Source organism: Phyllostomus hastatus, unplaced genomic scaffold (assembly GCF_019186645.2).
Source record: "Phyllostomus hastatus isolate PE091 unplaced genomic scaffold, TTU_PhHast_1.1 phas_scaffold_93, whole genome shotgun sequence".
Lineage (NCBI taxonomy): Eukaryota > Metazoa > Chordata > Mammalia > Chiroptera > Phyllostomidae > Phyllostomus > Phyllostomus hastatus.
In genome coordinates, this window is record NW_025334042.1 from 30,890,236 (window position 1) to 31,034,414 (window position 144,179).

The 144,179-nt window shown below is 37.2% G+C and overlaps 1 protein-coding gene across 1 annotated transcript; it reads left to right on the forward strand.

The window, feature by feature from the left end:
- Positions 1-37,244: 37,244 nt before the first annotated feature.
- On the forward strand, positions 37,245-89,916 carry SYT10 (synaptotagmin 10). Its single transcript, XM_045829723.1, has 7 exons — positions 37,245-37,848; positions 58,977-59,334; positions 68,610-69,177; positions 80,014-80,134; positions 83,991-84,162; positions 86,577-86,706; positions 89,397-89,916. Exons 1-7 carry the CDS (start codon positions 37,698-37,700, stop codon positions 89,466-89,468), a joined length of 1,572 nt encoding a protein of 523 aa, XP_045685679.1. The 5' UTR covers positions 37,245-37,697; the 3' UTR covers positions 89,469-89,916.
- The last annotated feature ends 54,263 nt before the right edge of the window (positions 89,917-144,179 follow it).

Sequence of the window (144,179 nt, forward strand, 5' to 3'; positions counted from 1 at the left end):
TCAGGGCAGACATAGAACATCTTAGTTTATTGATATGGCAATTAACTAGGAAATCTCAATTCCTAAACTCATTCTTTTCTTTCACCACTTCATCCAATGCCATTAGAGGCAACCAACCAACTTCATTGTATTCTCTAGTTTTCCAAAAGTGCACTGAAGCATCATGTACAGTCACTTAGCTCCTTGCATATATGGGTGATTAGGAGCATCCAATGCAAATATTTTATGTATCTCTATAAACAGTTCACGCTGTGGACTATCAGTACGCTCTCTACTACTGAATACAGTCATTAGCATCTTTAACTATAATCAGATTACAAAGCCAATTCCAGAAACCCCAGACCTATTTACAAAATTCACCCTTAAAATTCTGTTTCTCCAAGCAAAATGTAACCAAAGACACTGAAATAGAGGACAGGCTGATGGTGACCGGAGGGGAGAGAAGAGGGAATTTAAGGGGACAGTGGGAAGGGTTCACAGGAACAAACTTAAAGGACACATGGTCATAGACTAAGGGGAGGGTGGTAATGGGAGGGAAGGGGGGGGGGGGGGTGGGAGGGGGAACTGGATTGGGAGTAAAAAGGAGAAAACTGTGTATGAACAATGATTAATAAAAAAAATAAATAAAATAAAATAAAATATTGAAAAAAAAATTCTGTTTCTCCAGAATCTCTCCTGGTAACCAAAATATGTATAGGGGTGCTCCAGAGAAACAGAACCAAAAGGAGATATCTGTCTCTAAATTTAAAAATAGATGTATATGAAAATATATACACACAAGTATATTTATCTCTTTTATATAGAGAGAAAATGTATTTGTTCATATATTTTACACACACACACACACACACACACACACACATATATATATATATTTAGAGAGAGATTTATTATAGGAATTGGCTGATATGATTACAGAGACCAAGAAGTTCCTCAATCTGTTGTCTGCAAACTGAAGAACAGGAATGCTTGTGGTATAACTCAGTCCAACTCTGAAGGCCTGAGAACCAAGAGTACCAATGTCCAAGAGAAAAAGATAGAGGTCTGATGTGTCGGCTCAGAGAGACAGCAAACTTCATATTTGGATCTTCAGATTAGTTTCAAATTTGAAGTATTTCCCTTAGAGGAGTGTGCATGCGGTTTATTCATTTATGCATTTCACAAATATTTTTTGAGTTTTCACCATGTACCAGGTACCACTAAGTAGTAGAAATATACAAGTCAACTTAAAAAAATATCACTTGCCTTTGTAATACTAATATTATAATAGAGAGACTGAGAAGTTATACAGCAAATATTTAAAACATTATTTTAAAAGAATCATAAATGTTATGAAGATTGTGAATCAGATTAACGGGACCTAGGGTAAATAAAATTTGGGAGTTGGGAAATGAGGCTACTTAAGATAGAATATTCAGGTAATGCCTCTTAAAGGGTTATTTGAATGGAATTAGGAGAAAACCATGTGAAGATAAGGGGCAGGATAGAGTGCCAGGCAAGAAGAAAGCTGGGGCTCAGAACCACATTCCCTGTCCTTTATTTGGGAACTGGAGCAACAAGAATGATAATCTACGGCCGAGAGTAGAAAAGCTAGTGGTTCAGAGGGGAAAACTTAGGAGCACAGTACAACATATTCTATTTTGGAAAGCATGACAGCTGAAGAGAGATAGTATATCATCCCCTAAGGAGCACAAGATCTGAGCGAACGGGCAGAAGAACTTTACGAAACCTCTCTATAAGAAGACAGGAAGCCAAAGTCAGAGCAATTAAAACAGAGGCTGCCAGAAGCAAGATGAAAACATCTAAAGAAAATATGTTTCTTTACACAGCTTGGAAAAGGTTTATCTCTTCTAAAAGGCCATAATTGTCCTGAGGACGTGATCTTTCTTGTTTTTCTATTTTCAGTGAGGTCTTCTCCTTCCTCCTTCTGTGGTTCCCAAAAAGGACTTATAAGTGAGTAAACTTTAACACAATAAATGCTTATTAAATATCTACACAACATATTCATGAATTGGGAGACATTTAGGTAAGGACTATAGAACTACACTCAAAAATTATTTGGAAGTGATGGATGTACCCAAGAGAGAGGAACTGTAGGGCTCATTATAGCCATACCAACATAAATAGTGCATATCAGAGACAGATCTGAATACCTGAAGATTATTTTTTAACCACTCTGTATGATCATAGTGTCTCTAGAAATCTTACTAATTAAGGTTTGTACATTTTCCAGACTCATCAATGAGGAAAGAAAGAGCAATCATACCACTGGTAAGAGCCAGCATACACAGCACACCAAGCTCAAAATTGGTGGTGGCAAAGATAATTAACGGATAATGTCAATGCAATGAAGTGTTGTCACAAGATAATGGCTTCCTGCTGCTACATAAATATTGAAGTGAAGCCCATTTACCACAAACAAACATCAGAGTTGAGATAAAAATTCTTATCCCATAAAACAATAACATTTAAACATTCTATTGCAATAATTTACTTCTGATGGATTATAACTTGCTGTTAAAATGCTAGAACAATTAATTATTTTGTAACCAGGATGCTATAATGTTGTCCTAACAGTTATTTGTTATAATATTCAATGTTATAGTTATTCAACTTGATCATAAGTGGGCTTTTAAATTTTTTAACAGTTTAGAAGTATTTATTTTAGTGTACATTCCAGTGCAGCTAGTTATCATCTTGCTTGTTATACAGCTACCTTGTACAAGCTCTACTTGAAATAATGACAAGCATCTGAGTGTCTAAATGGCAGATCATGCCCTTTATTATCAAGAAGCATCTCTTAATTGATCACATTTTTAAATTTATTATTACATTTTTTTGTCTAATACCTTCAATCAAACTTTATAGTTTAATACATCTGTTTTTAAATACAAACTTACATTTTCCCCTCTAAGGAATATATCTTTTCAACTTCCAGATGATTAGAGGTAATATCACAAACCCAGAAGACAACTAAGTAATCGCATAATGATTACTACAAGCCTCATGAATCAATGTTGGAGACTATTGCCCAAGTCAGAGGCCTTTGTGTAACATTTTATCTAAATTTACTTTGTGAAAATAATTTTGTGCCAGTTATAAATTTATTGTTTCTCAGCTAAAGATGCTCTTTTATTTCTTGCAGTGCAATAATGGAAATCATAATGTAACCTCGTAAACATTTCTCCTTTGCCCATTGGCACAGTGTTGAGCTTTGTTAGTGCAGAGTGCTGGAGGAACCCCGCAGGAGGAAGGGAGTTTTCTTCCTGATTTCCAAGTGCTACTCTCAGTAAACTCTTGTAGTGTGCAGCAGCCAGCAGCACTTCACTTTGGCTAGTTTCCCCCAGAAGGCAGCTTTCCAGTTTATCACCCTTGCAAGAGATTACCAGTGATTTCACAGAGCAGCACCTTAGCAAACATTTCCACCATCTTATGGACCACTGGCACACCATCTCTAATAAGGCCTGGGTCTCAGCATCGGAAGGACGTTCTTCCATTTGTTCCATCCTTGAGTGTTCTGTTTCAGCCTAGAAGACATGGCCTACCCCTTATATCTGCTCTTGTACTCTTCAGAGCTCTCTTTCCCATAAGTACATATAATCCATTATAGTTAATAATTCTTCATATTAAATATTCACTGTTAAATTACTCTGTGGTTTCTGTCTCTTGATTGGATCCTGATTAGTAAACTTTCAGTTTCATCCCATCAGTTTTTTTTAAGTTATTGGAATGTACTGTGTTCCTTATTTTCTTACTTAGATAGAATTTACTTAATATAACATTAACTACTTAAAAGTGTATAATTCAGTACATTTATACATTTACAATGTTTTTCCACCATCACCTACCTCCCGGTAGTTCCAAGACATTTTCATCACCTCAAAAGGTGATGAAAACCCTGTTTTCATTAAGTGGTCACTTCCCATTTCCCCTTTGCCTCAGTTACTGGCAATCACCAATCCGCTTTTTGTATTTACAGGTTTACCTATTCTGATCATTTCATATAAATGGAACTTATAATATAATTTTTTGTGTCTGCCTTCATTCACATAACATAATGTTTTCAAGCTTCATCTATATTGTAGCATGTATCACTACTTCATTCTTTTTCTCTTTCATTAATGTATTGCCAACTGATGCATCATATAAACCTGTTTATTATCTGTCTCCCTACAATTAAAATGAGAGCCACATGAGGGCAAGAATGCTTTCTTGTTCACTGCTGCCTCCCTGACTCACAGTGTCTGATTATAGCAGTCATCAAGCAGGTATGTGTCCATAGATTGAAAAAATAAACTTTGACAAGCAAAATATAACCAAAGACACTGAAATAAAGAACAGACTGACAGAGTTCAGAGGGGAGAGGAGAGCGAATTTCAGGGGAATTTCAGGGGAAAAGGGGAAGGGTTTGCAGGAAGGAGTAGAAAGGGCACATGAATAAAAACTAGGGGCAGGTGGAAATGGGAGGGAGAAGGGGAGAGCTGGGTGGGTGGGTGGGTTGGGATGGGAGTAAAAGACAGAAAATTGTACTGCAACAACAATTAAAATAAAATTAAAAAAATAAAAAATAAACTTTGATGGATGCTTTCATTACACAGCTGTGGATTTGGAGCTTTACAAAAGTAGGAAAAAATTGTGTGAATATTCATGTGTCCATAAGTTTGGTGCTGAATATGTTTTCCTTATTCTCTCCACTAAAGAGCTGCTATTAAAATACAATACCTGGATCAACCAGAGGTATCTATTAGCAACATGAATTAATTAAAGTATGAGTCATCAGCAGATGATATGCAGGTTATCCCTCTAAGATGATTATTTTTCTGTTTTTTAATTATACTCTAAAAGTAATATAGTAAAAAACATGAGCTAGAGTCATAAATTTTCAAAACAAAGTATATACTTCTATGAAAAGATTCCCAAGACACATTTAAAATAAAAACAAGATGAAGAATAATGTTCGTGAGGGGCTTCCAGCCAACATGGAAGTGTAGGTAGACAGGCTATGCCTCCTCACACAAACAAAAGAAGGTTAACAACCAATTTAAACACAGACAAAAACATAAAACAACCAGAACTGCCTGAAAATTGAACTGTATGAAAGTCCGAAAACCAAAGATTTAAAGAAGAAATATTAATCCACTCTGGTAGAAGGGGTGGATATGGGCAGGTGGGGTGAAGAGAAGCTGAGGCAAGGTGGCAGCTGTCAGAGTGGGTGGTCCCACATTAGCATACAGATAAGTCGGTAGGAACAATTGGGGATAGAGACAGACCAAGCAACCCAGGGTTCCAGCACGGGCAAAGAAAGCTTCAAAAACCTCTGGCTGTAAAAACATGTGGGGGTTGTGGCAGCAGGAGAAACTTCCAGTCTTATAGGACTATCCATTGGAGGGGCCCACAGGGGCCCTAGAATATAAAATGCCCACTCACCCAGGAACTAGCACCAGAAGGGTGCAATTCACTTGTGGGTGGTGGGGAAAGTGACTAAAAGTGGGATGAGAGACAAGCAAAAGTCATTGTCCCCTCTCTAACACCTCCCCCACATATAGCACCACAACCCAGAAAAGTGGGTTGCCCTGCCCTGGTGAATACCTAAGGCTCCACCCCTTGTAATATAACAGGTGCTCTGAGACAAAGAAATATGGCTCAAATGAAAGAACAGATCAAAACTCCAGAAAAAGAACTAAATGATGAGGAGATAGACAGCCTATCAAACGCACAGTTCAGAACACTGGTAATTGGGATGCTCAGAGAAATGGTTGAGTACAGACACAAAATAAAAGAAGAAGTGAAAGCTATATAAAGTTATGTAAAGTAAAATACACAGGGAAGGGAAGGAAATCAGAACTCAAATCAACAATTTGGAACAGAAGGAAAAAATAAACATTCAACCAGAACAGAATGAAGAAACAAGGGTTTAAAAAAATGAGGAGAGGCTTAGAACCTCTTGGACAACTTAAAAAATTCTGACATCTAAATCATAGGAGTTCCAGAAGGAAAAGAGGAACAGCAAGAAATTGAAAACATATTTGAAAAAAGTAATAAAGGAAAACTTCCAAAATTTGGTGAAGGAAATAGACATACAAGTCTAGGAAGCTCAGAGAGTCCCAAAGAAGATGGACCCAAAGAGGAACACAACAAGACACATTATAATCAGATTAACCAAGATTAAAGATAAGGATCAAATCTTAAAAGCAGCAAGAGAAAAAGTGAGAGTTACCTACAAAGGAGTTCCTATAAAACTATCAGCTGATTTTGTAAAAGAAGCCTTACAGACAAGAAGGGACTGGAAAGAAGTATTCAAAATCAAGAAAGGCAAAGCCCTACATCCAAGATTACTCTATCCAGCAAAGCAGATAAAGTGCTTCCCAGATAAGGTAAAGTTAAAGGAGTTTATCATCACCAAACCCTTATTATATGAAATGTTAAAGGGACTTATCTAAGAAAAGAAGATCAAAACTATGAACAGTAAAATGACAACAAACCCACAAGTATCAAAAACCAAACCTAAACAACAAAAACAAACTAAGCAAACAGAACAGGAACCAGGAACAGAATCACAGAAATGAAGATCACACAGAAGGTTATCAGGGAAGAGGGGAGAATGGGGTAAAATGTATAGGAAATAAGAAGCATAATTGGTAGGTACAAAATAGACAGGGAGAGGTTAAGAATAGTATAGGAAATGGAGAAACCAAAGAACTTATATGTATGACCCATCGACATGAACTAAGGCTGAGGGGGAATGCTGGAGGGAAGGGGATAAAGGGGAGAAAGAAATATGACAACTATAATAGCATAATCAATAAAATATACTTATAAAATAAATTAAAAAGAAAAGTAAAAAAAAAAGGGATGGTGTCCACGATATTTTTATCCCAGTGGATAATAATAGAATGGATATTGACAGCTTACTATGCACTAAACACTGTATTATATATGCTAAATGAATTATTTCATACAATTATTTTAACAACACCATGTTGTAAGTACAATATGTTCACTTTTTTCCAATTACATATATTTTATTTTTTATTTTATTTTATTTTGCCTTATTTATTGTTGTTCAAGTACAGTTGCCTCCATTTCTCCCCACCCCAGCCATCCCCACCTCTCTCCTCTGGTCCCAACCTCCCCAACCCCTGGTTTTGCCCGTGTGCTCAGGGTTTTCTATAGATAATATCATGTCACCTACAATAGTGACATTTTCACATCTTCCTTTCCATTCAGTCAGTTGCCTTTTATTTCTTTTCCTGGTCTAATTTCTTTGACCAGGACTCCCACTGCTATGTAGAATAAAAGTGGGAAGAGTCCTCCCATTGTTTTCTTGTAAGAGTTTTATAGCTTTAGCCTTTATATTTAAGTCATTGATCCATTTTGAGTTAATTTTTATATACTGTGTGAGATAAGAATCATTTTATTATTTTTCATGTGGCTATCCAATTGTGTCACCACCATTTTTTTGAAGAGGCTATTAATTATTTCCCCATTCATTTGGACTTGACATTCTTGTTAAAAATCAGTGAACACATATGTATGGGTTTATTTCTGAACTTTCAATTGTATTCCATCTTTCAGTACATTTGTTCTTATGTTAGTACCACACTATTTTGATTAACTGTGGTTTTGTATTAAGCTTGAAAAAAGAAAATGTGAGTTCTCCAACATTTTTCTCCTTTTTCATTATTGTTTTGTCCATTCAGGGCTCCTTGAAATTTCATATGAATTTGAGAATTGGCATTTCTAAATATTCGATAAAGGATGTTAGATTTTTGATAGGAACTGCATTAAAACTCAAGATCATTTAGGATAATACTACCATCTTCACAATATTGTCTTTCAAACCATTAACAAAGGATCTCTTTCCACTTATATAGGTATTTTTAAAAATTTTTCAGCAAAGTTTTGTGATTTTTAGTGTGTAAGTTTTTCACTTTATTGGTTAAATTTATTTCTCGGTGTTTTATTCTTTGGGTAATGTTGCAAATGGAATTTTTTTCTCAATTATCTTTTCAGATAGTTAATTGCTCTTGTATAGAAACAACTAATTTTTATGTACTTAATTTTTCTTTTTTTAACTATTTTCAGTTTTTTTCTTTCAATTTTATTTTGTATTGGTTTCAGGTGTGTATATGATTGTTGAAATACAGCTGCACAATGCAATTTTTCTGAATTAATTTATTCACTCTATTAAAAGTTTGGGGAGAATTTTTTATTTCTGTATATGTCTTTAAGTTACTGTCTAATATCTTTTCATTACACCATAAAGGACTCTCTTTAACATTTCTTGTAGGTCAGGTCTATAACTTTTGTTTCTCTCTGAACATCTTAATTAATCTTTCATTTTTTTTTCAATGTGTGGTTGCTGAGGGTCATGGCCTGCAACCCAGGCATGTGCCCTGACTGGGAATCGAACCTGCGACACTTTGGTTCACAGCCCACACTCAATCCACTGAGCTACATCAGCCAGGGCCTACTCTTTCATTTTTGAAGGATAGTATCCCCAGATATTTAATTTTGGGTTGATAACTTTTTTCTTTCCACTGTTTTCTGGCCCATATGATTTCTAATGGGAAATCAGTTATTAATCTTATTGAGAATCATTTGTAGGTGGTGAGTCATTTCTTTCTTGCTACTTTCAGGATTCTCTCTGTTTTGATTTTTGGCAGTTTAATTGCAACATGTTTCAGTGTGAATCTCTTTGACTTTATCCTGTTGTAGCTTGATGAACTTCTTGGATTTGTAGATTCATGTATTTCATCAAATTTGAAATGTTTTTCCAGACATAGTTCTTCACATTTTCTTTCTTTCTCTTTAACTCTCTCTTTCTTCTTTTTCTGAGGCTCTCTTAATTCTGTGTTAGTACAATTGCTAGTGCCCAAAATTTCCTTAGGATCTGTTTATTTTAGTTTATTTTTTCTTCCCTATAACTCAAAGTGGATATTTTCAATTGTCCTATATTTCCATCTACTAATTTGTTTTCTTCTGTCTATTCAAATATATATTCTATCCCTTTTAGGAAATCTTTCATTTCAGCTAATTGTATCTTTTTCAGTTCCAAATTTTCTATTTTGATTCTTTTTATAATTTCTATGCCCTTATTGGTATTCTCTATTTCATGAGATATTAGTCTCCTGATTTCATTTAGTTCTTTGTCATGATTTCTTTTTATATGTGTATGAGGAGGTTTTTGTGGGAGGGTTTTGTTTTATTTTTGTCATATTTACTTATTTATTTGTATGAAAAATTAACTGCATTTTAATTGAATTTATTGAGATCACATTAGTTAATCAGATCATATGGGTTTCAAGTGTACATTTCATTTTTTATTGTTATTCTATTACAGTTGTCCCAATTTTTCCCCCTTTTGCCCACCCCTCGCTCCCACATTCAATCTGTATACCATTGTCCATGTCCATGGGTCATTCATATATCAACGAATGAGCAAATTTAAGACAGTTGGTTTAAAGTTTTGTTTAATAAGTTCAATGTCTGAATTTCTTCAGTTATGGTTTCTATCCCTTTTTAATATTTTTTTAAAATTTTGTATAGTAGCTGAATTCTCTGTTTCATTATCTTAGTAGTCAGCCAGTGCCCTGACAGAGGTTTCCTTAAATGCTTAAAATTAGCATCTTTTGCCCTGGCTGATGTGGCTCAGTGGATTAAGTGCCAGACTGTGAACCAAAGGGTTGTAGGTTCAATTTCCAGTCAGGGCACATGCCTGGCTTGTGTACCAGGTCCCCGGTAGAGAGGCACACAAGAGGCAACCATGCATTGATGTTTTTCCCTCTCTCTTTCTCCTTCCCTTCCCTTCTCTGTAAAAATAAATAAATAAAAAATCTTGTAAAAAATTTATCAGCCTTTTCCTTCTCTAACTAATTCCATGGTTGCTATAAGTTTTTCAGTAGATTCTAGAGTTCAGATAAAGTTCATTCTGTCAAGTTTTTTTCAGCTTAATGATTGTTTCAGTGGGGTGAATTCCCTACTCTGCCATTTTCTCTTAGAATTCTTGAAGTATATATTTTAAGTGGCTTTATACAAAAATGTGTGACAAACTATTAAAACTGAATTCATGAATTACAAATAAAATTTGTAATTCGCAACTTAGTTATGAAATATAGCTCCTATAAGATCTAGATGATTGACAAGTTTTATTAAAATTTTAAATACTACAAAATAATCAAACTACTTTCCACACTTACCCTTTTTACTATGACCATTATGTTTTCTGAAAAATCTGTTCAGTAGAATTTAAAAGTAGTAAAATCTCTTAATCAGGTATCTTGTAAAGGAATACTATTCTATCTATTCTAGTACATTTTATTGGAACTCAAGAACATGGTATTCTCTAAACATTAAAGACATTTTTAAAGGATTTACATTTTATATTAATATAATTATTTTTTAAAGTTTTTACAAGATTATACCAAGGTTGAGTATCTTGAAATTCTTCAGTTATAAGTGATTGTGAATACTAAATTCTTCTCTAAAGAATCATGCTGCTCCCCAGAAGATGTGAAAAACCTAGCTGAGAAGTAGTAATGTCATATTGCACAGACTATCATACAAATAATTCTTTCCCTCCACATCTCGTTTCAATTCAAATGAAATAAACTCAATAATGCTTTAAAATGTTAATTTCATTTTGTTTATACTGCTATTCAAATGTTAATTAGAGAGAGGAAGATGGAGTCGGGGTAGGAGGGAGCAGATTCCACATCCCCCATACACAGAGAAAATCCTAACCGATCTATGTAGTAAAAGAGCAAACAACCAACAATACCTCAACATATGAAAATAAGAAATCAAAAATTGTATCGGAACCAAAAAACCACATGGTAAGGAGAGTGCTTCAGGACAATAAAGTCCAGGGACCATTGAGGAGTCCAGGGGGGCTGCAGCCCCAGGCCTGGGGCCTGCTGCCGGGTTTGCCACAGAGTCCTTGGGCAACTGCTCCCTCCCCAGCCAAACAAGGTCAGAGCGGCTAGGGAAGAAACCCCGTTGCTAGCAAACACACAGGGGCTGTGAGCACCCTCTGGAGTCTGTGGACACTGACAGAGTTGAGAGTCATGCAATGGGCCCTGATCCTCATAGTCACCGGTCTGGCTAGAGAATTGGGCTGTTGGAGAGGCCAGGCCATTGTATGGAATGGCAAGCTTGAGTAGAAGGAATTTCTCAAAAAGAAAAAGTGAAAACACAGACACTATTTGGGGAATTCTCCTACAGCAATCACTCTAGCCTCCTTGCTACCCAGTGGGACAGCGATCCAGAGGTTGCAGGGAAGCTTGTGCTTGTGTGGAAGACCCTGAGCACCCCCATAGCACTGGGAAGGGTGAGGCAGCCTGGCCGAGTGCACTCGAGTGTAACCCCACACCCCAGCCCACAGCAGTAACCCTGGGAAAAGGCCTGGTTCCCACACCCAAGGCACAGGGGTGCCAGGATAGCTCCCCAGACAGTGTGCACAGCTGATTGAGTGCAGATAGGGAAGGAAGAAAAGCCATACCAATCGCCCTTCAGCCTGCTGCAGCCAGCAAGACCAGAACAACTGGTTTGGCCACTTTGAAACCAAGAGGCTTTTTAATTTTATTCTATTTTTATTTTTTTAATAATTTTTAATTTTTTAACTTTTATTATTTTTTTTCTTTCAATTCCTTTCTCCTCTTTCCTTCTTTCTTGTTTTATTCCTTCTTCCTTTCTTTCCTCCAATTTTATCTTTTTCCTTCCTTTGTCTGCTTTTTTTTTAATAATACCTACAAGTGAGACCAAAAAAAACCCAAAAAAACCCTGGGAGTATGAAAAGACCAGAGTTGGACCCAAAGAAGGGGAATCACAACAGCTGTGACAGTGAAACAAATTTCACTCTGCTATTATGGAGAACCTGCAAGTTATTGCATAGTTGTATTATTATTATTTTTTCCATTATTCTTACATCTTTTATTTTAATAGTTTTTTTTTATTCCTGTTCTTTCTGTATAGTCTGCTTTGCTAGGCTGGTTATATTGTATCATTTGACAAGTTTCCCCTGATATCTCTTTCATAGTGTAATTTACTGTCCTTCACTTCACTTGTGTCCCATTAGCACACTACTCAAGGTTCTATACTCCCTATTCTTGTTATCTAGATCACATAGATTCTGTCATATAATTGTTGCTCTAATATTATTGTAAATAATAGCTGTTCTATACAATTGTAAATACTTCACAACATCCCTCCCAGATCGTAGCCCACTGCACGGTTTCCTGACCTCTATTACTGTAGTGGTTAACTCTATTCTCTCACACACTATACCTATTTACTATCCTTTACTCTCACCTTACCTCAAAATCTGACCTTCCACAACCAGACTGCTTTTTAGATCCAACTCACAATTCTTCCTTCCACAACAAGAGTCTTATTTTCTTTCCATCCTTTCTAAAAATTGGCTACTTGGGTGGAAGATCACGGTTAACACTATACATAGCCAAAGGATCTCCTATCTCTTCTCTACTGGCTGCTACTGTAAATATCATAGAATACTCTCTTGCTGTCTTAAATCATTTTGCCTTCCCCCTCCAACTGATCACAAAAAAAGAGTAGGTGGAAGTGGTGAACACCAGGATACCCACTGGAAGAGTAAACCCAACAACAAAGGAACCACAAACAGATAACAACAGAAGAAGGTGCAGGAGGGAGTGGAAACCACACAAACCTCAATCCAGGTTCTATCTGGAAATACAACTAAACAGTAGAGATACTACCCAGTACAAACAACTCAACAAGAGCAAGAGAGAATCCTCAAAACCTTATACAAACAGAAGAACCAGCTTCAACACAACCTGCCCTCAGCAGCACAACAAAATACAAGAGGTGGTAGACAGAGTGACCCTCATTTAACCAGCTGGTGGGAAGAACCCACCAAAGAAAGACCCAACAACAATCAAAGACAAACAAACACAAAGACAAACACAGAGCTAACTTAAATGACAGTGCAAGACCAGTGAGCTCGGGTGATCAAGGAGACTGCACCACTGAATCTCACAGGTATTCTACATACCATAGAAGTTCACACCATAAACCCAGGGAGCCAGAACAGATCAATTTAAGAAGCTGAGGCTAACAAGAAGAGTCTCACAAACAGTGGGAAGACAAAGAAACAATCCCCAAATGAAAGGAAAGGAGGAAGCCTCAGAAAGAATGCTAAATGAAATAAAGACAACTGAACTATCAGATACTGAGTTCAAAGCAATGATTATCAGGAAGCTCAATGAGCTCACAATGAACTACCAGAAACTACAGGGAAGCTACAGTGAACTCACTGAAAACTATATCAACATGAAAAAGGGAATAGAAACTATCAACAAGGGCCAAGAGGAAATGAGGAATACAATTTCTGAACTGAAGAACACAGTAGAAGGAATGAAAAGCAGGATTGATGAAGCAGAAGATCAGATCAGCAAGCTAGAGGACAAAGTAGACAAAAACACCCAGAAGGATCAAGAAAAGGAAAAGAGGCTCAGAAAGAATGAAGAGGGATTAAGAGAAATGCAAGACAATATGAAAAGTAATAATATCTGTATAATAGGGATACCAGAAGGAGAAGAAGAAGAGCAAGGGATAGAAAACCTGTTTGAAAAAGTAATGATGGAAAACTTCCCTAATTTCATGATAGAAAATGTCACACAAATCCAGGAAACACAGAGAGTCCCAATCAAGAGGAACCCACAGAGGCCCACTTCAAGACATATCATGATTAAAATAACAAAATACCAAGACAAAGAGAGAATCTTAAAAGCAGCAAGGGAGAAACAGAAAGTACATACAAGGGAGCCCCAATAAGGTTAGCAGCTGACTTCTCAATGGAAACTCTCCAAGCCAGAAGAGAATGGTAAGAAATATTCCAAGTAATGAGAACAAGAGGCCTTCAACCAAGGCTACTTTACCCAAAAGCCTCTCAATCAAGATAGAAGGCCAAATAAGGAGCTTCCCAGACAAAAGAAGTCTAAAAGAATATACCTCCACCAAACCAGCTCTGCAAGAGATGCTAAAGGGACTGCTTTAAGGAAAGGAAGGAAAAGAGAGAGAGAAAGAGAGAGAGAGAGAGAGAGAGGAACACAGGTATGTAAATGGCAATGAATAAGTACCTATCAATAACCTTAAATGTAAAATGATTAAGTGCTCCAATCAAAAGACATAGAATAGCTAAATGGAAAAGAAAGCATGAACCACACATATGCTGCCTTCAAGAGACCCACCTCGGAACAAAAGACCTACACAGGCTGAAAGTGAAGGGCTGGAAACAAATTTTCCAAGCAAATGGACAGGGAAAAAAGCCGGGGTAGCAATACTCATATCTGACAAAATAGACTTCCAAAAAAGGGCCTTAAAGAGTGGCCCAGAAGGTCACTTCATAATACTCAAGGGAAGAATTCACCAAGAAGACATAGACATTGTAAATATATATGCACCCAACATAGGAGCACCCAAATATGTAAAGAAAATCTTAGAGGACTTCAAGAAAGATATTGACAGCAACACAATTATAGTAGGGGATTTAAACACCCCAATGTCAAAAATGGACAGATCTTCCATATAAAATAGCAACACAGATATTGTGCCATTGGACAATGCCCTAGATGGAATGAGCTTAACTGATATATAGAGAGCCCTTCATCCCAAAGAAGCTAAATACACATTCTTTTCAAATGCACATGGAACATTTTCAAAGGTAGACCACATGATAGGACACAAAGCAAGCCTCAACAAATTCAAGAAAATTGAAATCATACCAAGCATTTTCTCTGACCACAAGGGAATGAAACTAGAACCCAACCCCAAGGGAAAAAACCCAAAACACTCAAAATCATGGAGATTGAATAGCATGCTATTAAACAATGAATGGGTCAAGAATGAAATAAAAGAAGAAATCAAAAAGTTCCTGGAAACAAATGAAAATGAATCCACAACACAAAACTTATGGGACATGGCAAAGGCAGTCCTAAGAGGGAAGTTCATAGTGATACAGGCCTACCTGAAAAAGATAGAAACATTTCAAACAAACAACTTAACCCTATGCCTACAAGAACTTGAGGAACAGCAATGAAGACAGCCCAGAGCAAGTAGAAGGAAGGAAATAACCAGGATCAGAGCAGAATTAAATAACATAGAGACAAAAAGCACAATTCTAAGGATCAATGAATCCAGGAGCTGGTTCTTTGAAAAGATAAACAAAATTGACAAGCCTTTAAGCAGGCTCATCAAGAAAAAAATAGAAAGGATCCAAATAAACACAATTAGAAATGAAAGAGGAGAGATTACAACTGACACCACAGAAATACAAAGGATTGTAAGAAATTACTATAAAGAACTGTATGCCAAGAAATTTGAAAACCTAAGTGAAATGGACAAATTTCTAGAAAAATATAATCTTCCAAAACTCAATAAAGAAGAAGCAAAAAGCTTGAACAGACCAATAACAGCAGATGAGATTGAAGCAGTAATCAAAAAAACTCCCAACACACAAAAGTCTTGATCCAGATGGTTTCACAGGACAATGCTACAAAGCATTCAAGGAAGAGCTAACCCCTGTCATTAACAGACTATTCAAAAAATCCAGAATGACAAAATACTCCCAAACTTTTTTTATGAAGCCAGCGTCATCCTAATCCCAAAACCAGATCAAGACACAACAAAGAAAGAAAACTTCAAGCCAATATCGCTGATGAACATAGACGCTAAAATCCTCAGCAAAATATTGGCAAACTGCATCCAACAATACATTAAAAAGATCATACACCATGACCAAGTTGGATTCATCCCAGGGATGCAAGGATGGTTCAATATTCACAAATCAGTAAATGTAATACATCACATAAACAAAAGCAAAGACAAAAATCACATGACCATATCAATAGATGCAGAAAAAGCATTCAATAAGGTACAGCACCCATTTATGATAAAAACACTTAGCAAAGTGGGAATAGAGGGAGCATTCCTCAACATAATAAAGGCCATATATGAGAGACCTACAACCAACATCATACTCAATGGGCAAAAACTAAAATCTTTTCCAGTAAGATTAGGAACAAAACAAGGTTGTCCACTTTCACCACTTCTATTCAATATAGTGTTGGAAGTTTTAGCGACAGCGATCAAACAAAAAAGGAAATAAAAGGCATCCAAATCAGAAAGGAGAAAACAAAACTGTCATTGATTGCAGATGACATGATAGTGTACATAGAAAATCCTATAGACTCGGCCAAAAAAGTGCTCGACCTAATAAATGAATTTGGCAAAACAGCGGGATATAAAGTCAATAACCAGAAATCAAAGGCATTTCTGTATACCAACAATGAAACAGCAAAAGCAGAAATCAAGAAAAAAATCCCATTAGATATAGCAAAAAGAAAACTAAAATACCTAGGAATAAATCTAACCAAGGAGGTAAAAGACCTGTATGCAGAAAACTACACAACACTGGAGACAGAAATCAAGGAAGACACAAACAAATGGAAACATATACCATGTTCATGGATCGGAAGAATTAACATCATCAAAATGTCCATACTACCCAAAGCAATGTACAGATTCAATGCAATACTTATTAAAGTACCAATGGCATATTTCACAGACATAGAACAAACAGTTCAAAAATTTATATAGAACTATAAATAAACAACCCCAAATAACTGCTGCAATTTTGAGAAAGAAAAGCAAAATAGGAGGGATCACAATACCTGATACCAAACTGTATTACAAAGCCACTGTAATCAAAACAGCCTGTTACTGGCATAAAACCCGACACATGGACCAATGGAACAGAACAGAAATAAATCCAAGTCTCTACAGTCAATTAATATTTGACAAAGGAGGCAGCAACATAAAATGGGGTAACAATAGCCTCTTCAACAAATGGTGTTGGGAGAACTGGACAGCTATGTGCAAAAAAATGAAACTCGAGCACCAACTTACACCACACACAAAAATAAATTCAAGGTGGATAAAAGATTTAAATATAAGCCATGATACTATTGAAGTCCTAGGGGAGAACATAGGCAGGAAAATCTCAGATATTTCACACAGCAACATTTTTACTGATATGTCCCCTACAGCATAGGACATAAAGGAAAGAAGAAACAAATGGAATCTCATCAAAATAAAAAGCTTCTGCACAGCTAAAGAAAACAGTATTAAAATAAAAAGAGAACCAACTGTATGGGAAAACATATTTGCCAATGATACCTGAGACAATGGTTTAATCTCCAAAATATATAAAGAATTTACATGACTCCACTCTAAGAAGACAAGCAACCCAATTTAAAAAATGGGCAAAGGACTTGAAAAGACTTCTCCAAGCAGGACATAGAGAGGATCTAGAGACACATGAAACGATGTTCAATATCGCTAGCTATCAGAGAGATGCAAATTAAAACCACAATGAGATACCACTTCACACCAGTCAGAATGGCCATCATAAACAAAGCAACAAACAACAAGTGTTGGACAGGTTGTGGAGAAAAAGAGACCCTAGTACACTGTTGGTGGGATTGCAGACTGGTACAACCACTATGGAAAACAGTATGGAATTTCTTCAGAAAACTAAAAATGGGTCTGCCTTTTTTGACCCAGCAATTCCACTGCTAGGATTATATCCTAAGAACCCTGAAACACTAATTCAAAAGAACCTATGCACCCCAATGTTCATAGCAGCACAATTTACAATAGCCAAGTGTTGGAAGCAACCTAGGTGCCCATCAGTAAATGAATGGATCAAAAAACTATGGTACATTTACACAATGGAATTCTATGCAGCAGAAAGAAAGAAGGAGTTCCTACCCTTTGCAACAGCATGGATGGAACTGGAAAGCATTATGCTAAGTGAAATAAGCCAAATGGTGAAAGACAAATACCATATGATCTCACCTTTAACAGGAACCTGATCAACAAAACAAAGAAACAAGCAAAATATAACCAAAGACACTGAAATAGAGAACAGGCTGAGTGTTCAGAGGGGAGAGGGGAGGGAATTTCAGGGGAATTTCAGGGGAAACGGGGAAGGGTTTACAGGAACAAGTATAAAGGACACATGAACAAAAAAACTAGCGGTGGGTGGAAATGGGAGGGACGTGGGGAGGGCTGGGTGGGTGGGCTGGGATGGGAGTAAAAGATAGAAAATTGTACTTAAGTAGTGATTAAAATAAAATTATTACAAAATAAAAAATAAAAAGAGCTGGGTTAGTACCCAGCAATGTTTGGCACATAACAGACTATCAATAAATAATAAATAAACAAAAAAACAAATGTTAATTAGAAAATTGCACTATAACCAACAATTTTGTCTATTTACCAACATTCACATTATAAAAAAAGAGACATGTTCCCCTTGTTTGAATTTTGTTATCCATAACAAATAAAAATACAATGCAAAAATAATTATATACATGTTTAAAATGAGAACATTCAGAATGGGTATACTTATTTAATTTGATGGCTCTGTGCAAGTGATTTCTGATGCTCTTTCAGGATTCAGCTAATGGAAAATAAGCCATTTGTATTTGTCCTCAAAATGCTTTTTTTTTCTCCAAGGAAGCAAGCAAACAAATTAACTCAATGGAGCAATCTGGGCCAACCCATTTGTAAACTCAATATATATGAGTTTAAAAATCAATTTAAAAATAGATTCACCAAACCAGAACTGATATATGCCAGTGTTTTACAAAGTCCTCAAGAAAAACAAAAGACAGATTTAAAGAACATGTTCCTGCCAGCCAAGGGAGAGCACATAGTTAAACAGGGAGTCCAAAATTAACACTGGGGCAATAGTGAATCTCAAGAAATTATTAGGAATATATGTGTGAAATGTGGGGGATCTGGCTCATAAAACAGGACCAGGATAGAAAGATTAAGCACTTCAATTAACTGATGCAAATTTTAAAGTCTCTTTTATTTGTCTCTGTACTTTTCCACCCTGACCATGAATTTAAAACCACCCGTGACACTTTGTTAAAATGCAGGTTTCTGGAATCTACCCTTGGAAAATCTGATTCATGTGTCTGTGGCATGATTTAGGTATAACATTGTAGGAAGCCCCTCAGATAACTCTGTCAAATATCCAGGGGTACATCCTGCTAATTCAAGTATGGATGTTTAATGTAAATATACATAACTTTATTTTTCTATATCTGTATTCATTTTATTAGGAAAAATTATAATCTCTACTCTCAGAATTCCACATGGAAATAGATACGTGAATTTAAATAAATTTATTTCATGGAATACTTGAATTTTATTTAATGATCAAATAATAAGTAGAAAGCTTTCAAGTATTTTATAGCTTTGAAGAATAGTAAATACATCTCTTCAAGCCCTAAAATACAGTAACTACTCAATGTAAACTATGAAGTTTGTGAGCCCCAACTTCAGAGTCAATGCCAAGAATATCAATTCAAACTTGATGTGCATCTAGTTAATTCATTTCCTATTATTTTTGACAGGGAAACAAAAATGCTTCTTATGTCCTTTCTTATGGCTTGCTCCTGATAACAAATGAGAGTATAAATATGAAAGAATACACTGGGTTTTGATTCTGTTAACAGCTTGACTGTAGCCACTCTGGGGACAGAAGAACAACTTAAGTACAGAAAGTTTGGAAAGGCATCAAGGCAATGATGAAGAGTCACTCTCTGAGTAGACTGTAAGAGTGACTCAGGCTTTCTCAACCAAAAAAAGCAGATTTCCCAAGAAAGGCTACAAGTATCTATTGCTCTTAGAAGACTGAACTATGGTTCATACAGTGAAAACTTCACAAGTCTTAGAGTTTGAATAAATTACATTTATGTTCTAGCCCCAGTACTTCCTAGCTGAGTAACATTGAGCGAAGGGCAAGTTGCATAACCTCTGTGTGCCTCTATTTCTGATTCTGTACTTTGATAATAAATATAAATATACTTCAGCACTATAGTGAGAATTAGAGATGTGTGTGTGTCACACATACACACACACACACACACACACACGCTATATTTGCTTCCTTCTGCACAGACCAAATAGGTGAATGGGGATACAGTAGGAATCACCACCCTGGAATCTTTCAAGTCCTCAATGGTGACACTAAGTTCTGTGAATTCTCCAGGAATGGGATATTGCTTTTGGTTTACTATTTTCTCAGGTAGAAGTTCTAGCGGCCTCCACTTGGCCCTTCCTACCATAATAGGGGGATAGTATGGGACTCTACCAGTTGCTGGGTACTTCTATACCAATTATACATTCTAGAACCAGGGAAATAAGCACAGAATGAGCTAAAAGTCTCACTGCAAAACAGACCTGAGCTAAAATGCAATTGAAGAACTGAACTCCATAAGCTGCTACTCTGACTTGTAGAACACGATGACATTTGGTTCTCCTGGAATTGGAGTCAGTCTAGTAATTTCCAAAAGTCTTATTATTTCCTTTCCCCCAATGCACAGTTATCTTGGTAAAAGTCTATATAGGTCCCTATAGGAAAGGCTGGGATAAAGTAACAGAAGGCATTTGTTAGCATTGTAAAGAAGTCCTTACTCACAAGTCTCTTCATTCAGGTGGCCTGGTCCTATAAACTCACTCAAGTTTGGGAACTGAGTGAAGAGTCAGGATGCTCTGTATGGTGATTCAAGTTCATTTTCTGTTCACTCTACTCAGAATTCTTCCATTTATACATGTTAATTCAGAATTTAGTACTGTCCATCTATTTATTTTCTAGGAACATCATGATCATCTATCCAACCCTATAGGTTTCTGGCAGTCAGACTATTATTAGAAATTTGACTCTGCTCTTTATTACAGTAACCACATTCACCTTGTCTTTGGTGATTAAGTGCCATCACTTGGCCCAGCCACCCTGTATCCAATGATCTCCATTGCATTTAAGGATCCCTGTTCAATACCAACAATTCCCACTCTGGACTACGGAGAATAACAAACATAGAGCTTTTCAAGGACACTAAAGCTCTTTATACAAATTCATTTCTCACAATCATGGTGAAGAGTGTGTCCTTTCATGTCCCTGGGTAATTGAAGAGGTCTCACATGATAGTCTACTCGAACTTTCCAATCTCCCCAAGTTTTTTTGGAAACTTTCCTCTACTGTATAATGAGGCAATTCTGGCATTTTGATCTCATTTAGTGTATACCATATTTTGGTCCATATTTCAACCAATCAAATAAACTCTTAGAGCCATTTCTAACCCCTTAAACTAAAACATTAAATCCAGAATCTCTGCTTTGTGGACCCTTATCAATAAATTTGGCCTGGTGAAATTCACATTCCATCATTATCCTGCACACTTGGAAATATTCATTTCAACACATACTATCTAGGGTTCTTTCAGTATAAATTGGAAAAATCATTCAGTTCTTTTGGTGTCTAAGTGCATCTCTATGGGTTCTGGCTCTACAGATTTGTGTACTCCGGACATTTCATATCATTGAAGTCACATAATCTGTGGTCTTTTGTGACTGGCTTCTTTCTCTTAGAACAATGTTACAAGGTTCATCCATGGTGTAATATGTATTAATACTTCATTTTTATTGCCAAATATATTCCATCATAAGGCTATAATGGAATATGGCCTCCATATTTATTTATCCATTCATTAGTTAATAGGTATTACTAAATGTCTAAAATTAATGATGAATGAATATTAGTGTATAATTTTTTGTGAACATGTTTTCAACTCTTTTGAGTAGATTCCTAAGAGTGAAATTTCTGGTTATATGGTAACCTTATGTTAAACATTTTGAGAAACTTCCAAACTATTTTCCAAAGTGGCTGCACAATTTATACTCCTTGCTTATTCTGTTCACTGCTGTTTCTATAGCACTTAGAACACTGCTTAGTAAATCTCAATAAATATAAGTTGAATGAATGAATGAACAAATGAATGAACACAGGTCTAGTACAATTAACAAGTTCTCATTTTAAAAAAATTAGTTCCAAGCACTTATTTATAAAAAGAGTAACTAAGGAAGGGAGGGAGGGGGTCCACCTTCATCTCATTATCATTAGTTAAAGCAGAAAGGAATTTCAAATAGTAACCTACAACTTGGGAGTACATGTCTCTCAGAATAATCTTCATAAACATTATCTTCCTCAAGAATAGAGGAATTAAGCCCTGGCTGGCGTAGCTCAGTGGATTGAGCATGGGCTTTGAACCAAAGTGTCGCAGGATCGATTCCCAGTCAGGGTGCATGCCTGGGTTGCAGGCCATGACCCCCAGTAACCGCACACTGATGTTTCTCTCTCTCTCTTTCTCCCTTCCTTCCCTCTCTAACAATAAATATAAATAAAATCTTAAAAAAAAGAATAGAGGAATTATACATTCAAAGTAACTAATAGTGACATGTCATACTCAGTTGTTTAGTGTATATACCAGTAAAACCAAGATAAGATGAAACCCCATAAAAGGTGGTTTTCTATTTGTTGATAAAGGAGCCAAATATTGCATCCTCTTCCTAGGCAATCTAACAATGCCAAAGAACAATGTGACTGTAACTGCATCAGTAGAAACCATTAGCTGTACTAAACAAGGTGCTCTGAGTTAGTTCACTGACCATTTCTGAGATCTACCTGTAATCACACAACATTCAGGTATGTGTGTACATTTAAGGGTAACATTTACTCTGCGGGCTCTGGTTACCTGAGGTAAAAACAGTTCAAAAGCATATTCTTCTTTTAAATTCCTAGGGAATTCCATTGTGTGCCCTCATTTGCTATGTACTCTGCTAAGAGTTAAGATGTACATTTATGGAAGTGAAAGCTCCTTAATGATCAGACATTGATGTGTTGCTGTATTTTGAACACCAGGCTGGTGGTTTTTGTTTCAATGTGAAAAAAATCAGTGAGCTGAAAGAATCCTAAAGTCACTTAAGTCCAAAGTAGCATTTGTTTTCTTCTGTTATGATAAAGATAATGAAATATGAACTCACATGGAGAAATATTTTCTCTTAATATTTTCATGTTTCTGGAATCTAATTTAAATGAGATTAGGACATTTCTCTAGGTTTATACTGATGCAGTATAACAAAATGCAATTCAAAGAAAAGCATTTAAGGAAGCTATGCATGGATGTTCTTATGATCTTGATGGAGAGATGCGAGCTCTGTGAAAGTTTGAGGGAGACTGCAAGGCTGCCACCATTTACTGAATTCCTGTAAAATATTAGGCATCGAGATCTCTGCTTTACATACATAATTATCTCATTGAACCTTCACACCATAAATTGTCACATCCTCAGTTTACAGAAAATGACTGAAGTTTTGGAAGGGTTATTGCTTAAGAACACTTAGGGAAGAAGTGGCATTGTGGGGATTTAAACCTACAATGTTTCCAGAGCCCAAATGCTTAATTATTAAACTGTAATGCCTTATTCCAATGCCCTTGAAACCTATATAATCTTATTCATCAATGTCACCCCAATAAATTTAATTTAAAATTTTTAAAATTATAATCTTAAATGAAACCTCTTTGTAAACTTTAGATTATTACTGTTCTTGATACTATTATATAGTTTCATAATAATAATAACAACAGCACATAACTATTATAGGCTTAGATAATGTATATAAGCTAAAAAATGAAAATGAAATTATCAAATTGTATCAGTATTCAATGTTCATTTGAGGAAGACAGAATCCTTCCTGCCAGTGCAAACCAAAGGACATTTTACTAAGTACTAAAAGGCTTACAGTACTTTTGTAAAAGGTGAAGAGATAGATTCTAGGTTATGCTTTCAGAAATGAACCCCACATCCATACTACAAGAAACTACTGATTCTTCACAGATTAGAAGTTAGAATTCAAAACCATGCCATCACTGCCAGCACTAGAAACTGCTCCACAAGCGACCCTGTGCCTGCTATACACACAAGAGCAAAATGGATGTTTCATGTGCAGCTTCGTGACAACCACAGTGCAAGTGGCTTGACACTGGGACCCCTGATGATGCTGCAGGGAAAAATCAAGTGCTTCTGTGACTATGCTTGGCAGCAGAGATGGCAGGAGTAACAAAAATAAAGCTGCTACCTCACTTGCACCTTCCAAATCTTCCACAATGACATGGGGCTTGTGGATGTTAATTAGTTACAGAGCACAAGTAGCCATGGAGTCTGAGAACTGGCACATTTAACTTTCTAGTCCCTATAGTACAGGAGAGCATTGAAGGTGAGGGTGAGAGAGATGTTGAGCATCAGTCATCACGGTCACTAATCCCAAATTCTACTGTAACCACTGTGAACATTGTGTTGTTTTTTCTACTATTTATAAATCAGTAAGTTTGTACCTACTTCTCTATAATCTGATTATTTTTTATTAAACAGCTGAATGATGTTCAATATTATGATATACCATGATTGATCTAATAAATCCCTCATTTTGACAATGCAGATGATCCTAACATTTTTAATATTACAAATAATGTTTCAGGAAATATTTTTGTTGCTAAATCAATGAACACATTTATAATATTTTGCTTAGGATAAATTGCTAGAAGTGGATTTTGAAATATGTGAAATTGTACTTCTGTTAAAAAGTTTAAAGGAATATTATATCAATTTTTTTCTAACCAACAGTATACATAATTACCCAGTTTCCCCCAAATCTAGCCTGCACTAAGTCTTATCATTTTTTTAAAGATTTTATCTATTTATTTTTAGAGAGGGAAGGGAGGGAGATAGAGAGAGAGAGAGAAACATCAATGTGCGGCCACTGGGGGTCATGGCCTGCAACCCAGGCATGTACCCTGACTGGGAATCGAACCTGCGACACTTTGGTTCCCAGCCCGCCCTCAATCCACTGAGCTACGCCAGCCAGGGCTATAAGTCTTATCATTTTTTAAAAAGATTATCATGTTGTTAAATTTTGTAGTTACTTTACTATTAATTAGGTTATTTATATGTTTGTCATATATACATTTTTGAAAAATATGGTTTCCTCATTCATTAGTAAAATTAAATTTAAATTTTGCCTTAATTAATAAGAGATCTTTATTATTAAGATGTTATTGTTAATATTGTTATTAACCTATGTTCACATATATGCAAGAGTTCTGTTTTTCTCAGTTCAATTTTTAATGGTGCTTTTACAGTATATTTTTGTCCTCTGTTTCAATTTTAATAATTCAAAATTCTCTAAAGAAATTTTTATAATTAATTTTACATATTTAAGACATTTAAAATTAAATGAGTTCTATAGTGATAAATTAGCTTTAAAAATAACTTCAGTGAGATAGAACTCACATGCCATAATAGTCACCTTTTTAAAGTCTGTGGTTCATAGAGTTTTAGTATACTCACAGAGTTGTACAAACATCATCACTATTTAATTTTGAGCAGTTCCATCACTCCACAAAGAAACCTCACCTCTTTAGCAGCTATTCTCCATCCACCCAATCCTCTTGGAAGCCACTAATCTATTTTTCATTTCTATGTATTTGTGTTCTGGACATTTCATATAAATGGTATCATATAATATGTGTTCTTTCGTAACAGGCTTCTTTCATTTAAGACAATTTCTTATGGTTAATCTATGTTGTAGCATATTACAACAATTTAATCCTTTTTATTGTCAAAATATTCGGTATGGATATACCACACTTTGTTTATCATTCATCAACTGATGGAGGTTGACACTTACTGGTCACTAGGAATACTGCTGCTATGCACATCAGTGTACAATTTTTTGTGTGAATATCTTTCCAATTCTCTTGGGTAGATACTGCCTAGTGAACTGGTAGACAGATACTGGGCAGGAAGTTTCAAGCTAATTTTCAAAGTGACCGCATTACATACTCCTACCAGAAATATATGTAAGTTCTATTTAGTCCACATTCTCTCCAAATCATATTGTGTGTGTCTTTTTAGTATTAACCACCTTAGTTTGAAGTGGTATGCTATTGTAGTTTTAATTGGCATTTCCCTAATGATTAATGTTGTTGAGCATCTTTTCATATGCTTATCGATTATTGTTTATCTTCTTTGGAGAAATACCTATTCAAATCCTTTGACCATTTTTAAAATTGGTTTATGTGTTTACTGTTGCCTTATAACAATTTTTTATATTTTCTGTATAAAGGTCCCTTATTATATGTGTTTTGAATGTTTTCTCCAAATGTATGGGTTGCCTTTTCACTTTCTTGATAATTTCCTTGGAAGCACAAGTTTTAATTTTTATGAAGTTCAACTTATCTTTTTTTCTTTTATTAATTGAGCTTTTGGTGTCATATCTAAGAAATCAATGTCTCACACAAAGTCACAAATAATTTACTATGTTTTCTTCTAAAAGGTTTTTAATATTAGCTCTTATATTTAGGTCTATGATCCATTGTGAGTTAATTTTTGATGATGTGAAAAAAGGCACACCTTCATTCTTTTGTATTTTGGATACAAGTTGTGCCAGCTCCATTTGTTAAAAAAGAATATTCTTTCCTTACATAATTGTGTTGGCACCCTTATTAAAACTCAATTGTCCATAAGTGTAAGGGTTTATGTCTGGGTCCTCAATTCTATTCCATTGATCTATATGTCTATCCTTATACCAGTACCTCAGTCTGAGTTACTGTAGAGTTTTGTAGTAAGTTTAACAATGGCAAGTGTGTGTCCTCCAACTTTCTTCTTCTTTTCAAGATTACTTAGTTATTCTGAGTACCTTATTTTTCCATATGAATTAAAGAATTATTCCATCAACTTCTGCAAAACAAGCAGCTGGGATTTTTATAAGAATGACATTATATCAGAAGATCAATTTTTTAACTCATGAACATGGGATACTTTTCATTTATTATGGTCTTCTTTAAATTATTTCAACAATGTTTTGTAGTTCTCAGACCTCTAGTCTTACACTCCTTTCATTAATTGTATTCTTAAGTATTTTATTCTCTTCTTGCTATTATAAATAAAACTGTTCACTTGATTTCATTTTGAATTAATTGCTAATATATAGTAATGCCATTTTTTAAATATCAGTTTTATGTCCTGCTGCACTCATTTATTAGCTGTAGTAATAAATGGATATCTTAGCATTTTCAAGATCATGTCCTATGCAAAAAGAGGTAGTTTTACTTCTTCCTTTCCAATATGGATACTTTTTATTTCATTTTCTTGCCTAATTTCCCTGGCTAGAACTTCCAATACAATGTTGACCAGAAACGGCAAGTAGGAATGGACATCCTTACATTTCCCTGTTCTTAGAAAAGCTTTCAGTCTTTCCCCAGTGTTCTGTGAACTGGAATTTTTCATAGATGCCCCTTATCAGGTTGAGGAAGTTTCACTCTATTACCAGTTTATTGAATGTTTTTATCATGAAAGGTTTTTTTTAATCTATTTGTTATTAAAGTCAGTACAGGGGTAGGCAAAAGTAGGTTCACAGTTGTGACACAAATAAACTATAAGAATAAATAATATAAGAATAAACCATGTTTCAGATACAACTGTAAACCTACTTTTGCCCACTCCTGTATTTATCGACCAGTATTCAAGATTGATAAATAAAATATTTAATCAAATTACGCTACTTCAATTTAGGTTCAAAAATATTGGTGTATCCTGAGGTTCTCTGGGGTTTCCTGATAGCATGTGAATTGACTTTGAAGTCAATTGCAGAAGTAATCCCAAAAATATTTTTGTAATGTAGCACTATGGAAATTCGTGGTAACCCTATAAAAACAATCATTCAGGAAAACAATATACTGCTTATTTTATAGGAGCATTCTATGTTCTAGTACTTACTCTTTAATATTTGGAGCAAAGAATATTACAAACACTTTTGCAGAAAAATCATTCAACAAATTAAAATTGAAATATTGTAAGAATAATCTTTCTCAGACAGTAATTTCTCCTATTAAACCAAGCTGACTTCCTGGAACTTATACCATTTACTCTGTTTCTGCTCTCAAGAGCAGAACAATCTCATCATCTTTTTTTGATGGGAAGTGTACTGGGTATTGGGAGAATTGGCTGTAGTCCACCAAGTTAGAATTACTTTTTTCTAATCTAGCTTTCTTGCAAGTACAGGACTTGGAATTCAAAATTTGCTGAAAATTTACATACTGTTTATTTTTATAATGTGTAAATTTCATAAATATTTTTTCAATAAATAAATAAATTGTAATAATAGTTATTTACAAAGCATTTGATCAATATATCCTCCCTATGGAACTTCTCAGAATAAAGTAGTAATGTTGAAATTTTCTGATGTTTAAAAATTGGCATAGCACATCTAAGCTCCTATTTCAAACTTGTCAGTCCCAGATACAACTTACTTACAAGATATTATACAGTTTCACTTAGTCATTAAAAAACTAAATTGTTTATTTCCTACTCTGCCCATTATTGTTCTTTCTGTTCTGGGGATGTAGCCAGTGAAAGAGTTGAAGATCTGGCTTTCATGGAATTTGTACTCTAGTATGGGGAAGAGAGATTATAAACACATAAACAAACAAGAGGTATCAACTTCCAGTTATAAAGTAATAAGTCATGAGGATGTAATGACAATATAGGGAATGTAATCAATAATACTGCAATAACTTTATATGGTAACAGATGGTAACTAGATTTACCATAGAGATAATTTTTAATGTATATAAATATCAAATCACATGGTACATATCTGAAATAGGATATTGTATCTTAATTATCCATCAATTTTAAAGGTTGTTTTTGCAGAGAAGAGCTGTGCCTATAGTGGTCTTCCAATATGAGTAAAACAACTGGAAACTCCTCAATGAGTAGAAACTGCAGATCATTATCTCAAGAATTTTAGAGAGATCAGTGGTGTGCTATGTGACATTATTCATTACTTCTTGCCTCTTGAGAAAGGCGTATTGTTACTTTTTAAGGATTTTGTTAGTCTCGATTTTTTTACTTTTTTTATTGTTGTTCAAATACACGTGTTTCCATTTTCACCCCATCACCCCTCCCCACCCCACCCATCCCTGCCTGTCATCTTCGAACCTACCCCCTTTTGCTTTGTCCATGTGTCCCTTATACATGTTCCTTGATGGCCCTTCACCTATTTTCCTACATTACCCCTCTCCCCACTCCCTTCTGGTTACTGTCAGTTTGTTCTTTATTTCATTGTCTCTGGTTATACTTGCTTGTGTTTTGTTGATTGCTGGGATTATACCCTAAGAACCCTGAAACACTAATTCAAAAGAACCTATGCACCCCAATGTTCATAGCAGCACAATTTACTATAGCCAGGTGCTGGAAGCAACCTAAGTCCCCATCAGTAAATGAATGTATCAAAAAATTGTGGTACATTTACACAATGGAATACTATGTAGCAGAAAGAAAGAAGGAACTCCTACACTTTGCAACGGCATGGATGGGACTGGAGAGCATTATGCTAAGTGAAATAAGCCGGGCGGTGAAAGGAAAATACCACATGATCTACCTATAAGTGAAACCTAATCAATTGTTTTACTTTAGAATGAAATGCCAATCTGAGAAAAGCCTTGGCATGAGGTACTAAGGCTGAGTTGTAACTGGTTCATATATCAACTAATCCTAATCCAGAGAATGATGATGATGATGATGATTTGTATTTGCATAGTGTTTGATAGGTTTTTTAGTACTTTCAAATTCACTGTCTTTTTTGAGCCTCAGGACAATCCTTTGATAAAACTAAAACAATATTATTCTAACATTCAAAACATAAAACTAAATTCAGAGTCTGAGTAAGTTATATGTCACACAGCTGGCCAATGACAGAACTTAGACCATGACTAAGGTTTTCTACGTAATTTGACTGACACCCTCAACCTTTTATTATTTCATACCAGTTATTTGAATTAGCCAATTATCAGTGTTGAGGAACTGACTTTTGGTGTACATTCTTAGGAGTACTTTTTGGTTTCAAGGAGGCCACACAGAAGAGGGATTCTCTAAGTGAGATCCCTGGGCTAGCAGCATCAGCACCTGGGAAACTGTGGGAAATGCAAATTCTCAGACCACACTTCAGGCTTATTGAATCAGAAACTTGAAAGTAGACCCAGAATTTTTATTTTAACAAGAATTCCAGGTAATTCTGGTATATAACTCGGGTTTTAAATCGCTAATGTAAAAGATAAGTAATGACTACCTCCATATCCTTGTTTTTTAATTAAAAGTAAATATTTTCTCAACTTTAATTTTAACTTCATTTATACACACCCATATTATATAGATTAGAATTTACAAATATGTATAAATATGACCATATCATTCACAGCTTTTTTAGTGCAGCCTTGGGAAAAATGTATTCAAAATAATGGTATGAATTTAAAAGTAGTAGCATCTACTTTTGTAAGCAGGGGATGCAAACAAAATTATATTCTTACATATTTCTGGTAGAAATGTGAATTTACATGTCATTCCATGTAGCAGAATTCTCTTCCTTGGGAATAAAATTGTATCAATGAAATCTCAGTATATAAATAAATATCACAAGGAGGTTTATACAAAATGTGCTATGCACTACTACAGCATGTGCTAATGTATGAGGAAAGATCCGCAGTGGTGAATAATGAAAAATAAAGTGAATTCCCATGAGCAAGGAAAGAGCTGAATAAATTATGGTATATCATCACATTGAAAAACTTATTGTCATTTAAAATAACTAGTTAAAGATACCCAGTTTAACTGAAGGAATTTCATTAATTATAGTTGGGTAAGAACTGCACCTTTTAAGAACATAGAAAATGTCAGAACAACATCTATTTATCTACACATCTTTCTAAATGTTTATTTAATTACATAAGAGAGGAGAAGAATTTGACAAGATACACACAAAGTTCTTAAATGGCATAATTATTGGAAAGAATTGGTTGCTAATGTCAATGGAAAAGTAGGTAAAGGCCATGCTTTTTCTGACATGCTTTTGTCAAGTACAGCCGCCAGGCTAAAGAGCCCTTAAACCTCATCCCACCCACTGTATAAGCATCACATGAGGTTAGATGAGAAGAAACAGCATACTACAAAAGTTAAGGGCTAAATTCCACAACCTTAAGGCCTTCATTCAAATCCACATGCTACTAGCAATGGCTATATGGCCTAAGAAAGACTACTTCACCTTTCTGTGGCTCAGTTTTCAAACCTGTAAAATGGAAAAGTAATAGCACCTATCTCACAAGTTTGTCATGAGAATTAAGTGGGTTAATGTATGTAAAATGCTTACAATTATGCCTGTCACTGTTCTAAAGGAGCTATTACCTAAGTTACTATAACAATTAGCTTAAAAATTACTTAGGTTTATACAAGGTATGTCTGGAAAAAATCCAGCCATTGTTAATATAATGAGAACAGTTTGCACAATATCAGTGTAACCTGGCAGCCAAGGAGAGTGAACTCTAATGCACATGTGTGAACAATGATAACTTCACTGTACTAGTCAGTGGTAGACACCAATGAGTGAGCATGTGTACTGTGTGGCCATCACACTCAAAATGACTGAGTGGAGCAACAAATTTGCATCAAATTTTGTGTTAAACTTGAACATTCCTCCACAGAAACTACTCAAGATGATCCAGAAGGTCACAGCTATGGGCAACTGGTGATTGACAGCTTTATCATGACAACACACTCACTTATGCATCACATCTCATGCAGAGTTTTTTTGTAAAACATCAAATCACCCATGTGACTCAACTCCTTCCAGCCCAGATTTGGCACCCTGCGACTTCTGGCTTTTCCCAAAACCCAAATCACCTCTGAAAGGGAAGAGATTTCAGACCATCAATGAGATTCAGGAAAATACAACAGGGCAGCTGATAGCTATTGGAACTGTGTGAGGTCCCAAGGTGCCTACTTAGAAGGGGACTGAGGAGTCATTGTCCTATGTACAATGTTTCTTGTATCTTGTATCTTCTTCAATAAATGTCTCTATTTTTCTTAATGCATGGATGGGCTGGATACTTTCTGGACAGAGCTCACATAGCAAATACAAATTATCATTATTAAATCATATGTATAAAATATGTAACAGATCTTACACAAAGCTGGTGCTCAAAGTTAGTGTCTGTTCCTAAGATACAAATGACCATGTTCTTCCATCTTGAAGGACATATTCCACTATTATCACTCACTTTTCTTTCTAATCCCTCTTTTCCCAACTTCCCTGGGAAGAACCATTTATTAGTTTCTACTATACCCTAGTTTTTCTGAAGCAAGTAAGTAAAGGCTTCTATTGTTGACAACTAAAGGGAAAAACTAGGGCAAACAAATGACATAAATTATTCATTCGCCAAATATTTATTTAGTGACTATCACTGGTGGCACAGTACAAGACACTTGGAAAAGAACAGAGATGAAGGAAGAAAAGTTCTTTATCACCAGATGTAAGCAAATTATTTGACTTTAGCCCTGGCTGGCGTAGCTCAGTGGATTGAGCATGGGCTGGGAACCAAAGTGTCCCAGGTTCGATTCCCAGCCAGGGTACATTCTTGGGTTGCAGGCCATAACCCCCAGCAACCGCACATTGATGTTTCTCTCTCCCTCTCTCCCTCTCCCCCCGCTTCCCTCCCTAAAAATAAATAAATAAAATCTTTAAAAAAATTATTTGACTTAAATTATATAGGCTATAAAAATGAAATAGAGAATGAAAAGAAAGAACAAAGTCAAAGAATTCAGAAAATAAAAAGAAAATAGGCAGAGGCCAGGTCAAGAGGGGCTTTTACAGGCCACGGTCAAGGTATTCGATATGTCTAAAGCCCAATGGGAAGGCACTGGGAGTGACAGAATTGCCTTTTAAACAGTTAAGATTGATGGACCAAAGTTGTACATGTGCTCCTTTCCCTCCTGAAATTACACTGAAATAACAATAGAACAATAAAAAGCTATAAACCCTAAAGGACAAAAGAGAATAGAAGAGGGCACAGGAAATAACAAAAGACCAAAAGCTTCAGTAGGTTTAGAAGACAGAAGCAGGTGAAGGAGTAGAAACAGCTGAGCAGAAGGAGCTAAATCTCTAGAGCAATGGTTCCCAACCTTTTTGGTACAAGGGACTGGTTTTGTGAAAGACAATTTTTCTGTGGACCAGGGCAGGGATGGTGGGAATAGTTTTGGGATGATTCAAGTGCATTACATTCAAGATCATGAGAGAAGGAGGTTCCTTAACAGGTCTGGACCAGTACTGGTCCATGGCCCGGAGGTTGGGACCCCTATTCTAGAAGGAGACAGCAATGGAGAAGCAAATGCTTCACCTCCAGAGCCTGAGAAAAAAACAGAAATGGAGATACTTTGTACTGATTCTGCAGATATGGGGTGGGGTGAGAGGCTAGAAGGCATGTGGCTGGAGTTGATATAATACTTAAGATATCTTGAGGCTCATGTCTCCACCCACACAACTGTTTAATCAGATCGTTACCCCAAACTTGGAAATATGAGTTTATACCTGAAGATATTAAACTAGGAAGGCTCCAACCCAAGACATCAAAAGTACAAGAAAACAGAGACCCTAGAATGAAAATGGAGGACTAAGTAAAAGCAGGCAGATTTTAATTATTACACCTCATCCCTAATGAAAGATTATATAGTCCCTCTCTGATATTTAGGGGTGCTCCAATTCAAAATACCCTGAACCACCCTTCAGTGAAGTCTGCTGGTCGTAAGTCTAATTAATGTACTTGGAACTTCAACTCCATATTACATTGCTCTTAAATACAAGTGAAGAGAATTTATATTTAATCATTTATGTCAGCAGACAATTGAGACAATCCTACAGCATGAAGAACAACAACTAAACAACAACGAAGAGGAATTTATTCAGAGAAAAAACTCAAAAATGAAGCAGGGAGAAGTTAAAAATACATTAATAACATGCTTAGGGAATTAAGCACAGACTGTATATCCATAAAATAAGAAACAAAAAAATCAGTAAGCAAACAAATATGCATATTTTAAAACTATAACAGCTAATAGCTGAAACTGTAGTAATATTACTAATAGAAGACTCAGGAGAGAAAGTCAAAGAAATCTCCCCAAAATTAAAGGATAGGGAGTAGGGATGATGGAGATGAAAATAGAAGAGAAACACAAATTGGAGATTCAATTTGTGAATCAAAATCTAACATAAAATCCAACATAAATGTCAAAAATCCAACATAAATGAGTTCCAGGAAGGGACTACACAGAAAAATGTAAGACAGAGAATTACTGAAGGAATAAACCAATAGAATTTCTCAAAATTTAACAACTCAAAATAGAGTCTCTGTTTGAAATGCCTATTGAGTACCTTTCAGGATGAAAAAACAAAGTGAACACAATGGAAAAAGAGAAAACACTAAACCTTCAGAATAATGAATCAGGTTGAGGAAAAGGGTCTGAAGTCATGATGGAATTAAACTTCTCAGTAACAACACCCATCCATGCAAATCAGAAGTCTGGTCATCATCATCACCAGTTGGAAGTGGTGATGGCATTTTTCTGAATTAAGGAATACAGGAGCAGGCCAAAGTGAGTAAAAGAAGTTAGAATTGGGCTCTTATGAATCTGAGCTAACTATAGAACACAGAGAATGAAGGTAGGGATTTTTTTAGCTAAAAATATTGTTGTTAATATTAAAATATTAATAAAATGTTATACTTTATTATATTAATAAATATAAAACACAATAATTTTATACTTAATAAAATAAAACAATGTCATTATAATAATACTTATATTGTATATAATAATTATTTTAGATATAATAATATATTTAGTTATAATGATAATTTTCATTAACATTTTAATGTCCCCAGTATTAAAATTTAACATTGGTCATCATCCTAACCAAGCTCAGTTGTTTTGAGATTTCCTTATTTACCCACCCTATTAGTTTTTGTCTTGCGGGTTAATATTGGAAATTATAGTCTCAGAAATGATTCCCAAATTCCCCTTACTCTAGGAATTATCTCTGCTTAAGGAGATAAATCCCACCCCTCCAGATGTTGCGAGGGGCAGGGGCACCGGAAGGAGAGAAAGTAAGAATTCGAAGAGGACTGAGCAAGCAGGGAAATGAATGTCCAAAGTTATCATTCAAGAGGCTGGGTTAGCTCACAAGGGAATTCTCTTAGGTTCTTCCCCTCCAATCCAATTCTTCCTCTACATAACCCAGAGGTCATCAGAAGGAAGTTGTGACAGAGACCCTTATGGCTTATATTTTTCGACTAACAATGCCTCATATAGCACTTCACACAGCAAATTGTGCTCAATAAATGTACGTCTAACATGCTTTCCCTTCCTTTACTGTTTAAGCAATTTCAAAGTGTGGGTGGGGAGGCATATGCAAACCTGTCCTGTGTGGCTTACTTGTTAGGTAGGCTCTTGCTAGTTGAAATAATTGGCATTTTTTTAAAGATTATGGATTGAAATTCTTGTCATCTTATTCTACATTACTGAAAAAAATGATCTTGAATGCAGTTTCGATATTTCCTAAAACTCTTACTAAGCTGTTAGTAAGTAGTAAGAAAAACTGGTTTGAGTGACCAGCTAATGAACTACGAGATGGTCTAAAGAACAGGGGAAGAATTCAAAACCTCACAGTATTAATTTTAGATGAGAGCCAAAATATTTCAAATAAAATCAGAAAAATTAATGAATATCCACACGAAATTAAGTCTGCTTGTGGTGGAAACAGTAGTTAGAGTAGCAACAGGCCAGGAGCAACATATGCAAATACCAGGAAAGTTATTTTCAGAATGTGTTTACTTAATATTTAGTACTGAAATCAAACATAAGAGGGTCCTATCAGACAGAACTGCTGCATTACTCCACTTGTGCAATGAGAGTCTGTAAGGAGTAGAAGGTACTCATTTGGTCCTCCCACGCAACAGTTTGTTCGCACAGCAAATACAGAGCACAGCACTGCACGGCAGGTTGCTTTCTGTGGGACTGTCTGGGTTGTGGAGGACTGGAGAGCCAGGACGGTTGGAAAGGGCCTTATTAAGGTGTGTTACTTCACTTCAAACATATGGCAGATATTTAATGTTTTTTAATTGACAGTGAAAGTATTTCCTTAGTCAACCTGATCTAAAAAACACCCAAGACAATGTGCAGAAAAAACAAAAGCAAATGAAGCCTGTGGATTTTAGTTTGTCTTAATTCATGATAAAAATAGTCGTAGTTACCAATTGTCCTATGAATCAGGTCAAAATGATTCAGCTAATGAATGCTTACCTACTGAGATGCTATGTCTAATATTTATAGTTAGCTTTGCCACCGTGTCCTTACAGAGGAAATAATTTATCATAAACTTCCAGGCAGTTTAAAATAAGTCTACCTATTTTACTAATAAAAAGATGCTAACAAGTTCAGGATATTCCATATCAAAAATAAAGAATCCTCATCTAATTAAAGGTTAAATCAATCCCCAAGTTATAATATGGGTTGAACTCTGCCTGAAACCAATTTTAAAACAATGTAAATGCATTTGCTGTAACTTTGTGGTATGTGTTCTTTGTGGTAACATTATTCTGTAGCTTTAGCTCCATAATAATTTGCACCCATTTATATTTAAAAATTACAAGAACAGGAAAGTCCAAGAGCCTCATTTTACAGACTGAGATAAAGAACTGAAAGTAATCCCTGCAAGGTTAGGCAGAAGTGCCTGTGATAGATTTTAACGTAACCCTCTACCCCTTTCCTACCCACGCCTCGCCTTTTCGGTATTGAACTCACTTGCAGAAGTGACAAAGGGAGTCACCTGGTGCATTCTCAATCGCCAATTACGGATTGACAGAATTCAGACTATTACTACAAATAACGCATTTCGTTTTGTGACCTCTTAAGAAGGTTAACAAAATCAAAAGCAATCAATTAAAATTTGCCTATTCACTGCATTTATGCATAAAAAAAACTGGTGAATTTCACTACTAGTAACATAAAGACCTCTCATGTTAAATACTTTGTCTAAACCATTATCGTTAGAAATCATTTTAAAATGCTTTCCGGGGACGTCTTTCTTCCTTCTGTGGACGTCTGCTTTGGTTGTTCATCCATACATTTTTAAAATGTAACTTTTTCCATTTGTCTTCCGTTGGAATGACGTTTCATTAAAGTAGATGGGGAGAAAGCACCCATCTGCTGTGAAGTTGAAGGGACTCCAGGGTTGGGGAGGGGGTGGGCTGAGTCTGGGAAAAGTTCAAAGAAAACCGAGATCTCTCCGCCCAGCTGCGAATTAAGACGAGCACCGCGGGCCTCAGCAGAGAGACCAAGCACAGGTGCCCGGCCATCCCCACCCCACCCCGAGTACCAAGCCCGTCGCCAGCAGACTGCGGAAAGGGCGCAGCGCGTTCCAGGGCGAGCGGTCGGGACCCGCGCCGAGCTGCGATTGGATGCGCCGCGTCAGGCACCCGCCAGAAATACAAAAGCGCTGGGAAGGGGAGGGGGCCGTTCTTGCTAGTCGAAGGCTTTGGCTTTATTCTGTCTCCCCGTCTCCTCCCCACTCTATACCGGGGTTCTCTCGGCAGCTCGCCTCGGCTCGCACGCGCGGCCGAGAGTTGGCGCAAGCCTCACCGCTGCCACCTCGCGTGGGTCCCCGCCCAGCCTCTCTGCCTTCCCCTGCTCCCTCGGCTCCTGCCATGGGGCCAATTTGGGGCTCCTAAGAGTTGCTGCCTCTCGGCCACGCGCTCTCCGGCCAAAGTCTCCGGGAGAGTGATATGGCTTAGGGCGCAAAGGCGGGCAGCCTAGAACCAAAGGAAAGGGGAGGGGAAGGTCAATTGTGGAAAAAGAAGCCAAACCATGAGTTACCAAAAGAAGGACCGGGTGAGCACCCTGTGCCAGAAGGCGCTGCACATCATCAACGAGCTGTGTTTCGCCGGCCGGGTGGAGAGGGAGAAGTGCTCGGGCATCATCTCCTCGGAGAGGAGCAGCCAGGGCGCCGGCAGCACAGGTAAGTAGGGGAGAGCTCCGCTCGCGTCCGCGAGCTCCACCGGGACCCCGCGCGCTCCCCTCCAAGCTCCGGGGTCCGGCGCCTCCCGCGCGGCGCTGGGGGCATCTTTAGCGTGCTGCGCCTTCCTACCTCGCTCCTTCCTCCCACTCAGCAGCTGGCTACTTGGAGCGCAGACTGTTCGAGTGTTGTCTCCGAATCTCCATCCGCTGGCTTCTTCCACTTCTCTGGTCTGCTCCTTGCCCGCCGTCTCGTTCCCTGGCTTCCGCACCCCGTCGCCGCGCACTCCCACGCCTCGCGTCTCCCTCCGGAGTGGAGCTGCCAGCGCTGGCGGCGGCGTGGGAACCGCTCGCCTGTGGGACTCGGGCTGCCCTACTTTGTCCCGTGGGTCGCGGGTTGGGGGTCCCGGGCTTGGGGAAGGGGCCGGGCCAGACAATCAGTGCTTGGATGCCAAGAACTACCTTGCACATGGAATTGCCTTGGCCTTGGAAGCCAGGAACCCGGGAAGAGGTAACTCGGAGCTGCAACCTGTTGAGCACTTGGCAGTTTCCAAAACCCTTGAACATAGATGATTTTCTAGGGCTTCGTGACAACGTTGGCAAAATGGCAGGGATTATTGGTTATCCTTTAGGCGACAGCTAAGGCTCAGGACAAATATAGAGTAAGCGGAAGAGAAGGAAAACGTTGTAAATCCTTCCACACACATGCTCTCATACACACCCCGACATACAGGCAAATTCCTACCCCTTCAGGAAACTTGGAAAGAAATGGGGTGGGAAGGAAGAGGACAGCGGCTGTGGAGGCGGAAAGAAATCTCAGGTGGCTGATTTCTCTCAAGAGAAAGCCGGGGAGGAAAGGACCGTCTTAGAATCTCTTTTGGTCACTCTTTCGGGCAAGGGTTTCAACCACCTGCGCAATGGTTTGTGCAGCTGGTGTGCTGTTCACAGAGGACAGACGGACTCTGGATTTGTGGTCCTCAGGGTATCATGAGTCCCCTGTGAGAGTCACTTGTTTTGAGAGATAAACATAAGTTACGGGAATTTGTGGCATTGGGTTGAAAGGTTTCCATTGCTCTTGGAGGGTCTTGTTTTTTCCCCCTTTGCTTTCCTGTCATTGGTTTCCTGGCGGGGCTTTCTGCGTTGCGAGTAGCCAGGGCAACAAGTAAGAGCTGGACCGCTAAGCTCAGGACAAGAGCAACTGCAGAGATCCCGGTGTGCTGGGAAGGAGGCCAGGAGAGCACACCTTAGTGACTGCTCTCCCACAAGCACACCACGAACACCACCAAAAGCAAAGGGAGAGGAGATGGAAGTGGGACGAGATTTGATTTAAATGGAAGGTCTGCAGGATTTTCAAATTCTCTGATTCCAGGTAACAAGGACCAAGAGAAGCTTCAGTGTGCACTTAACAGAACCTGGGAGACGCTTCTCCTTGAGCCCCAGAGCAGTGATGCATAATTGCTGCTGTCCAAGTACGAAAACTTAGATACTTTGTGACTGTGTAATAACCACAACCAAAGTCTTTTCCATTTGTTCAGTAGGTATTAAATTCCTAGGAATATATGAACCTCAGCTATTAGAGGAAGCAACTGGGTGAACATCTCATACATGCATGTCATGTGTGTGATTGCTAAGCATGAGATAAGCTGTCAAAATAGTGTGACAGGGAAGTCCTCTGTGGTGATATTGGCTAAACTCTTCTGAACTGTTTTAGTGGCATGCATGCTACAGATAAGACTCAGAGAAAAGGATACAGTGAAAGAAATGAGACTATTTAAATTTAAAGACCTATTTTCTTGGTCATTTAACAGTTGGTGCTGTGGAGAGATATACTAACTTCTCCCTCTCCTCCACTCTTTGCAATCATACACCAAGTAGTGGTTTCTTGGGTCTTGACTGCTGGTAATGCAGAAAATTTGTGAAGCTTGGAAACCAAATAGTACTATCTCCTGAACCTTTGTAAATGTACAACTCTGTCAGCCTAGGGTAAAACACAGTACTGTATATGAATCATAGAAAGGGTTCTGAGCTTACACTAAGCACTACAAAAAATAGTTGTCATCCTAATTCCCTTTGGACTTTCCCTTGGGAACAAAGAAGAAAGGGGGTTAGCCTAAAACAAAAATATATGGACATTTTCCCCTAAGGGGGAGGGAAAATATATACTATTCAAATGTGGTATTTGATTTAATATATGAGTATATATATTCAATGACTATCACTAGACAACACCCTCAACTAGGCTGTATATGAGATATAAAGATGCACAAGACTTCATTACATTTTCCATTTGTAAATCTGCAACAGAAGTAAAATACTTTAATTGGCAAATAAACTCTGAATATCTGGTAAGTGGATTCTAATATTATTTACCAAGTCTTTGTATGAACTAGCCACTCAGCTTCATGTATTTTCATTTACACACTCATGCCCTTTATTATAGATCCCAAAATAACACTTTCAGTAGGTGATCCTTCCACTCACTGTTTGTTTAATGGGAAGCATGTTACTGGTAGGAGGAGGTGGACAGTGAATGGTACAGTGGTTATTTACTTTGAATGTTAATCAGCACTGCCCAGATGGTGTCAGTTACTCTAGGGTTGCAGTGACAATTGCAGGCTTCCAGATTGTGTATATTTTTAGATTCCTTCACATCAGGGTAGAGGAAGAGAAACTGAGGTAATCGCAATTAAAGTCAATCTACATTAAAGAACTTATGAATCACATATATAAATAAGACATTATTCTGCCAGTTTTTACAATGCCAACAAAGTGCAAGCTTCACCATCCTCTTGACCATAGTGGCAGAAACATCAGCCGTGGTATTGACCTTGAGGAGCTACCAATTAAGTCGACCAATCCCATATTGCAATAAAATTTGTGAAGACTTAGACTGCCATGCAGCTGCCAACACTAGTTAATTCACTCATTTGTAGTAGTTTGTTAAAGATGTTATTGATGTCAACATCACTAGTATACTAGAAAGTTTTTGCAATCTTTTTACCACTGATTCTCTCCCTCCCCTTAAAGAAGTCACTCACTGAATAATCTAATGCACAATATGATTTAATACTAGATTACTTAGGAAAAATGCAAAACAATATATTGGTCTCAAATGTTATTTCTCAGATATACTGTGACTAAATAGATGTAATAGTTTTTAGACTGGATTTGGGCTTGTTTCCCATCAGTCTTTAATTGCTGCTCCATATCCAAATGCTAACGAGGTTTTAAGACACATGTTATAAGAAGAAGGGAAAGGGGCAAACAAAGGAACATGAATAGAGGACTCATGGTTATGGACAATGGGAGGGATTGACTGTGGGAGTTGAGGGGCAGGGTAGGGGAGAGCAGTGGGGAAAAAGGCGGGACAACTGTACCTGAACAACAGTAAAAAAAGAAACTATGTTGTTTGAAAGGCAGACTTCATAAATCATATAGCTAATCGAACCCACTTAACTCATAGTCACATCACAGTTATATAGATATAATTTAACTTAAATATTTTAAATAAACATATAATACATGAGTGTTTTAAGTTTTGCATTTACACTTTTAATTTGAAGCTTAAATTTCTAAAATAAATATTTAAACAAATTCTTCTAAATTCATACATGTTCTTCAGTTTCTTAGATGTGGGATTGAGTAGGCAAATGGCAAAGAATTTCATTGAAGTTAATTATTAAGAAAAGAGGTGACTACATAAAATTTTTTAAATTACATCATAATTTTCCTGTGTGATTAAGGCATTTTAAGTCCTTTCATAAGGGCTTAAAATGAGTAAGGGGGCTTCATAAGTTTTCTCTACAAAGCAATGAATACTCATCTGTAATTTTTATATCACAGTACTGCTGAGTTTTATGGATTCTAATTATTTTACAAATAATTACAGTTTAAAAACATAGTGGGAATTTTTCCCTGAGCCTTATAGGTTTGGAAAACAGTAACTAAACCACAATAAATTCATCAGTATAGACCCTTTTGAAGAAGGATGTATAAGAGGATTTTTCCCTGTCTCCCCATTGTCACCCCACTGAATAATGGGCAGGTTCTGCTCTTTCTGGTCCCATTTTTGCTAGCTCATCAATACACATTGTGCTTGGACTCATTTTCTCTAGACAAGTGGACAACTAGCTTCAACAGCCAAACATCCCAGCAAGCATCTAATATTCTTAATTCTGAAACATCAATATTTTGTCAGTATTAGCACTCTTATATATTCTTATATAATAAGAATATTCTCTTATATTCTCTTATAATAAATTAAGATCTATATTTCTTCTTTATATGAGTAGTTAATCTCTGAACTCTGATTTTTATAGGAATGATTTTATATATGAAGTGTACAGCTATCCATTTTATTCACATTTTCTTTGAAACCTCATCATCATTGTAATTTGGTTTTATGAGAAGAAATATTCACTTTGAGAGTATATCTGCATTCATTACAAGTTTTGCTTGTATAAAATTCTGGCAGAAAACAAACATTATCATAAATGTTTAATAAAAGTTCCAATGCTGATTAAAATGATTTATATTTGAAAACATAATTGTGTTCTTCTTGATTTACATTTTATTCTACTGATGATATACACATTAAGTCAGTAGAATATAAGCTCTTTGGGGTCAGTCATTTGTTTACTGTTTCATTCTCACTGCTTAGAAAAATCTGTGGCTCCCAATAGAATCTCAACAAATATTTATTGAATGAATAAAAGAATGAGTAATTGAATCAATGAATTACCCTCAAGAAGCCTCAAATTTCCTTATTTATAAAATTATGGGTGTTATGTAATAATTTCCAAATCCATTATGTAAATAAATTATATATAATTGTATCTTTGTGTCTCCAGTTTCTATACAGTATTCAATGTACATAAGCATCAAAATATTTAGTTTGTGACAATGACAGAAATTAGAGTACTTGAGGCATTTAAAAGCTAGAAAATAACAAGCAATATTATTCACGAGAAAGCAGTGAACACCATGACTAAATTTGATTTGCACAATAAATGTATTAAATTTATTGAAGTTCTAGTAAAGTGGAAATGTCTGTTTAATATGTCCATTTACAATGGTAAAAGGAAAGCCTGTTAGTTTGCTCAAGTAGAAAGTGGGGAAAATATCATTATTCAAATTTCTGTTAGTAATTCCAGTTAGAACTAGAAATCATTGTTTTGCAGTTGTGAAAACTAACATAGGAAAACTTAGCAACTTCTCCTCACATCACAACTAATTAGTGATAGAGCTGAGATAAGAACAAACCCAGGGCTCCTTAGAGTCAACAAAAAGTGCGAATAAGAAGAGAACCTGGGGACATTGCAGTGATAAAGGGAGCTGGAACAAATGTTTGTAAAGATAGTCTCTTAACTATTATACTGTTGACTGTAATTAGTGGTATATCCTAAGATATCAATAAAATTTCCCAGTGTGTAATTATGACCCAAACCCCACACTTTCTTAATTAGATTTGCTGTCATCCAAATGTAAGATACAATGTTCATGTTCGTTTTTTGTTTGATTATATGCATGTATATGCACTTAAGTGTACACGACTGTTTATTCATATTTTTTTGCCAAATATGATTGATTTATTTCAACAGTAAAATCTCATGTATGATTTTAGTGCATTTTAAATGCACAGCTTTGAACTCATATAAAGATAACTCCTTTTATGTGTTCATAAAAAAGCCCATAATGAAAGCAGATATTAAATTACCTGTTAAATTGTTTTTGTTAATTTAAAACAAGTATTTTATCCTTACCCAAGGATTTTTTTTATTGCTTTCAAAGAGAGAAGAATGGAGAGAGTAAGGGAGAGAGAGAAACATCAGTGCAAAAGAGAAGCATTGACTGGTTGCCTCCTGTATGCCCGTAGAACGGGGATTCAAACCTGCAACCTTTTAGTTATGGGACAACACTCCAACCGACTGAGCCACACTAGCCAGGGCTGTTTTTGTTAATTTTTAATTAGAAAAATAATACCTTAAAATGTAATTTGTTTTATTTTCCTACCATATTTTGGCTATCTAATTTAAGTAATTAACAGTCCATATTTTTATTAAAATTTAGAATGAGCATTGAAGACAGACAATTATAGTGGAAAAGAGCTGAAAATGATCTATTTAAAGGCTCCAAAGTATAAATTATTATGAATGTGTCAAAGAAACCTAGATCTCTTTACAGGGAGTCTTATTATGAAAGGTCAATAATTTATTTTACTTGTTTCTAATTTGTACAATACAAATTTCCTCTATTGGTGGATTACCCAACACTGGCCAAGTATAGAAACAGAATCCCTGACTCAAGAGATGGCTTCTTGTTATTCCCTCATGCCATAGCTTTTCTCTTTCTCATAGCATTCAATATCCTAAGTGGCCACTGAAGCTGTGAGAGCTGACATTAACATGACTTATGTAGACTATTAGAAAAAAAAAACCCACTACATAAAATTGGAATTGTGCTCTAATGGGCTCAGAGCTAGAAAGGTAGGCTCATCCTGGGCTGGTTGGGGCAGGAGGTGGGGAGCAACTGAAAATAATCAGTATTTTTTTTCACTCTGGTAGATCCCAAAGTGTGTTATGATCTACTGTCTAATTTAACATTCTATTATTGAATAGAAAAAATCACAGTCAATTTTTTAAATCTTGTAAATGTCCATTTGTTCATACAGCAGAATTATTTTAATTGGACAGTGGGACTATTATTTTCTCCTCAGCCTTCATCATCCCCATAATTCTGTTTCAAAAGGCATATATTTACAGAAGTAATCAACATAACTATTGAAGAGCTTACTATCATTTCTAATGTGTTTCAGTATGAGTTGTTAACATATATGAGAGGCGGCTTTGGCATCATGCCTTCATTCAACAACTACTTATTGAGGACTTACTTTGTGGAAGCTACTGCTCCAGATAGTAAAATGTACTGGTGCCATTAATGAAATGCTGTGCATAGTTGATCAAATTAACTTAAATATATTATTAGTATACAAGCACTGATTATAAATTATTTATTCAGTATAAAAACTTTTGCTATAAGTTTGGATATCTGAATACCATATAGGGACACCACCTTTGATTGACTCTAAGATGCTATTGATTGTGAGATGCACCATTATGTTATATGGTACCAAGGAAAATGGAGTGTTGACAATTAAAGACTTGACACATTTTTATGGCATGGAATTTTTATTTTATACATATGGAAATACCACTTTTAAAATTATATATCACTCTTGTCCAAACATAAAGAACAAGATAAATAAATGGCTTAAAGTAACTTTCAAGTTCTGAGTTTGATTCTTCTGAATGGCATTTTGATTCAGAACTCGTGATGCCTTTGTTATTCTACTCATTATTGGACTCTATGCCATTAAGAGTGCTGTGATGAAGGTTAATAATGCATTTTTTCCTTAAAAGAATTTGTAAAACCTAAAAAGTCTATCAGTGTTGTGCTCCAAAGCTCACTGGACAATTACATGGAATGTGGGCAATGTTGCCAAGTTCATCTGACACACTCCCCACCCAATCCCAACAAAAGTTTGACTTAAAGAGTTAAGGGTATGCTTCACTCTTCTCTCCAGTTATTTTCTTCGAAGCCACTGATTCATTCTGTGACTTTCAGTGGTAATAATTTTCCACTGATGCATGCATAGACAGAGACAACTGTGATGCCATTACTTCCTGGCTATTTATGATTGTAACAAGTCATTAATATGGATTCTAATTTCAGAAAGTTACAATGTTTAAAATATGGATTTTATAATCAGATACCAAATTAATATCGTTTTTATTATTTACTGAAATTCAAAAGAAAGGCAAAAATCAAGACAATTAAAATGGAAACTGTGAAAGGCACTGTGTCAAGGATAAGTACATTGAATGGCAATATGTTGGATTTGAAGATGGAGAAGAGACTGCTAGTTGTTTCCCAGTATTCACTTTCCCCTACTGTTTCACAGATTGGAATTCTTCCTTTTCAAGTGGCATGTGGCAGAGTTAACTTTTATGAAAAACTTAAAAAGGACAACTTTTCTCAGCCTCCCTTGTGGTTTGATGCATCCATATGGCTAAGTTCCGTCCATTATAACATTAGTTGCAATGATGTGCACTTCCTCCAGGTTGGGCCCTTAAAATGAAAGGGCAGTCTCTCATAGTCCCTTTTCCTTTGTTATTCTTCCTTCTAACAGTTGCCTGGAATGTGGACATGGTGGCTTGCAATCTTGGACTTCAAGGAGAAGGCAAAACCCTTTGAATAACAAAGCAAAAATATAGCAGAAATCAAGATTCCAGATAAATTCAAATTAATGTACATGCCCTAGCCTGCTTATGTTGGGGCAGTTAGTTACATGAGCAAGAAAGAAAGTTCTGTCTTGTTTAAATCCCTGTTAATTTGGTCCTTATTATAGAAATCAAAACTATGTCCTATTATAATAATAATACCAAGGTCTGTCCAGAAAAAGTTAAGCCATTGTTAATATAATGAAAATGGGATCTTTGAGCCAAAAATGGAAGCGTAGGTAGGTATGCTTCACTTCCTTACACAACCAAAAGAAGTATAACAACCAATTCAAAAACAACCAGAACTGCCAGAACTGCCAAAATTGATCTGTATGGAAGTCCAACAACCAAGGAGTTAAAGAAACATTCATCCAGACTGGCAGGAGGAGCAGAGACAGGAAACTGGGGCAGAAGACTCTCAATAAAGTGGTGGCTGGCAGACTGGGATATGCCACATTCACATGCAGATAAGATGGGGGAAACAACTGGGGAGTGAGACAGACTACACAGTCCAGCATTCCAGTGCAGGAAACTAAAGCCTCAAAATCTCTGGCTCTAAAAATCTGTGGGGGTTATGGAGGCAAGAGAAACTCCCAGTCTCACAGGAGAATCCCTTGGAGGGGCCCACGGGATCCTAGAAAGTACACTAGGCCACCCACCTGGGACTCAGCACCTGAAAGGGCACAATCTGTTTGTGGGAAGTGAAGGAAGTGACCAAAAGAGGGGTGAGAGACAAGCAACAGTCATTATTCCCCCTGAGACCCCTCCCGCATGTACAGCTCCACACTGCATGGAAGTGGGTTGCCCTGGCCTGGTGAATACCTAAGGCTTGGCCCCTTACAATGTGACAGGTGCATCGAGACAAAGAAATATGGCCCAAATGAAAGAACAGATCAAAACTCCAGAAAAAGAACTAAGAGATGAGGAGATAGACAATCTATCAGATACAGAATTCAAAACACTGGTAATTGGGATGCTCACAGAAATGATTGAATATGGTCACAAAATAAAGGAATAAGTGAAGGCTATACAAAGTGAAATAAAGAAAAATGCACAGGGAACCAACAGTGAAAGGAAGGAAACTGGAACTCAAATCAATAGTTTTGAACAAAAGGAAGAAATAAACATTCAACCAGAACAGAATGAAGAAACTAAAACTCAGAAAAATGAGGAGAGGCTTAGGAACCTCTGGGACAAGTTTAAATGTTCCAACATCTGAATCACAGGGGTGCCAGAAGAAGAGGAACAGCAAGAAATTGAGAACTTATTTGAAAAAATAATGAAGGAAAACTTCCCCAATCTGGCAAAGAAACCAGACATGCAAGTCCAGGAAGCTCAGAGAGTCCCAAAGAAGTTGGATCCAAGGAGAAACACTCCAAGACACATTATTACACAAGACTAAAGGTAAGAAGAGACTCTTACTTACAAAGGAGTGTCCATAAGACTATCAGGTGATTTCTCCAAAGATACCTCACAGGCAAGAAGGGATTGGAAAGAAGTATTCAAAGTCATGAAAAGCAATGATTTACAATCTAGATGATTCTACCCATCAAAGCTGTAATTTAGAATGAAAGGGGACATAAAGTGTTTCCCAGATAAGATCAAGTTAAAGGAGTTCATCATCACCAAACCCTTATTACATGAAATGTTAATGGGACTTATCTAAGAAAAAGATAAAAAACTATGAACAGTAAAATGACAACAGACTCAAAACTGTCAATAACTGAACTTAAAAAAAGGGCAAAAACAAAAACAAACTCAGCAAACAACTAGAACAGGAACAGAATCACAGAAATGGACATCACAGGAGGGTCATCAGCAGGCAAGGAGAAGAAGGAGAATGGAGGATAAGAATCATGATTGGTAGGTACAAAATAGAGAGGGGAAGTTAAGAATAGTATAGGAAATGGAGAAGCCAAAGAAGTTATGTGTACAACCCATGGACATGAGCTAAGCGGGGTGGGGGGAGGGGTGGCAAGGGAGGGCATTCTGGAGGGAAGAGAGGTGCAGGGCAGAGGAGGATAAAGGAGAAAAAAATGGGGCAATGGTAATAGCATAATCAATAAAAATATACAAAAATAAGAAAATTTTAAAATATACAATGAGAACAGTTTGCATGACAGCAATATAACCTGTCAGCCAAGGAAAGTGGACTGGAATTCTCATGCATGAACAATGACAGCTTCATTGTACTAGTCAGTGGGGTTAGTAGATACTATTGAGTGAACATGTATACTGTGTGGCCACTGCATTCAAAATGACTGAGTGAGTAGAGCAGCAGATCTGCATCAAATTTTGTGTTAAGCTTGAACATTGCTCCACAGAAATTATGTGGATGGTTCAGAAGGCTTTCAGGGATAATATAATGAGTGCAGCACAAATAAAAGTGTGGAATAAATGCTTCAAAGATGGTCAAGAATCTGTTGAAAGTGATCCACATTCTGAAAGGCCTGCAACAAGCAGAACACCTGAGAATGTTGAATGTGTACAGGCTACAATCAACAAATATCAGCAACTGACATTGTAAAAACTAGAAGCTGACCTGGGGATTTCAAAAACTACTGTGTCCAAGATTTTGACACAGGATCTTGGCATGAAACGTGTAGTGACAAAATTCATTCCAAAGCTTCTGCTATCAGATCAGAGAAGGAACATTGTGCTGCAGTTGCTAATGACTTGAGTTAAAACACTACCAATGAACCAAATTTCCTCAAGAAGGTCATAACTGGAGACAAATTCTGGGTATATGGCCATGATCCAGAAATGAAGGCCTAGTCATCCCAATGGAAGTTGGATTCTCCAAGCCTGAAGAAGGCTTGGCAAAGTCGCAGCAAGATCAAGAGCACGTTAACTGTGTTTTGCTATTGGGAAAGTGTTGTCCATCATCAGCATGCCTCTCTGGGCCAAACAATTAATGAGTACTACCTCAATATTCTTCATTGGTTGAGATATGCAATACGATGAAAATAGCTATGCAATGGGCAACTGGTGATTGGCAGCTTGATCACAACAATGTGCCCACTCATGCATCATGTCTCATGCAGACTTTTTGGTGAAACATCAAATCACCCAAGTGACTCAGACCCCCTTCAGCCCAGATTTGGCATCATGTGACTTCTGGCTTTTCTTAAAACAAAAATTGCTTTTGAAAGGGAAGAGATTTTAGACTGTTGATGTGATCCAGGAAAATATGACAAGGCAGCTGATGGTGATTCCAACAAAGGATTTTGTAGTGTTTTCAACAGTGGAAGAGACACTGGGAACACTGTGTGAGGTCCCAGGGTACCTACTTTGAAGGAGACTGAGGCATTATTGTCTTGTGGACAGTGTTTCTTGTATCTTATATCTTCTTCAATAAATGTCTCTATTTTTCATATTACATTGTGGGATACATTCTGGACAGACATTGTATTGTGTGAGTAGTATAGACAAGTTACCTTCAAAAGTAATTTTCATCTTAGAGGCAGCTTACCTCAACTTCCCTGAAGAAGCTTGCTTAGAACAGAAGTTTTACTTTGATTTAAGTTTGAATAGAAGTTTTACTTTGATTTAAGTTTCATTCCCCCTCTTTCTCTGCAGAATTATGCCATACAATTTGTCTGTGGTCAGGCAGCAATGGGAAACCACCAAAGAAATAAAAGGTTTGGAATATCTGTGAATGAAATTACAATTTATGATTAATTATGAGAAATCACCTTTTTGTACATTTTCAGAATTTACTAGCATTTTAAAATTTAAAGAATATGATACAGAAAGCACAGACAAGAGTATCAACTAAAGCAGTGGTGATTGAGAATTCAGAGCATGCCAATTGGTCTGTGATTTTCTGTGCAATAATAGCCATCTGCATGAGTAGTGGGTAATTCAAACTAACAGTTTTCACAAACCACAGTGAGTAGGACCATGCAAATTTTATGGCCTGGTTCTACAGACTTTAGTAAAGTTCTGCTTTACTAAAAACTTCTGAGGAATTGGCTTTTTAGTCTTACTCTGTTTTTTTTTATGAAAAGGATCTTTTCTCAGTTTTCCAGAACTATGTCACTTTATTCAAGATATTAAGACATGATAAAAGAGTGTGATTTCTACAGAAAAAAAGATGAGTCAGCAATATACTGTCAGACAGATAAATAGATAGTGGTAGAGCACTGATTATGCATATGCACATAATCAAACCAGAGTTCTAGCAATTTTAAACTTAATTATCATATAGCCTAATCTAATTTTTGTAAATTTTATTAACTCTTCATCTTACCAAGATATAGTAGGATGAATGTTATGCAATCCGTTCTTTTTACCACATTTTGCTGTCTGTAATGCTCACTTTTTTGCCCAATTTTTTTAGGGAAAACTAAGGATGTACACTATACATGAGTATATTGATTATATACCATGGATATAATAACAGGTATAATACTCCCATGTAAAATGCACACAAAAATATGGGTGTGCATTTACATGGCAAAATATGGTAATTATCCAAAGATATTAAAAATTTGAGCTAGATAGTCCTACTCATCAAGTCAGCCCAATGCACTGGGTGACTTCAGAGTCTATATGGAAAAGGCAAGTTGTTCATATGCATCACCCTGGCCTCCCAATGGTTGGCCCCTTCCCTCCAGTGATCTTCCCTTCTCCACCTTTTCTCTTTTCTTTCATGATCATGCCCAAATACTTGTTATTATACTGAAAAATATTGTCTTAGAATTATAAATTCAGATGTTACAACCCACAACCAAAACCTTCTCTGATTTCATTTTTCTCATTTAGAAACTTCAAAACACTCACCTTTTTACTTCTCTGTGAATTTTGTGTGAACAAAATATGGCATCATACTTACAATGCATCCCTCATCATTACAATCACTTTCTCCTTTGAGGTTTATCACATTCTCCTGGGGCAGAAGGGACCTCATTCATGGGCAAATCCATCCATCTCTCTATCCTTACACCAAACATCTGAATAATTAGATGATTTTAAAACCGGGCAGACTAATATTACTATATTAGTTTCAAATTTCAAAAGAAACTTCAATTCTGACCAGACATTCTGTTTTTTCCTATTCAGTTTTCTTTTGTTTCCTACAGTTCCTATTTTACACTTTTCCCACTCTACTTAAATATTCCAAACTGTTCCCAAATAACCCCAAAAAACCAGCAGTCAACCCTAACTCCTATTTTGTAGAGTAAATACAAACAGGAATTTACTTAACTTCCTACCCAAAGACCTGTAAACTTACCTCATTCCAGAACTATCCTCCTTTTCTTACAAAGGAAGAAGTGATCCAATTCCCTTACCTTTGCTTCATATTCCATCCATTTTCACTTTTTATGGGACTTCATTATTATTCACTGTGCTTAATTTCCTATCTTTTTGTCTACTCATTTATTCCCATAAGTTTTAAATCATATTTAAGCATTACACATACTAAAAACACCTTCATCAACTCCATGTGCTATCCTAGTTGTTGCTCTCACCCTTGCCTTTTTCTAAATCCAGTTTCCTAAAGAAACTACTCTCACAGGATTTACTGCCTCACTCCCATTCATTAATTAAACCACATTAATCTAGTTAACACTTCTTTTGTTTCACTAGTCTCATTGAATTCACTAGAGATGTATTTGTTAAAGTTAATGGTTACCTGTCAACCCTCAAAATATTCTTCTCCAACCTTTTATGAAAACACATTGACCTGTATTAAACACATTTTAATACTCCTACTCTTTATCTATCTTTTTTGCATGCAGGCTTTTTGTTCCTTGAAGTTATAGTTCTTTAAATATTTGTGTACTCAGGATTTTGTGGAGGAGATCCTCTTTTCATGGATTGACTCCTGTGTTTAAGGAAGCCCTTTGATTTTATCTTGAGTTGCAGTTATGTATAATCAACAGTTTGTTCAGAATGTCAACTTATACCACCATAGGTACATTAAACTCAGTAAGGCCAAAGCTGAAGTCATGGTCTTCTTTACCTCATCATCCTGTTTGTCTCCCAATGTGTCAGATTCTTGTCCTTCAGTCTTCCCACACCTTCACCACAACTTTGACTTCCCGATTATCTCTGCAATCAGATCTTTTCTCCCATTTCAAAAACCCTCATTTGGAGAGGACACACTCTCGCATGTGGATGACGGTTGTATCTGTGAACCAGTTTCTCCTCTTCTAGTCTGACTTCCATTCTTATCTTCTTCCCAGCCAGAGCATTGAGTTCTAAAATGTACACCGAGCCATTTCAGTAATTGACTTAAAATGTTACTGGGGCTAATTGTTTTTTTCTGCACTGAGTCCAAATTCATAACATTCTTTATGTCATGGTTAAATGTTGAATCACAATTGTAAAAGAATCATTAAAAACATTCTGATAACTTTGTGAATCCTCCCATAATCTCTTGATAGCCAGATTCACTTTTTTTTTAAACAAATTTTATTGAAAAAAAATGTCCTAAAGATCTAAGTACTAAATAGTAGATTTTCTTTTTAAATATTTTAGTGATTAATCATAATTGCAACCAGTGTAAAATATATAAAATACAAGAAGCTTGTTTTTATAATCTTAGTTTTATTTTTCAAAGTAAAATTATATTTAATCCATCCTCTTTCACTTGTTGCTATTGAGAGGAAATACATTTCCCTTTGCTTTATATTTCTGGATGGAAGGAGCTGCAAGATAGGAATATTCATGGAATCTTGGTCCACTCCCATTCCTGAGAAATGACTTAGCTGTTTCCCTTTCTTTGAGGTGTATCCTACACATCCTCAGGGAACAAATATTCTGTACTCCTTCATGCAGTGAATTTCACAAGGTTAAGTCCTAATGGGGAACACCTGTGGTTGTCCAGCCAGACCTATACCTGTATAGGTAAGTTTAATTAATTCAAGGTGATATATTATCAAGTCCACGTTCTGTAGACCTAAGGTGATATTCCCAATTACTTTAATTTCTACCAGCTTGAATACTGTTTCTGTCTCTCAGTTGTCCTGTGCCAAAAAAAAATCAGGAAAATGGAATGCTATTTATTAGCTTCCTGAATATTAACATCTATTTAGAAATGTTGGTCTCCATTATAAACAAATTCACTCTTTGGTACCTAATATCATCAGAAGGTGAGTCTCTCCTCTTCTTACTAATTTGTGACCCACCATTCAATTCATACCAACTCATACCATTATATCTTTTCCCCTCACTACTCTTCTTTAAAGAAAGATAATTGATAATAATTTCAACCCATTGTTGTACATATTATGCACATTACAGTGTTAAATACTTTCAATATATTTTCTTATTTAAACCTCACAACATTCCTGTGAAATAAATATCCCTAATTTACTGAAGTTGTTAAAACCTAAATGACTCACCCAAAGTCACACAATAGTGGAGCAGACTTTTGAATTCATGTCTAAATTGCTATAGAGTACAAGATGTTATACCAACTTCCTAGTAGAAGGGTTTCTACTAGTAGAAGGCCAAATCAGTCAACTTTAATTCATTCGGCCACGTTGAAATCCATAGACGTTGAGTGTCTTTTCAGACAACTCAAAAAATATATACATTCAGTAGCTCCACAAACATTTTTGACTGTGTGATATATACCTGACACTAAAAATAAAATGGTGAGTGCATTTGGATTTTGCTGAAGGATTAGGGAGTGAGTTTATTGGCCATATGGAAATATTTGCAGAAGCAAAATAAGTGCAGATCCACAATCTCTTACCCGCAATTGTTATACCTCAAAACCCTAAAAACTGAACATTGTTTTGTAACTTACAACATTTCAGTATTAACACCTCACCTGAACTGACCTTAAACTACTTATAGTCTTCAATGATACCACTCTGTATTAACTAATCAGTATAGATATATTAGTATGTTTTATTACTGATGTTATCCCAGATAATGTATACTATATTACCTTTGTAATATCCAAAAGTAAATAATAATTTTTCAAACACATCAGGTTCCAAGAGTGTGGGGCAAAGGATTATAGGCCAATGGATTATTATTATACTAGCATTAGAGTGGTGGGTGTGTTTTAAAAGCCTGTAAGAATAAAAGGAGCAAGAGGAGCTTCAGGGAAGAGGTATTATTATAACTCATTATTGAAGGATGAATAGAAATTTGCCAGGCAGCCAAATAGGAGAAGAAAATGCACTGGAACTACATGAAACAGCCTGAACAAATTCATGCACAAGTAATGGAATAGTCAGGGTAAGGAGTGACAGAAGAATGAAGTTGGGTCAATAGCCAGGAGTCAAATCACAAAGATGTTGTGGAATGCTATGCAAAGTTTGGATTGCCCCAGGCGGCTAAGGGGTGACCCGGAAGTTTATTAGGCTGAGAGTGCTAGGGTGACTATATCTCGATTGCCAGGACATGACTTGGTTTCTTGATGCTACCCTGGAATTATTGATAGCACAGTGTTCACTTTCAGAAGTGACTTGGTTGAAATGTTTTATGGTTCCCCAAATGACAGAACCAGATATTGATTTTAGAAAGAAAATGGTCAGCAATAAGGAAAATGGAACTGGAGTCAGTGATTTCTCCAGAGCTTTTTCTTAGGATGAGAATAACCTTATGAATGCCAAAGCCCATCACTACAGAACAGTGTTATAAAAGAATTTTATAAAATCTTTGCAGATGGAGTAATAAAAGCTCTCTAATGCCTGACCCCATTAGTAAGATGGGAGGAGTTTTCGGTTATAGCTGAAAACTACTTCCTTCTTTCCCCTACCTCACATTGCCCCACAGTTTTCTTATATCTTGGCTTTTGGCTCCAACTGGGTAGAAGTTACCCAGTAACTTCCAGGTAGAATGGAGCTGAAAATAAAGATTAGGAAACCATAATTGTCATCTTTATTCCTCCACTTTAAAAGCATAGTTAATGTACATAGTTAAATACAAATTAAAACCACAACAAGATACCATCTCACACCTGTCAAAATGGCTATAATCAATAAATCAACAAACAACAAGTGCTGGCAAGAATGTGGGGAAAGAGGAACCCTTTGCACTGTTGGTGGGTATGCAGATTGGTGCAGCTGCTGTGAAAAGCAATATGGAGATACCTCAAAAAATCAAAAATGGATCTGCCTTTTGACCCAGTGATTCCACTTCTGGGAATATAGCCAAAGGAACCCACAACACTAATTCGAAAGAACATAAGCACCCTTATGGTCATAGCAGTGCTATTTACAATCACTAAGATATAGAAGCAGCCCAAGTGTCCATCAATAGATGAGGGGATAAAATAACTATGGAACTGGAAAGCATTATGCTTAGCAAAATAAGCCAGACGGTGAAAGATAAATACCATATGATCTCACCTTTAACAGGAATCTAAACAACAAAATAAACAAACAAGCAAATTATAACCTAAGACACTGAAATAGAGAACAGGCTGACAGTGACCAGAGGAGGGAGGGGAGGGAATGTCTGGAGAATTTCAGGGGAAAGGGAGAAGGGTATACAGGAACAAGCATAAAGGACATATGGACAAAAAGTAGGTGGGGTGGAAATGGGAGGGAGGTGGGGAGGGATGGGTGGGTGAGCTGGGGTGGGAATAAAGGATAGAAAACTATACTTGAACAATGATTAAAATAAACTAAAAAAAAACAACTATGGATATTTACACAACAGAATGCTACTTGGCTATAAAAAGGAAAAAAATTTTACCCTTTGCAACAATATGGATGGGCCTGGAGAACACTATGCTAAGTGAAATAAGTCAATCAGAGAAAGACAAATACCATATGATTTTACTCATATGTGGAATCTAATGAACAAATTGAACTAACAGGCAAAATAGAGACAGATTTATAGATGGAGAGCAGATAACAGCTATTTAGGGGGTTATTGGGGGTGGAGGGATTGAACAAAAAGGAAAAAGGACTCATGGACATGGACAGCAGTGTGGTGATTGCTGGGCAGAGGCAGATAACAGGAGACAAAATGGTAATGGAAAAAATATAATAAAAATTAAATTTTAAAGAAAATATAATATTCAGGAAGCACATTAATTTCATGCTTTTACCCTTTTCCACAAGTATGATACTAATGAAAATAAAAAGTAAAAATAAAGTGAACTACAAACTGTAAAAAATAGTCACACATTCCTTACCAGTGGAATATAAATGGAAAATATATTCAATGGAGATTTTTTGAATAAGCAACTGAAAAGTGAGGAAAATATTAATGTCTCTGTATCACAGCATGTCAAAATTAATTTTTAACCTTATAATTGAGTAGCAATAAAAACTAGGAATTATTTCAGTTTCTGAATAGAGTTCCATTAGCTATGAATCAGGAGTTTAAACAGAACCATTTTATTTTACCAATCAGAAAAATATAAATTTAAACAAGGTATCATTTCCCCATTCGATCAGGGAAAACTAAAGCACAACAATATTTCTCTGAGACTGTAGGATCTGCCAAACTCATATGATGTTTTTATTACAGCCACTCCAGGGTACATTTTAGAAATATCTAATAAAACTAAGTACATGCATAAGCTATGACCCTGCAATTCTATTCATAGATACTTACCTTAGAGAAACATTCACGAACATGCATAAGGAAGAGGGTATAAGGATGCTCATTGTAGCTGTGTTGTAAAAGGAAAACATCTGAACTAAAGTGTCACAGGTTCGATTCCCAGTCAGGGCACATGCCAGGGTTGCAGGCCATGGCCCCCAGCAACTGCACATTGATGTTTCTTTCTCTCTCTCTTTCTTCCTCTCTTCCCTCTCTAAAAATAAATAAATAAAATTAAAAAAAAGGAAAACATCATGCATAAGCTAAATACTCACCATGATGAAGTCAGACCTCAAATGACATGAAGTTATATTCAAGTATTGCTGAATAAAAGAATAAAGCAAATCGGAGAAATATGCAGTAAACCATTTATGTAAAATATATTAAACAATTCTGTATTTTTACATATTTGTACATTTTTGTGTATTAGTGCCTGGACTGGACAGATCCACACTCAACTGAGATCAGTGGTTATTTCCGGGGAAGGGAAGAACCTGCTGAATTTACAGGGGTGGTTAAAGTAAATTATATTTATTCTGTATTAGTTTTCTAAGGCTGCCCTAACAAAGTTCCACAGACTGAGTAGCTTAAACAGCAGAAACTTCTGTCCTCAAGTTGTGGAAACTAACAGTTTGAGATCATAGTGTAGGGAGGTTTGATTTTTTCTGAGGCCTCCTGTCTTACCTTGTAGAGGGCTGCCTTCTCCCTGTGTCTTCACGGGGTCGCCCCGTGAGTGCCTTTGTCCTCATCTGTTCTTCTTAGAAAGACACTGGTCTTACTGGATGAGGGCCCAGCCATAGATGACCTAATTTTGCCTTAATTACTAATTTAACGGCCCTATCTGTAAATGCAGTCACATTCTGAGGTACTGAGGGTTAAGGCTTCAACATACGAATTTGGTTGGGGGGTAGAGGAACAGACATAACTCAGCCTATAACATATTCTTAACCATTTTATTTAAAACAAACAAAAGAAATTAGATTCATATTTGACACTGAGCCTGAGTTGTAAAAAATATTACAAAATTATTTGAATCTAGAAAAAAATTCCCTTTATAGGAAATCTCTTTGACCCTCAGAACTTTAAGAGTGGTAGAACAAGCACTGGTTGCTAGTTTTGTTTATCTTAGGGATATGAAAATTGAAGCAGTTAGGGGGATACTTACTTTTACAAAATAGACTTTACTTTTTAGAATGGTTTAGGATGTGTAGACACATTGGGAAGGAAGTACACATTTTCTTGTATTAGTTGTCACATATCCTCAGTCTTGGCCGTGACAGTTTTCTCAGACTTGATTGTATTTTTGATGACCTTGACAGTTGTGAAGGGTACTCGTCAGGTATTTTGTAGCATGCTCTTCTACTGCAATTTGTCTTATATTTTTCTCACAATGAGACTCAGGTTATAGGTTTAGGGGAAGAAGACCACAGAGGTAAAGTGTCATTTCCATCACATTATATCAAGGGTACATACTATCAACACAACGCATCACTCATGAAACCTGGGTGAGGCTTCTCCACTGTAAAGTTACCCCCTGTTTACCTTATACTGTGGATGGAAGTTACTCTGCGCAACCCACACCACAGTAAGGATGTGTGCTCCACCTCCTTGAGAGCAAAATATCTACATAAATTGTTTGCAGTTCTTCTGCAAAAGAGATATGTCACTTCTCTCTTGTCTATTCATTTACTCAATCTTATTAACTTTTTTGCTATATTCCTTTGGGTCTCTTTATATGAGTGTATTTTAATTTTGTAACTTAGATAACAAGTCATTAACTAATTTTGAACTTAAGACAAATTAAGAGCATGCAAAATTATCAAACTAGAGAGTTTGAAACTACAACAAATAGTGTACACATTCTCTCATTTACACTATATAAAGTAGTTTATGCAAATATGTAACATCATTCCCTGCTCAGAAAGTGCGAAGGTGAAAGATGAAGCAAACAGAAGCTCTTCTGCATATGCAGTTCCTGAGTTTCTTACGCTTCATGACTTCACAGCAGCTTGCTGGTTGAGGACCTTCATTTTGCAAGCTCTTGGACCCCTTCTCGTGTCCTTGGAAATAATAGGCATGATATGCATATATTATGCTTTTTTGGTATACAACTGGAAACTTCTCCTGGGATGAGATTTTTCAAATATCTCCTTGGAGAATTTTCTGACATAATTACTGATTTTTCCCCCTACACAGGTAACAATATTGAATTTTTGAAATTCTAAATGAGTAGTCTATTAATAATTATAAATGTAAAATTACCTCACCACTTCTGCTCTTTTATGTACATATCAATGAACTAATGTTGCTTTATGTTTTAATTCGACAGATGTTTCGGTCAGCTTGTTAGCAGTTGTTGTCAGCTTTTGTGGCCTGGCTCTGCTGGTTGTCTCCCTTTTTGTCTTCTGGAAGCTGTGCTGGCCTTGCTGGAAGAGCAAACCCATGACTTCCAACATCAGTACTCTCCCCCAGAGCACCATCAGTGCTCCTACTGAAGTGTTCGAGACTGAAGAGAAAAAGGAGGTCAAAGAAAATGGAAAGCCAGCACTAAAAGCTATTGAACCTGCAATAAAAATCAGTCACACTTCCCCCGATATCCCAGCAGAAGTCCAGACTGCTTTAAAAGAACATTTAATTAAACATGCACGTGTGCAAAGACAAACGACTGAGCCTACATCTTCTTCCCGGTAAGGAAAGATGCAGCACATAAAACTGAGCGTGTGTTGTGTGTGTGTTGTGTAATTTCATGAGAGAGAAAAACTGTGGTGGGAAAGGAATAATGGTAAACAGGAGAAATGAGCAATACATAGGAAACATAACTGAGTAAAGAGGGAATGAGTAGGACAGATTATGTATTGACTCTTTCCCCTGAAATATCATTAGTTGATAAATGCTGCTGACAATCTTTCCATTTAGTTTAATTCAACCAATAAATATCGAGAAAAGAGATATATCATGAAATCATCTAGAAGTTCACAATCCAAGCCCAGTCACAGGGATTAGTGGTTACAGTTGTTCAGTACCGACACCACAAACCTGGAACAGCTGGGGAATTTCAGAACTCACACAGACCAAACTCATGTATTAGGCAGAGTATAGCAAGTTCCACAAGAGCTTTGTCAAATATCAAGAACATACCAAGGAATACCCAGGAGGAAGGAAGAAAGAGAGTTCCATAAGGAGATACATTTTATTCTGTTTTTAAGATTTTATTTATTTATTTTTAGAGAGGGGAAGGGAGGGAGAAAGAAAGGGAGGGAAACATCATTATGTGGTTGCCTCTCATACCCCCTACTGGCAACATGGCCCACAACCCAGGCCTGTGCCCTGACTGGGAACAGAATCAACAGCCCCTTGGTTCACAGGCCGGCACACGAGCCACTGAGCCACACCAGCCAGGACAGGAGGTGCATTTTAACTCAGCCTAGAAAAATCAGCAAAAATTTCCTTGAATGAAAATAATTTGCTATAGTGTATTTCAGATTGTGTTAACTGTAAAGGAAAAAAGAGAGCCTTGTGAGGAGTCATTTTCTTCTACTTAATATAGTCTTTAAAATTAACAACAGCACGACAGGAGCAGTTTTTCTTTATTTTCTAGAAGTAGCAACTAATTTTAACCTAGAGCCAGTAATCAATATTATTGGGACATAAGTTGCTAACTACCCCTCCTGATCTTACATTCCTACCTCTCTAAGGTGCATCCAGGCTTTCTGATGTGGCATATTTTTTTGTATTTAGAAATCTATCACATTGAAAAATGGGGCATGTTTGCTACTAGAATTGAAAGAATATACCATATTTTGCTGTGTATTATGTGCTCCCATGTATAGTACGCACCCATGTTTTTGACCCAAACATTAGGAAAAAATAGCTTCCATTTAAATTTTCTAAAAAGCAAAAGATTTATACAATCTGGAGAGAAACCAGAGTATTTACATTTTTAATTCAATTTTTAATTTATTTATATTTAGAAACAAAACTGATTATCATATTCCAAGGTATTATTCCACACACAAATATCATTATTGCTTCCTAGAGTTACACGTTTAATGTATAAGCATAAATAAAAGAATTAAAAACATTTATATAGATGTGAAATTAGTTACTACCCATGTATAATGTGCACCCTTATTTTTCCCTCAAAAATGTGGGCAAAAAAGTGAGCATTATACATGGAAAAATATGGTATTCAATATATCTTTCATGAAGTTAAAAATGATTGTGTCTGTTATAAATTCTCTTCTTGAAGTAAATTACAAAAGTATAAGTAATACTTATATTTGTGGGATAAGAAACTTTGGGATAAGGAGGTCATATTGGGGTATCTTTTTCATGTTATACTTTCTGTTTAAATTCTATAACCAAGGTATGCCTCATATTTAGTTATTGTTTTGACAAGTTTTCCTGAGAAGTAGCCCTTAGATTTACTTTAAAATTTTTATTATTTTTATGTAATATGACCCCAATATATGTTCATTAAATTCATTTATTATGGGTATTTAATTGTAAAATAATTATCCTGTGTGACACTCTTTTAATATATACAGGAAAAACTGCTTTAAAATTATCTCACGTTGGTACTTGATTATCACTACTATCATTGCCGCACATTTTGGCCAACTATTCTGTGTAATAAAATACTAAGACACTAGGAATTTCAGGGTTAAACAGTCAATTAAACTATAAAACACTTTAAAAATATTAATGACAGCTATGAATATATGTCACTTTATTAGTGTTCAGAGTTATTCAACTTTTTTAGTTGTAAGTGCACTCCACATAAGGATTCAATTCATGAAGCCAAGTCAAGGTAAGCTGTGAAAATTGCCTGACTTTCTCTGCCCAGATGTTTTTTGGAAACCTCAGAAAAACAAAATACTATTGCTAAAATATTACCTGCTGAATGTAAAGAGACGGTTGACCTGATTATTCCTAGTTAGGGGAGAATGAAAGAGTATGTACTAAGAACACATGTGTGAAGACTTGGTCTTGGATACAGAACTGGTTTGTAGAAACTGTACGATAGGGATGAAAACACATCATTGTAGCCCTGGATTTCATAGTAATTACGTGAAGTTGAATAAATCAGAAAAAGACTCTTGCTCTCAATCTTAAAAAACATAACAATTGGATTGTACATATGTCATATTTTCTAAGAAAAAAGTAAAATACAAATTCATAATTTTGTTAGAACTTTAATATCATTTCTTCTGTCTCTTTGAATTTTCTTGGGGTTTTTTTTGTTAGATTTATTTTTTTATAGAGGGGAAAGGAGAGAGAAAGAGGAGAGAAAAAGATCAACATGTGGTTGCCTCTCATATGCCCCTACCTGAATTTTCTTGTTTATGTGAGTGGCTGGTAAAGAAAAAAATAATGTTATTTCTTACTGCTTGAAATTTAGTCACTTTGCCAGGCATCCTTCCTGCAAATCCTCCATCAGTGTGCATGAAGTGAGCATTGTTAATTATCCCCATGGCTTGTGAGTTAACTGAAGCACAGAAAGATTTAAAATGTTGCCCAAAGTCATGCAGCTGTTGAAGAGTTAGAATTCAGATTTATCCAGATGGATGAAATACATTTTAAGCAATAAAGCCAAGCAGATGTAGGGTTTTTTTTTTCCACAAAAATGGTGGTTACAGGTCTGCTAAGGACAGGTAGTTTGCAGGTTGGAGGATGGGGGTATCATGCTGCTCATTCTACTCAGAAGTAGGGAATTATATGTGGTTATCATGAATGACTAGAGTCATGATTATAATCTGGCTGGCCTTGGGATGCATTCCTTACAGAGAACTTGATTATGTCTAGTTCTCAAAAATTCTCATCTACATTAATTACCTTATCATTCTAGAAATTACCTTATATGGAGAGGAATAGGAAATTGCTGAGTTCATTATGCAGTCCACTTAGACACATAGATCAATGGTGCATTTTTATAAATCAGATTATTCTGCTCAAGTGATAACTTCTCCCTGAGATGTAGTGAGATCAAACCACACACACACACATACACAGTGAACTTAACTTCAGTGCTTGGTTTTCTCACCTTATCAAGCTACTCCAGCTCTAGTTGGCTGTTGACACTCTACTTTATTTGCCTCAGGCAATAGATGACAAAGGTCATACTCTTTCAACTTTTCTCTCCATATTTAACACCTCGATCTGTTCAGAAGTTAACAACATTGCTAGAAACTTCGTTTTTCAAGTTCTCATCTCCCTTTTCAAATGGACGTTTGGCCTCATTAACCTGCCAGGCATCCAAACGACCCAGGAGACATTTGTGTATTTCTTCATCACACATTCTTCTTGATTGATTGTTCAGTCCTCCAATAGACTTAGTCAGTATATATTTACTCTCCTGGGAATAGTGTATTCTTCACACTCTTTCCACTCTGTACATTCAAGGGAGCTGGGAAAAAAGTTGGCAACATAATGCAGAGATAAGATACTTGTACCAAGTTCAATATAAGGCAGTAAGTGCAATCTGTATAGTGGAGAATGCAGAATTCAGAGAATAGGAATATCATTGCCAGCTGAGGCACAGAGGAGGGCCAGCCAGTAAGCAGAGGCTAAAGGAAACTAGGAATTTACATAGCTGGCAATTGGGAGGGATTGCATATCCCAAATAGAAACATTTTATGTGAAAATACATACAAGAAGAAATCTCCCTAAGAAAACAGTAGGTAAATTTCCTTAATCAGAACATGGAGTTCTGTGGAGGAATAATAGAAAAGTCAGCTGTAATTGAAATTTGAGGAGGCCTTGAAATCATAGCTAAGATGTTCAAAGTCTGTTCTGTCAAAAATATTTGCAGCACAAGACTGCCTTCAATAAAGAGGTATGTTTTGGGAAAATTAATGTGGCAAAAGTTCATAAGACAGACTGTAGAAGAAGACATCTATTTTATAACTAATATAGTGTTTAAAGCATAATAAAAATCAGGAATTAGCAAGTAACAACAAAAAAGACAGAAACCTAAGAAAAGTTGTAGAGGAAGAATCCAAGATCCTTTATAAAAAAACAACTGTGACAGGTCAGTCTATTCAAATGTAGACCAAACTTCTTAAAAGCCTGACATTCAAACTGGTCCAACCTGATAATACCAAGCTACCATAATAACATTTTGAAGGCTGCAAAACCTCTGCACAGATAGATAGCTGCACACTGCTTTCCTGGGCAGAAAGTTTGCCGAATTCTTTTCTATATTGCTCTTGACACCTAAGGAAAGCACTATAGGAACTCAGGGCACACAAGGTGGGGCAAAAGTAGGTTTACAATTATTCATATGAAAAATAATGCAATAAGTAATAACACAAGGGTAAACTGTTGTGCCCACTCACAACTGTAAGCCTACTTTTGCCCCACCCTGTATTTGTTGAATAAAAAAAATCAACAGCAAATGAATGCTATGACTTCATCTTATCCATTCCAATGAATCTTTCATGGTTGCCAGTGAAAACGGTACCTTGGTCTTTTTATCACCCTCCTATAGACCTCAACTCTCCACCTCTGTGCTTTTTGCACATGCTGATTCCTTGTTCTAGAATGATGACCTCTTTTTTTATTTACTGCAAGAACTTTAAAGAAAATGTATCTGAGAGGCTGCTGTTTCTACCCATTATAAGCTATTATCTTTTATTATTTAAAGCCAAAGATACAATGCAGCAATTAATTGTGTATTATCTTAACATTGAGCCCTAGCTGTTTGCCGAATAGATGCTAAATCCTTAGAGACCAAGGCTGTGCAACCTAATTTCCATCACTGCACAGGTACATAATAAGCATCAAGTGAATGCTTGTGATTGATGGACATCTCTCCACTTCACTTTGCTTTTTAAAAAGCAGCATCAGGTGTTGATATACACTGTGCTCATATCAGAAAGAGGTTGATGGTATACTCCCAGGCATGGGTATGAGGACCAATTTTCTGGGCATTCATTAGTTGTATAAAGGTGTGGTGAATAATAAGTGGGAAAGTAATTTGTTGAGGATGAGGAATTATATAGGTTAGTCACTGTTAGGATTCTAAGTGCCTATTGAAAATAATTAGGAAACCTAATGGCATATCCAGTTAACAAAAGCAGGTAAATGCACATGGAAAATAAGTATTGACATGTGTGCTGATAGATTTATAATTAATTAACTTTGGCTGTTTAGAAAAGTAGTTCTTAAAATCATCACACAGTGTCAGAAAGAACAATCAACGTATACTTTTAAAAGAGAAGTGAAGAATTATATAAAAGTATGTAAAACTAGATGGAAATTTCTCTCAAAAAGTACTAAAAATAACTGGATTGCAGTTATCCAATCCAAGACACTGTAAGGAATGGAAAGCAAGATGCTACACCAAGAGAGAGTTGAAAAGGTATCTAGTTACCCAGGATATCAAGAAGCAGTACTTGTCCAGGACAATGTGGGAAACTGAGATCTATCTCCTTGAAATAAACCTTCATGAATCATGCTGTGCTAGTGCTTGAAGTGATTGAATAACCCCCTTTAGGAAACATATGCATTTGGTGTATGCACTAACTTCTTTTCTGAAGTAGGATGGCTGCTTGAACCAAGGTTAGGGACAAAAACCTTACAAAACAGATTCAGATTTGGAGAGTATTTGTTTCCTGGCACTGATAAACATTATCTCCTCTTTAAAAGCAGTGCAGTATGCAGAGAGAAAGTGGGGTGAATAGAAGGTTCCTTTAAGTCAGGAGCAATAAGAGTATGCTGTTGTGCTGATGGTAGTGATCCAGTCAAGAGGACGAATTAATAATGCAGGAATCAGAAAGGAGCATTCTTGAAAGCTACATGAGAAAAAATGGGAATTAGACTACAAGTGGAGGAATTGGATTCACATAGAAACATGGGTAGTTAATTTAATATCAACCAGAAGGCAAAGTGGACGGGTACAGATTCTCATAGGAGGGATGGTGAGGTATCAGGAGTCTGTGGAAGTTCCTGCTCCTTGCTTCAGTGTTCTCAGGAAAGGGAAGCATGGTCTTTAATTGAGGCTGGGAATGAGGAAGTAGTTGATAAAGGTGTGATGAAAGGTGAGAAGATATGAAATCGTCCTCTTGCAAATTTAAATTTGAGCAAGAGAATGGATTGTTGTGCAGCATTAGTGCCTACACAAGGAATGTGGTCTTGAAGTTAGAGTGAAACAGTGAGAGTTGTTTCGTGTTTTGCTCTGGTCATATTCACTTGTACATGTGCAGGCGTAGCGATGATGAAGAACTGAATTCAAGCAGAGCTGTGGTTATGCTCTAGAACTAAGAAAGTAGACAGCAACAAGGGAATTGGGGATGTGTGCATAAGAGTATCTTTAATGATTAATCAGGCGGTTGAAACTGGGAAAAGAAGGAAAAATATGTTAAGAAATTAGCGATTATGAAATGGTAATAAAATCTGTGGATTGGAGGTTCTGTTGAGTTGGGAAAGCTGTCTAAGATGGCATAGAAAAAGGTCTGAGCTAGAAGGATGGGGTGTTGATCAGAGAGAGGCGTGCATCAAGTAATATTGACTATGGCTAGCTACTCTCTGATGTTCTAGATAAGGCGAGGCAATTTTCTCCTTCACCAACTGGAAGAGCACTTGGGTGGTGCTTTCCTGATTTGAAGGGTAAGAATGGGATCAGAAATAATCAGATGGCCTGTACATGGTTTGGTTGGATAAAATGTCACTTATCACTGTCATTCCAAAAGAGAAAAAGAAGAAAGAGATATGTGTTGTCATGGTAATTGTTTAACATTGTAATAATTAAAGCTTCTCTTAGCTGACTAGCTAAACTGTGACTTACAATATGCACTATTTACCCTATAATTAGGGCACTGGCTTACTAGAACAAAAACATTACAACTCAGATGCCTGTTAGAAGGGGCTCTTTCCAGCTGCATAATTATATTCAGAGTCATAAGAAAGAAATTACTGACTTTTAGGGAAAGGATAGAAGATTAAAATTTCATTATATTGAAAAATATAAGTCAGTATGAAGTGATTTCTCATATAAAAATGAGAAATTAACTTTTGGGGATTTTTGCTCACAAAAATAAAAAAATATTGCATAAGTATCAGTGATTTTGATAGAAATGTGATTATTTAGTAAAATATTCTAAATCTCTTAGAAACTTTGAATATATAAACTGAATTATACTAGATCCACTTTAACAATCCACAACAATATATACTACCTGAATTCCTTTTCAAATTCTTCCTGCTTTCATAAATGCTCTCTGACGATTCCCTGACTCCAGTTTAGCCTCTTATCCTATATATCTGGGGAAAATGCAAGGTCAAAATATATTTAATAGCATATTTAATGCATTTAAATGAGACCAATCTGTAAAAAGACCATTTCAAGCTCTAAGTCAGTAAAGACATATATATTTACTTAGATGCAGAAACTGAAATATTGGCTCTTAAATTTAGTATGGTTTTAATTAGGAGCTAATTGCTGCATATGAGATGGAGTAGTCCTATTATGTTTCTTTATATAGACATAATTTTTATTATTCTTAATCTGTTTTGATTGCATAATAGAGCATAAATTACAGATTTCACTTTTCTACTTGGTATTTTCAAACATGTTTCTTATCAAATAAAAAACTACAGAAACTGTGGAATTAATAAGAATTTTGTACAAGTCTCATAACATACAAATTAAACATCTTTGCTGTCTTTCAATTTATCATAACTAGCCAAAAAAGATGCTTCTTTCAAAGCAAACATCAACAGGATTTCGAAATTGAGTAAATCCCATGGATAAAGGAAAAGCAATTCAAAGCATACTGCAAGTGTCCTAACATGAGTGACTGATAAAAATGTTAGCACTATTGTTAGAGACTGTGGAAGAAATAACTAGTTTGAGAGCAATGGGGAGAAAATAATGAGTTTGCTTGAGATTGGGGAAAAATTAGGACATCCATTTAGAAATCTACCTTGGAAATAATAGAGACGTGAAACTGGAAATTTATGTATCTGAGGTATACCTGGGGAACCATCAGATTCAAAATAATAATTATAGTCCGAGAACTGATGATTAGTGTAATGGACAAAATGAGGAAAGAAAAAAACAAAAGACCTGGGACTAAGTTTTGAGGAGATACATAATTGGCATAGCTTATGCCAGAAAGAAATCATGGGAGAAGTATCAGAGAAGCAGATCTTCATATGAGTCACATTTACAAGACAGTAGTGAGGAGAGGTATAGGTGGTCAATGTAGATATATATGGTTAATGTTCTGGAAATGGTGACTAGATGAATAGTAACAGTAACTATAGGAAAGTCCATTGGAATTTTAAAAACTTTATTGTGCTGGTCTCGAATTCTCAGGCTACAGTTTTTTAATCCCTAAAATTTCTGAAGCCCACTCAATGTTGAAAAAAGCAAAATGTGATCATTTGGGCTGTCACACCTCTATATTCTTTTTTAAAGTAAATAGTCATTTAGTTATTTTAAGTATTAGAAATAATTAACACACTATAATAAAATGGGGACTTGTGTTTTATTTTAATGCTGTAGTCACTAAAACATGAAACACACGAGACATAAAGATCCAGATGAAAGGAAACCAGCCACCTGTATGATTTCTCTACATAATTCTTACCTCTAGATACACCCAAATGATTGATGATTCATAGTATTTTGTGAAATATTGAACTTTGTTGGTAATTGTGTCTCTTTATGACTGTATTTAATTAGTGCTTATGAATGAGAATTACAAAATTTCAAAAGCTCAAAAATATTTATCTGTGTCTGTTTCAAGTGTTTCTATAACTTTAGGAGACTTTTACTTTGAATATTGCATTTTTGGTTTTTCAAAAGTGTGCGTGGGTGTGTCTATCTTCTACTGACATGTTTTCATTATCCTGGGGGTGGGAGACAGTGTATACGCCACTGTTTAATATTGTCTCCAATAGTCTGTCTAAATTATTTTGTGTGTGTGTGTGTGTGTGTGTGTGTGTGTGTGTGCAGCCACAATTCCTTCAGGAGACACCTGCCAAGGCAAATGCAGGTTTCCAGCGTTGACTTCAGCATGGGCACAGAACCCGTCTTACAGAGAGGAGAAACCACCACCAGCATTGGGAGGATCAAACCAGAGCTCTACAAACAGAAATCGGTTGACTCAGAGGGCAACAGGAAGGAAGACGTCAAAATCTGTGGGAAACTTAACTTTACCCTCCAGTATGATTATGAAAATGAACTTCTGGTTGTTAAAATGATCAAAGCCTTAGACCTTCCTGCTAAAGACTTCACAGGAACCTCTGACCCTTACGTGAAGATGTACCTTCTTCCAGATAGGAAAAAGAAATTTCAGACCCGTGTGCACAGAAAGACTTTGAACCCCGTGTTTGATGAAACGTTTCAGTTTCCTGTAGCATATGATCAACTAAGCAACCGAAAACTACATTTCAGTATATATGACTTTGACAGATTTTCTAGACATGACATGATTGGAGAAGTGATTCTGGAGAATTTGTTCGATGTCTCTGATCTCTCCAGGGAAGCCGTGGTGTGGAAAGACATTCATTGTGCTACCACAGTAAGTAATAGTTACACCAACACACTGCTTTTTATTTGACCTGCAGTCATATACAAAACAAAGTATTACTCAGTTTATTGAAACAAGTTTACAAAGTTACCAAATTTATGTTCTAAGAACCTGCAAAGGTAGGACTTGATTACATACATAGTGATAACTCAAGTACCTAACAGTATATAGGTAACATTAGTGATTGGGTAAATTAAAAACAACTCTTATAAGTTACTGAAAGTAGTAGGTGTTTCTCTTGTAAAATATTTGCCACCTATTCCCAGCACTCAGTCCCTTAGTTAATATTATCTTATACTATTTAAGATGATTTTGTTCTTCAGATCAAACCTAAAATGTACTTCGATGCTACTTTGAAAAGTCTTTGGTTTGATCTAATACAGCCCACAAAGCTCCTTAAATTGGAATTTTACATTTCATCACAGTTTTAAAAAGTTAGAATTTTTTACTTAAAGATTCCAGTCAAGAATAATACATCATTTATGTAGAACAATTTGGAAAAATAAGTCTTTATGTTAATTTTATAGGTTTCAAAACATACTCACATTTATGTGTTCAATTTCTTACTTCAGAAATTTAAGATAAAAATGTTTCTAAAATGTCATACCTGTCCCTGCTTTTTAAAAACTAGAATCTTCTGAATAATTTAACCTTTTCTTTGTAGTTCTGATCTTTACAACTATTAACTATCACAATAAATTTCAAAGGTCCTTCTTTCTGTCCATTGCTCCTCTCTTACACTATTTGATCTCTGCTATATTGTACATGCTTCCTGCATTCTGAACATCTCCAATTTGTTGCTTTTAGGTTGTATAATAAAATACCTAATTTGGGAAACTTGTGTGTAAATAAAATCAATAAATCTTAAATAATGCCCATAGGTCCTGTTCCCAAAGTAAAGTGTGAGACTTGTAACAGGTCAAAAGTCTCTTTGTGTTCACTTAAAAGTTTGTGGGTGTGATCCAAGTAGGTCTGTGCAAAATCTGATGTCTACACCATATTGTCACCAGACAGAGGGCCTGGCCCTAAGTGAGTCTCCCTGGGGCCAGCCGGCAGGGTGCAGGCTCTTGACTTCGTGCAGGGAAGATGTTATAACATGAGACCAGGTTACCATGAGGATACTTTATTAAAGCTGGAGACAGTGAAACAAGGGAGGGCTTAGTGTAGAAACAACAGGAGGGGCTAGGCAGGGCTGCCTTAGCTCACTGGAAACTCGCTGGGGACAGTTTCAGGGGATTAGCCTGGGACAAGCTGCTGCTGCCCATTTCTCCCCCGACTGCTAGTCTCCCAGTCTCTTAGAGGTTAGGAGATGGGTGTGTGAGGGGTTAGAAGAGAGGGAAGGAAGCAGAGCAAGCTGCTCCCCAGTGGGGAGCACACCACTGGTCCTTTGTCTTGAGGCTTTAATCTCCCTCTTGCAGACAGGAATCTAAAGGGAGGTCTTAGGGGAGGGTTTCAGCGGAACATTCATAAGTTTTCCAGGTGGGCTCTTTCAGGGTAGTGGTCTCTACTCATTGGTCAGCACTAGGGAAGGGAGTCAGTAGTCACTGCAGCTGGTCCTGTTGTCACCCACCTGGTTTTGCTGCTGTTCTGGACCTGGACCTGAAACACAACTGAGGCCTAGATGTTATTTCCAGGGAGGTGGCCTTCTGTGTCCGGCTGTAAATTGCTCAGCCATTGTGTTCAGCTCTGTGTCTCAGTTTCCCTATTCCACTTGCTAAGGAATTTTCCTAGCTTCTCACTGTCCTGCTTCATTATGAGCATATTATTTTTAGAATTGGTAGAGAATTCAAGCAACTCTTGAGACTATTGATAGATTTTGATCGGAAGTGAACCATGGTCTCAGTATCAATAAGATCTCTTGGCTACTATATGAAGAATATGTTTTGGGGAGCAGGTATGAAACCATATGAAATAATTTAAGGTAGACCTGAGAATATAAAGCCAAGTTCTTCCAATCTGAGTGGATTCCTTTAATTAGGGGTTTTGTAAAGATATTTAAAAGCATCAAACACTCTAAGGAGAGCTGTGTACGGTTTTTACACCAGTCTCTATGCCCCTATATAAATAGTGATTAAGGTTTGAGAATAAGTCTCCAGTTCCTCTCACCAAGAAGCTTAAGTTATCTATTTTTAAAAGATTTTATTTATTCATTTTTAGAGAGGGGAAGAGAGGGAGGAAGAAAGGGAGAGAAACATCAATATGTGTGGTTGCCTCTCACATACCCCCTACCGGTGACCTGGCCTGCAACCCAGGCATGTGCCCTAGACTGGGCACAGGAACTGGTTGACCCCTTGAACTGGTGACCCCTTTGGTTCGCAGGTGACCACTCAATCCACTGAGCCATGCCAGCCAGGGCAGCTAAGGTATCTTTTATCCAGTATGATAGAGGGAAGAGTTCTATCAAATTTGTATCCTCTTCTTATGTCCTGGGTTGCTCTGGTACGGGGCTATCCCTTCCTCACTTCAGGCTACTATTACACAGGTAGTTATGAGACTTGATTTATTAAATCCAGGAAAGGCTGTTTTAGGCCTCAGATCTATCTCTACAACCTGAGCACTTCGTGGCTCTGGGTAGCTAAGTCTGTGGCTGTGTAGGATAGAATAAGAACTAAATGGTTTTGTCAGGCAGAGATGTTCCCCACTTGCATTGGAGCTGAAAATGGTTCTCCCACTGAGCAGCCACACAGCGCTATTAAACAGCATCCCTGGCAATAATGGCTCTGAGATGTGACTGTTAATCACTTAATGCTAAGTGGGATTTGTGATTACCCCATCTTGAACATTGCCATGTTCTCTGCCCTTTTCTGCCCTGACTGCAGCAAAATTTCACCTGAACCACAATCCTTAATATTACATGCTTAATACAAGTGCATTTCTGCCTTCTCGCAGAAATTCAAGCAAGTCCTACCGAAGGGGACCTGGTGAGCATTTTCTCTGTCTTCAGGTGGAGATGGCAGGAACAAATCAATAATGGCAAATGTGATATAAAAATCCCGGACTGTAACTGGGCTTGGTGATAGAACCCTTCGTTGCCTGTTCCTGTGCCCACCTTCATTGAATATGAAATCTGATTTAATTAGAATCAGTAGGAGGATAAAGGACAGGGTGGAAGTGTTGTGTGAAAATTGTAGTTCTTTGAAAGAAAAGGAGGGAAGCTGGCTAGAAACTAAGGAAGGGTTACAATTTATTACATTTCTTAATTGTATTCCTTCAGACGTCTTCTTCCTTCTTCCTGTGTGCCTCCCAAAGTCACTGGGCTGCTCGTGCTGGTGGTTGGAGGAGATGGCCAGGTGTGCAAAGAAAAGAAAGCGATTTATACACCTCAGGGATACATTTGACTGTGCAGTTCCAATGTGCTATAGAATTATAGCACAGTATCTCAGGTCAGACTAGACTAGAGGGGTCTGCAGAGAAATAAAGTTCAACAATTATCCTCTAACTTTAGCTCCCCAAACCCTAAGTATACCTTTAAATGGCTGAAAACTCTTATGACTTGCAGTTTATTGTACTCTCAGGGCCACCGTACATGGACACGCCTTTGCACAGGTCTGGGGGTTCCATTCACAAAGCACAGGACACCCACTAATGGTGTTGCAATTTGCTCACCTGTTCCTTGCCTACTGAGTAGTCTTCACTCCTTCAAACAGTTGTCCCTGCTACCCCCGAAGCCATGACCAGGCGTTTATGATTTATTCATTCATTTATTCACTCAATAAACGCTTTACTAAGCATCAACCTTATGCCAGTCACTGACCTCAGAAAAATTGTTTTTAATTTAAAAAATAGTGTTTTTTGAGTAGCTACAATGTGTCAGGCTGCCAAACTGGACCCATGACATAATTATATTTTTATACTATGTCTTTTAAATCTAAATGCAGCCTCTTCAGGAAAGTGTTATTAGCTATGAAAATGGATCTCATCCTGACTGCAGAGAAAATCAGGGTTGATCTGAATAAGCATGATGAGGAGGGGTCATCAGAATAAGGTCAGCATGTTGCCATTTAAATTATGCTCTGGCAACGCCAGAGCCAGTTGCTGTTGCACACTCCAAGCCTCAGAGCCTCTTTATGTGTATCTCCCTCAGTTTTTAATTCCTTCCACCTTTACTCATTCTTTAAGGTTCAGATTAAATATTATGTACCTCTGAAGTCCTCCTAGATCTTCAGGGGGAAAATCGGGTACTTTTCATCTCTGTTCCTATAATTAAAACCCAAGAATTTCTCTAAAAAGCACTTGCAACACTGTATCCAAAAAAGCATGTACTGTAAAATTATGCACACTTAAGTTTTTCTTCTAGCCTGTCCCTCAATTAATTATGTGATGTTCTGAGAGATTGTATGATTTATCTAAAATCATATGTAAACTCCATAAGGAGAAACATTTTTGTCTGGGTTATCGGTGTTACCCTGATGATGAGAACATTGCCTGGCATTTTGGATGCTCTCAATAAACACAGGCATGCTAATGAAAGGACAAATGTTTAGAGATTCACAAGGCATTTGATATAGCTAGAGTGCAGCATTTTGGAGTTGCGGGAACATCATAAGAAATTTGTAAGCTGAAGGCAGAAAAAAACTTAGAGACCAGATTCTTAGGAAGGCATGTGTCATGTGGAGGAGTGTGAACTCTCTATATTTTAGGCCCTGTGTGTCCAACACATACCAGAGAGTCAAAAACAATCCCCTTGAGATTTTTTGCAGAGAATGCACATTCATTCTCCCGTGAGGTCCTCCTGATCCCCAATCAGATCAACCCTGATGCTCTCTGCCTTAAGGATTACCTCTTTCCTCATCTAGCATATTGTCAGGAAATCAAAGTGATAGCCAATTTTTATGAACAGTTGCACTGGAACTTGAAATCGAATTATTAGTATCAATTGATCTTTTGGGGACTTTCCAACAAGGCTCCACCAGATCTCACGAACAAGGCCTAAAAGGACCTGGCCTTACATCCTTGACCATGTCTGAACTATGTATGCTAATTATCATTCATTTTACCAGCACTTAAAATTACAAACTTTTAGAGCAAAAAATAAATTAATTCATCTCTTTAAACACCCTCATTACACCAAAAACAAAGCAAAACAACAAAACACTGAGATTAAGTAAGGTTAAGTAATCGCTCAAGGTTAAATTCCATGATTTTTTTAGGTGAATGGGAGGAGTGCATTAAAGAGAAATAAAAATTTTATGGTAGTTTGAATTCAGTAAACCCTTCTGGGCCTGCATTTCACTGCAGCTTCATTTTGTGAGCAGATGGACGAAGGTAACTTGATGAAGAAGCTCGTTTGATCTAGTAACACATTGTTTAACAGCGTGGAAAACCTTCCGTTTTTCTTACCAACCAGGAAATGCAGTTGGCGGGCTGTATTTAGGGTGCTCAGTGGATGTGAGGGCTGCCGTCACCATGGCAACCAATTGTTTGTTTAAAGGTTTTTTTCAATAAGCCTTAATGATTCTTTCTAATAGATCACTAAATTCAAACCTTTCTTCAGTCAGCACCTCTCCACACTTGTGTACTCAATGGCTCTCTCTTTTTCCATCCTAATCTGGCCTTCTCAAAATAAAGAAATGTTTTTCAAATTGTATTGTTGTTACCCTCATAGCACTCACATATGACACTGTTCCTCTTCTTCACTCTAAATCCCATCCATTTAATTTCTCAAATCCCAGCGTTACCATTCTTTCCCTCCAGGAAGTCTTCCCTTAGTTGTCACAACCTTGGGTGTGGAGCTTTCAGGGAATCCTCCTCTAGGTCTCTTACGCTCAGTTGCTGTAGTTTGATCTTACTTGTTAATCTGGTTAGTCCTGAAACAAGGTGTGCAGTGCAACTATTTGTGTATCAATGTATCTTTTCAGTGGCCTTTACTTTTATTTTGGAGAGACAATACATTAATAAAAATGTATAACTGTGACTATGTTGGCCAGATTGACTATAGCCAACCATCAGATAAGGACACCCAGCTCTGTCTGCAGAGCCGGGAGGAAGACATCAAAGGTACAGTCCGGCCCCAGCCAGAGGACTCTCACTGCGAGTGCTCAACCAAATACACTAGTGCGGATGAGAATGAAATGAAGGTCTTCTTACCTGAAAGAAATGTCATGGAATACCAAATCCTAGACCTTATTGCCAGCTTTCAAATGACTATTTGCCCAAAGATACCAGTGTTTTAAAGGTTAATTTGGGACTTTCATATTTATAGAGAATTGCAGTAAATGAGATCACCCATAAATAAAATCTTCAGAAACTCAAAATCAAAGCCTTTCTCATTTTAGGCCAAAATTACCACTTCAAATATTTTAAGGATTTTGCATAAAAATAACTCTAAAAAAATAGTGTACATGTCTCTACATTCTTAAACAGAACCTATAGGATATTTTCACTTAGCTTGATGACACAGAGTCATCATTTTGATATTATTTACTTTTTAAGTCTGTAACAAACTATCATTTTTAAGTTGCCAAGGCATTAGTGTTCCCCTTGATACGAAATGATCTAGATTGCTCTCCTTTTAGAATACTAGCTTTTCTTTTGTATGTATGGCGTCTGCAGCTATCATTCCTTTCTGCCCTCACCTGAGCTACTGCCATCAGTTTTCCCGCCTCCACATAGCACGGGGGTTTTCACCTCATGTCATTTGATATACTAAGTAAGCGTTCTTCTTAGAATTTTGTCTAAAGTAATAATAGTAAATGGGTGTTGAGTAATGATCTAGTCTCATGAAATAAGGGGATTTTACTGCATATCTTTATGTTTATGCTGGCTGTTCAGAGAGCATTCAGCTTATTTCCCAGTTCTTTGCTGGGCACCAGAGAGTTCAAAGTGTTGAGACTGAGTGTGGCCTTTTAAAGTGCAGTGGTCTGGAGCAGGCAGAGAAAGAGGCAGCAGTTAGAACTTGTCCCGCTCCCTGGAGTGGGGCCACGGACACAGGACAGTCTCGGTGGTGGGTGCTGAGAATTAGCGCACATCGCGGCTCAGGGCAATGTAGCCGCAGTCTCAAGTTCTGCTGTTCCATCTGCTGTAGGACCTTTTTTAAGGCCTACACTGTTTTCCTTCATTAAGTTCATCTTTCATGACTATCTGTTAGATCACTTCCAGATTTTAAAAGTTGAAGAATATTGCAATTTACCTTAGAGAATATTCTGCCCTTTTTGGTATATGAGCAGTTTTAGTTCTTAAATCTATACTTCCTGAAATAAAAATTCAGTCTAATGAAGAATGAAACTTTTGTGCAGTTATTATGGATGCATACTATAAATTAATTTTTATCACCCAGTTTATTCTATTTTTAAAAAACCGTTAACTATATGTAGTGTAAGTATCTAAGTAGATTTCTTACTACTGCAGTAGGCAAAAAAGCCTACTATCTTGTTATATAGAGCTCCTCAAAAACAACCTTTAATCAGCTTTTTGTTTTCCATTTATTTGGGGTAGTATTTTGGTCATCTCCTCACTATAACCTTTTTCTATTTATCAGTACCTGTTAATAACACATAGTCAAAATTATGTTGCACCTGGAGCCATAGAAAGGATCTTTGAGAGACAGGACCAAACATGATGAGAACATCTTTGTTCCAGCTAGTAAACATGTAATATATCTAGAGAAGTACAGAAAGTACTCCCAGTGATTATTTAATGTGTAAAAGTAAAACCATGTCAGCCAGACACATGAAAATGTTGTATTTACAAATCCCTTTAGATGTCTCCACTTGGGAACTTTTTTCCAGTTTGCATGCAGTGTGTTTCCCGTTTGACTCCAAGCATCTCATCCCTGAGTTCACGTCTCCTATTTTGTTCCTAGCTCCTCCATCAGCATGCCCATCATATTTTGCAGTGGAACCTGGTATCTTGCTCTGCATTCATAATTTTTACCTCCTGATAACAAAATATGCTTACTCTAATTGATAGTTCCTGGAAGAACTCCCCTGTGCGGGAAGCGGGGATGGCTGCCAGAAAGAACACTCAGCCCACTGACTAAGCTAAAGAAATATGTGGAAAAAAGAGACAGAGAGTGAAACAAGGAGAGAACCACCAGATAAACATAGAATTCAGACTCATTTTCTTTTTTAAATATATAATATTTATTGTATTTTTCATTATCATTTAGTCTTCTGATACTCCCCTCCCCCCCACAATCACCACACTGTTGACCATGTCCTTGAGTCCTTTTTCCTTTTTGCTCAATCCATCCCCTCCCTAACCTCTCCCTGACCGCCACTAGCTATCATCTACTCTCGGTCTATGAGCCTATCTCTATTTTGCTTGTTAGTTCAGTTTAGTTAGTTAGTTCAGTTAGTTCAGTTAGTCCACATATGAGTAAAATCATATCGTATTTGTCTTTCTCTGACTGGATTTTTTCACTTAGCATAATGTTCTCGAGGTCCATCCATGCTGTCGCAAAAGGTAAAATTTTCTTCTTTGTTTACAGCCAAGTAGTATTCCATTGTGTAAATATCCCATAGTTGTTTTATCCCCTCATCTATGGATGGACATTTGGGCTGCTTCCATATCTTGGAGATGGTAAATAATATTGCAATGAACATAGGGGTCCTTATGTCCTTTCAAATTAGTGTTTTTGGTTCCATAAGATATATTCCTAGAAGTGGATTGCTGAGTCAAAAGACAGATCCAGTTTTTCTTAGCCCTTTACAGACTACTCTTCTTTTTCAACTGAGATCTTCAAGGGTAGAATCATGCCATGCCTATCTTGGCATCCTGGGCACCTACCAGTAGACTCAGCAAGAGGCTGAACTTGGCAGGAGGCTGTAGTCTTCCTGTTTTCCATCAGGCCTCTCCTGTTGGGTCTTGCTCACTATTTTAGGTCTGCAGCAATCGAACAGCACAGAGGAGACCCAGTTGGATATCCCTTTCTTATAAAATATTCATTTTTACTAATTTTCTCAATAATAATTGTTTCACTTAATTATTTTTTTATGCAGTACTCACTGAGCACCTGATATGTATAGCACACTGCTCCGTGTGATAGCAATATAGCAGTGAATAGTTTCTTTCATCATATGATTGTTATTTAATGATTAAAACTCCGGTGGTGTGGGTATTTTCCTCAGTTTAAAAATGAAGTTTCAGAGATTCAAAGCTTAATTAATTTTTTAGGATCTCACAACTATGAAGCAGAAAACAGGAGTCAAAACCAAAGTTTAACTGACTCAAAGTTTATGCTCTTAATTACTAGGCTTTACTACTTCTAGACCATGAATAAAGAAATGGGAATATGTAAATCAGAACCTGAGCTGTGAAAATGTCCAATAAATGTTAATTGCTTGTCATGAAGAATTTTTAAGAACCTAGTTCTTTGGCCTGACTGCATAGCAACTCTATTTCCCCCCAAATTAAATCTACCACATTGTTTACCAGGAATGATTTAATTAAACCCTATACAAGACTTTTTGATTTGTTATTTCGTAAGTATGCATTGTTCACATGCATTTTCATTTGTCCACAATCTATGCACCAATGACAGCAAATAATATCTACATCAGGGCACTGTAGACAGTTTGTAAACAAAGCAAAGTGGGTCATTTTTTATCCAGGTTAATTAATAATCTTTTCATTCCTTCAAAACAAATACACTAAGAGCTAGGTAGCTATGCACCAGCCACTTCAGCAGGAGGCAAAAACAAGGTCACAAGAACCCTGCTCTCCCAGACCTTATATATGGGAACCAGGGAAACAAAAAGTGAATTTAAAAGATGATTTCTGATTATGGCAACTGCTATGGGAAAATGTGAAGGATCTGTGAGTAGGGTGAGTACAGGACAGGAAGGAGAAAGGCATCACTGGAGAGATGCTATTTGAGCTGAGTCCTGTGTGATGAGAGTCAGCCATGTTAACATGAAAAAAGAAGCAAAGAAAATGCCAGAACAAACTTCATTTGTTTGAATAACAGACAGAAGGCCTTTGTATGTGCATCAGAGTGAGCTTAGAGAAGAGGCAAGGGATAGAGTTAGAGGGATAGGTATAGCCCAGATCACATGGGGCCTTATATGTACAATCTTGTAATCCATTGTCTAAACAAAGACATATTTAAAAATTAAAGGGGATGTTACTAATAACTACACCAGAAAATATATATAAACCTGGAATTTCCCAGATACACCAGGGTTTATAGTTATCCCACTTACATATCAGAGTAAATAATTTGAATTTTATCACATATTTGTGAGCCCTTAGATGGTTTTAAGCAGGAGAGTGAAATAATTTTATTTGCATTTATAAATAACTACTGTGGCTGCTGTATGACTATTAACTCTTGAAATGGAAGATCAACTTTAGAGACGAATGAAATAATCCTGGTAAGAGGTGATAGTGGCTGGAATGGTAGTCATACAGTTGAAAAGAAGCTCAGTACTTTGGGATAAATTTTGTAAAGAGTGTAGCTAAGACATGGGTTGGATGTAGGCATGCATGAGAGAAAGATAATAATAAAAGTGACTGCTAGGCTTTTGGTCCCAGCCTCTGGATGTATTATAATACCATTTGCTGATTTGGATAGATTGACAGAGGAGTTGGTTTCAGAAGATGGGGGGCAGGGATCAGTGGAATCAGCAGCCTGGTTTTGACTGTATTAAGTTTGAGATTCCTGTTAGAACTGCAAGTAGAGATGTCAGGTAAGCTGCCAGGATATAATCTCTTTTCTTTCTCTGCTTGGAACAGCTTTCTCACAATGTTATTTATATCCTCAATAAAACAATTTAAAATGACATTTAAAGATTCTCTTAAAGTGATTTTTCATTGAACATCTTCACTTATATTTTGTTTTCAGTCTCCGGTGTTTGAAATGGCTAACCTCACCAATTGTCTTTCTAGGAAAGTGTAGACCTGGGTGAAATCATGTTTTCCCTTTGTTATTTGCCAACTGCTGGGCGTATGACATTGACGGTCATCAAGTGCAGAAATCTGAAGGCTATGGATATTACTGGCGCATCAGGTATGCACACAATTGGCTAGTGATCCAAGTATACATTCCCAAATAATATATTCCATGTACCCAAAACTATATGTAGCAATTGAATTGAATTCATTTGTCCATTTAGGGGCACTAAAATTGTAGAAAAAGAGATAACCCGCTAAAGGGCTGCAAGTCACCTCTTTTATTCACATTATCATTAGAAAATTTTTAAAAGGTGTTACCAAGTAAATTGACTTTGAACTTGGGTTTTTATTTTTATTTCTTTCTCTACTGATTTAGTTTTTTCTGAAAGGTATATAATTTACCATCCACTTCCTTACTTTCAGTTAATCACTTACTTATAAAAGAAGATTCTTGGACTTTAAGTCATGCATTTGAAACTTGCATTAGTCTAAGAATGAGGACCATTTGAAGACATATTTAGACTGAATTTATTTCTCTCACCTGATCTGCAGAGAAATTACCAGGTTCCAAGATCACCATTTGCATTTGCATTCTTACCAGCTTTCTAACTAAAAATTTGGGCAACTATAGAGATTTAAAGAAATAATAAAGTAATTAAATGCTTCTTGAAGCTTCTTAAAGACATTCTTGAAGGAAATTATTTTTGTGCTAGATTTATTAGTATTAAAGCCACACCACACTATTTTATTCCTTTATTTAAATCTACAGTTCTGGAGGATTATTTATAACTGAATATGTGAACTTTGGCATAGTTTGTGAAAGAAAAATAATGAGGGTAGAGTAGGGAGATCAATAAGTGTTTGTGTAATTAAACAGAAATAAATAGTAATGGAGATATAGTAAAGGATGACATGGGGGTAATCTATAACTTTCTGGTTCTTAAAAACAAAAATGCCCCCTAGATTTGCATTATAAAGAGCATGATGAACTCTAAATGTTAGTGTGGAAATGTTACAGAACCCTGCCTATGCTGTTCTGGAACAGCTATGGGGTTCAATTGCCCACTGCCAGGAAGCATGACTCCCAATGTAAGAGTTTGGTGAAAAAAGAAAGGGGTTGTTTATTTCAAGGTTATACCAATTCCAAACAATGGTGGATTTCTGCTGTTAAGTCTCTCTCCCTTTAAAACACCCAAAAATACATAGTCCTGCTCCACTTTGCCAACCAGGCCAGGTTCAGAATATACCAGTCAGAGGTACAGTCTTCCACAAAAGGAGAAGTCCGAGGTTCAGCATTCCAGGTATCTCCCACTAATCCGTGCTTGCTGAGGCAGGTCTCCACAATTCCCAACTCCATCTGCTCTGCCGCCATGTTCTCCAGGCAGGCTTTCCAGCAGGTCTCCTCTTTCTTACTCCAGCTATTAATCCCAAACCAGCTGGCACCTCCTACTCCAAACTGCAGGGCACCTTTTTACACACCAGACCTTGTGGTAGGCAGGGGGGCCCGTCTACACCCTTTCAAACTGCATGGCTGCTACCTACTCTCTCAGCTCTCATGGCAGACCAGCCCCTTGTCTTTCAGCCTGCCCTTATTTTAAAGGCTGACCCAGAACTTCCTACATGTCCTCATATTTGGCCCCTCCTACAATATGCTACTTTTACCGGTTCCATCATATCTTTTACCTTCTTTTAGCTGCCATGTTTAGTAAGGGCAAGAGTGCCCCATGACACAGGAGCCTTCGCCTTCGGCCTCTGTGCAAGCACTATATAAGTACTCCCTCTCTTCCTCCCCCACCCCCAGCCTCGCTATATCAACTAGCTATCAACTTGCCATTGTTATGAAAAGTATCCTAACCATGCATCATCCCCTTCCTCCACCTCCCAACCATGGGCTGTGAGGAATATGCTTTGGTATTTTCAGGGACTCCCCACTTTGCACCCTGTTTCAAAAAGAGGTGCAGTATTTACTAAATTATTGTTAAAATGAGGTGCAAATATAAATATAGATATCATGCTCCCTTCTGTATAAGAATGGAAATTTTCAGGATACATATTCATGTTGCTAACATTTGCATAAATAAGTACTGGAATGATCCACAAAAACTAAGGGAAAGTATGGAGATAGATGGGAGAGAGACTCCTCACTGTACATCTTTCTCTAGGCTCTTGATTCTTGAACTATGTCCGGATTTACCTATTTATTTGTTTAATTTCTAATACATAGTTGATAAATAAAGATAGAAAGAAAGTAAATTTCACATTTATCTTGAAATAACGCAACAAAAATTCTTGGGTCAATAAAGGTTGAAGAATTTAAGACAAACAATGTACTCTGCAAATTATTGTTTTTCTAATCTTTCTACAATGTATCAAAAGAGACCAAATTTTGAGACCAAAAAAAAAAAAAACAACAACAGCATCAAAGTTGTAATTAAGTACAAGATCACTTTGTATTTACATGAAGCTTTTTATGGGAGGAGTACATGCTTTGAGAATACCACCTCATTAATTCTCACAAAAGGCTTGTGAATCAACCAAGGAGCCGGTAAATTACCCTTGTCATGAGTAGCGGAACGTAGTCAGAGACATGATGGGGGCATGGAAGGATAAAGCAGGCTTGTTCGTGTTGTTAATGAGAGGCCTAGGCCTCGGGGCTCCTACACAAATGTAGATCCCAAAAATGAGCTTCTTCTTTAGAATGCACTTCCTATTATTGAAAAACAAAAATAAATGGAAAACAGCCATTTAACATTCCCTTTCACCTTTTCTTCTAAATACCCTGTTTCTAGCCATAAAATGTGGATCTGCCCCTTGGAGAAGATGCTTATAAAATACACAGATGGATTTTTCTAGAGCTCAGAAAACATTCATTTGCTCAACTAAATTAATATTTCCATCATTTTTGGCCTGTTCTAAGAAAATAAGATTTATTACTATATTGATAAGGAAAAAAGTTGGAGTATGACCAGGAAACAAAAAATAAAAATAGAGCTTAGAAACTGGTTGTTCAAACCATCTACCATGCTCACCCCAGTGACAACATTCCCTCCCAAAGCCATGCCTCCTTTTTATAAAAAAGTAAGGCTTTTACAGAAAATTTTAGAATACCATATTACTGTATTTCCTATAGCACTCTAACAGTTCTCCTACTCAAGGTGGCAGAGGTAAGAAAGTAGAGAGTCAGCTGGGCAGAAATGTTAACAAATTATTTGATTCCTGGGCCCATGAAAATATAGGCCAGCTAATTTTTACTCTTTCCAGTTGACATCATACAATGTCATAACAGAAACCTTCCCTGTGGCCCTGTTGAAGGCACATAGTGATCTTTTTTGCATGTTGTTGAGTATTAATTACTTTTAGTGATCATTCCTTCAATCAGAGCTTCTTATAAGGCACAAATGCTATGGCTGTAAAACGGGACCTCTAACTTTAGTACCTTTTGCAATGATTGAAGAAAATTTGAACTAATATAGTTGGGCTATATTAGCTGCTTTCTAATTTCTATTCATTGTGATTACATATGCTCATCTGGATATATATAATATTGCTCTTTCACAAGTTTTAGTATTCTGATTCTAAACTATTTTGAAAGGTTAAGTTTCAAATTATTCTTACTTGTTAAGATTAAATTCCCTAGAATTCACTTCTAACAAAAATATGTCTTTAAATAATTGAGACTGAAAAAAGTATACCTCTGGACTGGCTCTTGATAAATTCATGAGTTTTCTCAGTTATATTAAAAATAGTGAGATCAAGTTAATTATTTTCTAGTTCATTCAAAATAAATGTTTTCATTTAAACTAGTAAGTATTAGAGAGTCTATTGCCCCCAAATAAGTCATTTGAATTTAAAACTGGTACTATTATAAAGCTTAATATACCACTTTTCTCACTTAGTAACAATGAACTATAGTTTTACTTATGCTTTGTACCGATACTTCTACTTTAACAAAATTACCTTCCCACTCCTAGATCCTTATGTCAAAGTATCTCTGATGTGTGAGGGTCGAAGACTAAAAAAGAGGAAAACAACTACAAAGAAAAACACTCTGAACCCTGTGTACAACGAGGCCATTATTTTCGACATACCCCCGGAGAATGTGGAGCAGGTCAGCCTCTCCATCGCAGTCATGGATTACGATAGGTACGTGTGTCTGTCTCCTCTCTCGAGAACAGCCATGTCGAGTCAAGTGAGAACCAAATTCCGCTACAGCAGTTTTCATGTAAATTGGAGGAGGGGAAAATTATTCATTTAAAAAAATATTTATTTAAACTCATTTTTCCATGTTATAATATTTTTTCTTCTCCAAGTGAAGTCACTCTGAGGTTGGAGGATGGGACACCTGGGCTGGTGACAGAGTGAGTACGGAAGCTCTACGGGACACAGTGTAGAAAGCACTGTTGTGAAGCCTTATTCGCAGTAACCACAGAAACTAAAATCAACGGAGTTTGTTTTTCTAACTAGGCTGGAATGTGAATATTATGATTCTTTTCAGAGCTCTATCATTAACTAGCTGTGTGAAATGCAAAGTTTGTAATCTCTTGGGGATTCACTTTCCCCGTTTGTGAAACATTAGCATAATATGGAACTGTGAGCAGTGAGTACTGAGGGGAGAAGGTGAGCAGTGGCCCTGGGAATACAGCCTTGATGCTTTCACTGCAGCCTTAGCACATTGCTTCGTGGGTCGCTCTTCCAGCTCCCACACTTGGACTCACTTTTCCTTTCATGAACTAAATTGCACACTCCCAGGTACAGCTCTGAAGGTTCTTCCTGCTGCAGCTCCTACCTTCGCCTTCCCACCCTTCCCTTGCCTGAAATGCCACCCCACATGCGCCTTACAGCTGTGCTCAAGCCACTGCCTCTGTCTGTCTCGGGTCACCCTCTTCTTCCTCCCCTGAGCTCCTATCCCACCTTAAAAGTTCAAATCTCTTCTTTGGCCCTTGATCTGTACTTCTTTTTAGCGTTTCACTTTTTATATTTATAAACCCTTTGGAAAGGAATAATGTGTATTTAACCTACAAAATTATCAGCGCCGAGACCGTGTCTCACTGCATTTATTTTGTTCTAATGCTAACACAAGAACGCACATATACAAATATTTTAAAACAATGTCCATTTTATATTATCATGAAAATGGTAGTACCCAAGACTTTATAACCTAGAGAAATTAATATGCTATACTGTGGCTCATAGCTAGCAAAATGAAGCAGTGAAAAATGAAATGTTATGCATCATCTATTTCAAATTAAATTATATCACAATTTTTTTAAAAAGCTATCACTGGAGACAGAGGAAGAGATCTTGAATTAATTGAAATTTCAACTCTAAAAATGGTGTACTGTTTTCAGTAGGAACCCTTGTTCAGTTTTACCAAAAAATATCTCCTATTGATTTCTCTCAGCAGTGCCCACAGGTAAGTTCAACTGAGCATTCGGCACCCGGGCAGCTTCAGAGAAGTGGATCCTGACAATATACAAAACAGAAAAATTAAAAACCTTATTTTTAAAAATCTGCTTATTTGGGAAATAACATTGAGGAAAATGATAGTAAACATACAAATCTATATCAATGACAGGAAGAAAGTAATGAAATATCCTAAAATCATCTCCAAGTCTCCTTAGAGATGTCTGTCAAAATAACCCTTAGAAATACCTTTAAATTACACTCCATACTTGAGGGGAACTTAACCACCAATGCACTTGAGTCAACTGTCTTAGTTCAAATCCTGCCTCTGCCTCTTACTGAGTGCATGAAGGCAGGCAGGCAGGTCCCTGGGCTTTTGGGTGTTTCATTTCTGTCTCTGTAGAATGAAATGGTGATAGTGATACTCATTACCATGGTGTGAAGATTAAGTGAGCCAGTACACTTAAATTACTTAGAACAGTGTCTGGCACATAACAATCTCCAAATGTATTGACTGCCATTATTATTTTGATTTCTTGCTGTAAACACAAGACATGAATGCAAAATAGGCATACTGTTCAGTATGCTCTGGTGCTATATACAATAATAAATCATCTGTGGTACTCATCATAGCCCTGCCCTGTTTAATTATAGTACAAGCATAACCTTCACTGACATATCATTCAGAGTTAATTAAATATGGCCATTTATACAAGAAAGTGGGTATTAAGCTCTTAGTGAGAAATATAAGCATCATTATAAAACATTAAGCCTTGTGGAAAGAATGAGATTTGATTTACATCACTTAAACATTAATAGGATTGCTTCTAAGAAAGAAACTCCTCACACAAGTAAGGACCAGCTGGCATTTCTCATTCACACCATTGCTATTGTGAAATGTGCTCAAGTTACGAGGCACTGAAATGGTTTGTGTCCACACTTTTGAAAACTCACTTTTGAATGCTGATCTAGTTTAGGAATTTTAGTTCACTTAAGATTTTTTATTTGATCTGAAGTTGTTTGGTCTGCAAATCATTTAGAACCTGCAGCAAAATCTAGTGTTTTAATCATATGTTTAAAAGTCTGCTAAGATGTGTGAAACTCTGTTCATCTTTGAATGCTGGGGTGGAAGTGTGACAGTCTCTGAATTGCAGGGTCGGACACAATGAGGTCATCGGAGTGTGCAGAACAGGACTGGACGCTGAGGGTCTTGGGAGAGACCACTGGAATGAAATGCTGGCCTATCACCGGAAACCAATAACACACTGGCACCCCTTGCAGGAGGTGAGCCTGTGACTTCCTGGCACCCACTCTCTTTTGCATCTCTTCTGCTTAACTATTATTTGTCTACTAGTGATTCTCTGATGTTTTAGATAGTCACCTGTTCTTTTATTAAAGAACAGATGTTGCTCTTGCTTTTTCCCCACACACTCAATCATCCAGGACTCAAAGTTCTGTGTGCCTTGTTAGAGTTCAAAAATCACTAAACTCTCTGGGTTTGATGTTATTTTGGACAGTAGGCCCATAGAAACTGTCAGTCTATTATTTTCTTTGCATAGCCTAAAAGCTGACATCAGTGGAAAAAACAAGTACATTCATTACTAACTGGAAGCTGAATGTTGGTGCCTCTCTTTTGTGAAAACAGCCACCTCGCCTAAACTTTCCCAGAATTCCTAAGTAGAAGTAGTATCCGCTAGTACAACTCATCTGTGTAGGAGGACAGGGATATCTACCCCAACTCTGGCCAGGAAGTAAGAGTGCTCACAGATTTTTTAACTATTGAGGCATCAGTTTGCCTGAGATCAAAGCCTGGCTGTTCTGTGAGACTACATTTTGGAGAACCTTGGGGCAAGTTACTTTAACCTAAGTTCTGCTATTATTCTGTAATAGTAGTAAACTCATAGAATAAAATGAAATTAAATGCTGAATATTGAGTTCTTAGCACTGTGACACAATGTTAGCTCTGATTATAACGTGAAGTTATATTAACCAGAAGAAATATCAATACCAGCTTCTATGAGCCTACTCAAAATTGTCAGTGTAATCGAAACACTGAATGTTGCTAAATGGAATGATGGTTGCTGGAGACTCTTGAAGGGTCACAAGGTAAGTCATTTATGTGACCTGATTAATTGAGAGGTAATGCATACTGACAAAAGGATTTGTGGTAGGTGATGGAATTGGGATTTCTGTAATTCAATAAAAAGAATGGCTAAGATAACCGTATTATATAGTAAGTGATAATATATTACCATCTCTCCATGGATAAGGTTCTGCTTCCTGTGCTGGCATTAAGCACCAGGTTGAATGGGACTTGTTCTAGCTCCAGGCCCACTACATAACTACTGGAAGTCAGTGGGCCCAGGTTGTGATCTCAGGAGTAACAGAAATGGCTGTGTTACTCGGGACTTTACAGAGAAAACTGGATGAATGTGGTAGAACATTGCACACTCAGACACCACAGATGAACTCTCATTGTAGATATCTGTTATCATAGGTAACATATATACATGTGTGTGTTTCCAATGTTTACCTCACTTTATCACTGACAAGACAAACACACACACAAAGCACATTTACACAGCACTTTCCCCTAGAGTGGTTCAGAAATATAGATGACTATATTTTCTAAATAGCGCAAGTCAACAGTGTGTATTGTCTTAAGTATAAGTATACTATACTGCCTATTATACATTTATGATCCTTTTCCTGACTGTCATATTTGTTTTTATTTAAGGTATGAAGAGTGAATATTAATTTTAAGACTCTAGACACTAGAGTAAAATTTGCTGGGCAGTGGAGCTATGTGTTCTAATCCTTGCCCCTCTGGATAATCCTGAGCAGACCACTTACTCTGGCAACAGCTGCATTTCTCTGTATTTAATGCAAATGGAAATGCACTCATCTCAGATTTTATAGGAACTTTGTAGGGAGAAATGAGATCATGGGAGGAAGAACTTGTAATGAATGAAAGGGCATATGTTGTACAACCCAAGATATATTATAATTACATATGATTCTGTTTAAGAAGTAGTGACACATTTATCTGATGAAGGGAAGCCATGAACTTCATGGACTCCATGTGTTTGTGTTAGCTGCTGTAGGACATACAGGAAAATAAGCTACAGCATGGACATCAGAAGATCCCAGATATTTTTCTAGCAGAAGAGTATCAGAAGACAAGTCCATTAAAAGATTATATAAATGTACTTTCTCCAGCAAACAGCTCCTTTTTTCCAACTCCTACACTACATTCAGGGGTCAAACAGAGACTAACAACTGGCTGGATTTTGCACTGTGGGGAAGTGATAAGTGTGTAGTTATGTGTTCTGTTGGCAGAGAAAGGTTTAAAATGAGAAGGGAACAATTTGAGAACGGGGTACGTTGGCGGGACTGAGAAACTAAAGCGTCATTTAGAAACTCTACCTAGATAATTAAGAGTTTATTCTGTTGTAACTAAACTTTTTAAATACACATAATATTTAGGAACGTGAGAAATTATTCTTCATCTCATGTGGCTCCCATTGCCAAACTTGGTCCCTGTCATCTCATTAATTGCTCCTCTAAAAGTACTTCCTGCTTTAGAGCAAGTAAAACACAGTCTCTTATGTCTAGAACCTCTTACTGCATTTACCTAGCATTCGCCCCCCACTATGGTAAACCAATAACTATTTTACAATAAGAACTAAGACCCTGTCACAGATTGTGAAATGGACCTGCAGTGATGAATAGTTGTCTATACACTGCTGCCCTGCATACCATCCATGTACCACACACTGCCCACATCTCTGTAGGATACATATGTCCTTTTACACTACCTGAGAAGGTGAGTTCCAAAGGGCAGGGGGAGTTAGGTATATTTTCTTTCAGACTTGCATATCATGAGTGATCATTCACTTTTAAAAGGTAGCAGTAATTACCCACTTTTCTATTTTTTATACTAGACTGTAAATTATAAAATTGTTGTCTTTCAGTTACCTGGCCGGGCAACCAGTTTTGATAGTCAAGGATCCTGTTCCTCTCCCAAACCACCTCCCACACCATAATGCCTCCAGAATAAGACTGCTGTAGTAAGGACTCGGGACCATGTGCTCATCAGATCAAAAAAAAAAAGTAGAAGGCTTGACTTCCGGATTTAAAATATGTCCTGGTAATGAGCAAACTTGATGTGCAATTTTGCATTTCCTTTTTTGGACATCTTGATACATTTTCCTTCAAAACAAAACATGGTCCTTTACTTCCATGAGGCGTTTTATTCTTCTCGTCATATACCTATTAGCACAGAATGTTTTATTAAGTTGTAATTCTTTGCATAAGCAAAGAAATACCTTTTTTAAAAGAATCCATACCTATCTAAAATTTAGTATAGTTTATGCTGCCATTGTATAAACTAGCATATGTCACATATGTGTGGTTTTGGTTTTGTTACAACTATGTTCATTTCTCGTTATGCACATGTTTCTACGTAAACCTTAAGGAAATGTTGAATTTAATTTGCACAGCATTAAATCTTTTTGCAATGAAATTAATGTTACTTTTCTGATAATATGTTCTTTCATTCTCAGCAAACTGTTTTCCTGATGAGGTTTGGCTCTGCTAAACTCAAAACTTTGTCTCTTGAGCCTGTTGCTTAAAACATACAGATAAAGCTATAATTCAAAGAACCATTTTGAATATAAATTTAAGAAGTAATGTTAATAGCTGGAAAATGGAAGTTGAGCCATTTGGGCTACCATTTTATACTGTCTTAATGTTAACATTAGTTCACGCATCTGTTGCACTGTTTAACTGATGTTTTTAAAATTCTAGTAATCTCAATCTCAAATGTAGCATTAGTATTCCTAGATGAATAGAATTAGAAGTCGTTCACTTTTTGTGTTTGTAAGGTTTTCAAGTATGTGACGTGTATTTTGTGACACGAAGCTGTCACATGGTCCCGTGTTTCCAACAGACTTCACTAGCAGACACCCGAGGCACAGCGAACGTCTGAGCTCATCGTAGTTCAGGTTGTGCATGCTGACGACTGTCCAACCCAGTCACAACCTAGTTGTTAACACTGGGTATTTTTTTCGAGTATGGATGACTTATTTTTCAGCAAAATATAGAAACATACCATAAATAACATAATCTCAACATTAATTAACCAATAATTCTGAAGGACCAGACCCACAGTCCTTTCATGAGAGGCATTTGCCTTACATGAGGATCAAGGGACAGGCTGCTGATGGGAAAAACTATGCAAAAGTTTTTATGAGACAGACCTTTCTTTTGAATCGAGTTGACTTTCTATTGCATTGTTTCTGGGCCCTATTAGAAAGTATCCATGTTGAATAACCCCAACCTTACTTTTGAGATTTGTACTGTGCATAGTGCATATTTCAAGTTTATCCCAACATAAGAGGTTAAAAGAACAAAATAAAAAGGCAAGAAAATCTGTACTTAGAATATGAAAACACCATCACTATGAGAAATTGTTATCAGCAAATATCAAAATTTTATGTTAGTAAAATCCCATATTTCTAAATATTAAAATATAAAAAGTTTTCAAAGCCTTGAAATTTTGTTTATTGGCATCTCTCATAATGATGGTGTTACAGCTCATTAATATGTAATTTACATCTTTAACATTATAAAGGGAAACACAGTTCCTTAAAATTGTTCAAATGCCTGTTACCACCCTAATAAAAACTAGCTAAACTTTCTAATTAAAAATAATAAAAGGTAGCCAGGTTCAAAAATATCTGGGTACCTTATCTAGCCTAAAAGAACCATTGCTGTAGACAGAATCACTGAATATAATGCTTCCATTTTGGAATATTATCTTTTTTTACTAGAAAATAACAATTATCAAATGGGAGGACAAAGTTATACTTTTAATAAAATGACATTTTTGCAGGCAGTTGTTTCGACAGTAGATACAGCTGCAGCTTACAATTAATTAGTAAATATGTGCGTATTTCCTGAGTGTGTGTAATGACTATTTTCATCTGTAAACATATTTGCAGGACTTTATATTTATACCTAAAGCTCATGTTTTTCTTTGTATAGTACAGAGAAAAAGCCAATGTTTGTGATGAAAAAAATGCAAACAGCCAACCAGGAGACTTTAATATGGGGATTGTAGATTAAAATAAGTTTTTAAGGTTTTTTTAAAAAATGTTTCCTGGGCATTATAATAAATTTAGCATGCCAGAGTATTTGTTAATCCTGCGAGAGAGACTGAGGAGAGAAACGTCACCTCACCACAAGTCATCTTTTCATGCAGTCCATGAAAGGCTCACACTCATTGATAAAGCATGATCATTGAAAATGCTGGTTCACATTATAAAAATGCAATTCTGCCACTTTTCAATACAACACATCCTTGATCTGCACAGCCACACTTTCATGCAAACATAACTCACCCTCTCTCTACCAGTGATTGAAGATGGAATGTTTTAATTTCCATATTTAAAATAAGTTTTGATATTACAGATTTCCTCCACTAATTTGTGGGGGACAGCACATTTTAATGACAGCTCTGACACAGTATGAAGTTGCAGCTTAGATATACAATGAATACCTAATTTCAGGGATTTATTCAGGGACTTGCGAAACGTAGGTCTAGGAACAAGGAGCCAATGTTGATCCATTAACATCACAACATCGATGTTCTTTTCAGGTTATGTATGAATGTACGAATGAATGTATGTGTGTATGTATTCTACCTGATTCACTAAGTAATCAGGAGAATGAGGAAATTGAATATGAAAGAAGCATTAGTGTTTGTGGAGTACTAATCTCACAAAAGTCTGAACAACTGATACTTCATTTTTTACACTGGTTTCTTAAAATTATTTTTCTTGACAATTTAAAATTGTTTATTTTGGGGGCATCAGGCCAGCCCTGCTTCTGCTACTTTATCAACATGTAAAACTCATGATATTCATATATTCACTGTTAAGTAAAAATTTCATGAGGACATTGCCGGGGAACAAGACACAGGAAGGAGAAGCCAAGCACCCACTTTCTTATGCAGCTTTGGGGAGTGTGTGCCTGTTCTAGTTACTGCAGGGAGATCACAAACCGATCAATACTGACTCAGGTTTTAGAAAAAAGCAAATATATTTGAACTTACTTGGTTGTGATATTTAATTGACATTTTCACCTGTGTTTATTCTCCTGTAATGTTGATTATTTAAAAATTTTGTACACTTGGTAAAGAACTATCAATGTTGTAAGGCTTTCATTTGATGATTAACTGTTTCAAAAATGAAAAAGCCAAGTTTCCACTCCTTTATCAACTTTTACTGCCTGTAAAACGAAACACAAGTTATTTCAGAGTGAGTTACCGAAGAGCCAAAGACTTTTACAAATAAAGGGACACAAAATCTTAATATTGAACACATGATCATTTCTTTACTTCTTTAAAAAGAGTACTTGGTATTATCTCAGAATGAATATTTTTATAGAATGGAGCCCCATCTGAAATTTTTTAGCTACCTTAGTTGTGATTTGACCACTTGATAAGGATTTAAGAAAGCCATTCAACCTCAACTGAATCTGAGTGAAAATGCGGAGATCTGTTTTCTTCACAACGTGTTCTTGAAGCAATTCTGGTTGTTCCAAGGTACTTTAGTTGACCTAAACTTTTATATTTTTTAAGCTAAAGATTTATTGCTGCCAATAAGGAATGATACAAAAGCATGGACTATAAAATAATTTAGAGTAACAATCTACACAAGTAAATGATAAACAGATACGTTAAAGCATATGGAAATAAACATTTGAATGTAAAACCAAAACTTTTTATTTTAACTTTTAGTGAAAAGTGAATCCTCTAATACCATTCAAAACAAACCCCATGACACAGTATTTTAACAGTTACTCAGCGATATGGCTCAGGATATGATTCATCTGAACCTACTATGGTCCATTATGTAAAAGAAAATAGTGAGTTTGTATTTTACATGTGAAACAGCACTAATTAAACCAAATGCTGTTTCTAATACTTTATTCAGTGATACTCTTCAAAGTAAGAATCTTCTGCTTCATTAAAAGACTTTTCATATATTTACTCAATCTTATATTATTTAGAGTGAATGGTAACTTAAAAGATGCATTGGTAATACTTGTCTTCTACCATTAACAGTTTACCAAGATATGTATATTTGAACAGTGACATTTAACTAATATTCAGGTCAAGTGTTTTCTCATGAAAGTAAAAACTGTTTTTATTTTTGCCCTTTTCATCATGAAGATAGGTAACCAGGGTTGAACTTGCTGAGATGACAATATCATGCTGTAGAAACTTAAAAAAAATAAATCACTAAAGTTTGAGATGGGATTTAAGGATTTATTGAATGCCAACATTTTGAATACTAGAAATGATGATTGAAAAAAAGTAGAAGATATTTAAAAGAAAAGATAGGCATCTTCGTGCCTGAAATAATTTAAATATACTCCTACAAGGAGAAATTGATTAGAATAATCCTATTTTTATCTATACTGACACTGAAGTGACTCTTGCTACTGATAGATCTAGAGATGCAGATATTTATGCAGAAACAGTTTCATCTCAAACTGACAATCACTTCTAATCTCACCTGGATCATGAGTACCCTCTCCAAAGAGCAAATATGCCTGACCTTGTCATAAAAGGTAAAAATAGACCACTTTCTTTGGAAATTTTGTTGTGAATTGCATCTGCTATGCACAGAATCCCTATTTACTGTATAGAGTGGTGGATTTCAATTATTCAATTTCATCTTTTTGTTTCCTCAAAAATAATTTTTTGGAAAACAATGCATGTTACAGACATGAGTCAAAATTGTTACGAAAAATAAGTCTCAGTGTTGGAAAGTTAGTGCATTGGATTTTTGTCTTTGTTTGGTCTTTCAAAAAATATCTCCCCATCTGAACATCAATACATGAAATTATGTTTACCATGATTTTGCTATAGAATAAAATTTGTGAACCAAAAAAAGAGGAAAACTACTGTATCCCTAAGGCTATGTGCAAACTGGCCACAGAATCATTCTCTATGGAAAGTGCATGGTTTATTCTGTTTATGTAGATAATTGTGTGGGTTTTATTATAGATTTTTTGTTTTTTCTTTAAAAAGACCATCTAAGCTTTCCATTTTAAAAACATAGTAATCCCCAGTGTGAATAGCTTCATAAATTCTATTATTGTATAAGAAAGAATCAGGTAGACCAACTTTAAGATACAAAATATTTTCATTTATAATGTTTTATAAACAAAAAGTTCAACCCAAGTTCATATCATTCACATTTTTATTGACTCTTCCAACTGAAAGATGTGATTGAGTTAATTTGCATAATTTGGATAAATTATGGGACTCACTGACATGAGACCTTCATTTTATCATGAGAAAAAGAACTGCCTCACATTGTAAATGTGATGATTTCAATAATGAATAGTCTACGACATTTTCCAATTATTCTAAACTGACAGCAACCATGAAAATTCTTCATTTTATACATGACATTGAATAATTTGGATCCATCATATTTAATTAATCCTGCTTTGTATCCTTCAGTTATTGTTCATAAGGTGACTTTTTAACTGAACTTTGTGATGTAATATGTAGCCATTGTTCAAATCGATATCTTTGACTTCCGTGTTATAGAACAGAAATTTTAAAATCTTTTGAAATTTGTGTCTCTGGCTTTTGTACTTAGTAACCAGCCATTTGTGAAACTTGACAGCATATAATTGTATTACTGAGAACAAATGTTTTGCAGCCACCTTTAAAAGATGTTACACATTTCAGTATTTTTACAGTGTCTTCTTTAGAATGTGTGAATATACTTGTCAGGTTCAGATGAATTATGTAACAATGAAACCTCAAAGCTGTTATGAAGTATACAGTTTATGATTACTTTTGTAAAAGAAAATGGAAAAGCACTTTAAATATAATTTTATGGTTTCATATGTATTTTGAAAAATAAATAAAGTGATTATAAATTATTTTTGTTTTTCTTTGAAGAAAATACCTTTTCCATATTTAATTTTGAGACCTCTGTGTGTCTACATGTTTCTTTAATAGTAATCCTTTTTGGCATTCATTAGAGAGCAGTGTAATTCATTTATCAATATTTCAACAATTCAAGCAGCTGCATACATCTTAAAAGCTTCACTTAGTACATACCATTTTTTTCACAAAATTATTTATTTCATGTCCTGTATAAATTTCATTAAGAGGTGATTAAACAATCACTAGTCAAGTATTAAAAGAGATAAATACCACATATACATGTTAGCTACATTTGTTTCATCTGGAAAATGTACCTGTATATTACATATCTTAGCAGGTGATCAAGTCATTGGAGTATACCAGTTATTTTTGTTTCTGTTTTGCCTCAGATTTTCAAAAATATTTTCTTAAGGAATGTTTGTAACAACTAGTTAGGTAGTCAGTACAATGCTGACTCAAAAGAAATTATAATTGCTGAAAAACCAGATAGATGTTCTTTACCTAGAGTCATTGTTTTAAAAGAAATACAATGTAAAGAAGCAAGTGAACAAGTGTGTACAGAATGCAGGGTGAGGTCGAGTCACTGATCTGACTTGTCTGTCTGTGCTTACGTCCTTACATCCGAAAAGTGTGAGGAGCCTGACTGAAATCTATGTTTCTTCGGAAAACAAATGGCCCCTTCTTGTTAGTATTCTATTTTTCTTTTTCATTCAGACAAATTCTTCATATCACCACATTTCGAGCTGTTCTCCATTCTATAACGCAAAAGGCATAATTTGAGGTTATAATCTGTAAAGACAATTTATCTAATATATATGAATACATATATAGAAAAATATGTGAAGAATATAAAGCAAAATGCAACTAAAAGTTAACCAACTCTTGAAAAGTATTTGTTATCTTGACAATTTTCTAGGTAATTTTGGACTGTAACCACTGGTATATCTGAATTTAAAAGCATCCAATTCATGGATAAGTTATTATTTATGCTATTGCTTTAAATTCCTTTTTGTGCTATATTTGAGCAGTTTTTGTCCTAGTCACACTAATAAAATAATACAGAACAGAGGGAAGTCATGTCCGTTAATGTCTACAGAGAATAAAACCAAAAGTCTGAACAGGAACCATAAATAGGACACTTGACAGGTTATGTTTTTTAAACCCACTTTTCTTCCTTATGAAAAAAAGGAATCCAAAGTTCCACATATGAGTATAAATTATGTGAACAGAATCAATTCCCACTGTGAATGCATTTAGGGAGCATTAATTGTTTAGCTTATGCGTATTTTTACGATCAAATTTTTTTCTTTGATAAGTTTCTAGACATATATGACTGGAAATTTTACCTCAAATGAGAAGCAAGACCTGAGTCCGTGATGGAAACTCCAATCAGAAAGTGAAAGAACTCCCAGTGAGGAACATATTGAGGACACAAGACATAGACAAGCCACCAAATTACTCAGCTCCTGGAGGCATCGATCACACCATAGCCCATGTCAGCGGTACCTCCCAGAGCACACGTGTCCTGCCCCCTCACCTCAGTGTGTAACAAGGCAGACACAGCCCTGACAGCTACAGAGTTATCTCAACCAGAAGTTGTAACTGAAAGATAGAGTCAAGAACAGTCCACCACAAAACCTCTGTGATGTACTATTATGACTATGTTAAGAAGGAGAAATTGAGGCTCAGGTGAATTAAGGGAATATAAATGTAGTTAATAGTAGAGCACAGCTTTGATCACATGAGGAACTCATTCCAAAGGCTGGATTCTGGTCTCTACAGATCATGGAATATGAAAGCTAATATTTATATGACTTTAAAATATTCTCACATATGCTGTTGCTTAATTCTTAACCAGGGCATATGTGTTTTATCGTGCCCATTTTATGGAAACAGTGATTGTGGTTAAATGAAAGCCCAAGATCATGTAGTAGGTGGCAGGACTGGGCCTCCAGCCTGTGTCCCTGGCCCTCACACTGCATTCACAATTTATTACCTGATGTTTTTTCAGTAGAACATACTAAATATGCTATGAAACAAGGAAGAACTTACTGGCTTTTGTGCTTCTTTAGATAAATTACCCAGATGAAGATATATGAACTTCATCTACCTTCACTCATCTATAAATTGAGATCAGTTGTATCTGCCTGATCTATTAATTAGTTAATGTATGTTTCATTGATATAATATATAAATGACTATGCCACTAGTAGTTACTAGTTTTGGGGTTTTTTTTGTTTTAACCAACACCATTCCCATCATTAACACCTGAAATCCATGGATGGGATAAGCATCTTTAAGAGCCATAAGATAGGTGTATGTACAAGTTGCTAAGAAGGTAGTTAAGATACCAAATAGACTCTGACCTAACCAAAAAAAAATTTTTAAAGCAAACCATATCTCATTTTCAAATTATTTTTCCACTGCCACTATTCTAGTTCTGTGCTTGAAACCTCTTTACATTCTATAAATCTTGCCAATTGATTGAAAAACCTCCAGATCCTTCTCATTGAAGTCACTCTCAATTTAGGCTGCTCTGTATCTTGGCTGCTGTAAATAATGCTGCAGCGATCACAGGGGTGCATATATCTCTTCAAATTAGGGTTTTTGTTTTCTCCAAACAAACCCCCAGAAGTGACATTGCGGGATCATATGGTAGGCTGCAACAATTTGTATTCCCACCAATGTCTAAAGTTCCCTTTTCTCCTCCTCCTCACAAACACTTGTTATAGATTGTCTTTTTGATAATAGCCCTTCTAACAAGTGAGAGGCGATATCTAGTTATGGTTTTGATTTGCATTCCCTTGATATTGGTGAGTAAAAATGTCTTGTTTTACTGATTTTTTCCTTTGGATTTTTATATATCAATCTCAACATAAAAACTGAGAGCTGAATTCTCTTGCAAAGTTAAGAAAAGAAGAATTTGAACTTAACAGGAGGTAAGCGATAGATTGGAGCCAACAAAACTGGGAGCTCTAGGGAAAGGTGTCAAAAGAGAAACTTCTGGTGACAACGAAGCCTAGAAAGGGCATCAGAGAACACAATGCCGAATGAGATTTTAAGATTCTGTTTTTACCACTCCCTAGCATTACTTCTTCCATAAAGCCTTTATTGTTCACACTGACATTTGTGTGAGCAGACAGATCCTTTAGGGGACTTGGAAAGGTGCTAAGTTCCATGTGAGGGTGGTGGGCGGTGGGGAGGACAGAGCACACAGTGATGTAGGAAAGGAGAGGTAGAGGGATCTCACTGCCATTTCTGTAACATTTGGATGCATAGAAAGTTTAAAAGTAGATAAAACTGACTGCTTTAGGACAGTGCACTATGGTGTGATTGGTTTCTTCTTTATATGCATTATAAGTTTTTCACATATGTTTCACATACAGAGAGAGAGAATACATTTTACAATAAATGCCAATGATCTTCTAATAAGGAAAAATAAAAGACAAATCCTTTAGTCATTAGTTCATTCAATAAAATTCTACTGAGCAGCTACTCAGCTATTTTTCTTGAGATGTAAATTTTATCAATAATCAAAAATAGGCTATGGCAGGGTAGCTCAGCTGGTCGTAGCATCCTCCCCATATACCAACATTGCAGGTTTGATTACCCAGTCTGGGCACATGCAAGAGTCAACCAATGAATGCATAAATAGGTAGAGCAACGAATCAATGTTTCTCTCTGTCTCTCTTTCTACATATATACCCATCTCCTTTCCTCTATCTGTAAAAACCAATAATGGAATTTTTTTAAAGTACAAAAATAATGAAAATCTGCGATCTTATGGTGATTAAATTCTAGTCAAAGTCAGACAATGGAAGGGTGGGGGTAGCATCTGCTGGGAGAGGTTAAGAGATAAATTAGAAGGAGAGATTTAAGACAGAACACAAGAGCTGTAAAAGCAGAAGAATGGAACTATTTGGTGGAGAAAGTAGGAGCAAGAAAATTTTTAATTTTTTTCAGTTGGGAAAAATATCATACTTTTGTGTTATTGGAAATAACAATATAAACTATAAAAACATAATACGAGAAAGGGGGTGCAGATTTCAGGAGTGATGTCTACACCTGAGTGAGAGGAGCTGAGGTCAAAGGCACCCATAGAAGGATCCGCTTGAATCAGGTGCACGGGCAGTTCATGAATCAGTGTATTGTCAGATCTTTTAGCTACAGGTGTTACTAGCTTGGTAGATGTGGTGGTGGGATCTGGAGAAGTTCTGCTTTGAATACTTCAGTGTTCTCAGTGGAGAAGGAAGTAAGGAAGTGAGCTGAGAGGGAAGGCCAGAGGGGAAGTATGCAAAGTCAGAGAAAGGAAGAGGTGAGAAAATCTTCCAGGAGAGTGGAAGGTGAGCAGCCTGGGGGAAATGTACTATGATTGTTGGGCAGAATTAATCTACTTTGAGGTTTGCAGCCCTGAACTTAAAGTAGGAATCATCAGTGTGGTTGTCTATTTTTCCCTAATCATGCTCAGCTTTGGAGGTACAGACACAAAGTTTTGATGGAATAGGAGTAACAAAGGAAATAAGCTGGAAAAACAGGATCTAGTGACCCAAGAGCAGGGCATTAAATTGAGAAAATAGAAGGGTTGCAGTTATGTGTGTCTTCTAAGAGGAAATAAAATTGTAAGTCACAATAAAGATGAAATAACTGCAGTTTTTATTAAATTCATTGGGATGACATTGGTTAATAAAATTATATAGGTTTCAAGTGTACAGTTCTATGATATATCCTCTGTGTATTGCACTGCATGTTCACCACCCAAATTCAAATCTCCCTCCCCTTCCATAGAGTTGACCCCCTTTACTACCCGGTCACCCCCTTTCCCTTTGTAATCACCATATTGTTGTCTGTGTATATGACTTTTGTATGTTTGTCTTGTTTGTTCATTTGTTACTGTCAGTTTTATGTCCCACATAGTGAAATCGAATGGTTCTTGACTTTTTCTGTCTGACTTCTTTTGCTTAGCATGATGGTCTCAAGATTTATCCATGTTGTTGCAAATGGTATTATTTCATCTTTTCTTCTGGTTGATTAGTACTCCATTGTGTGTATGTACCACATCTTCTTTACCCATCATCTACTGAAGGACAGACACTTCAGTTGTTTCTATGTCTTGGTCACAGTGAATAATGCTGCAGTGAGCCCAGGGGTGCATATATCTTTGAGAATAAATGTTTTCAAATTTTTCAGGTAGGTGCCCAGAAGAGAGGTTGCTGGGTCATATGGTGACTCTATCCTAAATTTTTGAGGTACCTCCATACCCTTTTCCACAGTGGCTGTACCAGATTACATTCCCATAAGCAGTGAATGAGGGTTTCTTTTTCTCCACAGCCTCTCCAACACTTGTTATTATTTATCTTATTGATAATAGACAAGGAAGTGGGATCTCATTGTAGTTTAGATTTGTAGTTTAGAATCACCCTAATAGCTAGTGAAGTTGAGCATCTTTTCATATGTATCTGTGGGCCATTTGTATGTCTTCTTGGGAGAAGTATTCAATAGAAGTATTCTATTCATGTCCTCTGCCCATTTTTTAATCGGATTGTTCGGTTTCTTGTTGTTGAGTTGTATGACTTCCTTATATACTTTGCAGTTTTTGAAGTGTAGTAAACAGGCTGATTTAAAGTCATCTATTCAATTTTTTTCATGGATGTTTTTGAGAATCTATTTGAGTAAGTAAAATTTAGACCCCACCATTATGAAGCTTAAATTGAGGGTAGGAAGAGATTTGAATCAATAATTCTAACTGAGACATGAAACTTTTTTAAACTGTGCAACAGTTAGACCTGACTAAGTCTGTTGGAGCTTGGTCAATGGAGATTTCATTGAAAGAGGGAATATTTTAGTTGAGACATGAGGAATGAGATGGTGTAAGGTGGGTGTGTGGAAACAGAGAATACCGCCTGTGGGAAGGCCCTGAGTACATTAGGAGAAATGAAAGATGCTCACTGTATATGGGACAAAAGGATTGGCAGAGTGGGGAGCACTACAAGATGAGGGTGGAAAGATGGCTAGGTGGGAACCAGCTTATGCAGTGGTATGAGCACTAATCACTTGGACTATCTAATAGGAGAATGGGAGGCCTGTAGACAGGAGAGTTTCTGGTTTACGTTTTTTAAATATTGAAAGAACAGGTGGGAAGGGTGTAGGAGGGAAATTGAGAGAACAATGAAGAGGGGTCATTTTGATGGAGGAGGGGAGATTCAAAAATATTTTCCACATACTCAGTCGGAGGTGACTAAAACATCTAAATGTCAATGGTAAGCAGTCCAAATTATTTGCTAAGAGTAAGAAGGAAGTAAGGTATTTAAGGGTAGAGGGGAAAATTCTGAAATAGTTACTGAAAAACATGAGAAACTACATTAGCTGATGTTGATGCTGATGGGCTAAAACATAAAAATCAAACAATTATTCCACAATGTGGATGGACCCTCAGGGCATTATGCTAAGTGACATAAGTCAGAGAAAGAGAAATACTGTAGTATCTCACTTATATGTGGAACCTAAAAACATTGAACTCATAGAAGCAGATAGCAGAATGGTAGTTGTCAGGGCCAGGGTTGGGGGTGGGGAGAGTGGGAAGATGTTGGTGAATGGGTGCAAACTTTGAATTGTAGGATTGATAAGTTCCAGGGATCTAATGGACAATATAATGACTATAGTTAATAGCACTGTATTGTATACTTAAGAGTTGCTATGAAACTAAAGCTTTAATGTTCTCATCATTAAACATAATGAGCTCAGAAACATAACAACAAAATGGTAATTATGTAAGGTAAATGATGTGTTAACTAGCCTTACTGTAGTAAATATTTCATATCTACATGTATTGAATTGGCACAGTATACATCTCAAATTCACACATTATGTCAATTATATCTCAATAAAATAGGGGGGAAAGGACTATGCCCACAGACTATACAAGCTGATAATAAATATAAGAATTGTGGCCTTAACAGTGGAATCTGTGAATTGGAAATTTTAAGTTGGAACAGTTTGAGGTGGAAAAAGGTACAAGATGCACACACTGAGGTGAGAATCTCAGGTAAATGAGATAACACCGTTTTATGCAGGTGGCCAAAGCAAAGTAGCCTAAGTGTTTCATATGATTTGACCTAGAAATGAATATGAGCAACTGACCAACCACTGCTTGAGATGCACCAGGAGGAGGTCAGGTTAAGACAAACTTGTGGAAGATGCTGAGACCACACACTAGTTTGCAGATCATGCATCAGGAATAGCAAATGTCACACACAGTGGAGGAGTTCTGGGGAGTGTAAAAGGTGTGAGAGGCTCTATCAGCGAAGAAGCCCAAGACTATTGTGAGCATGTGCACTTGGGAGTGGTTGAAAATGACTGGTGTGTCTGAAAACCACAAGAATGCCAAGCAGCAGATTTCACTTCAGTAGTTCCTGGAAGGTGATGGGCTCTCAGCTTCCCAGGGTTGCTGAAGTCTGGAAAGGATGCCCTGTATTTTGTGACGGGGCAGGTGGCAAGCCTTCTTCAGCTCTCCAGGTGACAGCTGTGGGAAGTTCCTAGGGAATATTTCTTTTTTCTTTTTTTTTTAAAGATTTTATTCATCCATTTTTAGGGAGGGAAGGGAGGGGGAGAGAGAGAGAGAGAGATCAATGTGTGGTTGCTGGGGGTCATGGCCTGCAACCCAGGAATATACCCTGGCTGGGAATTGAACCTGGGACACTTTAGTTCCCAGCCCGCGCTCAATCCACTGAGCTACACCAGCCAGGCAGAATATTTCTTTTATTAAATTGTGTTATCCAACAGCTCAACTGCACTTCAATTCACTGAAAAAGTTAACAGTTTTTCCCCCAAAAAAGAAAGATTAATAGCTTTTGGGGGAGCGTGAGTCACTTTGTCCCCAAGGACCACCCCCATGCCCTATGGGCTGATCTAGAAAGTAATCTCTCTACTGTCAGGTATGTATTTTCATTTTCTGCTGCTTGATGACACTTAACTTTGAATAAAGTGGCATGTTTCTCTCCATAAATGGAGACTCTTTAGCTGAGGTATCATACAGTCTTGAACTAATTAATTCTTATATTCTGAGTTGTGTTTGATAAAAGTCAACTTATGCCACCCATTTGGCTAAATGAATCATCCTCATGCTCTAAAGTCATGTCTATATCATGAGAACAGTGACTAGGCACTTCAGAATCTCTCCATGTAACGTGATTTGTTCTGGCTGTCCATTAACTGCCACGTGTGTGGAGGTGGCCGCTCCTCAGCGGGAGCAGCACCAAAAGAAAGTTTGCACCAAATTTTTATCACTTGAGCTGCTGCCCTGAATCTCTCCCTTATTAGTTTGGGACAATTTAAGAATAAAACAAGAAGTTTTGCTTTAAGCCCTCTCTCTCTCTCTCTCTGTCTCTCTCTCTCTCTGTCTCTCTCTCTCTCAACCAAAAGTGCTAAGCAGACCCCAAGGAGATAAATGACACTTCATCCTGGCTTCTCCATCCCCAGATTTCAAAATTCACCCCAAATAGCAGGTATTCCTTTTGTTACACAGGAGAAGGACTGAGAGCAAGGCCCCTCCAAAATGCCAACCTGAAAATGTGCCACATCCAAAACTTCAAATGGCCATGAACCTTCCTTGGCTTTCTGCATTTGGTCATCCCATTTCTTCTCTTAGGAAAGCTAATAAAATTAGTAATCCTAACAGAGATTGAGTGCTTACTGAGAACCATTTATCAGTACTGGCTATATTTTTGGTAGGGCATTTATTACTCCAGTTTACTAACAGACGAAGAAACTGAGCTATGGAACATTTCAACAGCCTCCCCGGAATCACACACATTATAAATCGTAGGGTCGGGAGTTTATTCCAGAAGTCTAACTCCAAAGACTCATGTACTGAAAACTGTACACCTCCTTAAGAAAGCTGAAAGAAGGGGTAGACTGAAATGGCAGTCAGCTACCTTTCCATCCAGAGTATAAGATTTTGTTCTATTGATTCTCCATCGCTTTTTGTGTTTAATGTAGAGATTATAACCCCTAGCAGACAAAATATTTCATATTCTAAGGTAAAATTTATAGCATGCAATATAGGACTAACTCAGCAGCCTTGGGCTGTCCAAACCCTGCTCATTCCAAACAAAGGTTTGGCTCCTGACCAGTTACTGCAAGGTAATCTCTGAACCCGTGGAACATTATGCCTGAAAAGAGTGTCTTTAATTACCTGTGGCTTTGGGTCACAGCAGATATGTTATGTAAATGAAGTAATGTATGATGGGTGGTTTGGGGCCACACAGTCTCAATTTGATCTTGGAGTTGCTGGAGACTGAATAAGGTCAGCTGTATGGGCACTCCACAACTACATGACTGACCCCCAGTAAAAAACCCTGGAAGCCATGGTTTAAGTGAGCTTCCCTGGTCGGCAACACTTCACACACGCCGTGGCCGGGAGAGGTGGACACTGTCCATGTGACTCCTCTCAGAGACAACCACTGAGAGCTTGTGCCCATCTCTCTGGACGCTGCCCTACGCATGCAAGACATTTACTGTAATATAAAAGAATACATGAAAGGGAAGTTATTTGTATTAAAGTAATAGATCTTTAAATATGGAATTGTGTGGACATGACTGTAAAAAGTAATGTGGTCAGATGCTTGCACTTAGACCTAAAGCCAAATGGCAACATTTATCATCGGAAGCATGATTTTTCTAAAATGGTTAACAACTTTTGGCAAATTTCCAAACAAACTAAGTATAATCTTCCTTCAGCTCTATTCCTGGAAAATTAAATATGTTTCAATACTATACCAAAAATACTTTGTGTGTATATATAAGACAGAGGTAAGTGCTAGGTTCAGGTATTTGTGGGTAGATTTGTATTTACCTGGCTATTCTGTGGATCCCTTAAGTCATGCAGGATGCTGGACAATCCTTCCTTGTGAAGCCTGCCCTGAATATTTCAGGACAATGGGGTCCCTGGTCTTTCCTCATTAAACGACATAGGACGATGGCATCCACAAACACCTCCTTGGGAGCAGCGCCGCTCCTGTTCACAACTACTACTTCAATGACATTACTGCTTTCTCCGTGCTTTAAGCCCCATGTGACATTTCTGAACTTGCTCCTATTGGTCACTAGGTCCTAATCCCTTTCTAAGGAACTATAAAGTGGGGCTTAAGGCAGTTTACACACAGACATGCATACAAGCAGTGGCATAACAGGCACGGTAGGGCAATACTTTTAGATGTTTATCGGGGTTGTTGTTTTTTCCTTTCTCCTTGGAGTTTGCTTTTTCTCACCCCTTTCTTCTTCTGCTTTCCACAGTCAAAACAGTTAGATGTTCAATGGTCATTTTCTCAGGGGAGAAACATGGCAGAAGAAAAAAGTTTCTTCCCAACTTTTTTGTTTCAAAAACCAATACTCATTGGGGCACAAAGATGACTTAGTCAAATTAAGGCAGCGCTTTCCTCCACTTCAACTCCCGTGAGATGAGAACACATCTTCATTGCCTGGATGGTGGCAAGCTGAGCCGGGATGAGCAGTCCTGACATGAATGAATCATATGGACAGGAATGAGGGATTTTTAAATCAAAGGATCATTCTCAGGGAGCAGTTTATTTAAGGACCTAGCATCCATTAAAAAAAAAACAAAAGCTGACCTTCACAGTCACAGTGGAGGGAGCAGCACCCACCACTCAACCCCACTGGTTAAGCTCCCTACTAATTACAAGACTTCCCTCTGCCTGCAGCCAACACTAAACTGAGTGCACCGAGCAGGGAGCGATGTCTGCCAGTGCTGCAGTGCTACTTGGACCCTTACTGGTATATTCTAACTGCTACTGACACACGTGGGTCTATTGGCAATATCCCAGGATGGAAGAAGGGGTGGAGATTGGATTTGTAATAGAACTGAGTTTAGAGAAAGTCACTGGAATGGGTTTGGGTGGACATGTAGCTCAAGATCTTTCTAAGCTGATCAGTGGCCTAATATATATTCATTAGGCTAGCAGAATTGAAGCCAACTCAAATGTGGGGTCACCTCAACTTAGAAACAAACAAAGATGCTCACCTCATTTCTTCAAATAGGAAAGAAAGTGGTTTGGCTATTCAAGGATGACATTTTTCTTTTGTTGGCTTGCCTATTTGGTGTGAGGAATCAATGCATATAAGAAGTTGTGACTGGGCTTTTTGTTTTATTTTGATTTTATATTTGTTGTTTTAGTTTGGTGTTAGAAGTACACCAATATTGATGGCAAATGGCTCAGCTGCTTTCTGTGGATCTGAGTGCTCCATAGGGTTTTCCCTGCATGTGTGACCCTGTGCAAAGCTGAGCTCCTGTTGACTTACTGAGCCATCACATTACAAAGGACAATGGCCTGGACATGGGCACAGACAGCTGTTTCACTCAGTCCAGATTTCTCCTCACCTCCCTTCAATCCCCCTCTCACTCCCTCTCTCCTCTGTCCCAGTCTCCATCTTGGCAACTGCCTTACATTCTAGAAGTACAAGATTAGAAGTTGCTGCTGTGGCTCTTGTTCCATAATAAACTTGTTTTGACATAATTTGCCACTAGAACTCCCATGCCCAGACACAACAGTCTGAGTACCTCATGAGGTCCTCAAAGTCCCCCCATCAGAACATATGGGCCATATGCTCAGTGAACCACTTGCTCGTAAAGAGATTCTGAGAGCAACTGGTATTACATTGGGCAGCTAGATTACATGTGTTTACAGAACAAGACAGGAATAACTTAATATGTATTGAGGTAATTTTTTATTAATAATTATGTTCCAAATGTAAAGGTAGTTTAAGACTTCGTTGTACTGACCTTTTCTAATGCAATGACAGTATCACATTAAGAAAGCCAACGTAATTTTTCTAGGCATATCAATGCTTGGGAGCTAGAAAGCATGGCTGCTAGCTCCGGTGCTGCTGGTCTCCCACCCCAGGGGACTCCGGTGCTGTCTGAACTCAGGTTAGTACCATGTTCTTTGTGTTTTTTGGCCTCAGGACTCAGACAGGGCAGGCCCAGAGAAGCCAGGATTCACAGTCATGTGTGCATGTTCACACAGAGTTTTTGGTTTGAGGTTTTGTTTTGGGGAGAGGGGCAGGCAGTGGTGTTTCGTATTTGAGTTTTATGCTCACCCAGCAGGTTGAAGCAAAAGTGTGTACACGTAATAGAGAAGGTACCTGCCAGGTCCTTCTGGGCTTTGCTTCCTCGATTGGAACTCTGGGGTATGTCTGCTGCGTACAGTATAGGGAACAGAAAAGGGGTGTAGCTGCCACTCTCCAGGTGATGCCCCCATCCTCTCTCCCTAACTACTGGACACCACAACCATTTCTGCAAAGCATCCTCTTTCTTTACTGGCATACTGAGAGTTTTAGGTCTGCTCAGGTTGCCATAACAAAATACCACAGACTGGGTGGCTTAAACAACGAAGCTTTATTTTCTTACAGCTCTGAAGGGTAGAAGTCCAAGACTAAGGTGCCAGCTGGGTTAGTTTCTGTCTAGGCTTCTCTTCCTGACTTGCAGATGGCCACCTTCTCACTGCATTCTTACATGACCTTTCTTTTGTGGACACAGAGACAGAGAAAGAGAAAGAGATTTCTGGTATCTCTTCCTCTTCTTATAAAGACACTAGTCCTATTGGATTAAAGATCTCCCCTATTACCTCATGTAATGTTAATTACCTCCTTACAGGGTCTATATTTATCTACATATGGCAACACTGGGAGTTAAGACTTCAACATATGGATTGAGGTGGTGGGACGACATAATTCAGTCCACAGCAGTAAGTATGGGGTTAAAGCAATGATTTTCAACCTTTTTCATCTCATGGCATACATAAACTAATTACTAAAATTTTGTGGCATGCCAAAAAATATACTATATTTTTTGCCAATCTGACAGAAAAAAAAAAACAGGAATAATTTTGATTCACTCATCCTGGATGGTTATTGTTGTGTTGGCTTTTGTCCTTTTTTTCATCCGACAAATTAGGGAAACAGAGGTCAGTGCTCCTGACTAAAGGGTCAGGTACCGCATGTTTTACAAACTTTGGGTGGTATACCGATGGGCCTGTTGCGGCACACCGTTTGAAACCCCTGTGTTAAAGGAAGGAACTGATAATCCGTATTCCGCTAACCTCCCATCTCTCTTTCCTTTGGCCTTATTCTCCCTCAGTTTCCTTTGTCTCTGTGTGTGTCTCCGTCTCTCTTGAGCTTCATCCTCTTTGTGCCGCTGCATTTCTACTTTCAATTTCTTTCTAATATGCAACATGGCTCTGGGAAGGACCTACAGCTCCCAAATTTTGCTTAAAAGAGAACAAATTCCAACTTGAATAGTCTCAAACCATTTTTCTAACTTCTCAGAAGCCACTAAATCTTTAATATTTCTATTTGATCCCTAATGCATCTACTTGCAATGCGAAGCCTGCTAGATGCAGAAAACATCAGGATCATATTGTTAATTTTTTCTTGGGACATATTTCACCAAGTCACATTGTTGTTTTTCCCAACATAAAAATAAATTTCAGATTCTAGTACCTAAAACAATCTTGGCCACATGTCCTGCTATATTTTGTTATCTGGCTCAGAAAATTTTGTCTTTCATCTCTGAATCACAAAGTGACCTTACCAGTTAACCTACAATTATTGAAATGAAATCTAAATAACTTCCAGAACTCTGGCTGTGTCTAAACACATGTGGCAAAATTGGACAATCCTGAACTTGTCCTACTTCAGTTGGTATTCACCACCTTATCAAGCCTGTTTATTTCTGTGAATAGCAAGAAACCTACAAAATCCTAGAGTTCTGAAGAAAACACTGCATATATTGCGGAGAGTTAATCTAATGACATTTGGGAGTTAGACAAAAATTTATATCCCCAGAAGGAAGACATTTGCTGACTCTTTGATGGAAACTGATCTTTTCTCTACTGTCTCCTCTCTTTTTACCTCCTCACCCAATCAAAATCACACACCCTTCAATCAATATTCCCTTACGATTCCAATATGCAGATTTTTTAAAACCTCTTAGTTTTTATGCTATAAAACCAGAACTTGATAATGTGTGTAATAGACTGAACTTTCTACTTGTTTTCTTGTCAAGATCATAATATTTACAGCAACAGAGGCCATGTAATTCTTTATAGTGAACAATATAGAAGGAGGCCCATATCAGGATTATCAAAAGTGGTTTTTTGCCTTGATTTGATAAGGTCAAGTCTTATTTCAATTAAGATTCTCCCTCCAAATTCTTAATTGCACAAAAAATCCTTGGTTTAGTAAAAAAAAATTCTGAAGAACATGATCGTATTAGCAGAATCAATAAATCATAGAAGGACTGAAAATAGTATAATAGTGGACTAAATATTTCATATACTACAATGTTTTAATTGTCTTAAGTGTATTTTCTTTTCTTTTTTTAAGACTTTATTTATTTTTAGAGAGAGGGGAAGGGAGGGAGAAAGAGAGGGAAAGAAACATCAATGTGTGATTGCCTCTCATGTGGCCCCCAATGGGGACCTGGTCTGCAACCCAGGCATGTGCCCTGACTGGGAATCAAACTGGTGACCTTTGGTTTGCAGTGCGTGTATTTTCTATTTGGTTGTGAAAATTAAAATCTGCATAAAAATCCTGTATATATAAAAAAATATTATTATTATATTACTATAAATTACAAATTGCAAACCTGATTCCAGCTATGCAGTTTTTTCCAGTACTCTATTTCATCCCAGGAGAACCAATGTAAGGGCATGCCTTCGAATTTGTGATGGTAAAACTCGGTACAAAAAAATATTGTGCTGTATTTTTTCCCTCCAGAGAATATTCAGTGTTCTCTCTAGCAAAGAATTTAGATGTAAGAAACCATGAAATTTTAATCGCAGAAATAACCTTCTCAGCTTGATAGTTGGCAAGCACTATTACAGGGAATAAAGATTCGCTAAAACTGGAAATCGAAGGTAACAAGTAATGAAGTGAAGGAAAGTACTTTGAGATAGAATACCACTGGTGTTTGGTCTGATTTTAGATCAGATCTCCCATGGAACTTGTATTGGGCAATGCTGTGAGCATAAATAGGGATGGTAATGAAATTTCTGTGGACCAAAGAAAATTAGAAACAAGCAGGGTAAGTCAATAAGAGGTGAGATGACTACAGAGTAACTCACCAAGGGAACCATGATCAAAATAAGGAAACCTGAAAACTTCAATGCTCTATTTCAAAATGAGACTCAAACTGAAAGTAAATGATATAAACATAATACCATGTAGTATTTTTCATTTGGGGTTATTTGTAAGAGAAATTCAAAGCACAATATAGTAACTAAATCTTAATATAAACTGTATATCCAACCAGGGATAGAGTAAGCTGAAAATTAATATAAATTTCTGTAAAAATCAAGATCTAGACCAATGATAGGAAAGGCAATTGATAGAGGGTCCAAAAAGATGGACAGATGGCCAAAAAAAGGGCTTGATTGACTCTGAATGCCGGGTTCTATGACCTCGAGGCAGCAAATCTTACCACTAGCTTTTGGGGAATCTCATGTTATACTGGAAGCAGCAACAGCTGACTCAATACTGAGTAGATACTCAACTGGCATAGATTTCTGAATCTCTCTATACTTGAGTATGGAGTATGTCTACACCTACGGAGGAGGTTGAACAGATTCGGTTTAGAGAAATGTAAAGGCAAGAGTTTCAAGAACTATACGTCCTCTAAAAATCAACTTGGCTAGGTTTTTTAAAAGTAAGTTTATTTGAGAATTATAGAATGCAAAATGCCAGTGAAAGTAGAAAAATAAAATGCTGCCTATTATAATCTCAAAGTTTGTTGACTTAAAATAATTTTAATTATATATTAAAACCTATTTGGCAATCATACCAAATGGTTCATGTGACATATCTCTCAAATATATGTGCTTCAAATTAAATTGCATTGACACAATCTTATCCACAAAGTTTACTCACACGTTTTTAAACTTATCACCTTCAAAAGGAATCATGGGAAAAGCTTATTAGAAATAGGAGTGTATGGCACTGTTGATTCATATTTTAAGCAAATTAAATCAATATTTAATTCAAGTATATTCTTCTCAATACTTTGGCATTATCAGTCTACTTATATTTAGAGTGAAATATAAGGACATTAATATAATGTCCTTCAATAATATAATTTGTTTCTAGAACTGAAGGCAGAAATTAGAAAGTAACAAAAAAGACTCAACGTGTAGTACACATTTATTTATTCTATTATCTTTGTCAAAAGGACCACTATGAGCCAGGCACTGCTTTGGTGCTAAGAATATGTCAGCAAGAACATACACATCTGCATTCCCACCAACAGTGCAAACCCTCTCTCCATATCCTCGCCAGCACTTCTGTGTTGATTTGTTGATGACAGCCATTCCGATGGTGCGAGACAATATCTCATTGTGGTTTTAATTTGCATTTCTCTGATGATCAGTGAGCATCTTTTCATGTCTATTGGCCATCTGTATGCCCTCTTTGGAGAAGTGTCTATTCAGGTCCTTTGCCCATTTTATTAATTGGGTTTGTTTTCTGTGGTTTTTTTGGTGTGGAGTTTTATAAGGTCTTTATAAATTTTGGATATTAACCCCTTACCAAATATATCATTGATCAATATGTTCTCCCATTCAGTGGGTTTGTTTTTGCACTGTTGGTGAGAATGAAGATTGGTGCAGCCACTGTGGAAAGCAGTATGGAGTTACCACAAAAAAACTAAAAATGGAACTGCTTTATGAGCCAGGAATTCCATTTCTGGAAATTCATCTGAAGAAACCCAAAATACTACGGTGAAAGAACATATGCACCACTATATTCATTGCAGCATTATTTACAATTGCCAAGATTTGGAAGCAGCCTAAGTGTCCCTCAGTAGATGAATGGATAAAAACAACTCTGGTACATTTACGGAAAGGAATACTATTCAGCCATAAAAAAAGAAGAAAATTTTACCTTTTGTAATCTAATGAACAAACAGAACTAACAAACAAAACAGAGACAGACTCATAGACAAAGAGCAAGCTGATAGCTGTGGTGGGGGGGTTGTTGGGGATGGAGGGATTGAGCAGAAAAGAAAAAGGACTCCTTGGCTGGCGTAGCTCAGTGGATTGAGCGCAGGCTGGGAACCAAAGTGTCCCAGGTTCGATTCCCAGCCAGGGTACATTCCTGGGTTGCAGGCCATAACCCCCAGCAACTGCACATTGATGTTTCTTTCTCTCTCTCTCTCCTCTCTCTCTCTCTCTCTCTCTCTCTCTCTCTCTCTCTCTCTCTCTCTCTCTCTCTCTCTCTCTCTCTCTCTCCCCTTCCTTCCCTCCCTAAAGATAAATAAATGAAATCTTGAAAAAAAAAAAAAAAGAAAAAGGACTCATGGACACAGGCAACAGTGTGGTAATTGGGGTGGGGGAAGAGAGTGGGTGGGTGCAGGTGAATGAAGGTATAAGGGAGATAAATAGTAACAAAAATACAATAAAATTTTTTTTAATTTAGAAAAGAAGATAAAGTTGCTGTGGTCAGAGAGTTTTTATACAGAGGTAGAGAGAGAGAGATGATAAAAATAAATAAATTAAAAGATAATGCCAGAGAATAAATGAGTGAACCTACTGGGAATAAGATAACCAAAGAAGATCTTTTAGAAGATGTCACATTTAAACTAAGACCTAAAAGATGAGGAAAGAGCAAGAAACAGCTAGGATGAAAGTGGACAGCAAAAGACAATCCCCTAGGCAACCGAGAGACTAATGTGCTGGAGGAGCCTGAAAAACACACTGCTATCAATGTCCTTTCTGGGGAAATTATTACAGCAAAACGAACCTGTTCTCCACCTCCCCAAAGGGGTGCTTCCAAACCTTTAACACAGACATCCAAGATGTTCAGGAGACCTACAGCTGTTGCCTGGAGGACAGTGAATGGAATAAAGTAATGAAAGATTGTAATGGAGCTACAACAGGGGAGGGCAAGGAGCAGTGGGAGCAGCTAATGAGGAAGGTAGACATTACACAGCTGCAACAGGAATCCCAAGAAGAGCATTAGTCAAGATCATACCATGAAGCCATTTCTATCTTTGATCAATCAAAATGGCTTCCAGGTTTCTTCCTTGCTTCTAATGGCCCCCTCGTAGGAAATGGCCAATCCAACAGCAGTGAAACAGAAGCCCCGGCAGTTGAGTAAACAATGTAACCCTGGAGAGTCTGCCCTTGGCCCCCACCTCTTGTGTGAATACTGTGTCTAAGTGAGAGCGCTGCCTCCCCCATCACAACTGTTACACCCTACGGCTGAAAGGATTACAAATTCCACACTGGCCCTGCTGAGTTTTCAGAGGGTTATAATTAAGGTGACACAACGATTCTTGAGTTCAGTCAGTCAATCAACCATGTTTCAAGAAAATATCACAGCACAGCAGGAAACAAGGCGAAGGAGCCACAGTGAAAACACTCCAAGTTCTATGTGTTCTTTGAGGGTAATAATCACTTGACACAGCCCTGTTTCCCACCTTCTGAAACAGGCTGCTCCCAGGCTTTAATGGAGATGTCAAAGACTCAAATGCCTACCAGAGCTGAGCAGGAAATATAAATGATCGAAACAGACGGGGCAGAGACCAAATCATACACGCCATCTAAACAGGTCAGCAGTGAATTGTTGCCTTATAAATCTGTATTTTCAAAAGAATATTCCTTATTTTAAAGAGAAGCCAAAATCTCTATTAAATTATGATAACTAATTAAAACGCACTTAAATTACTATGAGGCACATTTGGAGCTGACCTGTCAGTAACAAGTTTGCAAATTTTCCCTTTAGTTACCTGTGGAAGCTCACACCAGTTTAAATCTGTCCAGGACTCCTACTGTTTCCTGAACCACCAGCAGAGTCTACTAAGATTTAGACACATTTCTCAAAAGATCTAGTAAACAATACACTGATGGGCCCAGTGATATTAATATTAAAATTTTTCTTCAAGACTGCAGTATGCACAACAAAAGAAAAATAAAATGAAAGAGTCAAAATTAGAACTGAAATGAAAAACAACATGATTGAAATTAATATATGAGAAATGTAGAGAAAACAGAACTCATATAATATCCTAGTGACCCATGTAGGAGAGGGACCAGAATGAAGTGAATGTAGAATTCTCAGCAGATGCAATGATTTTGTAACTGGAAAAGACACCGACATTCTGGCTGCCTGTCACTACCAAATCCAATAAGCAATGACAGTGATCTTCTATGGGTGCTTTATTCAGATGGCCAGCGATCTGAGAAGAAGGCAGGTTCATACCCTAACAAACCATCTTCCCTTCTCTTTACTGGCCAGATCTTTTATAAGGGGGTGGGGGAGGACAAACAAGGTACTGCAAGGGCTTTGACATTCAGAAGCTGCAGCATTCCTGTCCTGGGCAGTTAGCTGTTCCCAAGGTGGGGAGTGGTCACACAAAAGGCCCGGATATCTCCAACTTGTCCCTAGGTGGTAATCTCTAGCCAGTGCCCCAACAGGTCAGCTGTTTTCCCCAGGAGCCAGGATGGGCCTTATCTGTAGTTTCTGAAATAAAAGCTTAACATACACATTACTTGCTAGACTTACAGCTTTTTACCTTAAGCTAAAATTTTCCAAGTCTTGAGTCCCCTATCAATTTTACATATGAATCTGAAAAGCTAGTCTAGAAGGTGCTGATGGGAGGGAGTGGCAGGTGTGGTAAAGTGAAGACAGTGGTAATAAACTTGTTGACAATAGCTAAATGAGAGTACATGTCTACTAGCACTTAAAACTTGAAGGGTCCAGTTATTATTGTTGATGCTGTACTAGAAAAACATTTTTATGACCCATTGTCATAGTCCATCCTTGCAAGTAGCACATTCAAAAGTATATGATGAACATGAGGTCTTGCACTCTTGCAAATTATGATTGCAGGAGTGGTGAGGAAAAAGTTCACAGGTTTGTGCCCAGTGTACTGTTCTGTAATAAGAACTGAGGGTCATATCTGTGTAGAAGATGTCATTAATAAACTTTCAGGAGAACAATTGCAACTTCCTGATTGCAAATCTCTCCACACCCTCTCTAAGAATCCATAAAATTCAGAGAGCAAATAACATGATTTCCTGTTGTAATAAAACACACACAATACTATTTAAGGGTAAGGGTCTATAATGTATGTTCCTTTTTCTTAAATTCTTCAGAACAGAAAAATTTCCTGGTCATCCAGCTGGATCATTTATTCATGCATTGATTGTTCATTCACTCAACAAGCATCATCTGTTACATATGCTTTATTCAACATTTCCTCTTCAAATAGATTGCCTGCTATTTAATATATGTTTAATAGGTATAACACACATAAAACTTGGGTATCTTATTACATTCAAAGGATATAGAAGTCCAGCTTCATAAAAAATTGAGAATATTGCTGGCCTTTATTACAGTTCACTTGAAAACTATATTGGAATTACTTTCCACATTAGACAGCAACACTTTCTCAACTCTAAGTGTTACTTTAAATAGCAGCCACTTACATCTCTTAAATCACTCCTATATGCAAAATTTAACAAAGCCCCTGCATTCCAATCTTAGATTCCCTAAAATTCTTTTTGACACTCCCTGTACTGGGGATCATCAGATCCTCTCAGCTTCTTCCAGTGTCTCTGCTCCCGTATCCAGCACTTTTAGGGCCTTGTAAGCACAACAAAGACTTGCAGCTGACCAAGCTACAAGGCCTCCTTCCTCCTTAGAAACCTGGGGCAAAGGGGAAAAAGGGGGATTTGGGGGAGGATTAGTGGAGGAAAAGAAAGGGAAAAACTTACAAGCAATTTTATATTTTTCCTTTATTCCTATCACATAGATGTATGTGGAATAAATAAAACAAACTCTTCTGAAGTTTCTTCAAAATGAAATGAAGATAATTTCTTGCTTTGAGAAACTCCCAATCTGATATCTAGTCTAGAAACTCCCAATCTGGAATCTGATTCAAAAAAGAAAACAAGCAAAAACAAAATCTGATTCATGTAGTAATAGAACCCAACATAATATAAGAATTTCCACTGGTGCAGTGACCATGTATGTCCTAAGACCGTGCTGGTTTATGACCGGGATTCCTGTGTGTTTAACAGTGTGCCTTTGAAACCAGAGAAGACATCAGTGTTAGGGCTGCCTGTCACAACCAAACCCAATAAGCAGAGACAGAAAGTGAATCTTTATGGGCACTTTATTCAGATGGCTAGTGATCTGAGAAGATGGAGCATTCATACCCTAACAGACCATCTTACATTTTCTTTCCAGGTCAGACTTTTTATTACAGGGAATAAACAAGGTGCGGTGAGGGGTTTTGAAATTCAGGGAGAATTAGGCGAAAGAGAGTGCAGCATTCTTTTCCTGGGCAGTTAGCTGTTCCAAGGGACCCATGGTCATCTGTCTCTCCCTGGAACACAATGGCCTGGATGCCTCCACTTCTCCCCAGGCGGTAATCTTTAGCAGTGCCCCAGGAGGTCGGCTGTTTTCCCAGGAGCCTTATCTGTAGGATCTGAAACAAAAGCTTTAGCATAAACATTACTAGGCTTATAACTATTTACCTTAAACTAAAATTTTCCCACTCTTAAGTGCCCTATCACCTTCACTCTCCATTGCCCCAATTTGGATGAGATATTGTTTGTCATATCCATCAGCAAAGTAGAGTGAGGTGTAACTTTAATATGAGACAAGTTCATTTTCAAAGACAGAGGTGGCCTATTATCCACAGGATCTCATAACAACTAGATTTTCACTGCAGAAATTCTCCAGATGAGAGGTCTGCTAACCTCATAGTGCTGCTAGTAAAATAGGCTTCCTTTAAGTTGTAGTATTAGTTAGACCTCTTGGGGAAACTGCATACTCCCTAACCTGTTCAAATACCAAAGTCATCTGTTATTCTGAGTTTAGAGCAACTGGATACTGAGGCTATGTATTCTAGGCTGGGCTTTTCCTGCCCTCAAGCGTCTAGCTAGTCTTTGGGTGACAGAGACAATGAATAACAACATGCCAGTCCTGATCCTCTCCAACTTCACAGGCTAGTTTTCATTGTTCCAATGATGTCAAATAGTCATCTCAATAGAATAGTCAAACAAATCAACGATCAATTCTGAAGTGAAATTAAGAAAATCTTCATGGATATTTAGAAATTGATGCAGAGTATTTTTAAAGCACAAGTTACATATCAGAAAAAAAAACCCATTATCTACACATATGCATTGAACCCATTCTATATACAAGGTGGGCATTTAAAAAATCTTTATAGAACTAAAGATTGGCACTTTGTAAAAATGGAGATAAAAGAATAAAATATAAGTAATTTTTAGAAATTCCTCTACTGTCCTTCCACCTTTGGCTAAAAGGTTTTCTGTCTCAAACATCAGCTTCAGGCAACCAATTAAATGAGTATAAACGTTTCTCTTTGGGAATCCAGAAAGATCAATTACTTGACTGAGTGGAATGTTTAGCATAGCTTCCTGGTTATTCTTTTCTATTAAATGGTACCAACTCAAGTTGATCACTGCTAAAATGTGTGTGCAAGGATACAGGCCATTTAAAGACATGGGACATTTAAGGTCTCCACACCACTTTTTAAAAAGCCCCCAAGTGGTATCTTACCCTCACTTAGGAAACACGATCTGCAAATGACTAGGTACCAAATGCCATCTGTTCATTTTGCCATACTGTCCTGCACAATCCTATTAAATCTTTGAAGTTTGAAGCTATATTTTAAAGTTTTCCATGTTTTCTGGTTTAATTCACAGTCATCTTAAGCTTAAAAGTAAGTCATTTTGATAAAATAAGTCCTATCCGTGTATAAGTGTTCCATAAATAAAATTACCCCAAGGAGATATCACTCAAATTTAACAAAACAGTATTTGAGCTTTATTATGTACTAAGTAGTGTTAGGTGCTGTGAGCAATACAAAGATGAAAACGACACAAATTAGTCCCCCAGGAATTCATAATCTAGTAAACAGGAAAAAACATGAACAGGCTAAATGAGGCAGATAATAAAGTCTGTGGGATAACAAAATGAAGTCTCACCCTGAAGGAACTTATGGCTTCCCGGTGGAGACCACGTCCCACCTGTGCTAGTAATACTAAGTGGGACGTCCTAGGAGGTTTACCAGAAGCGCAGCATGCAATCATGAGGCACAGCACACAATCTGTTCAGTTACAAACATTTTTAAAAGCTTTTACTATTTGACAGTCTCTCTCTATTCGTGACCTCTCGCATATTCATTAGCTCATTTAAAGAAAGTAGACATTATTCCAAGGGGAAATTAAGGAAGGCTTTGATCTTTATTAGCAGACTGACCAGTATAGAAGAAGCAGAGGCAAGAGTTTGTAATTCTGGCTGCTCAGCCAGGTTAGGCAGAGTGCTCTTTCTGCTCTCCAGCACCTAGATGCCTTTTTGTAAGGTAATTACACAGGTTACATGGGCAACAGCCCTCACAAATTATGGAAAGTGGTCAGAAAAAGTACAAAAACAAGGCTTGTTTAGTAAGGTTTATTATGCATGATTAAGTTCCTATCTTTTCCACTAATAAGAGTTGTTAAAGAGGACTCCTCTTCCTGGTGAGGAGGGGGAACTGTCTCTACAAATAGAAATTTCCCATTTAAATGTAAATTTCCTTTAAAAAGGAAAACTTGAGAGCATTATGCTAAGTGAAATAAGCCAGGTGTTGAGGGACAAATACCGTATGAACTCACCTTTAATTGGAACATAATCAACAAAACAAAAAGCAAACAAATATTACCAGAGACATTGAAATTAAGAACAATCTAACAATAGCCAGAGGGGAGGGGAAAGGGAACAGTGGGGAGAACTGACTTCTTGTTTTCCATATAATGTCAGAGTGATCTCTATACTAAAATTGATAGCAGCCCTATTTCTTATACTTCTTCAGTTTTTTCACTTTATAGGCGCTGCACATGACTTTTATGAAGGAGAAAATTTTAAAGTGTCATGACTTTACATTTCATTGTGGATATATTCAGTTTTACTAAGTTTAGGAGTATTCCTCAGATTCCTACCTCAGTTTATTAGCACTTTCAATTTAACTGTTCAATATAATAGTATTATTCTTATCTTCTAATTTAAAAGATTTTTTAAAGAAGAAAAAAGTTTCAACTGCCAAAGATTTATTTTCTCAGTCTGTTAGCCCAAACATTGTTACCACGTAATTAAATATAATTATAGCTAATGTTGCCTTATTCAGTGTTCTTAAATCCATTTAGACTTCTCTAATCTGTGTTTTGGTATATCAGAACAATTTATTTTTCTCCTGGCATTAATTTACCATCATTTATCTGATAAAATATCAATTTTTTTCTAAGACTACTGATGAAAATGCCTTTATAAAAATATCCTTTTCATTCTTTTTTTATTTTTAATTTTTCATTATCTTTTTCCATTGCCATTTGTCCCCCTTACAGCCTCCTAATCACTGCACTATTGTCTGTGTCCCTGAGACCTTTGTCCTCTTTGCTCAATACCACCACCCCCCCAAACCCTACCCTATGGCTGTCATCCTGCTCTCTTTCTACGAGGCTGTCTCCATTCTTCTTGTTAGTTCAGTTTGTTCATGAGATTCCACTTATGAGTGAGATCATATGTCATTTGTCTTTCTGTCAGGCTTATTTCACTTAGCATAGTTTCGCCAAGTCCATCCATACTGTCACAAAGGGTAAAATTTTTCTTTTTTATGGACAAGTAATAGTCCACTGTGTACATGTTCCATACTTTTTTTATCCACTCATCTACTGATGGACACTTGGGCTACTTCCATATCTTGGTGATCATAATAACCACTGCTATGAACACACAATGTTTTTGTTCTTTTGAATTAGTGTTTCAGGTTTCTTTGGATATATTCCCAAAAGAGGAATCACTGGGTCATAAGACAACAAACAACAAGTGCTGGCTAGCAGATGGAGAAAAGGGAACCCCCAGTGTGTTATTAGTAGGAATGCAGACTGGTGCAGCCACTGCAGAAAACAGTATGGAATTTCCTCAAAAAAACTAAAAATGGAACTGCCTTATTCCCAGCAATTCCACTGCCGGGATTATATCCCAAGAATCCTGAAACACCATTCAAAAGGAATTTACGTACCCTATGTTTATAGCAGCACTATTTACAATAGCTAAGATTTGGAAACAGCCTAAGTGCCCATCAATACATAAGTGGATTAAAAAGAAAAACAACTGTGGTACATCTATATAATGGAATACTATGCAGCAGAAAAAAAAAAGAAGGAATCCCCACATTTTGCAACAACATGGATGGAACTGAAGACTATTATGCTAAGTGAAATAAGCTAGTAAGTAAAAGACATATACATATGATCTCACTTATAAGAAGAATCTAATGAAAAATAAACTAATGAGCAAATTATGACCAAAGGCAGGGAAACGTGAAACAGACTGAAAGCTGTGAAAGGGGCAGGGGAAGGGAGGAATTGATTGAAAGAAGGTGATGGGATTGGTCAAGGAACATATAGGAAGGACCCACGGACGTGGCCAACAGTGAGGGGACTGATTATGGAGGTAGAGGGCAGGCTGGGTGGAGAGGGCTGAAGGGGGAAAAAGTTGAATAACTGTAACAACGTAAATAATAAAATATTCGAAAAAGGAAAATCTAAGAGTTTAAAAATTGACATGAAATGACATGGTTAATATTTATTTGATCACTCTAATAATCTAGAATATGTTTGTATACACAAGACCCTAGTAAACTATTGAATCAAAGGAGAACTTTAAGGAAAATATGTAATTTTTAGATGTGAAAGAAGTTTAAATTAAAACTGTCTGAAGATGTGTTTTAAATTATGGAATTCTCTTCAAAATTGAAATTTTCTACATCAGAAGATACCCCTTGCATAGCATGGTTCTGGATAATTACTAGATGCCAGTGGGTAACTTAAACATAGCTTAGAATCACTGACATCAATGTGTAATAAGCATTAGAGAACATATTCAGTAATTTTAAATGAGAAACCATGGAAAAGTACCAGAGTGGCAACATTATAATCTTTTGAGTAAGAAAAAAATTCTGTTTTATGCCATAATGATCAGAAATTCAACAAGTTAAAAAGAAACATGGATCACCACCAGTCAGAATGGCTATCATCAATAAATCAACAAACGAGTGTTGGAGAGGATGTGGAGAGAAGGGGACCCCAGTGCACTGTTGCTGGGAATGCAGACTGGTGCAGCCACTGTGGAAAGCAGATGGCAATACCTCAAAAAATTTAAAAATGGATCTGTATTTTAATTCTTAATAAATCCTTTTGTATAAACTTTTATACAAGTTTATCCCATGACTTAGTCATGAGAGGCTAGGCTATACTTTATACAAAGAAAAAATGTATACCTGAAATCTTAATGTTTTAATGTAATAAAAATTATTTCTTGCTCACATCAAGTGCAATGTGAGCTGGCCAGCCCTCCTCCGTCCTGCACCTACCTCTGTAACATACAGATCCAAAGTTGCCCCTCAGAAGAAATACTGCTGGAGCTGTTTTTAAGGGACAGGCTTGTGTGCAACTTACCTTCGCAAATGGCCAACACCCAGTCATTTGGGCCCAATTTAACTGCAAGGGAGCTTGGGAAATGTTGTATTCCTGTGTACCCAGAAACTGGAAAATGAAATGGTACTTGATAAATGTATAAGCGTTGCCCTTGTCATGCAAAGTCTTGAAGGAGAATGCTAGTCTGGCTGGAGAGAACAATGAAGCATTCTTTTTTACTGGAGAAAATTGGGATTAGTTTCATGCTAAAGTGAACTGCCACTTTAAATCATGGAAACAACGAACTTTGCTGTGAAAATACAAACTGAAAATTAACTTCTTAATTTTAAAACAAGTCAAAAGTACCATATTTTTTGTGTGGAAGCTACAGTTACTGTTTAAAATGTTACACTAAACTCCTATAATTCAAAAGCAAAAAAAAAAAAGATATTGACAAGAGTAAAGTACAAAACTTTGTTTAATATAAATTTATTCTGACATTCATAAGGAAAAGAATGCTTGAAGCATATGTTTTTTAAAAAAGACATTTCCAAGAGTAAAGCACACAAATTTGTTTAATAGTTTATTCAGTTTATTCTGACACTCATAAGGAAATGAAGACCCAAAGTAAATGATAAATCTTAGTATTTTTATACAAGGCTTGATGAGAGTAGGAAGCTGTGGAAAAATTTGATAGGACAAAGGGTGTGAACCAACGGAAGTAAACTGGGGGGAATTTAGCAAAGCTGGTTCAGATTCCTCTTGGTGTTCCTCAGAGATAAGGATGCGCTTTTATTTTTAACGTAGGGGGAAACCTCTCACTTGAGGGTCTAATGACCTGCCTCAGGGAAAGTCAGAAAGTCCTTCCTGCACCTGGCATTTCTCAAATTACTTTAGTTTAACATATTCAATATGTGAAGTTTCCATGTTTTGGGGTAGTATGCCTTGAACCCCACTTTTTGTAAGATCTGTTTTACCCTCCTAATGTTCCATAGATATTTTATACTCATTAAGAAAAAGTAAAGAAGAACTTTCAAGACATAAGCTACACAGACCTAGCATTCTTCTCAGATAACACAAGCTGTTAGTATCTCCATTGAAAAAATATTTTTACAACCTTTGTTGGGCACTGAGTCTACAAAGATACTAATAAAAAAAGCACAAGACACAGTAAACCTGCCAAAATGGTAGCTGCATTAACACCTCAGAGGAGCCAACTGAGATTCAATCTCCTGGGGCCTAAACACACACTTCAAGGTGCCTGAGACTCAAGAGGGATGTCCTCAAACATGGAAATCTTCACTGTCTCCAAGGCATGTGCATTACAGTATCAATTTTGAGATCTGCTTTTATTTTCATTCTATTCAGACATAAACGTCTACTTGCAGACTATGTGCAGTGAGTAGGAGCTTTAGTACAGCAATTTCCAGGGGCCAATACCTCATTGCCCATCAGCTACTTTATGTCAGGTAGGTGAATGCTCCCTGGAACCTGCTGTACATAACGCGCTCTGCCTAAGTAGTGTTTGTTAGTCAAATACAGTTTGCACATGTGTTCTTTCTCTCTTCTGAAAGCTTAATTGCAGCACTGTCAAAAAGATCACAGCAAAAAGTCTATTCATTTCTCATCATTCTCACTCAAATCTTGTCTTGCAGTAGTGTGTTTGAATTTGTTAAGTAGGAGAAAGATTATGTAAAATGTATATTTTTATGATATGAATGAGTAATCTGTGTAATGAGTTTTTATTAAAGTTAGGAAGCAGAGCACTGAGTGGACAAAATGGAACATTTAAATGCTCTTGTATACCGAGACTGTTTTAATGATTAATGACACTCATTGTTAGGTCAGATGGGTTCTCCACAAAATGAGTTCTGAATAAGTATATATTTCTTTTTCCATTTACCTCTCAAAAATGTGTTTCTATTGAGTGTGACTTCTGACAGAAATCCAGCTATTTAAAGTTCATCATAGTTATACAATGAAACACCTTAAAAACCAGATAACTTCTGGTCACACTGAGATTCCTTAGACTCCCTTCACTTAAAACTGTTTTATTGTCTTTACTTCAAAGAAAGTGGTAATGCTTAAGTAGAACCTTTTTAGCAGTGGTGGGCAGAGATTGTAATCACAGTAATCTCCACTTAGCTACAGGTTCGATTTCTGTAGTTTCTGTTTCCCACAGTTGACTGTGGTCTGAAAATATTAAGTGAAAAATTCCAGAAATAAGCAATTCATAAGTTTTAAATTGCACATCATTCTGCGTAGAGTGACGAATTCTTAAGAGGTCCCATTCTGCCCCACCCAGGACATGAACCGTCCGTTCGTGTAGCATCTCCAGGCTGTAGGAGCTTCTAGCAAGTAATAATGGCTCCAAAGTGCAAGAATATGCCACAGGGAAGCCACAGTGCTTCTTTTAGGTGAAAAGGTGAAAGTTATTGAATTAATAAAGGGGGGAAAAAGTTGTATGCTGAAGTTGCTGAGATCTATTATGAATGCATCTTCTGTCCATGAAATTATAAAAAAGGAAAAAGAAATTTTTGCTAGTTTTGCTGTCTCACCTCAAACTGCAGAATTTACAGCCACAGTGCATGGTAGGTGCTTAGTTAGGATGGAACAGGCATTTATTTGTGGGTCAAGGACATGAACAAAAAATGTGTTCCAACTGATGGCAACACATTGAGGCAGGAAGCATTGAGCCTGTACACAGATTTCACCAAAGGATCCCACGGGAGAAGTAACATTGGACCATTCACTACAAGTAAGAAATGGTTGTACAAATTCAGGAGCAGTTTTGACATTTTATCATCTCACATCGTGTACAGCACAATTAGATATTTTGAGAGAGACCACATTCAGATAACTTTCACTAGAGTATATTGCTATAATTGCTCTATTTTATTATTGTTAATCTCTTGCTGTGCATAATTTATACATTAAACTTTAATATAGGTATGTATGTATGGGAAAAAAATGCTCTACCTAGGGTTCAGTATCCTCTGAATCACCAGGCATCTACTGGGAGTTTCAGGACATATCCCATATGGATGAGGGGGAACTGCTGTGGTGGCAGAAATGAGGAATTATGCATCTAAGTGAGCTGCTGTATAAATCTACCCAAAGCAGCATTTAAGCAGATAGAATTATCTTTTGTTTCCCATAGCAAGGTCTTATCTAAAAGACAGTGTCACCTATGGATTATATCACCTTAGACCAATTTAGTCAGAGCTTGGAAATAGAATAAAAGCAAAAACAATATTATCTCTCAGTGAGGATGAATGCAGGTGCATGTAACAGAAATAACAGAATGCAGCAATAATGCTAGCTAAATATATGTGGGGCTATTTTTCTCACATTGTAAAGAAGTCCTGAAACAGAGGCCAGGACTGGTGTTGCTGTTTCTTGGTGGTTAGTGTTTATGTTCCTATCCAGCCATCCTACGTGCGTGACTTTCACCCTCAGTTTCCTTGTGTTCCAACATGGGTGTTGGACCCTGGTCCTTACTCCAGGAAAGAAGCAGCAGAAAAGGAGGCAAGAATGGAAAAGGGCCAATCTGTACAGTCTCAGTAACTCCTGAATTTGGGGAATTTATAAATTTTTGTGTTCTGTAATTTTAGATCACTATTAAAACTATATAAAACAGTCCCATGCTGGTGTGGCTCAGTGGATTGAGTGCCAGCCTGAGAACCAAAGCGTTGCCAGTTTGATTCACAGTCAGGGCACATACCTGGGTTGTGGGCCAGGTCCCCAGTATGGGCATTCAAGAGGCAACCACACATAGATGTTTCTCTCCCTCTGTTCCCCCTCCCTTCCCCTCTCTCTAAAAAATAAAATAAAATATTTTTTAAACTACATAAAATATTTATAACTATTCAATTGCCATTTGAGAAAATGTATGTTCTCTATAAATTATAAATGTTTATTTTTTATTGCTTTCAAATAAACCTTATTATTTAGCACCTTTATTTTCTGTAATTATTTTTAAAGCTTGAAAAAGTATTCCATTAAATTATACTTCTGAAGATATTTCCTATATCTTTAACAATTTTTCCTTCTTTTTTATTTTTGTAAAGATTTTATTTATTTCTTTTTAGAGAGAGGGGAAAGGAGGGAGAAAGAGAGGGAGAAAAACATCGATGTGTGGTTGCCTCTTGTGTTTCCCCTACCGGAGACCCAAGGGCTCTAACTGGAGGAAAGTGTGTTCTCTAACTGTAGCTGAGCCTTCCAGATGCCTGTAGCACTGACTGATGTTCTGACTGCAACCTCAAGAGAGACCCCAAACCAGAACAGCCGCTCCCAAATCCTGACCCACAGGAAGTTCTCGTTGTTTTAAGATTTCAGATAATTTGCTATGCAATCATAGAAAATTAATACTGATTTAGGTAGCTAGAATTAGGGTCCTGCTATAAGAAAACTTCAAATGTAGAAGTGGCTTTGGAATCAGGTGGTAAGTGAGAGATGGAAAAACTCTGAGGCAACCACTAGTGAAAGACTGAACACCTTTGAAGAACCTATTACACCTGAATGATGGACTTTAAAGGGACTATGGGTGAGGACTTAAAGGAATGTGAGAAAAATGTCAGAAATTGGAGTTAAGAAGGTTTTCATTATGGCAAAAATTTTAGGGACATCATTATTTACTGTAAGATGAAAGGTTAAAAAAAATGTGCCCGAATGAATGGGGTGATCTAGCTAAGTAGGTTTCTAGGAGGAGAGTTCAAGGTGTCACCTGGTTTCTTCTTACATCCTACAGTGAGATGTGAGAGAAGACACATAAGATAAAAGGAAGACTGTTAAATACCAAGAAGCTAGGACTTGGTTATGGAATTTCCCAGCCTTTCTAAGTGGCAAATAATGGTAAAATTCAAACAAGGTTTCCAGGCAAAGATCAAAATTAGGACACTGCTGAGAAAAATTTGGTGTAAAGTTGAAGTTCAGCTTTCAATGCAATGTGATCTAAGCATGAAATAAATTGTTGTTGTGGTCAGCCATGAAATGTGGGTATTTCAGTCATGGTTGCAGAATAGCCTAGTATATTCTGACCGAAACAATGAGCAAGGCAGCAAAGCAGCATCGAAAGGAATAGATCGTATGTGAGGGTCTCTAACAAGGTAGTGTTGCCAGAGATTCCTTCAGACCCAAATCTCATGCCTACTCCTCCTCCCAAACATCACCTTTAAAGAACTTCTTTTCCATGTGGGTGGTTCACAATCAATAGAATAGCAAGGAATAGGCAACTAGCTAAAACAATGAATTAGAAAACTAGAGTTGTAATGCATCCTGCATTACTTAAGTTCTTCTTGAAATTGTTTTACAATTTTGAGGCATGTGCCTAATGATTAAAACACACTAGGTGCTTGTGCTCCAAAGCCAGCTGGATGCCTCAGTACACATCTCAGCCTGGTGGTTAGATGGTTTACCTGACCTCTCTGTGGCTCTAAGAAATTGTAACTACCTCCTGAACTTGCTAGATTAAAAGCCATTTATACATTTATTTTAAATGCTAAGAACAGAGCAGTTACAATGGACTGGGACTAAAATTTCTCTATATACAATGTCTCAAAGACAGCAATTTAGTGATTAAGGACATAGACTCTGGAGACTTGAATCCTGGCTCTGCCACTTACTCATTCTGTGACCTTTCTTCCTTGCTATCCCTCAACTTCCTCATTTGTAAAATGGAATTGTTAGAAGAATTAAGTTAATATTGTGAATTAAATGAGTTAATTTATGATTAAATAAGTTAGTTTGTAATTAAGTTAATATATAAAATTACCTGGCTCATAATAACCACTACAAAAATGATTTTTAAATGCATTGAAAGTCAATATGTAATGCCCTAGCTGGTGTAGCTCAGTGGATTGAGTGTGGGCCTGCGAACCAAAGGGTCACTGGTTTGATTCCCAGTCAGAGCACATGCCTCCATTGTGGGCCAGGTCCCTGGTTGGGAGGGTGTGAGAGGCAACCACACATTAATGTTTCTCTCCCTCTCTTTCCCCCTCCCTTCCCTTCTCTATAAAAATAAATTGTTGAAAACCCTTAAAAAAAAGAAAATCAACATGTAAGTCCTCATGGAGGCTACAGATTTTCATAGTTACTGTTGCTCCTGTCCTTTTATGTTTTGGGTTTTCTTTTCTTTTTTCCCTGGACAGTAAGGCACATTGAAGAATTCTGGGGTTTTATCCCCTATAATTCCTACTAGGTGAGGTTGTTTTTTTTTCAACTCTTCAATTGAAGTATGTATCAATGGAAGTTAAATACTTCTCTTGTTAGTCACCTGGAAGTTTTTGACAGATTGTTGATCTCATCTGAGTGATACAGTTTTTTTCTGACACACTAATCCGTCACCCCAACCTCTCCTAGCTTTGAAAAATTCCATGTTCAATCCTGACAGATTTCTTCTGTCATTAAATTACTTTGCTTGTGACAAGTGACAAGTAATCTTCTCTACACAATGTAACTTTACATTTCAATGCTGCATCACAATGCAATCTTTTCAAAGACATTTAAGCAAGAATTAAGACTGCAGAGTTAACTTAAATTCAACTGCCTGTGGAATGTTAAGTGTCTCTATTGAGGTGACAAAGGCATTTCTGTGAAAAGCTGATTTCCCACAAGCCAAGGCAAAGGAAATTTCTTGTCCTGGTGTCCAGCAAGTTTCTTTTGACATTTCTAGGATACATCCCAATTTCAGAAAGAAGGTAGAGAAATATGTGCAATCTGGAAGAGGACAAAGAACAGATTATGTGCAATTTATTTTACATATTTTATCTCTACTCCTCATAACCTGGAAGATTTGTTATTTTTTTATATTTCTCTCTTTTTCAAGTATAGCTATACATTTTAAAAAAAATTAACTAACCCAAAATCACATAGTGATACACACATACCTAAAATATTGCCAGTGGGAGTTTAAGCTAGATATGTCAAAACACAAAATCCATGCTTACTCCATTATGTTTTCTTGCTTGTCAAAGTAACATGTTGTTACAGAGCATCAAAGGGGGGGGGGGCTGGGACAATATGCTATTACTGAAAGAAACTCCCACATCTGTTATGTCCACCATCTATAGGAAAGATGTCTCTCAATGCCAGAGATTCATGAAAAGGAAAGGAAATGTTTATTTAATGCTATATAAACTGCAAGTAGTGACCTAATGTCTTCATCAAAAATCCTAAAGTCCCTTAAAACACCCACAAATAGACACAGTCCTTCCTTCCCCCTCTGCCCAGTCCAGAGTACCATATCTCAAGAAAGGAAATAGAAGTCCATGGCTCAGGCAGCCAGTCCCTGGTTCTTCCCAGTAATCCGTCTCAGCTGGTAGGCCTCTCTTGGTTCCCAGTACCCTCAGCTGTGTCGCCGGGATCTCTGCTAAAGCCGGGTTGTGGTTCCCCCTTCTAAAGCTGCAGGGGTGCCCACTCTGGCAAAGGCACATGGTCCTCTCTCCCAGGGCCACGGGAGTCCACACTCAGCCAAAACCGTGTGCTTCTCCCCCTGAACAATGGCTGCAAGAAGAGGGGGTCACCACTCTGCCGAAGCCGAGTGGCAGTTCTCTGCTAAAGCCGCATGGTGATTCTCTCTCGCAGGGCTGCGGGAGTCCCCACTCTGCCAAAGCCGCATGGTTTTCTCTCCAATGGCTGCCGCATCTGTGTTTAAATCCCTGTGCCAATCTTCCTCTGCCCCATTTCCAACTCCTCCCACACTAGGCCTCACAGGCCAGAACTCATATCCTTCCAGCTTTACTGGGCTGCCATCATGAGTCTGGGCAGGCATGGACCCATGTCATGAAGCCAATCATCTCCAAGCTCCCACGCAGGCGCTGTAACTCAGGGGACCTGCCCCCAGTTAAGCCTTGTTGAGGAAGTTACTTCCATTCCCCTGGCTCAGAGCATGGCCACAGCTATTTAACATATCTATGTAACCAGTTAAAGGTTATAGATGTGTTAAATGACCACATCAGAGGGTAGCTGCAAGGCCGTTGCTATGCAAAACAGCTCACAACTGGGCCCTGCTCCATTTGTCCCTTCCCCCAACCCACACCTGGGGGGGGGCGGTGAGGACATCCTAAAATCTCCTGGACACCTTCAGTTCTGGGCCCCATTTCAAATGCCCATTTGGGGTCCCCTCTCTTGGCTGCACCCTGTAACAATGTGATATTATATGAATGATTAATTCATTACATAAAATCTTCTAATATACCATTAACATGACTAGCATACCATGATCTTAATGAGAATATCAAAATTTACTGAAGCAGAAGCATTTTGGTAATCTTAGCATAAAAATTGTCCCCACCCCCTCCTTTGATCAATTTTCTTTAAGTTCCCATGGAACTTATCTCTTTTCGGTCCATTATATATTGCTGTTCCTTGGTTGCTCAGATTTGGGCTACTTTTTTCTACCTTTATAAAAACATTCTCGAATAAAGTCTTTGAATCATACTAGTTTTTATATCTGCTCTTTCCCTTTCTAATGTATTAATATTAATTGTTGATTATTTTTGTTTCATTTTTGTTTTCATGCCAACATATTTACATTTAATATTTTATAGCATTCTAATTATATTCAGAGGTTATCTTAGGCATCATTAAAGATTGAATCTTTCTTGATCTGCTATTTTTATAACCTTACATCTATCTACAAAATTACTCTTTTATTCTGGATTTTGCTATTTTTGTCTTGATCTCTTCACCTTTAATTTTTTACTCTATAACTTAATTGAGCTTGTAGTGAAAAATATCAATTTTTGCTCTTTAAACCTAATGTTTTACCCTTTTACTTGGGATTTTTTTCATTTTATATTTAAGTGTCTTCACTTTCTGACCTTTTGAAAAGAAATGACTTCCTTCTTTTAATTATATCAGCCTATATTTCATTTTTATGTCTATATAAATTTGTAAATCTTCCATATGCTCTGCATAATTAATGAATTTTACTATTAACAGAGGATTTAAAAGTACAGTACACATCAAAATGAACATTAAAATACGAGTTCTGTCCGGAAAAAGTCCAGCCATCCTTAATATAATGAGAACAGTTTGCCTGACATCCATGTAACCTGGCAACCAAGGAGAGTGGACTGGAATACGTATGTATGAACAATGACGACTTTGCTGTACTAGAAAGTAGGGCTAGTAGATGCTGTTGAGTGAGCATGGATACTGTGTGGCCGTCACATTCAAATGACTGAGCGAGTAGTGCAACGAATGTGCATCAGATTTTGCATTAAGTTTGAACATTTCTCCATGGAAATTGTTCAGATTATTCAGAAGGCCACAGCTATGGGCAGCTAGTGATTGGCAGCTCCATCACAACGTTGTGCCCACTCATGCATCGGGTCACAAGCAGAAGTTTTTGGCAAAACATCAAATACACCAAGCAACTCAGCCCAGCTACAGCCCAGATTTGGTGCCCTGAGACTTCTGGCTTTTCACAAAACTAAAATCACCTTTGAAAGGGACAAGATTTCAGATCTTCAGTGAGATTCTGAAAAATACAACAGGGCAGCTCATGGCAACTGAGAAAATTGTGTGAGGTCCCACAGTGCCTACTTTGAAGGGGACTAAAGCATCATTGTCCCATATACAGTGTTTCTTGTATCTTGTATCTTCTTCAGTAAATGTCTCTATTTTTCATATTACGTGGCTGGGTACTTTCTGGACAGACTTCATACACACACATGTGTGTATATTGATTTTACTCCCTACTTCCTTTTCCATGTCTCAACTAGACTTACTTGTAAAATCAAAAATATTTCATGTTCTTTACAACCTTTGTAAATATTATGTTTCAAAGTTTATTTATAGTTGTTTGTGTTTTTGTTATCCCAAAACAGACCTAAAATTCCCAACCCAGAAAACTAAATTCTCAACTTTCCCCTTCACACAGGCTTCATATGTCAACAGACTTGACCCATTTCTTTCCTTATTCATGTCCATGATGCTACATCTGCTGACAGGATTTGCAGCTTTTACACATCTGCGATACACGAATCCAGAATTGTTTAAATTATTAATTAACAAATATATACTAATTAACAATGATGTTCCAAACCTTGTGTTGTATGTTGAGCATAGTAAGAGTGCCAACCACTACTCAAAGCACTTCCCGTCTCTCCACTCAGGTCAATGCCCTTTAGCCAGAGATCACCAGAAACAAACTGCCAGCCACCATGGGAAGGCAAAGCTGGCCCCGGCAATGGAGGAAGCATCCCAAACTCAGATGAGGAGGCTGCATATTTCCACTCCCTCTCTGTTCTTTTTAAGGACTGTTCTTTTCTTTCTGACAGTTACAAAAGAACTCCAAGCACACATTTAGGGAGAGGTACCAGCCCATTTCCTTCTTTTCCCCTTCCTTGAAACAGACCAGGTATAGCAGGCTTCTTTATGATAAACTATATCCTCATTTACCAGAGTTTTTATGCAAAAAAAACTCTGCTGTGTCTTTCTGTTCTATATCCAAAATATTTTTCTAATTGTACTTTTCACTAGATGAATATTGGAGCCCCTTCTATTGCATATCTGGTCAACCCCCCTGTTTGTCCCCAAAAGAAAAGGAATAAAACAACATAGTTTAGTGTTATTAAATGCTTGTGGGTGAGACGTGACTTAGAAGAAAATCCCTGAGTTCTGTTGTTTATAGTGTTGTAGAATCCATATTATTCTTAGTGTCAGGAGAAGGTTTGGGAGGTAGCTGATTGTAGAGAAAGAATTCTGGGCTTACCATAACTACAGCAGCTTCAGCTGTATTTTTCATGTTAGTTCCATTTGCTTGGGGCCTACACCATCATCCTATTTGCTCTTCCCTTCTCTTATTTTTGTCAGAAGCTGAAAAAGTCTCTTTAGCAAATAGGATTCAAGTTTTTATAATATTAAGATATGGCGACACATAAAATATGCATATACTAAGCTGTCACAGAATGTGATTCTGAACAGCACCAAAAGAGAAGGTGAACTAGGAAATTTGATTCTCTGATACATTTTCCAAATCCTAAATTACAGGACCCACCTTGCCACTTCAGTTGCGTGGGAGTCCATGCTATGAGATATCATGGAATGCTTTGCACTATGATTGCCTTTTCATAACCAGTGGTCACAGGCAAATCCATATCAGTCATCCCTTGAAAAAAGGGATTCATCCCCTACTGTCCCCACAGAAGTAATTCCTGACAGTGCCAGGCTTCATTCACATGCTTTGCTGTGGCTGCTGGAGCAGAAGGCAGTTTCGGGGTATGAACCCTCAGCTGGAGTGGTGCGAAGGAGGCCTGAAATGTAAAAGATGTCAACCAATTTTTAGATTCTAGATTATATAAAATATTAACTCAATTCACATTTGTTCTTTGTAAAACTAACAGTGAGATATAGCAGTCCTTCAGAAGTTGACTGAGACACTCCTTTTACTTGTGTCCTGTGTTTCTACTTTGGATCCCTGTTTCCTAGCAAGTAACCAAAGGAAGAAGTCAAAAAATCTATTTCCTAAGATCTGAACACCTCTTGTTCCTACTGACTGTTACCTTGGGGGTGGGAGGGAAAATCAGTGCGCCCTGACCAGGATGGCCCTCCTGTCACTGACTACAAAGACACAGGGGCCTAGCCCCTACAGCTCAGATACCAAGAGTGTAGTTCTCTCCAGTGCTGCCATCTGAAAGAGATGTGAACTTTTGGCATCCGCCTTGCTGGGGTGACAGGGAAGGACATTTTGTCTACACTATTTGACAAAATATCTGGTGCCAGAGAAGGAAGACAAAGCAATGAGGTGTTTGGAAGAAGGATCCCATTAAGGAATATGGCAAGATGGGAGAAAAAAAGAAGTCTGAAAAATGTATAATTTAAGTAAGGACAAGAGGTTCTAAAACTTTTGAAATATCAGAGGGAGAGATAATGGTAAGTCAGTGAATGACTTAAACCACAAGGAAAGCAAGACAGATAATGAACCTCTAGGGGAGTGAGTGTGAGAATATCCTTGCTTCAGCTTCCCACTATGACAATTCTGTGTTTCAGTCCTCCCCCAGAGATGGACAACCGCCTTACTGAGGCAAAGCCCACAGTGGGGTGCCTCTCCAGCTTGCTGTGCTCCTCATTCCTTCCAACTCAGCAATCTCCACCTTTCAAAATTTGGAAATACAATGGCCCATTCTCTCTCTCATGGTTCAGCTTTCTATGTGGGCAAGGTCAGTCCTGGGAACTGGGTCTCCTCCATTTCATTCCCAGCCTGAAGGTGCTACAGACCTGTGCTTGAACCTGACATACTATCCTCGTGGGCTCACGGGCCCCATGTTCTAATCAACTATAGCCCCTGTAAAACATTTTCATAATGTCATCACCCAGCTGTCCTGGTATTATATTGTCTTTATTTCTGTGTTTAAATCTTTTATTTTTTCCCCTGAGCTCATCTTTAGTATTTAGGTTGTATAGAGACTGTTGTGAATCAATTCCTATGGTCCAAAATAGGAGCTTCTCCAAAAGGGATCAAATTGACAGCTGAATATGTAGTTATATATGGGAAAAGTCTTAATAGATGTATATCATCCAGAAATACTTGGAGTACTTAAAAGGGAGAATATTTTATGAGAATTATATAGGACATTAAAGTATAGAACAGCACTTGTGATATGAACAATTTTCTCAATTTTCAGTAGTGTAAAACGATAAGATCAAATGTTCAAAATAAAATCATAAATATCTGCTATCTACTTTTCTGTTATTGTACTGACAAATGAAATTTATTGCTGTGAAATTCTAACCATTGTTACTCTCGTTTATTTTGAGACTTTTTGAATTATTTAATTGATAGAAAAATTCAGTAGGAAATGTAAACAGTGTAAGGGTATATTCTGAAAACCACATATTTTTCCAAAAACAGATATCCAGACTCTCATTCCCACATCCCAGAGTCAAGAATTAGTATCAAATTCTTTAATGTACACACACAAATATTCCATGCAAATACATATATGGAATACCATTCTGATTACCTGATGAAGATTTATTTATCAACTCCTCATAGCAAACAATGAGTACATATTATTTTTTTTAAATGTCATACTCATTTTTCAGACAAGGAAACTGAGGTACAGAGAAATTAAGTAACCTGTTCACAGCCCCATACTTCATAAGCAGTGGAAAAATAATCCTACCACAGAAAGCCCAGTTATGATAACATGCACTTGACTGCAAAGCTCACTGCCTTTCTATAGCCCTTGTCATTAATATCAGATACTGTCATACACATCTCTTCATTTTATGTTCAACAACTACAACAAATGAGAACCCAAATTAATTTTGCGCATTTGTATGAGAATGCTTCTATGTTTTTTACAACCTATTTTCTGCATCTGCAAAATATGTTAGGAATGTAAGAAACATTTTGTGTATGATGTTAGATATTAAGTCTTTTATAAAGTTACACACTTTCTGCCTTATTTTAGAGGTTATAACATTGGAATTGAGTTCTTGTCTTTCTTTCTCTGCTACCTCTCAATTATACTTTTACAATACTCCCTTAGGAGTCTGTTTGCTCCTAGATGTAATCAGAATCTCACTAGAAAAAAGGGTAGCAGTGGTATCATGTGTAAATAGGGGTGTTTGTTTGTTTGTTTGTTTGTTTGTTTTTAGAGAGAGAGAAGTGAAGAGAGGGAGAAAGAGAGGGAGAGAAACACCAAGTGTCTGCCTTCTGTAAGCACCCTGACAGGGGACCAATCCTGCAACCCAGGCAGGTGACCTAACCTGGAATCCAACTGGTGACCTTTCAGGTTGTGGGATGACATCCAACTAACTGAGCTACATCTGGTTAAGACAATTGAAAATTTATTATATTTGCCTTAATGGGGTAAAAAATATAGAGTAGAAAAAAAGAAGGGATTTATTATAATACCACTACATTAATATTCTATTATTTTGAAATGGAATGCAGGTATAAAATAGCAAAGAATGTACATAGAACTACAAATTCTTTAAAATTGAAGAGCACAGCAAAACACAGTGGGCTTATCCTGTGAATAATGATAAGGTGCTATACATATTTACAACCAGGGCATATAAAGTCACGTGGATAGCAGAGAATATAGAAATGATGGTGATGATTAAACTGATACCTTCAACTGATTGGAGGATGCCCACCCACATCAACAAGAGTAATATTTACTTAAATTAACTTGTTGCACATGTTAAGTGTATCTATAATACCTCCACAGAAATACTTAGTGCTTGATTCAATAAGTAGGTATTATACCCTAGCCAAGCTGACACCTAAAGTTAACCATCACAATACCTTTGCTGTTCTTTCTTTTTTTAAAATTCCTGGTTCTAGACTAACTAACTATGTTACTGCACATGTTACTTAACTTCTCTGTGCCTATTGGTGGAAAAATGAAACATACCAAAACTATAGAAGAGAATGTGAGAGAAAGAGTGTTAGTGAGCATGCATCACAAATTGACCTGCATTTAAAGATAGTACAGAAATGTCCCTCAAGTCTAGAGGAATTTCACACAAATGTATACAAAAAAGTAAAAGAGAACAATGAAATTTTTTATCTCCTTGAGAAACAAAAACACCCACTTTGAGATTGACCCTTGTGTATCTTATTAGGGAATTCTAAACTGATCTTGGAATTAATTTGGAGGAATGTATTAAAAATTCCAAGAGTCAGAAGATTCAGGACTATACCTTGTAAATTCAAAGGTATTCAACACCTCTTATAGGAAGACAGAGTAGAGAGCATTTGGCCCCTCCTCTTTATTGAAAAAGGAAAGCCTGAGGATCTTACACTGACACTATTTTCTCTGTGAAATGTCACAATAGTACTAATATAGAACTATAGTAAACTTGTTGAAAAGATTAATAAAATTAATTTAAGGAAAGCACTTAAAGCAATGCCCAGCTCATGGTGGCCTCAAATAAATGACATGTTACCCTACTTATGTTCTGTTTTGTCCTCTTTGCTGTGTAAGTTCTGCCATGGTCCCTTGGTTTACAAACAAAAATGTAGAAATGATATTTTTAAGTTTGTACCTTTATTATCACTAACCTAAGCTTTTTGAATGTGTCTCCTCACCTCTCATTTAATCCATCTTCCAGACAGCTGCCTGCATCTCGTGTATCCATCACCACCATCCTCCACCATTTCCATGACAACCCTTCAGTGGCTTGCCATCAACTAGGATAAAATATGATTATCCAAACATGACTCACAATGCCCTGTAACCTGATTACCTCTTCCAGTACAATCACAACCCTGGTCCCCCTTGTTGCAGTCTTTATGAACCACTAACATCCAACTCTCATGAAAGCTGATAGCTCTGTACACTGACTCATGCAGTCGATACCTTATGCTTGGGACACCCAACTTTTGTTTCTCTCCCTTTACAGTCTGGTCCCATCTGCCTGGCCAACCTCATCTCATGCCACCCTCTCCCCTCTGCCAACACATTCCAACCACACTGGCTTTTGTGGATTCTCTATGCTTCAAGGCTTTTAGCCATACTCTTCCCTCTCTTTGAAGATTCTTCTCATTCACCCCATCTTTTACTCTGAGGATCCAAATCCTACTTAAGTCTCACTTTCTCAGAATGCATCTGACCCTCTAATCTTAGTTTGATAGTTATGTCACCCTCTTACAACAATCAATTTTTCCATCAGATCACATATCCTAAGGTGTAACTGTATGTTTATTTCTGAGTTTGTTTTTAATGCACAGCTCCCCTACTGATTCCAATAGCTTCCACTAAGCCCTGTGAAAGAAGCGATGCCCGTTGTTCACCACGAAATGCTCAGCACCTAAAGAGAATGCCTGGCATGAATAAGGCATGAATAAAGACCTGCTCACTGAATAAATAAATATTTGAAGAACAAGATTATAGGAGACCATTCTGCATGGCATGGGTCCAGCTCTCACTTGGAGATGCACAGGACCCATGCCCACGGATAGGTTTTCCTGTGGGAAATCAGGCCTGCATTGTACCTAGGCTGCTTGGAGACTTGCTTTTGCTAAAACTCCCTCACCCTGAATTGAGGCACAAGTGCTTACTGTAACTTCCTAAAGTCTGTGCTAGACCTCCCCAGTATGGAGTATAACCGGTTGAACCACTTTTCCCCTTGCATTTGCAAATATCTCTCTTCTGTGATGTGATTAGCAGCAGCATCTCCTTTGTTTTCTGTAAAAGGTAACCACATAAAGCGAGCCTGTGCATAGTAAATGAGGACCATCATGTATTGTGCCCAGAAAAGAAATAAAGGCCAGTCAAGGCAAGGGCCGAGGCTTTTTCTCCCCCTGAGAGAGAAGCCACGCTGTCCCTTTTCCTCCATAGGACTTGGCAGTCCGTGTGAATTTCCTGTGCCTCATCCACAACCATGAGCCAGGGTCCGCATCACAAGATGGCACTATTATTAGCCCCATGTGGTGTGCCCTTCAATATCCATTCTGCACTCTTCCTTACAAACAGAATCCCAACTGCATCAGTGGCATCAGCATGCTAAACGTCTGTATTCCCCGGTCTTGCCTTTTTCTTTTCTCCTTCTCCTTCATCCTGCCTAGGATATTGCATTTGTGAGTTTATTGACAGATAAACTAGAAAGAGCTTGAGACTTTGATGATATTGTGGAGTTATCATGCATACATCATGGCAAAACTAAAGCAAAGTCACACCAATTGCAGTATGGAATCCAAGGGACCTTTAAGGACACCCCAGTTCGAACCAGGCTTTTATAAGTGAGGGAACTGAGGTCCAGAGAAGTTACTTGGTGAAGGTCTTATTGGTAGCAAAGAGTAAACACAAGGTTGTAATTCAGTTTCTTCACTTTCAGGTCAGTGCTGAGTTATAACTTTTTTTGGAGCCCGTGAGTCATTGCTGGTATCTTCCTCACACAGAGGTACTGAAATTTCTGCATAGCCTTTTCCAGAAACATGACATATAGGAGGGAGCAACCTTGTCAGTTCAGAAGGCAAGACACTGAGGAAAATTTCAACTTAAGAAGTGGAAGGAAGTGGAGAGAAGAATGAAAATCATGTTATTTTATGAAGAGATGACTTTTTTCCAAGAATTCAGAGAAGATATTCAGGTTGATTTAATAGAAAATTGTCTTTCAAAGAAAGGGCATAATAATATTTAATTGTGTTAGTTTTGTAAGGAAGGAAAGTAATGTATATGTAATATATTTATTGACTTTAATTAACTTATAATGTAAGCTACCTATTTCTGAAAACATAATACTATTCCCATAATGCAGTGACAAAGCTGGTACATTTCTACCATAAAATATTGTTATTTCATTATAGAAATGCTGGTAAAGAAATGCTTTTTCCCTGAAAAAGTTTATAATATGCCCATTGATGGGCAGTTTGACACTGCATGGGAAAATATATCAGTCTTATGGACCATCAAAGAGAATGAGAACATAAACCACGTATAACAGTGTAGCCGGACTCAAGAAAAGGAGAGAAAAATATCTCCAATTACTTAGAAATATAGAATGCCTCCACAGAAGTTAACTTCACAATGATCTCACCGTTGTATGGGATAACTAATAAAGCTATGCTGGGTGTTATGTTTATAATATAATCCAGCACACCCTGAAATTGAGTACACACACACCAAAAAAAATGTGATTACATCATAACATAGAATAGTGTCTGGTATGGGGTCCCTTTTCAATAAATATTGTTCAGTAAATAAAGTTTCTTACCCAGCCATGAATGCATAGGAAAAGAACATATAAATTCCTTCCTTGGGAATGAATACACCTCACTAATCTGGCTGTCTTTTGAAATTCTAGGTAACCTCTAAGTAATTTCCTATACTAATGTGTTAGTCAAGGTTTAGGTAGAAAAAACAGATGCCATTCTAGGTGTTTCGATGCAAGGTAGTAGACTTCCTACAAGTCAGAGGGTTACAAAAAATTTTGAGGACTATAGAATTAAAAATGGGGTGGGGTAGGTGGCCAGGGGAGGAATAGGTATGTTCTACAGAAACCAGGAATTGTAGCAAGCTACTATCACTACTGAAGGAGACAGCATGCAGAAGCCGTTTTTATCTTCTGCTGCTGTAGGGGAATACTCTTAAGAAGGATGCTCAGGCCAGGAGCCTCTGCAGCTGCAAAAGCTTGCAGAAGTTCTAACTCCTTTTCACCTCCCAGTCTCATATGGGATGCCTCCCATTGTGAGCCCAGCTAGCAATGGAATTTGGGTTCTAGCAACTGTGGAGGTCATGCTATCTATTTATACAGCACAAGTTATTTATACAGCACAAGTTTATATATATATATATATATATATATATATATATATATGAAAAAGAGCCACAGTCCTAAAACTATTATCATAAAAAAACTCATTCCCTATGGGAAAGAGATAATTATAAAAACAATAAATATAAATATTATATATCTGTTATATTCTTCATATATAATATCTATACACTAAAATATTTTTATTTATACTATATATTTAAGTAATATATCTATTAATATGTGTTGCATATTATATAGCAAACAGTATTCTAAATCCTTAACTGTTTCAACAAATTTAACTCTCATAAAACCCATTTGTGATAAGCCCTATTACCATTTCCATTTTACCAATGAGGAACTGAAGTATAAAGAAGTTAAACAAAATTTACCCAAGTTCATCAGCTAGTAATAAGCAAAAGTGAGATTTGCACCCAGGTAGCCTGGCTCAAGGTTAGCCCTTAATCTGCTGAGCTGCCTGTGCCTCTGCTGCCCAGTATTAGGACAGGAGGAGCAAGATGCTATGGCAGCCATGGGGAGAGAAACATTACCCTACCCTAAAAGACTTCAAAGAGGTCTTCTGGAAGAAAGTGACAGTTGAGTGGAGCCCTTGAGGATGAGTAGAAGTTAATGAGGTGAAGAGGAGGAAGATTCTGGAAGAGATAGTACATTCTTGGTCCAGAAAAGGCTTGGCTGCACATACAGAAGTAAGTGAAAGCCGCTGAGGCTACAGCACAGGCAGTTCAGAGGAAAGTGGTAAGTAAATACACCACGAGCCTGGAGAGGAACCTAAGCTTCCTTTCCATGAGTCAGGCATTAACGCAGGCCGGGCTCCATCCCAGAGTGTCTGTGGAACTAGAGATTGCAGCTAAAAGATGAGTATCTTAATATACACTATAACTACTCCTGTCCTGGTGTGCACCTCAGCAGTGTGCAGACCAGGAAGAAATGAATGCTTTTGAGACTAAAGTAATTCCCAAGGCCACTGAGGCCTGAGGAGGGGGACTGGTGTTGTAGAAAGAAGCCTCAGAAAGGGGAGTTGGAAAAAAGCTGAAAATGAACTTCACTTGTAACTATGTCAATAACAATATCTGAGTCGATTTTCCAAAACATGCATTTTTAACAGATACAAGTAAATGGTTCCGTGTTTTCCCTTTTCCCCCCATTCCACTGATCTTTACAGAGGAACGGATTGTTTGCTGAAAACAGTGCAAAGCCCAAAGGTAAAAAATGAATGACAGCCTCTGCACTCAAGGGGAGGATGACAATGACTGCTAAGATTCACATAAGTACAAGGGGCTGGCAGAACTCTTGTCTGGCCCAGCCAGAGGACAAAAGAGGTCAGGAAGGCCAGACCTCAATTTGGAAAGCGAAGGCATTGTTTGGGCGAGAAAAGGGATAGGATTCAAGACAGAGTCTTCACCCCTTAGGAATTCCTAGTCTATAAAAGGGCTCCAGGATTGAATTCAGAAGTTTGGACATTGGTAATGTGACTGGTAGAGACATTTGCTCTGAGGGCACACAAATAAGAGCAGATGAGTGATGGATTGGGATGGTGGCAGAAGACAGAAGCAGATGGTAAATGGGCAATTGGCAAGGCATCAGAGAGAAGTGCGGAGGGAACAGACTTCGTTCTGACTACAGCACATCTGGGAGAAAACAAGGCAAAATGACTGGTGATGCCTCAAAACTCATATTGAAATAAACCCCATCTATTGAGAAAATCACTTGATTGTAAATCCGTTTGCTAATTATGATTTTCAACAAAATATTTGCCAGGAAGTAATTTTACTAAAAAAAAAACCTTATAAACTAACTAAAGGTTGACTGAGAGGATTAAAGTAATTTTTTTCCTTCTATTAATGCCATTAGCTGGCAGCTAATGAGATTAGAGAATATAATATAATCAAGCTACTCACAAGCATCCTGAACTTGCATTCTGCAATATAACTTCATAACAGTGTTTGCGTCTATGGCCTCTCTTCACGCAATTAAGAAACTTTATTCGTCCAGCCTAGAAAGCCAAAATTTTCTGCTCTCCCTTACTGAAAAGTGTTATTTTATCCAGTCTAATTTGTTGACCACAGACCTGTGAGTAATTGTAAAAGACCTCCTCTTGGGTTCTCATTGGCAGAACCCGAGGTAAAATCCATGGAGACAAGTGCAGGCAGCACTTTTCTGGGGCACTTCCTGCTTCCTTGCTCCCAGTTTTATTTCTGCATGGCTTCACTGCGTCTCAAGCTTAAAGACTGCGTATTTATTTGTTCCATTTTGCTTTGGCTTTGCTTTTGACTTTGCTTTAGTTTTTTGTTAAAAGTCAGCAGCAATGCATATCAGCAAAGGTTCAGCACCATGAAGACATAAACAACTATAATATATAATTTCATGAATTTGACTGTAGCAATGGAGAGAAATTAGAAGGGAGAGATAAATTGGTGAGCATTTGCTTCCAGCATTGGGAAAGTTTTCAAAAAAGCAGGCAGGCCAAATGTGAATGGGGAAAGAATGGGGAAAGAGAAGAAACAGAAGCAATCCAAGCCAAGCACTAAGGGCCTCTTAAAAGTTTTTGCCCTCGATTTTGCGTGTTTATTTGCATGTTTATTTCCTATTAATAGTGGGATATCTTAGCCCTGGCTTGCATAGCTCAGTGGATTGAGCGCGGGCTCTGAACCAAAGTGTCGCAGGTTCAATTCCCAGTCAGGGCACATGCCTGGGTTGCAGGCCATGACCCCCAGCAACCACACATTGATGTTTCTCTCTCTTTCTTTCTCCCTCCCTTCCCTCTCTAAAAATAAATAAATAAATAAATTATCTTAAAATAGTGGGATATCTTGGATACTCCTAGATGGAAGCACGAACACAACTCCACTCTGTTCCCCTCAACCTGTTTCGTCTGCTGCTTCCTATGCTTCCTGGGCACAATTCTCCCAGAGCTATAGTGCCCTTTCTGAAACCATGGAGACCTCACTATCAATTCCTTCAGGCAGTTACCAAGTCCTAGTATGCATCTATATGGACTCTTATTCTATCCTATATTTCTCCTCCTTCCATCCCCAAAACCAATACTTGAAGTCAAGTCATTAGTCTTTCTTACCAAACTTTTAACTAATCTCCCAGACTCTGAAGTCTTCCCGACTAATCCAGTCTACACAATGTTAATGCATGACTTTCCACAGATCACTTCATCAATCACATCATGGTCCTGCTCAAAACCTTTAGAGGTTCTCCTTCTGCCTGACCTGTTAAATGTTAACTTCTCTGCTTATGTTGAAAGCCTCACACAACATGGCTTGGACTCACTCATCCAGGCTTTATTCTAAGCGTTTCACTTTATAGACTCAATGACATATAAATGAAATAACTCAAACCATCATCTCCTGCTGAAATACTTCCTCTACCATTCTCTTGGAGATGTGCCCCCACTGGGGAAGGTCCGTGAAGACGGCCGACACCCCCACAGCTTCTTCCCTCCTCTGAGCTCCAGGAGCACTTTGTGTGAATACCTATCATGGCACTGACTCCATTCTACCTCATTTTTTATTTATTCTTGTGTCTGCCACTTTCCCTACTAAGTTTTCTTAGGTGAAAGAATGAGGATATGATTAAGAATATGGTTTAAATCTTTTGCTTCTTAACCCCTGTGTGGCCATGACCAATTATTGGACTTCTTTAAAACTCAGTTTCCTCACCTGTAAAATGGAAGTGATAATGTACTTACCTCATACAACTATTATGAAGATTAAACGTTAATACATGTAAAAAACATGAAAGAATGCTGGTACATAATAAATACTCAAAAGTGATTAATTCTGGTATTTTGTAATCTTTACAACTCTCACACCACCAAGAGAATAGGCTTGTATGCAACGAATGTTAGATAGACATATATCTGGGAGCCCAGGCCGGTGTCCACCAATCTGTGGCATGCAGGGTCAGGAATTCTCTGCTCCTGCTGCAAAAGCCATATAAACTTCTTGGAAAGACTGGAAAGGGGAATGCTATTTATTTTTATATTATGTATATTTTGGTGTGGCCTGTTGATTCTGTTTTTTGAGAGTCAC

Coding starts and splice junctions, on each gene's coding strand:
- SYT10 (XM_045829723.1), top strand. CDS start 37,698: ATGAGTTACCAAAAGAAGGACCGGGTGAGCACCCTGTGCCAGAAGGCG. Junction 80,135..83,990: donor GGATATTACTGGCGCATCAG/GTATGCACACAA, acceptor TCCCACTCCTAG/ATCCTTATGTCAAAGTATCT. Junction 86,707..89,396: donor ACTGGCACCCCTTGCAGGAG/GTGAGCCTGTGA, acceptor GTTGTCTTTCAG/TTACCTGGCCGGGCAACCAG.